Raw genomic sequence first — 116,370 nt, forward strand, 5'->3', positions numbered from 1 at the left:
ACACAACCGATAAACTTTATATTTATGTATAGAGAGAAAAAAATTTCGAGTATAAATTGTTTTTTTTTATGACGTGCTGTTATTTTTTTTTTTTTTTTTTTTGTGTACGTTGAGTAAATTTTCAGACTAATACAATATCTTGCAAATCAGGTTATTCAGGTCAACCACATTGGACAATTCTTGTGACAAATTCGTCCGAGAAAATATTGGTACGGAGAATCGAAATTTTGGTAATTGATCAAGTATTCACACGATCTATCAGCTCAAACACTTTTTTGTCGGATACACAATTTGAATTTGAAATGTCTATAATCTGAAGAGGATTTTCATATTCAATTTTCACACCTGCGGTAATGAATAAAGATTTGTCGAACGTGGAATTTTTTGGTAGGAAATATTATTTTGACTGAAATCGCATGTCGACGTCGAGACTACAGCTGTAGTTGGTTATAATTTTGAAATTTTCAGGTTTAAATAATAATCAAATCCCTATTTTCATGGCATGGTGAAACTTCCTTTGACCGAGGAATCATAAAGTCAACCATCTTATCTGTATTCAACGTTTAATATCATAAAAATTCCTACATGACCAATAAAATAAAATACCGATTTTATCGGGATGGAATAGCGTTTCTACCGTATAAATACATATGTATTTATTCGTGAGATGTGTTAATTATATCCATATTTATAATAAAAAATAATATTTTTTATGTATGACTCAAATAAAAGATATGTCTCATGACATATGATATTGTCTCACATAATTTTTTGTGTAGTTTTAATTACGTACAAGATTTGATTGCCAAATGAATAAAATTAAATATAATTGAAGTACGATTAAAGTTGACTGTCTTTTACGAGTAGGTCTCTTGTGAAACGGTCTTACGAATCTTTATTTGTGAGACGGGTCAACCTTACCGATATTCATAATAAAAAGTAATACTCTTAGGATAAAAAGTTATACTTTTTCATGGATGATCCAAATAAGATATCCGTCTCACAAAATACGACCCGTGAGACCGTCTCACACAAGTTTTTGCCACCTTTTATTAACTAATTTGGTGAGGTGTTTTTTAAATTTTACAGAAATACTTTAAATCACCATTTTATTTTAAACTCATCTCAAACTTAATAATTAATTTTCATTTGGTGAATTATTAAATTTAAATTATTGTTATATCTTTATTATATACTTATAATTAAGATTTATAAATTAGTACTCAAAAACGATTTAATGCTAAATAATAATTTTTCGTATTAAATAAATTATATTTAAATATGTGAGGTCCAAAAATAGAATCAAAACACAATATAAAAAGAAGTTCACCCAACTTCGAAAAACTAGTTAGTTCAGATACCAAAACAAGAATCATAAGATCCTCCGCCACGATGGACGTCGAGTCAGGCCCGCCGCCGCCGCCGACCGACATACAGTCCACGGTATCCCGCCTCAACTCGTACGTCGCGAAAACCCGAATCGGAAAACGTTTCAAGCTCAAGGATCGGAACACCACCTTCACCACCGAGCTCCGTGCCGGAACCACCACGTTTCTCACTATGGCCTACATCTTGGCCGTCAACGCCTCCATCTTATCCGATTCTGGCGGCACGTGCTCGGTATCCGACTGCATCCCTCTCTGCTCAGATCCCTCGGTCTCCCCCTCCGACTGTGTGAACAATTCTAATCTCCGCCTTATTCAACCAGACGTCACCTGCAAATTCGAGCCCGTCAACCCCGGCTACGCCGCGTGTTTGGAGAAAACCCGAAAGGATTTGATCGTCGCCACCGTTGCTTCCTCCCTCATAGGCTGCGTAATCATGGGAGTTTTCGCCAATCTCCCGTTAGCTTTAGCACCAGGGATGGGCACCAACGCGTACTTCGCCTACACCGTCGTGGGCTTCCACGGCTCTGGCACTGTGTCCTATCAAAGCGCATTAGCCGCCGTTTTCATTGAAGGATTATTATTTTTACTAATCTCCGCCGTTGGATTCCGTGCCAAGCTTGCAAAATTGGTACCAAAGCCTGTCAGGATTTCTTCCTCTGCCGGAATCGGATTGTTTTTGGCTTTCATTGGATTGCAGAGCAATCAAGGCATTGGTTTAGTAGGTTACAGCTCCTCCACATTAGTCACCCTGGCGGCTTGCCCGAGTTCATCCCGCGCATCCTTGGCGCCGGTGACGACATTTGAAAACGGAACTGTTTTGTTGATCCCTGGTGGTACAGTATCCGGCGACATACTCTGTTTGCATGGCAGAATGGAGAGCCCCACATTCTGGCTGGGCGTGGTTGGATTTGTGATTATCGCTTATTGCTTGGTGAAGAACATTAAGGGAGCTATGATTTACGGGATTATCTTCGTTACCGCTGTTTCTTGGTTCAGAAACACCAAGGTTACAGCGTTTCCAAATACTCCCGCCGGCGATTCTGCCTATGATTATTTCAAGAAAGTGGTTGATATTCACAAAATCGAGAGCACAGCCGGGGCTCTGAGCTTCAAAAGCATCGGAACCGGTCATTTCTGGGAAGCCCTGATCACATTTCTATACGTAGACATACTAGACACCACGGGAACCCTCTACTCCATGGCGCGTTTCGCCGGATTTACAGATTCTGCAGGCAATTTCGAGGGGCAATACTTCGCGTTCATGTCCGACGCTTCGGCGATCGTGGTGGGTTCTTTGCTAGGGACATCGCCGGTGACGGTGTTCATTGAGTCGTCGACGGGGATAAGGGAAGGAGGGAGGACGGGGCTGACGGCTTTGACTGCAGCGGGGTACTTCATGCTGGCTTTCTTCTTCACGCCGCTGCTGGCGTCAATCCCGGCGTGGGCGGTGGGGCCGCCGCTGATACTGGTGGGCGTGCTGATGATGCGGGCGGTTGTTGAGGTGGAGTGGGATGATATGCGGCAGGCGATTCCGGCGTTTGTCACTTTGCTTTTGATGCCTTTGACTTATTCAATTGCGTATGGTTTGATTGGTGGGATTGGGACTTACATTGTTTTGCATTTCTGGGATTGGAGTAAAGAATTTTTGGGAAAATATAGGAATAATAATAATAATAATAATAATAATAATAATAATAATAATAATAATGGCGAGGTTAAAGAAGTTGTATAGATTTATTACATTGTTTTTTTTTTTTTTTGGTGTTGAAATTCGATTTTAGGATCCCATGTAATGGACAATAATGTAATTTTTGAAGTACAGTGTCACATTTTGTTCCTATTTTGTATAGTCTTGGTTTTGTGTTCCTTAAAACATGTGAGTCGTAGTGATATCATTTATACAAATTTCGATAAAAATGATAACTATTCGATTTTACAATGAATGACGTATTCAATTGCTATGATTTTAAATATATAATTATTTGGGGTTCATTATTTGGGAGCCTCGACGAATAATCCAAACATATACGATTTTTGAAATCTTGAGTTGTATTATTGATAGTAAAAACACAAATCAATTTTACATTAGGTAAATTTTTTAGATGTTTCCCATTTGAAATGGTGATTATATATACACCGATCAATAATTTTATAATTTTTTTTACTTTGTTCAAAATTATTTTCATCTATCGCACTTCTTTGCGTTGGGGAAATGATCAATTACAATTTGGGTATTGTATAAGGCATCAGAATATATTATACTTTCATATATTTTTAATTTAATATTTTTTAATTTAAATTATACCATCTTGCTTTTTGAATATATGACAATTTTTTTACTTAAATTAAAAATATACATATATAAAGACTGTATATATTGATGCCCATTTGAATCATTTCAAAAAATAAAAAATATATTTTTACTTAAATAAAAAATATACATAAATAAAGAATGTATATATTGATGCCCATTTGAATCATTTCAAAAAATAAAATATATATTTAAGTTTCACAAAACATTTTTTTTTATTATTTCTTCCAAATGAACACTAAAAAATGTACATAAATGAATACTATATATATTTGTTTATAAAATTAGAACAAAAAACAATTTTTTTTTCTATAAACAAGTAATAAGAAACCGAATTATTTAAGAAGCAAAAACATAACAAATCGACATTTTTTGTCCCAATATATTAAATTTCTAATTGAGTACCATTTTGTTTGTTAAAAATTCTAATTATTTATTTTCCAAAAGTAACATGCCTTACAAGGTTGCCATAATTAATAATAATTTATTCATAATAATGTGAATGGTCCTGAATATCTAATAAACGCTAGTCACTTTCTCTAGCCCAAACAGGTTCCAATTTCCCTTATAATTGCAAAGCATGATTAATTTCAATCTTCCAATAATTGTCATATATATATATATATATATATATATATATATATAATAAGGTTTTAAATGATAGTACTGGGATTAGTGAAAGTTTTTTTTTACAATCAGGACTCACGGCTGGTCGAATCTGGATTCAAAATCGCATATTTTTTTATCGAGAGAGATTTATGTTATTATATTTATTGAGAGAGGTTTATGTCACTACATCATATTGATACTGAGAATTATAGTGAAAGGAATTATTCACATTATTTATGATATATTTGGATGAAGTGATTTGTAATTAAAAAATTCAAATTCAAGAGTTAAATTTAGGGCTAATTGCATCAACACACACCATGTAATAAATAAAACAAAAACAAAAAACATCTTATGTAAAATTAATAGTATTTTAGACCTCGTGTTTTTTAAAAATCAAATATAAAACCTATATGAGAGGGGTAAATATACTTAAATTTTTATAACATAAAGGTGAAACGTGTTTGATTTTTTAAAAGTAAGAATGTATTAGTCTATTAATATTTTTCATGGTGTAGATGAAACCAATTTCGAAAATCCACAAATATCTCGCTATTATTTTCCATACACAAGTTAATCAAAAATTCAAAAAGAAAAAAAACTCATTAATAGCCTAATTAACCACATGTTAATCCAACTTACAAGCTACTAAATCCGCAATCAACAATCAATTCAAATTTTACAAAAAAACACTTACAAAATCCGTTGTTACTAAAAGAAACATGAGTACCAATGAACTCCTTATTTCTGTACTTTCATAACATTTTAAAAATCATTTTACTAAAAAAAAGAATTTGATTTAAGACAAAACACAAATGATTAAAAAAAATAGATGTCGAAGTTTATTGCTTGACTCACTGTATGAAAGGTTTGGTTTATTTTTATTATTTATTTTTTTTGGTTTGGTTAGAATTTATTTGGATTTGTGCTCTAATTGCATTTATCGCCACACACAATTTAAGAAATTCCGCCATAGTCGATCACAAGCCTAGTTAAAGGAGGATGATTGCGCCAGCGTAAAACTTTGGCAATTTTCATGCATGCACTCCCCTTTAACTATTTTTCTAATGCTAGGATGTTCCCCAGGAAGAAGGTGTTTCAAGGTCCGACTGCAACATCTTGGCAAGGACTGCTACCTCTCCAAAGGGACTCAGGTGTAGTGCCAAATATGAAAGGGTTCGACTACGAGGACCGCTACATCTCCTTAGGAACTCGAATGTAGTAGTAAAAAAAAACTTAATATACTTCGCATTATTTATGCATCTCAAGTAGGATTAGATGAAGCTAGTAAACAAAAGTTTTATGAAGATCAGGATGAGATGGTTCAAGGAATTCCACCAAAAAAAGAATCTTGATCGTGAGAAAACGATGTAGAAGAGAAAGTGATCGAGATCAAAAGAGCCGTCTATATATTACTTTACACTTTTAAAAATGAGTAAAACTTAGAAAAAAAAATGTGGTAGCCAAGAAAGTGGTGCAATAAACTAAAGATAAAGCTTTCGCAGATTTTTACCGAAAACCAGATACAATATAAGGGAAAACAAGATCTATAGATTAGCTAAATCAAGAGAGTGGAAAACAAGGGATCTCAATCAAATAAGATGTATTAAAGATGAGTCAAGTAGGGTGTTAGTGAATTACTAGGAAATAAAAGAGCGATGGAAGATGTATTTTCATCACCTTTATAATGAAGGCCAAGATAATCAGCCTCATAGGAAATTCAAGAAAATGTGTTTTTATCGAAGAATTCAAACTTCAAAGGTAGATGAAGACCAAAAAGACAGTAAGACCCAATGATATTCTTATCGAGGTAGCCATGGATGACTTGCAAAGCAATTTAACAAGATATGAAGAACAAAGAAAATGCCCAACCACTGGAAAAAGTATAGTAGTTCCCTTGTTTAAAAGCAATGGAGATATGCAAAACTATGTGAATTATAGTGACATTGAGCTAATGAGTCATACAATAAAACTTTGGAATAGGGTGATTGAAAAAAAATTAAGATAGAAGAGTACGTAAGGTGACAAAAAATCAATTCGGATTTATGCATGGAAGGTCGAAGATGAAGGCTATACACCTCCTTAGAAGAAATGTTTTGAAAGAAAAAGCAAGACTTAAACATGGTGTTTATTGACCTAGAAAAAATATACGACCGAGTGCACAAAGAAATTGTGTGGATGGTTTTAGGAAAGAAATATATGAGTAACATATATTGAAATCATCAAGGATATATTACAAGGACGTAGTGACACTCAGAAAAGGTTAACTGAAGAATTTCCTATGACGATAGGACCATGGGTGGATCCAGAATTTTAGGTTTTTGGGAGGCCGCATATTAAGTGACGACAATGTGCAATGGTGTCGGAGCTACCGATTTCATGTGGGAGTTGCCAGTTTCGCTTTTTTAACTTCTGGTCTATGCGATTTTTGTTACAACCTAGAACACGTGTTTGAGCCAGCAGCTTGCTAATATACTTTCTTCGAGGTAAGCAAAAATGTAAACTCCGTATCTTTCAAATGAACAATAATTTATGGGTAAAACTATAGTTTTGATAGTGTACATTTGTTGTAACGGCTCGACCACTTGTGCCGTGACCTCACGACTTTAAAACGCGTCACAAGGGAAAACACGTCACAAGGGGTTGCTACACGCTCATTTAAATGCCCAGCATCTCTCTCGTGATTTGGCAATGTGAGATTTCGCCTAAGGGCATTCACCCCATTCTCGGGACTCAGTGTCCTTGCTGAGATTTGGCCCAACATTCCAAACCCACACGTAGTCGTTCTGATACCAAATGTAACGATTCTAGCCTACTTGTAAAATTATCCGCTTTGGCCCTTGACTTCATGAATTTAAAACGCGTCACAAGGGGACCTTAGGCGAAATCTCACATCGTCAAACCACGGGAGAGATGCTGGGCATTTAAATGAGCGTGTAGAAACCCCTTGTGACGCGTTTTAAAGTCATGAAACCACGGGCCAAAGCGGACAATTTGACAAGTGGTTTAGGCCGTTACATTTGTCAATCTACAAATTGCAAAAAGACAAATATATGCGTAGAAAATTCTTTGTTAAAAATTTTAAAAAACTCAAACAATTAAAATGGTTTGAATAAATCTCACATTTGATTCAAATAAAAAATATATGACATTGTTTTTTTTTTAAAAAAAAAAAAACAAATCTATTATACATCTGTTTGCGTTGTGGGTTGAACTACCATAAGTTTCTTTTAGTTGGTTGGGCTGAGAATTAATTATATATGTTAGCGACCAATAAACTTGGTCGGCCAAGTTCGTGACAAATTTTTTAAAAAAAGGTCGTGTTATTATAATATGATGTTTGACCTTTTAAAAAAAGTAAAATGAAAATAAATCTTTCATGTATTGTATCAAAATAAATAAATAAAATTATCGATAAATATACGTTAAAATACAACTAAAGTATGAATGTTTCAAATTGTTTAAAGATTTGTTTTAAGGACATATTTTATTAAACTCATTGATGTTTGTTATTATGGGTGTCAAGATGGATTCGGGTCAGGTCCGACGCATGATAGTATTAAAAAACTGCTCAACTTGAATCCGAACCTGAATCAACCCGAAAACTCCCAATCTCAGCCGGATTTTTTTAAAAAATAATTAAATAAAAATTTATAAAAATAATATTTTAATTTTTACACATAATTACAAAATCTCTAATATATGATTTAAATTTGTATAAAATTGAAAATATATTTACTAAATCAAATAAACAATTGTTTAAAAAATAAAAAAATTACAAAATAAATAATAAATTTACTTCAAACATACAACATATAAAAGTGTAAACAATGCTGATTAATTATATTATTTTTAAAAAAATTGAAAGTTCTCATGTCAACTCGAACCCGACCTGATTATATTTTTGGTCCAGATATCGGGTTCAACTCGATCTTACCCGAACCCGAAAACTCCCAACGCGATCCTGATTTTTTCAGGCCGAATCGGTTCTGGTCGACTGGTCATGTTTTTGACACCATATTTGTTATTTCATATACTATTGTGGTTGATTAATTTATTATATACATGGTTTGTGTGTTTTTTTGTTGTCTAATTCTGAATGTATAGGAGAAAGATTAAACAACCTACAATATTTTCTTATAAAGTACAAGGAACAAAAATTGAAGGCACAAATATATAAAATTTTGAAAGCAAGAATGTGGAAATATATTAAAGAATAATTTTGAAATATTCATATTAAGCTAACCACCACCTGTTACATGCACCTCATATTTTTATTAAACAAGTTTAGAAGCAGGGGAAAGCAGCTTGGAGAAAGATTTAACATCTAAAGTCAACCAAAAAACATTATTATATGTTGGTTTAAGTATGCAACATCGAATGACAAATTAAAGCAAGAAAATCCAACTTGAAAGGAAGATTACTTTTAGATACAGAGAAACAAGGGCTACAGAGCACTTTCCGAAATCAGAGGCTCTTGCTGTCTTATTAAGCGTCCTCCTATGATATTTATCATCAGAGTCAATCCAAACTAATCAATTTGAATACCATCACCTCACATAAGATTGTTGTTGCCGCTGCCTTCTATCTGTTCCTTGTCCTCATACTTCTCATCCTCATTGCACTCATCTTCGTTTGCATTCTGCTATATATTATTGCATTTAAACAAAACAACAAGGCCCCGATCAGGCAGCAGCTCCATAATAAACAAATTTAGGATTAAGCCTATCATAATGAAGAGTAATTACGATAATTCAACGAGTTAATCAAATTTACCAAATAAAAAGGCATGTAATATTGAAAGAAAAATATACTCTCAGCATATTACAATAATAAAAATGCTAACCTATCAAAACAATGAATTCGACACATGTTAAATATACAAGTCTAGTACAGTAAGGGAACATAACATAAACATTACTATAATTATAAAGACAAAATATAAAGAGGGGTCGTACTTTTAAGCAAAAATTCATTCTAACACATACAACATATAAACAACAAACATACATTGTTACAAGATGATAGTTATGTATTGGATATTCATAAAAACTTACCTTAGTACTTATGAAATGATGTATGCCGCCGTTCAAGTTTTTCATTTCAATGTCCTTGCCATTTATCTGGAACCGATGAAATTTTGGCGTACTTAGCGATCCCAAAGTGAAAGTTTTCATCAGGGGACAATCAGTTATTCGAACATCGAAAAGTGATGGTAACTCAAATGCGTGCTTCCATTGGCAAAAACTTATCAACTTATAATTGCCTTCAATATTCAAATATTCCAGATTAGGAAAGACAGAGTTACCAGTTACATTTGTCTCATCCTCAATCACGTCAATCATCTCTTTGCAATATTTTATATATATAGTTGATTGAGATTAACAAGATCTTTTGCAATTGAAGATGATATTAAGTTTCTGATGCCATCAATTTTATTTATATACAAGCTCTCAAGATTATGAAAGAAACTAGTTGGGATGTGGCGACACCACATATTGCTTATTTTATGGGGCATGTCCCATAGATAAAATCTCTTTAGGCCAATAATTTCAACCTGCAAAAGATAGACAAATTAAATGACAATTCATTGATTGCTCAAAATGAAATCATTTTAATCCAAATGTAGAATCCAAATAGACTATGCTTAATCAAAACTGTAAAAACATAACCATTTCCCATTTTGCTAGCTAACACTAAATTACAAATAGCACAACAATAACAACATCAACAATTTATTTGCTGAGTGTGTGTGTGTGTGTGTGTGTGTGTATACATACAATCTATTTGTTGATGCAACAAAACATTAAAAAAAATCTCAAAGAAATTCTATTTTAGCAATGGCCATGATTATAAAATAAAAGAAAAACTGTATATGAATCTTATACATATTTTAACGATGAAATATTTGTTTCTGGATCTGTATATTATCATCTGGACACATATAACGTTATACTATTTAAAATACGAAGAAAAGACGTACCTTTTTATTGCAAAAGAAATGAATAGAATGATGGTCGTGGGTGGGTTCTGAATCTATTGGCACAAAACTATTCAGCCTTTGCAAATTTCCAATCCACAACTCTTTCAGCTTTGGAAACTTGATGCTTTCAACACCTCTATAGAATGTTGTCAGGCATGGTAGATCCTCTAGTATCAGTTCCCTCAATTCTTGGAATATGATATGGCGATTTCCATCGTCCCTAAATATTTCTTCTACATTGTCATGATTACGAACTACGATCTTCTCAATCATGCCACCAGTTGGGCATTGGTCGATTTTGGTTCGGAGCTTTGGGCAGTCGTCGATTTCTAGTTCTATCAACTTGGGGAATTTTATGATTTCAACTCCTTGGGTGAAAGCTAAAAGGTTTGGCAGATTGTGCAGTTTCAGTCTCTTCAACTTTGGGAACTCAATAATAGAAGCCTCTGTGTTGCTTTCCATTTCATTCCACAACACTTGTTCAATCGTATCACAAGTGAGTATTTCCAGGCTTTGTAGTTGTACAAGACTCCTTGCTGTTGCCATTGAGAAGAGATATCGTAGATTGTGACAACGGCGAATGTCTATGGATTTGAGGTTGACCAGTGAAACATTCTGATTTGGACTCTTCCACAAATATCCCAACTTGGGAAGACGTTCAACAGCTAGTGATTCTAGAGTTTGGAAGGAATTGGATCCCTCTGGAATTGTACCATCAATTATCTCTTCCAACTCTCCGAGATCTCTCAGCAGCAGGTGCTCCAACACGGGAAGTTTGCAATCGATTGCATTCATCAATTTCTCCACCGTTGAACAATTTTGATATACGAGCTCCCTCAAGCTTTCAATCTCACCTAGATTAAAATCGTTTGAACCATCTCCACATAATTCTAGCGACCCGTTCTTTCCTAGTCGCCGAATCCAATTTCCTACTGTCACGTCTCTCGGTAATTGGAGTGTGATTCTTCTCTCATGCTTCATGCCATCAAAGAAATATTCGTCCTCGTAAGCACGTATTTGATATGTTCTTAACTGCTTTGAAAGCAATATCTCTTGGGCGACCAATTTGGGATCAAATATATCAATCTCCAAGCAAGTCAAATTGCTGAGAGACTCAAGTTCTGAAAGACTAGCATTCCTTTCTTCACTTACATTTCCCTTTGCTTCCCATTTGTTAAAGCAACCAACTATCTTCAATTCCTCCAACCCAACCAAGCTTGATATGACACCAGCCACTATTCTTTTGAGTTTCTTGCAATTCCTCAATTCTAATAATCTTAGAAATTTCAATTCCCCAACATCTGCTGGTAACTCTTTAATTTTGTTACAGCGCAAGACGCGAAGAATTTTCAAACTTGCCAACTCTCCAACAATTGATATGTCTTTCACCTCGCAATCTTCCAAGTGCAACTTTCTAAGTTTTTTTAGGAATTCCAGAGATGATGGAAGTAATTGAAAATTTTGATGCGAAAAATACAAGACTGTCAGCTCCTTTATTCCTTTAAAACAAATATCATTGACATCAAATCCTTTTGGAAATCCTGAATAATTGGAATTCAGAATCATCAAGAGACGAAGATTTGGAAAATCCAACCCAACTGGAAGCTTGGCATTCGCAATATTTGAAATTTCCACCGACATCCAATTGCAATTGCGAGATGAATCCATTGAGCACACATTCAAAAACCCTTGATTTTCTTTTGAACCAATGAAAATAGCAACATCACGAACAACATCATGCATTTTTACCTCTTTTTCATTTCTACCAGTCATCAACAAAAAACGACTTTTAAGCCTCTCCAATAAATTATATGTTCTGTTTCTTCCATCTTCAATATTGTTGATTCCCTCAAACATGCCTAACCCAAAGCTGAGCAAAGCCAAGTCCTCAATCCGGATGTTATAATCTTCGGGAAACAAGCAACATAGCAGGAAAAGGGACTTTTCACTTTCAGTTTCCAAGAAATCGTAACTCAGTTTCAGAGGCATATAAACAATTTCCAGAACTTGCGGGAAATTCGTTGGGTTAGCTCCTCTCAGTTGTAGAAGTGCATCTTTCCAGGTCTTTATACTTCTATTTTTCAGAGCTTTACCAACAGTTGCAAGCGCAATTGGCAAACCTTTGCATTCTGCTGCGACTTCTTCTGCTATGGGACGCAAATATAAATCATCCACGCAATCACCAGATTTCTCTCTAAAAAGTGTCCAAGCTTCTTTTTTGTCCAAGACTTGTACTTCAATAACTTTATCGGCTTCCATTGAAACTCCAAAGTTGGTGCATGAGAGATAGATACCATTGATGCCGGAGGGGTGGGATCAGTAAGCCTAATCGAATTTCCTTCTTTTCGTAGTTTTGCGATGCCTTCTGCTGTTTCTTTGGCACTCTTTCCCACCGAGTACCGCGGGATTATATTCCATCGCTTAAGAACATCGCAGCCTTGCAAAATCCTCGTCGCCTCCTCAAGCTTCTGAGTGCCTTCATTTGACCAGTTTTCGACCTCAGTCGTAGCACTCTCGGCACGAAGCCGAGAATCTTCAATCTTTCCTTCCATATTGCGCCTTTCCCTTTCCAAACGACCCATTTCCTCCCTCAGGCCTTGAACATTTCCGTCGAAGCACCACCAATAATTGATATGGAGCTTGATGGGAGGCAAAAAGACCTCAGTAACTATGAATTTGCCAACATCTTTTACATATTTAAGCGGATTTAACCAACAACAGTCAGCCATTAGAAAACAAGCGAATGGAGATGGAAAATCCAACGTGGATCTGCTCCCCTATTTTATCTGAAACAGAGAAAGATGGAATGAGATCAAAGAAGAAATGGGATTTCGATGTAGAATAGTTGAGTTAGATCTGAGAATGAAATTACAAAGAAGAAATAATGAGGTTGACTTAGAACTCTTCCCAATGGTACCATATGCCACCCCCAAATGGCCTACCTACTTCTTCTCATTGCTTTCATTTAGATACATTTATTCAAAAATTTGCCGACAAAATTACGACTTTTTTGGCAGCATTTGACCTGATAATGAAATTAATCAAATTTTAAATTTATAATTTTTTTTTTTTTTGGAAACTGGTATGCATTAGCTTCTCAAGATCGATCCGAATTTACAACAGATTCCATATAAAGAGAATTTTTATTTGAGGTCCCTGCAACAAAATATTGACTAATTTTCCTCAACAATTGCACACGAAAGCATTTCTCTCTCACTTTTCTTCCACTGGAACAGAAAAGGCGATGAGATTAGTCGAAATATTTCACCCTACATGTGGGGCAGTGTCCCATGTGTAGATCCAGGGTCCACATTTAGCCACAAATACATGGGGTTCACTATTTTTTTTAAAATCACAAATGTGACTAAATCTGGACCATTTAAATCCTGTGGGACTGCCCCACAGGTAGGACCGAACGAACCAGATTAGAGACGGGTTGACTTGCACTGTTCCTACAGTACCATCTATGTCAACACCAAATGGTCCCTGATTTTTCTGACAAGTTCCATCTATTTAGATTATTCCATAAGTTCCTGACAAATATAGTACATTTGAGGCATTTTAACATCAGAATAAATGAGAGATTAATGCAAGGAACTCACTCTGCTGCGATCATGACCGAAGGAGCACTGCTGGAACGGATTATGGTTCATGAGAGATAGATACCATTTTCTTCTTCTACTTCAGTAATCCTTGATTTGTTTTGGGCAGGAAGATAAGTTCTTGTTTTGGTTCTTTGACGGAGGAGACCAAAAGGATCTTAGATAAGTCCGATGGACCAATTCCTTCTTATTTCCATAATTATTTACGAATATATATTTAATATTATTTTACGGTGATAAACAGTGGATTGATAAATATTATTCAAATTAGGAAACTGACATTTGAATTTAATAAATATCAACAGCATACAATATTTTTCCTTTATCATCACCACCATCATCATTATAATAATAAGCAACTTTTTTTTTCTTTTTTGAAGTATTAATCTAATCTAGGGGGTGGGTGGAGAGATCGGTTGTCTCTTATATGATTGATACAAAAAATTGCATGCTTGCATGGAACTCCACTAATCTGCCACTCTCCACATTCAAAAGTCTTTGAATTCAAATTCACAACATGCAATTGTCTACTTTCTCGAAAGTTTCTGCTTAATTTGCTTTCAACTTTTGGGGGCACAATTGAGTTCCAAGTCATAGCATTTCTTCATTAGTTTTCTTCTTATATGCTCCAATAATGTAAGGACCGGTTTTTGTCTCATCACCCTTAACTCACTGTTAAATGACTCAGACATATTATTTGTCACATGGTCATTCTTAACATGTATGTCAAAAGCATGTCTTGACCAATGAAAAGGTTCTTCTTGCATCAACCAATTCCACGCTGTTGTATTTTCTTGCTTAATCTCATCCATAATATCATTGAAGTCAAACACATTAGTAGCCTTCACTGCTGCCCAAAATTTATTCCTAAACTTTGGTCCAGGAAATAAGCTTTTGAAATTATTATACCTATGCCAAGCACAATATCTATGCTTAGCATTAGGATAAATTTTCTTAATGGCATTTATGAGACTTTTTTGTCTATCACTCATGAAAGTTAAGTATCTCTCATCTCCTAAATGCCAATGTAAGCAATCAAGAAAGTATTCCCAACTATCCTGATTTTCTCCCTCAGAAATCATCACTGTAATTAGAAAAATACTAGAATTTGCATCAAGTGTTACTGCACACAAAAGTTGTCCTCCAAAAGGATTGTTTAAGAAACAACCATCTACCCCAATGAAGGGCCTACATCCATTCACAAACCCCTCTCTTTGAGCAACAAAACTAACAAAAAATCTCTTGAATATGGGATTACAATTTGGATTGCACAAATCTAATCCTTCACACAATATTTTACAGGTTACGCCCGAATTATATTTTCTCAAAACTTTAGCATATTTGGGAAGTTTGTTATAACTAACCTCATGATCACCCATATACTTTTTGGTCACCTTTTTTCGCGCTCTATGAAGTTTACAGACATCAACATGAACACCATAATCATCAATAAGAGCAGATCCCAAATCCCCAATTGTCATTCCTTGAGCAGATTTCAGTTGTTTCTCATATTTTTTAGTTATCCACTTGGATGTTGCACTTTTATCTCTGCATTGCATAACACAAGTGTGTGGACCACCATAAGTTTTAATTTTAAAAGTTACTCCATCAATCCACTTTGATGCATGGATCCTCCAAGGGCAACCATCGGTTTTGCACTTTGCTGTTTGCATATTTCTTGTATTATGAATCCTCTTCATTCTAAAACCCTCCTGGACGTTGTAATCCTCTAAAACACTCTTAAAATGTTCCACATCCTTAAAAATCTGACCAACCTCAAATTCTATAATTCCATTTTTCTCAGTTTCAAAGACATCTCCATGCATTTTATCACTTAGTTTTGCCATCAAGGTTTCAACTTCATCATCACTACTCAAAAATTTGGTCACAATCAGAATTGTAATCTGAATCATCTTCACCACCTTCACTTTCAAATTCCTTCTCTGTATCAATTAATCTTTTCTCATTTGTTTCATTACTAACACTATTGTCACTCCAACAACATAACTCTTCCTCTATTTCTACAACATCAACTGTGAGTTCATCATTTTTAAAATCAGCATTCATGAGTTCTTGTTGCACACAAACTTCAACATAGTTTGGTTGATCAAGGTCTTCAAAAGTATTGTGCAATAAGCGCACTCGTAGATGTAATGACGCATCACCAAATACTTCATATGCCATAAAAAGATTTTTAAAATCTTTATCACAGTTCAAAGGAAAACTTTCTTTAGAACGTGGTGCAATTCCATCCAATCCAATTAATCTAGTCAAATCACCAATTTGACCTATATCTGCACCAAATATTGCTATTATAGAATCACGTACCAACATTGACAAATCATAATTTTGAAGGCTTGGCACATCCTTTAAAGCAATTTTTTCATCACAGTGGTGCAAAATCATCTTCATCATGAGCTGTATATTTAAAAGAAACATATAAATATACATTAGTATAAAACACAAACCAGTCAAATACAATTTCTATTAAGCGTTTTTAATAACCCAAACTAGTTTAAACTTTCTATCGAACACCTTTCAAGCAAAGCATATCATTACAAAAAAAAAACACTACAATGAGAAGAAATGACAAAAACATAAGAAGGAGAGAGACTACCTTGTATGGAGACAATCGATTTTCAACATATTGAGGGAAAAATGGAATGCATATCGTGGAAGCAGAAAGACTTTTTTATGGTGAAAAAATACAGTGGAAGAATGGGTTTAGAAATAAGAATAAAATGGGATAAAATTTATTAGCTTGATTAATCTTTATCTATAAAGGGCAAATTAGACATTTTAGTTAAATGTCATCGGAAATTGGCCGGAATCCCGCGGATATGTACCAATAAAACCATTAATAAAAGTTCATGTACCAATTTGACATTTATTCAATAGTTCATATACCTAATTACTTTTTACTCATTAAAATATTACAAATTTTAAAACTTTGTGAAAGTATAACAATCCGAAGTTTCAAACTCCGGATTCATAATTTTTTTTGAAAAAAAGAATAATTGTGTCAAAAGAATCCCCGTACACAATTATTTGGCGAATTCATCAATCCTTCGGCTCTAGTTTTCGGCATCGCAGCTCTTTTTTTTTCTTCGTTTCGTGGAATTTTTTTGTTAGTTATAAAGAATATGTGATTCTCCTCCCCTTATAAATTGCGTCGATCATATGATTATCGGAATTCCTAATTTGATTTGATAGTTTTCTGTCGAATATCAGAATTTGAGATAATTGCGCCGAGACTCAGTAATTTAGAATTTGATTTGGGAGAATTATGTTTAGTATCAGAATTTGGGAAAATTGCGTACAGTCTAAGTCGAATCTCTTTTTTTCTTTCTATATTGAATTGTTTTTTGTATATTATTTCTGATAATGTTTGTAATTTATTGCAGATATTAAACTCCGGTTGCAAATTGAAAACGTTTATAAAATTAGTATATTCCGTCATTCACTGCACCGGAAAGCACGTTTTAACGTCTTCTTGCACAATCTTTGTACATGATACGCTGTCGGGTCAAATTTATGTTATAAAATGTATTGATTGATAATTTGTATAAATAAAAGTCAAACTTTTTAATAATAGCTCATAATAAATAATATACATTGCATATGAATAATACAATTTGTAGCAATTATTTTTTATATATTTTTGTAGGAAAAAGTACTGAACATTTACTGTCTGCACGTATATCAATAATTTATACAGCACTTCTCCGACACGAAGATCCCAACTTACTCCATACTCTCATTTATTACTACTTTCTTATTAATATTCGTATTAGTAATTCTACAACATAATTAATATTAAAAATATAAAATATAACAAAATTATACAAAATAGTATAATGCAACCGAAAAAAACTATAATTACATTAAAACAACATAAATAATACAATTAAAATATAAGAAATTATTGAAATTATCTTTTCAAATGTGGTTGTACGGAATTTGTAAATAAATCAGCTACCGGAGTTTAATATCTGCAATAAATTACAAATATTATCAGAAACAATATACAAAAAACAATTCAATATAGAAAGAAAAAAAGAGATTCCACTTAGACTCTGCGCAATTATCCCAAATTCTGATACTCAACATAATTCTCCCAAATCAAATTTTAAATTAATGAGACTCGGCGCAATTATCTAAAATTCTGATATTTAACAGAAAACTATCAAATCAAATTAGGAATTCAGATAATCACACGATCGACGCAATTTATAAGGGGAGGAGAATCACAGATTTTTTATAACTAACAAAAAAATTCCATGGAACGAAGAAAAAAAAAGAGCTGCGATGCCGAAAACTAGAGCCGAAGGATTGATGAATTCGCCAAATAGTTGGTGCATTGACGGATTCTAAGAATCCGTGACACACTGTCCCGGATTCTGAATCCGGGACAGTCTGTCACAGATTCAAAAGAATCTGTGACACAATTATTTTTTTTTTCAAAAAAAATTATGAATCCGTAGTTTGAAACCCCGGATTGTCATACTTTCACAAAGTTTTAAAATTTGTAATATTTTAATATATAAGTTTTAAAAGTATATTATTTTTAAAAAAAAAACCCCTGCCTGCCGTTGTTATTGGAAAAAATAAGAAACTCCTTAAATTCATTGAACCCACCAACCTTTTCCCAAACCCAATAAATTTATTTATTTTTTTTTTTAAAAAAGCAAGTCTCGAAGATTGCTTCGAGGCATACTTGCTATATTTTTTTAAGGGTAATTTGGAGAAAAATACATCTGTTTATGATTTATTTAAGATTTAGTACGTACCAGTATTTTTTTTTTGTATTTTAATACCAGACAAAATGCCAACTTAGTTTTTACTACATGTTTCATGCATTTTTACCTTTTTACCCTTTTAATTAATAAAAAATTATATAAATACATATTTTAGTTGGTCATCTTCTCTTTCCACTCATCATTTCCGATGCATTTGGATGACATGTAAATTGAATTTAAATATTTTTTATTTTAAAAAAAACAAATTCGCGACTAATTGAACTTTTTGAAATACTTAGTTTTACTTACGAAATACTTAATTTCAATTTTAAAATACTTGATTTAGTAAATAAAATACTCAGAATGTGTATTAAAATACTGAATATTCGAATATGTAAAGCAAGTCACCAAATGCTCGCATTTCCATCCAAGATCCATTTGAATGACATGTTCATTTCATTTAATTATTGTTTTTATTGTTAAAAAAAAAAATCGCAACTAAGCATTGAACTTTTTTAAGTACTTAGTTTTACTTGCGAAATACCTAATTTCAATTTTAAAATACTTGATTTGATAAATGAGATATTCAGAATGGGTATTAAAATATTGGATATTCGAATATGCAACGTAAGTTCACCAAATGCTCGCATTCCATCCGAGATGCATTTAGATGACATGTTCATTTCATTTAATAATTTTTTTTATTTTTTTAAAAAAAATTCGCAACTAAGCATTGAACATTTTGAAGTACTTATTTTTATTTGCGAAATACCTAATTTCAATTTTAAATACTTGATTTGGTAATTGAGATACTCATAAAAGTTAATAAAATACTTGATATTCTAGTAGACAATATAAGTTCACCAAGTGCTCGCATTTCTATCCAAGATTCATTTAGATGACATGTACATTTAAATTAAATATTTTTTTAATTTTTAAAAGAAAAACAAATTCGCAACTAAGCATTGAACTTTTTGAAGTACTTAGTTTTACGTGCGAAATACCTAATTTCAATTTTAAAATACTTGATTTGGTAAATGAAATACTCAGAATGAGTATTAAAATACTGGATATTAGAATATGCAACGTAAGTTCACCAAATGCTCACATTTCCATCCAAGATGCATTTGGATGACGTGTTCATTTCATTTAATTATTTTTTTTATTGTTAAAAAAAAAAACAAATTCGTAACTAATCATTGAACTTTTTTAAGTACTTAGTTTTACTTGCGAAATACCAAATTTCAATTTTAAAATACTTGATTTGGTAAATTAGATACTCAGAATGAGTATTAAAATACTGGATATTCGAATATATAACGTAAGCTCACCAAGTGCTCGCATTTCCATCCAATATGCATTTGGATGACATGTTTATTTCATTTAATTATTTTTTTTATTGTTAAAAAAAAAAAATTCGTAACTAATCATTGAATTTTTTCAAATACTTAGTTTTAATTGTGAAATACCTAATTTCAATTTTAAAATACTTGATTTGGTAAATAAGATACTCAGAATGAGTATTAAAATACTGGATATTCGAATATGCAACATAAATTCACCAAGTGCTCGCATTTCCATCCAAGATACATTTGGATGACATGTTCATTTCATTTAATTATTTTTTTATTGAAAAAAAAATAAATTCGCAACTAAGTATTGAACTTTTTCAAGTACTTAATTTTACTTGCGAAATATCTAATTTCAATTTTAAAATACTTGATTTGGTAAATGAGATACTCAGAATGAGTATTAAAATAATGGATATTCGAATATGCAACGTAAGTTCACCAAGTGCTCGCATTTCCATCCAAGATATATTTGGATGACATATTCATTTCATTTAATAGTTTTTTAAATTGTTAAAAAAACAAATTCACAACTAAGTATTGAACTTTTTCAAGTACTTAGTTTTACTTGCGAAATACCTAATTTCAGTTTTAAAATACTTGATTTGGTAAATGAGATACTTATAATGAGTATTAAAATACTGGATATTCGAATATGTAACGTAAGTTCACCAAGTGCTCGCGTTTCCATCCAAGATGCATTTGGATTATGTGTTCAAGGACTTTTAAGCAGCCACAAATCTTTGAAAGAGCAAAAAGTCTTAGAGCGAAGATTTGAAGATTTCCGGACAATGTTCTTCGAGAGAATAGCCCGTGATAGGAACGGGTAGCATAATCCGTGGATTTACAATTTACAGATAAATATGAAGTCGGATACACGTCGATAGTCATAGTCCAGTAGGTTGAAAGCTATGGGATTTAATAAAACGACATGCAATTCACCATTGATAAATAATTAAAGAGATTTAATTACTTCACTGAGTTGAATTAGTTTGGCATAGCTTGAGAGGGCGTGTTCAATTGGATATGAAATCTCGTCGAAAGCTTAGACCATTGTCGAACAAATTAAGTAGATTAGCGAGGGGGTAGGTGAATCGAGATTCCCAACAAATTCATTTTTCATCGAACTTTAATCAATCATTCTAGCTTATTTATTTCATCATTTAATCATTTAACAATTTCATTGAGCTTTTATTTAATAATCGTAGTAGTAAACAATCATATGAAGTATCGCTGCTAAAAATTGAATAACTGAGAATAATAATTGAGAAATACAGTCCTTAGAAAATGAAAGTTTTGCTCAATTACTAAGCATGGAAGATTTTGACATCGTGCACTTGCGATTATTGAAAGTCCATGACTATATTATTACTTGACATCGTGAACTTGCAATTATTTCGAGCTTGAATAGTATTAATTTTTACTAAGAATTTTACAATGAAAGTTTTGCTCGATCACTAAGCATGGATTACATATTCATCTTATTTGATATTTTTTTGGTAAAAAAATTCTCAAATAAGCACGAAAATTTTAAAGTACTTAATTTTACTTGAGAAGTACCTAATTTGAGTTTGCAAATACTTGATTTCGTAAATGAGATACTCACAATATGCTGGATATTCGAATATGAAATCTTTCCATGGAAATTCATTAGGATACTTATTCATATAATTTAAATAAATAAACATAGTTCAGTATTCATCGTGGACTAATTGAGAGATGCATTATGAATATAGTTCGTAAATAAGCTTGAAGTTTGGACTTTAAGCATATCTATCGATTATTGAATCAATGATTTATAAAACACTCATAAATATTAATTGACAATACTTTTTGATATCCATTGAACGACTTATTTGACAATTATACTTATTTGACATAATACTTATTGGTAATTATTCATTATACTTATTAGTATTTTTGTCTTTATACTTATGAGTATTAATTTATAATATCATTAATATTCATTCACAATACTTGTTGGTATTCATTAAATGACAATGCAATACTTCATTTGATACCATCCTCATTAGTATTCTTTCATAATATTTATTGGTAATCATTCATTATATGCATCAATATTCTTTCATTATACTTATTATCAAATTTGAGTTTTTAAAGGGTAAAATCAATCATCAGTGGAATCTAATTATATAATGCTTGTAACAATTTAGATATCATAATTTTATTTCACGGATCTCATCATCAAAGGCAACTCAATATTGACTTCAAATTATATATTTTGACACCATCAAATAATCGAATTTGAGTATTTAAATGGTAAAATCAAGTATTTGTGGACTCGTATTAGGCATTATTTGTATTAATTTAGGTATCACATTAGATATTTCTCAAGTAAAAATAAATATTTTAAAATTTCAATACTTAGTTGAGAATTTGTTTTTTTTTTACAAAAAAAAAATATTAAATGAGATGAATATGTCATCCAAATGCATCTTCCAAGAAAAAATAAACATTTGGTAAGCTTATGTTGCATATTCGAATATCTAGTATTCTATTACATATTATGAGTATGTTATGTAGAAAATTAAATATTTGCAATCTCAAATTAGGTATTTCTCAAATAAAAACAAATAGTTTAAAAATTTTATGCTTAGTTGGGAATTTGTTATTTATTTTACAGAAAAAATATTAAATGATATGAATATGTCATCCAAATGCTTATTTCATGGAAATATCAATACTTGGTGAACTTATGTTGCTTATTTGAATATCTAGTATTTTAATACATATTGTGAGTATCTCATTTACGAAATCAAGTATTTGCAAACTCAAATTAGTTACTTCTTAAGTAAAACTAAGTACTTTAAAATTTTCATGCTTAGTTGAGAATTTGTTTTTTTTATATTATTAAATGAGATGAATATGTCATTCAAATGTATCTTCCATAAAAATACCAACATTTGGTGAACTTACGTTGCTTATTCGAATATCCAGTATTTTAACATATATTGTGAGTATCTCATTTACGAAATTAAGTATTTGCAAACTCAAATTAAAATACTTCTCATTTAGGGAGTAAAATAAAGTATTGATGGACTCGAATTAGATATTTTTTGTACTAATTTAGGTATCACATTTTAACTTCACAAATGACACATCAAAAGTCACTCAATATTACTTAAAACTATATTTTTTATATCCCAAAATAATCAAAATTGAGTCTTAAAAGGGTAAAATCAAGTATATGTGAAATCAAATTAGGTATTATTTGTACTAACTTAGGTAGCACGTTTTTTATTCACAAATCTCATCATAAAAAAATATTCAATATTACATTCAAATTATATATTTTGACATACTCAATCGAATTTGAGTATTTAAAAGGTAAAATCAAGTATTTGTTAACTCGAATTATGTATTATTTGTATTAATTTAGGTATCACATTTTTGCTTCACAATATCATCATCGGTGTCACTTTATATTAACTTCAAATTATATTTTGGCATCCTCAAATAATTGAATATGGGTATTTACGAGGTAAAATCATGTATTTATATACTCTAATTAGATACTATGTGTACCAATTTAAGTATCACATTTTAACTTCACAAATGACACAATCAAAAGTCACTTAATATTACTTGAAATTTAAGTATTTTCTTACACATTTGAAGTATTCAAATAGCCAAATCAAATATTTGGAACCCGAAAATAGGTATTTTATCGATCAAAATAAGTAATTTTTCTAATTCAACAATGAGTGAGAAACTGTGTTTTTTCAAAAATTAGATGACATGAATAAGTTATCTTAATGCATTTTCAATGAAAATACCAACAATTATTGAATTTATTGTGATAGCTCGAAGATCCAGTATTTTCTTACACGTTTGGAGTATTCAAAGAGTAAAATCAAGCATTTGGAACTCCAAAATAGGTATTTTGTTGGTCAAAATAAATACTTAATCTTATTTCATGATGAGTGATGACCTATGTTTTTTTTTTAAAAAATAAAATGACATGAATAAGTCATCCTAATGCATTTTTCATGAAAAGACCAACAATGGCTGAATTTATGGTGAATGCTCGAAAATATAGTATTTTCTTATATATTTGGAGTATTCAAAGAGCGAAATCAAGTATCTGAAACCCCATAATAGTACTTTGTATGTCAAAATAAGTATTTACTTTTATTCCATGATAATTGAGAAACAATATTTTGTTAAAATTATATTTTAAATGGAGAAAAATGATATAATTTTTGTGGATAAAATAATATATTTATTTAAATAATAAAGGGTAAAAATGTTAAGTTTGCTTTATGTGTAGTTAAAACTAAATGTATAGATTTGTCAGGTACTGATTTTTAAAATATTATGGGTAGATACTGAATTTTAATTGAAACATAGACAGATGTATTTTTTTGTAATTTAATGTTTTTTAATATATATATACATAAATTCATCGAACACAACCTTTTCCCAAACTCAAGTCAAAGCCAACAAAATTATTTATTTTATTTTTTTAAAAAAAGCAAGTCTTGAAGTTTGCGTCGAGACATACTTGCCATTTTTAATATATACTAGTTACTTTGCACACGCGATGCATGTGTGTACAATTTTTTTTATCTTTATCGATGGACTAAAGTGAGATTTGACAAATTATGGAGGGACTAAATTGATATTTGAAGGGTTGAAATAAAAAAAATAAAAGTGTGTGTTGAAATTTAAAAACAAAAACAAAAAACAAAAATGTAATATTAGTATCATATAAGGGTAAAATTGGAAAAAAAATTTGGTGTCCTCTCTAGGTAGTTATTATCATTTCCTCACACTTAATAATATAGTATAGATATATATGTTCTATTTTATTAAAGTTGATGACATGATAGTAACCACTTAGGGAGGATATCAACTTTTCTTCCAATTTTACCTTTATATGCTACTAATATTACACTTTTATTTTTTGTTATTTTTTATTTCAACACACACTTTTATTTTTATTTTTTTAATTTCAACAATTCAAATATCAATTTAGTCCTTCTATAATTTGTCAAATTTCACTTTAGTCTATCGATAATGATAAAAAAAACTGTACACATATGCGATGCGTGTGCAGAGTAACTAGTATGTGTGTGTGGACGTGCAAACCAAACATTATTGGACATTAAATTATGGAAGTTCAGACCAATCAGGGACGCCTCCCCTTATTTTTTTTAATCCGTAGCCGGTAGGATTAGGAAAGGGCGCCTCGGTCTAATAAAAATAAGCATTAAAGTTGAAACCCACTACGAGAAGTGGAGAGTTCTGTGAGTAAAGTGTAATGAGTTACCATGAAAAATATGATTGCAGGCCCAAAAAGATAATGTCATGAGCCTTACACGACCATAGGATGGTCGGTTACCAATTTTGCCTTTAAAAACCATTGACCCGCTTGATCCAACCCGACGGATTGGTTTCTTTCTGATTTTAAAAAAAAAAAATATATATATATATATATATATATATATATATATATATATATACACACACGACCACAATCAACGAACAAAATGTTCAGGAGGTTCCTCAAATTCTAGTCAGAAACTTGAAAATTATTTAACTACTTTTGATTTTAGTGATACTCAGGACACTTCGACATATTGTGATGATGGTCACAAAAACAAAAGTATATCTAATTTTTTCTATAATGACAAAAGACCTCGTTTCAACGGTTGCAGTGGAGTAAACTTTTAGTATGAGAAGAAATACATTAAATAAAAGACGTTCTATCATAAGGCCGAAAAAATTGGAAGTCCAATATTTGCTCAATGATTGGTCAAAAGTCGCTACTCGAACACCAAAAGTGTTTAAAACGATGGCGAAGTGAAACTTGAAGACGCCTGAATTTTTTTTATTGAAATCATAAATTTTCACTGTGTAATATTTATTTTGTGAAATATTTGAATTTTCCAAAAATTAATATTTTTTGGATTAATTTTTAGTTTATACAATTAGACTCTTAAATTTAAATATTTAAACTTATAAAAAATAATTATTATACTTAGGCGAAGTTTTGTTATTATATATTTAATTAAAATAGTATTATTATGTGTTTTGAACTTCTACTTAGTTATTTCGTTAAACAATAAAAGAATAATCACTACAAGAAATATGATGTATCGCGATGCACCACACGTTGAACGTCGTCTTATGGTACCCTTTGACGACGCATAATGTGCTCAGCGTCGCTCAAATAGCGAATTGTGTGCGTTCATTTTCCCACTTTTATTTTGGTTTATTTGGCGACTAGACAAAACTAACGCGTCGCGAAATGTAAGCATTTGACGACATAGAGCACACTCAACGTCGCTGATACGTAGCAGGAAATTTTTCCACCAACGTTCTGGGTCTTTTGGCAACATGACTCAGTTAAAACGTCGCAGAAAGATAATCTTAGAGCGTCGCAAAATTGGTAAATTATTTCACGACGCGTATCAAGCGTTGCCGAATTTTTTTGATGGGAAGTTATTTCATTAATACATTTCGCGACGCATCGTACACTCAACGTCGCTAAAGCGTGGAGTGTCCTTTCACAACGGGACTCATTGGCTTTTGTGCGTTGCCGAATAGCTTTTATTTTTCAACCAATGTCAAGGAATGTAAAAGAGCTGAGCCTATTCACGAGCTTTTTGAACCGACTCAGAAAATATTTAATTCGAATTTAACTTAACTCAAGCTCAAATTATTTTGGTCTATATATAGTTCGCGAGCCGATCACGAGCTTTGATATCTTATTAATATAATATTAATATATATTAAATATATAAATTTCAAGCATTTAATGATTCGAATAGCTTGAGAGCAAAACATTTTATATTTTTCGAACTTTGAATTGAGCTCGAGCCGGATTATATGTATTTCAATCCGGATTCGAGCCATTAATTTTTCATTGTATTATGCTCGATTCAGTTCATTTAAACATCTCATATTAAAATCTAAACTTAATATATTTTCCCTTCTTCCATTAAGTTTTAAGTGTGTCTCATGATAGGGGTGTTCAAACTTTTGTTAAAATCGGAAATCATAAATTCAAATCGAAAAGATAAGTAACCGAACTGAATCGAACCGACATCTGAGTTTTTTTTATTTTGGATACAAATGTTAAAAATGAAATTTATATTATTAGATTTCAGATTATGTGTCAAAACCGAATTAAAATAAAAATATCCAAAATTTAACTAAGTTAACGTCGCGAAATGTAAAATTTCTTGTAGTGAATGTTGTATAGTAAAAAAATCAGATCGGGTTGGTTCGAGTTCGGATTTGAAATTTTTTGTAATATATTTGCTTTAACCCGACTTAAAACCACATAACTCATCCGAATTGACACCCTTATTATGTTCATCGTTCATTTTCTAAATTGATACGTATGTTAAGTAGAAATCACATACACCCGTAATGTGTAATATAATTTATAAACATTATGTGTTGAAATGTAATTATTTGGTGGCGTGTTTCACTTACATTTTGCTACGTTGGTCAACGTCGCAAAATGTAAAATTTCGTAGTGAATATTGTATAGTAAAAAATTAGATCGGGTTGGTTCGAGTTCGGTATTGAAATTTTTTGCAATATATTTGCTTTAACCCGACTTAAAACCACATAACTCACCCGAATTGACACCCTTATTATGTTCCTCGTTTATTTTCTCAATTGATACGTATGTTAAGTAGAAATCACATACACCCGTAACGTGTCATATAATTTATAAACATTATGTGTTGAAACTATGCAATATACTATTTTTTATTTAAAAAATCTGGTTTAATTATGATATTTCATAAAACCAATAGACTATACGATTTAACAATATTATAATTTTTATTTATAAAATAAACATCATATGTAGGTAATCAAAATAAAGAATTTAACAGTGAAACTTGAAACAAATATAATAATTTCATGTTTTCTATAGGTGATGTTTTAAAATAACAAAAAAACTTATGTGAATTGATTTCACGGATCAATTTCGTGAGATATATATTTTATCTAGTTATCTCATAAATTTTTTTGTTTTTTATGCCAAAGAGATATTTTTTTTCTTGGAAGAAGCGAGATTCTAGTGGGATCAATTAATTCCATCGACATAATTACTGAGTTAAAACTAAGTTATTAATTAGCACTAAACATATCCAGAAGTGCATGACACATCTAAGAACAAAATCTAATTAATAAGACAAAAGAAACATACAAAGACATTTGGAAAATATAAAAGTATAATATATTATTGTACTTTTATATAAAAGATATGTTTCAAGTGACGTATTAATTAATCAATTCATAATTTATCTATCTTATCATATGTTTAATTTTTTTTATATTATTTATTCATTTATTAATTATTTATCTAACCTCAACTAAATCGTTAAATTACAATATTATCCTTAATAAATAATAATATTATTTTTTTTAAAATTATTAAAAGAACGAAATGGTAATGTATCATTTTATCTTTAGTTTAATCAATCAAATGAAACAAACTATTCAAATATGGTAAAAAATTGTGTGAGATGGTCTCACGTTTGTATTTTGTGAGACGGATCTTTTATTTGGGTCATCCATTAAAAGTATTACTTTTTATGCTAAGAGTATTACATTTTAGTGTGAATATCAGTAGGGTTGACCCATCTCACTGATAAAGATTCGTGAGACCGTCTCACAAGAGACCTACTCATCAAATATTATATTAATCATCAATTTTTTTTGTCATATCACATTATTTATCTCGACATATCTTTAACTTCAGTCGATGTCTTAAAAAATTATCAACGACAAATATACAATCACATTTTATAAGGATGCCTGCAGTGCTGGTGTAGACTGCCTGCAAATGTAACATTAAAACATGCAGCTGGCGTCCAATTTTGGACTTCATGCACAATTTATTTTTATATTAAAAAAATTAAAAATTTGTGTAAGGCGCGGGCCCATGTGCAATTTATTTTTTTTAAAAAAAAATTACAAGAAAAGATAAATTGAAATTTGTGCATAGATAAGAAATTTATTTTTTTATTATCAATTAATTTATCGGTTGTGAATGTTTATGTTTTTTAAATTTATTTTTGTATTTTTCACTTATATATTTTTAATTTATATTGGTCTTTGTCAATTGTGTACGAATGCAATTAATTCTGTTGGTGTTTATTATTAATTATGAATTTTTTTATCACGTTGTGTTTATAAAGCCTTATAATGCTTTAAGTCTTAATTTTGTAAACATATTAATGAAAAATATTAAATATAATAAATAGCTTGTAAATATGAAATTATTTATATTATTTTATACATACAATAATTTATATAGTTATTAAATTTTAATTAATATTAATCAATTGAATAAAATTATTAATAAAAGTAATTTATATAATTAACAATTATTTAAGATAAATATATTTATCATATTATATAAATTAAGATTTTAAATATAGCTTGTAAATAAAAATTGTAAGATAATGTGGGGGAGATGATCAGTTAGAAACGTAAAAAATTTGTTTTCTGGATTGAATCTGTGGATAATATTGAACCAAGCAACCATTTGATCGTATTCTCTGCGCCTAAAGAAAACATCCCTACTGAATCAACAGAGATGGAAATACGATGAGAAAATTTGTCTTCATATTTCCATTAACAAATTTGTTGTCATATCATTTACTACTTTATATAGACCCTCCTCCTTTTTACCCTGCTATTTGAGGCTCGCTTGAAGCCCCGGAAAAGTCCATTGATTCCGGCCGACCTATTTGCTGCACTTTATTCACAAATTACGAAGATATTCAGATGCTCCCAGCCAAATTGAGGCTTGATTTCGGATGCCTAACCCAGTCAAAGCCCCAAAAGTTATAAGAGATCAAGAAAAATTTATGAGGTGTTTAGAGATATTAACAATTAACTTAATTAATATTTATTATTATTTTAGTATTTAAATTTAATTGCATTTATTTATATAATTAAACTTATCCAATTCATTAATTTATTTTTTAAAATAATAATTTGATAAAAATAAATTAAAATTTTATTGAGAATTTAAAAAAAAAAAAGGAGTACATTGATATTAAAAAATGAAGCATTACAAAACATTTCATAAAATATAATATATATTTATATAATATATATATATACACACACGTATAGTTTTATTATATTGTCTATCAACAACCGTGTTCATCTTTGTATCAATTATTGAAGTGTCATATATATATATACATATATATATGTATGTATAAAAGCATTTGACCTGGGAATAAAATTAGTCAAATATTATAATTTACAAAAAAAAATTTAAATAAAAATTGTTGGGTGAAATTTTTCCTAGTTATGCTTTTTTTAAATAAAAAATTTAATATATATAAAAAAAAAATTGTTATGAAACTTATACATGAATATTAGAGGCCGTCAATCAAAATTCCAAAACCTCGGTATGAAATGGTCAAATCCTATCCAATTAAATTTGGCTCGATAAAGTTCAATTTACACGAGGGAAAGAATTTTTCTTCTGAGGAATAAATGTGTCTGATCGGTTCTCCAATAATAAATTTGAATTTTTTTATGAATATCTTTTTATATATTTAAAAAAATCATATATTCCAACTGTCATTTGGCCAAGTGACAAGAGTGATGCCCTGAAATCTAAATGAGTTATTGGGTTTAAATCCTATTTTTCTGAGCGAGTGAGTGTGTAGTGTAGAGTTTTTTACAATATTTCATACTATTTTATTTGTCTTCTTTTTAAAATACTAAAAGAAATTGTTCGTCTAGCCCGACCATATTCAAAGTAGTTTTTTACTTGATAGTTTTTTAAGGGATTTTTGGTACATTATTTTTTCAATTTTAGGTTTTGATCAATTACATTTTTTACGAGTTTGATTTTGGTTCGCTAAATGTTCATTTTCGACTATTTTGATACAATTGTCGATGTTATATCGAACAAATCACTAATTTTTCGATACCACGTTGATATTTTATAATATCATGTCATGTCATCATTTTTTATGTCATGCCAATATTTTCTGGTATCATATCACATTACGTGGCTTTTATCAGAGACTTTTTTTTTTTCAAAAATTATATGAAAAGGCGTAATGTTTAGCTTAATATCAACATCAAACATCTGGGAATTAACATATATGAGCTGTTGGTACGGGACTAATTAATGGGGAAATCAGGAGTTGAGTGTGAATGCTTTTATATCATATACAAGTAGCAAATGTATCCATTCAAATTAAAGATATTTGTGCTAGCAAAAAGAAAAAGATATTTGTAAGATGTGGGTGATAAAGGTTTCAAATTAATTTGTAATTTAGAGGTTATTTTTTAATTTCTTTTTCTTCTACAATAATAAATGGCAAAGAGTTTTATTCACCAAATATTCTTTTTGATAAAATAAAAAAAATACTGGTCTTTTTCCCCTTAACTTTTTTACCTACTTTATTTATTTTGCAATGTTATTCTTCTAATATTAATAAATATCATTGTCGGATAATTTAAGTTTCGGTGAATTAAAATAAATATATTGATTAAATAAGATTTATTAAATATCACACCGAACTGAATCAAAAAGAGAAACTGATTTTTATGAGTTACTGTCTCCCGAGTTGAACTAATCATCAAAGCAAACTGATCTTATTGAGACTTACTGATGCCAAGCGTGGTTATTGGAAGATAGCTGATTCAAGGGTCACTGATTGGAGGAAAAATTATGAGCCTACCTGATTGAATCAGTCAGGCTTTGTAGCGGATATTTTCTGAAGTTTTCCAAATCATTTTCTAAGGATCAGAGCCCAATTGATGGATCGGATAAGACTGTGTAACAGCCTTATCAGTCCGTTAGAATGTCAGAGTCCATGTGCACTACTTGCAGTGTACTATTTGTAAAAAATGATGATGACATGACACTACGACCTCCCGATTTAGGAAAGACTAAGAAATTCAAAAATATTGACCGTTGGAATCGAAACATATAAGTATATCAGTTGGATGGACTTTTAAGCTTTCCAAAATTTCTGAATCATCAAGTATTATCAATTATTCTTGGGAGCCTAACTGATCGAGCAAAAATTCATTCACACACATATCTTATTTTATCTAATCATTTAAGGATCATTTTGTGCTTCGTATTTCTTTGATAAATCATTGTAATTGACGGTAAGAATTCTTAGTAATCAATTTGTTTAAGTTTGTGAATATACTAAGTTTTTCGGTTAGTCACTAGTAAGTCTTGTTGAAGTGGGCATTTGAAAACTATTGTAATTTTCGAAGATCTTTAGTGAAAATCGTTCCGCGAGAAAGATGATGTGACGTAGGAGTTATTCAAGTTTCCAAACATCCAGAAACAAACATTTGCATTTACATTTCAATTACTTTTTTTCACTTGAGTTACCTTATTTTTAGCTTCCATTTGATAACTACATTTTTTTAAAATTTCATTTTTGTGTTCAAACTATGTCAAAGAGCTTTTTCCGCACAGTACTCAACTGCTAGCTTTTTGATAATCAACTGATGAGAATTTCATTTCAATGTTGCTAAGTCCAACCAAAATATTTTTAAAATTTGTTGAGATTTTTTATTCACTCTCTTCTAAAACAATATGTGATCCTAACAATCATATTATTACATTTTTTTATATGACACGGGGATTTTTCGTTGTCACTTGTATTTAAACCCAATACTATCTCTTATTGGTTGAGTTTTTATGGCATTGCACTACAAGTGTGTAGCATGCATAACAAAATTAAAAAGACTTAAATAAACATAATCTGATTTCATAATTGCCCAATACGCAAATATGAGTATACAAACATATATGTGCAAGCATAAATATGAATTGGTGATCTGGGATTAATACTCGAAACTTATGTTCAGTCTGGATGTGCTAAGTGTGTAGCACGCTGGTCCGAAGAGTCAGGTGGTGGCTCTCACACTACTATCTGATATTTGATTTGTAATGTCCGAGTCATCGTGGAAATCTGCACCGTAGCATCAGTGGGTGGTTCTCGGTATCCGTTCATAAAAAATATGATTGAGAGGTCCAGTCAATCAAGATTATCTCAAATGATAACATGCTCAACGTGATATGAAAATGTCACACTTAACATGATAAGATAACATGCATCATGATAATATGACAAGTAATAATACAACACATAAGAATGAATACTCAGTTGGATATCTCAGTCATTACTTTAACTCTATCCCCCAATTATTACTAAGACTTTCAGATCATATCTTCGTTCAATCGTCAATCCTTTGGGGTCAATAGCTTCGCCGCTGATCCTCAAGTCACCACCAGCTCTTGCGCCGAGCCTTGGGAATTGGCAAGAAATGCCTAGAATAATACTAAGGGTTGAGAGAGTAACTTATACTTGTGCATTTGAAAGAATTCCGAGTGGCCTGTTCCTAGGCTGATACTGAAAGCTCTAAACTTGGGTTTGAAATTTCCAAACCGAACTGCACTACATGACATGCAGCTTTTACACCTCATCAGACGATGGAGATCGGAATAGGCTCGTAATAATTAGTATTTTTATTTTTATATTTCTCATTATTCTAATCCTCGATATGTTTAATTGATACATTTTTATGTAATTTTATTGTAGGAGGAACTTTTACGGTCTTAGAGAAAATTTGAGTTGAAAAGGTGATGTTTATCACATTTGAAATTTCCAAGATAGAGTTTTGAAAGAGAATGGCCAAACCAGAAGAGGTCCTGGAATAAAGCGTGATCACGCCTTGTGATTATGTTTCAGCTGCCTAAAATTGCAGGAAGTGAAAAATCTGATTTTGTGAAGATTATGCAAGATTTGAAAGAATTAATTATGATATCTGATTTAGTAGAAATTCTAAGAGAGAAACTCTAGATAAGATTTTATCTATTATTTTATATTTTAAGATTTAATGTTAATCAAGAAATTAGTGGGCTTTTTTTAGCTTAATATTTTAGACCCAAAAGCCTACTGCTCAATTGGGGGAGGTTAGCCGCAGAGAGAAATTGAAGAATCAGATTGGAAAAGCTCTCTAAAAAGCATTCCATCCTAACGCACGAAGAAAAAGGCGCAGGATTTCCAAATTCTCCCAAAAAATAGTTTGCATTTTCTTTATGTTTTCTTATTTATTTTTTATGGATATTGTAGATCAAACTATGCTTGGCTAATTTTCTTAGTCTGATTCAAGAGATAATCTACTATTTTAATTTTATCACTGTAAGGTTTTTACACTTTAATTTATTATTCTTGTTTGCCCAAGTATTCGTTGATTTATAATTTAATTATATGAATGTTATACGTCAATTAATCTGACAATTTAATTTGATGTATGATTTTCTAATGCTAACCATGAATTCAGTGATCCGTAATTATCATGAATGATTGGTACGTGAGTAGCAATAGGTTAGATGTGTGGTGCTATCATAACATGTGTAATCTAAATAAATCAACGGAACTAGATCTTCCAATTACAGCTATCTCGATGGTTAGATTTTAGGATTAACTGTTTTCACGAAACTAAAATGCTATCTTTAATTAATATGGAACGCTATCGTACCCAGTCGATTATTGGTAAGTTTTGACTGGATGCTGGGTTTGGTCAATTAATTTAGGAAAACACAAGAATTTTAGCGGCTATCCCTATTATTCTAAGGTTAATTGCTTGGAATAACATGAATAAATGATTGGTTAACCGATGAACAGTGAGATAATTAAATAGTAGAATTCCTTTGAATCAGTATTTTCTCATAAGAAATTCTTCACTTTATTCTCGTAAATTAATTTTCATTTCTAAATTCAGTATTTTTCTTGCTTGGTAATTTTAGCTTTGGTTATTTTATTTAGTAATTATCAAAACAAATCATCCCTTTTTATTTTTATTATCAAAAGAAATAAATCTACCATTCCCTGTGGATTCGACCTTACTTACCATTACACTCGTTTTTATTTAAAAGGGTAGGAATTAATTTGGTGGTCAACGACAGCACACCAAATTTTGGCGTCATTGCCGGGGATCGGTGCAAGGTTAATTTCTTTTGATTTTTTTTCTTATTTTTTATGCCTCGTTCTTCTCGTACAGGTGAACTCGAATACAATCCGAAAATCGAGAAGACAGCTAAGAGATTGACAAAAGAAGCAAGATTAAGGCGCGAAAAGCAACCATAATCATCATCTCCTGATTTGAACGCATCATTGGACTCCAACTATACAGAAAGAGAATTGGACATTAATCTTGAGATTGAAAAAAGTAAAAGTGACCAAGAAAAAATGCCAGGACAAGCTCAAAGAACACTCAGGGAGTTAGCTAATCCTAATGTTATTCAACAATTATTATGCATTCAATTCCATACTACTGATGCTACTTTTGAATTAAAATCTGGCTTGATTCATTTATTGCCTACTTTTCGTGGTCTTGCAGGTGAAGATCCCCATAAACATCTAAAAGAGTTTCATATTGTTTGCACAGCCATGAAACCGCAAGGGATCACAGAGGAACAATTTCACTGCGAGCTTTTCCATTCTCTTTAGCCGACAAGGCTAAGGATTGGCTCTACAACTTGCCTTCTGGATCCATAACAACTTGGGACAATATGAAACAACAATTTGTGGAGAAGTTCTTCCCCGCTTCACGAGCAGCAAATATTAGAAAAGACATTTGTGGGATCAGACAGCTGAACGAGGAAACTTTGTACGAGTATTGGGAGAGATTCAAGAAGTTGTGTGCCAGTTGTCCACAACACCAGATTCCAGAACAGCTACTAGTTCAATATTTTTATGAGGGACTCTCGCTCTTTGATAGGAACATGATTGATGGTGCAAGTGGAGGTGCATTGGTTAATAAAATGCCTCAAGAGGCACGAGCTCTAATCTCCAACATGGCTGCCAATGCACAACAGTTTGGTACTAGGCAAGACAACCCTCCACGACAAGTCAATGAGGTAAGTGTTACTCCTATCGATCAAAAGTTAGATTCTTTGACATCTCTTCTGGAAAGGTTGGTTGCAGGACAGGTGCAACAAGTAAAAGCTTGTGGTGTATGTGCTATGGTGGGACATCCTACAGATATGTGTCCGTCACTACAAGAGGAACCCACGCAACAAGCCAATGCAATTGGTGGATTTCCTGGGCAGCCTCAACATAGATATGGCCCATATTCTAATAGCTACAATCCAGGATGGAGGGATCATCCAAATTTCAGCTATAAGAATCAAGGAGGCCAACAAGGATATCCACAGCAAAATTGGAACAATCAACACGCACCAGAACAAGCATCCAACTCAGGTATGTCTCTAGACGAAATTGTAAAGGCCTTAGCTGAAAACACTCAAAAATTTCAACAGAAAACGAGGCTTAACGATCATCCATAAATACCTCAATACAGTTCTCAATATACTCTGAAAAAATACTAAGCATGCACCTTTGAAACGTACCTGGAGCATTACAAAGTCCAAAAGGCATACGTTTATAGGCAAATGTTCCAAAGGGACATGTAAAGGTTGTCTTCTTCTGATCCTCCTGGGCAATGACTATCTGGTAATAACCTGAAAATCCATCAAGAAAACAAAAATAAGGTTTTCCAGCTAGTCTTTCCAATGTTTGAAATTTTCCAGGCTTCAGCTATCTCTCATTCCACCTCCAACTGTGCCTGCATGTGAAAACTGGCCATCTCATATGTCTCCTCTCAACAATATCAATTGAACATATAGAGTGGTTTTCATTTGGGTATTTCATAGCATCAAAAATACTAAATTTCACAATCTCCCCGTCGAATTCGACGGAAAGAGTACCCTCTTCCACATCAATCTTGGTTCTAGCAGTTTTCATGAAAGGTCTCCCCAATAGAATCGGAGCTGAAATCGCAGTGGAGTCTTCTTCCATTCGCAATATGTAGAAATCCGCAGAAAATATCAATTCTTTAACATGTACTAGAACATCCTCCACAACTCCTTCGGGATAAGCATTAGATCGGTCAGCTAATTGAATCACCACTCTAGTTTCTTTTAAAGGACCCAAATTCAGAGCACAATATATTGAATAAGGCATGACATTAATGGATGCACCTGTTGAAATTTTTGAGTGTTTTCAGCTAAGGCTAACGATCGAAATTTCAACAGAAAACGAGGCTTAACGATCTAAAGCAAAAAAATTGCTAAAAGCTCCTTTTATGTAGTGGTGTAATTGTACTGTGCCGAGTCCAATGTTCTTGAGACATAGTATATGACGTGACTCTTCTTATCAACTTTCTGGCCTATAACAGCCCACAACATAATTGCTCGCATCACACATGATTTCAAAGGGCAAATTCCAGTCAGGTGGTTGGATAATAGACGCTATGGTCAACATGTTTTTGAGCTTGTTAAAAACCTCCTTGCAATCTTCTCCAAACTCGAAAGTTTCATCTTTTTGGAGCAACTTGGACATCAGTAGAGCAATCTTTGAGAAATCCTTAATAAACCTGCGGTAGAAACCTGCACATCCAAGAAAACCTCGAACTCCCTTAACGTTAGTGGGGTAGGGTAAATTTGTGATTAAATCAACTTTTGCTTTATCAACCTCAATACCCCTAGAGGAAACCACATGTCCTAACACAATGCCTTCGGTCACCATAAAATGACACTTTTCATAATTCAAAACCAGATTGGTTTCCATGCACCTTTTCTAAATCTTGGACAAGTGACTCAAACAATTGTCAAATGAATCCCCATAGACCGTGAAATCATCCATAAATACCTCAATACAGTTCTCAATATACTCTGAAAAAATACTAAGCATGCACCTTTGAAACGTACCTGGAGCATTACAAAGTCCAAAAGGCATACGTTTATAGGCAAATGTTCCAAAGGGACATGTAAAGGTTGTCTTCTTCTGATCCTCCTGGGCAATGACTATCTGGTAATAACCTGAAAATCCATCAAGAAAACAAAAATAAGGTTTTCCAGCTAGTCTTTCCAATGTTTGATCAATAAAAGGCAAAGGAAAATGATCATTTCTAGTAGCTAAATTAAGCTTTCGAAAGTGAATAACCATATGCCAACCATTTTGCACTCTTGTCGGTACCAACTCATCATTTTGATTTCTTACCACAGTGATACCTGTTTTCTTTGGTACGACATGGATCGGACTTACTCATTTACTATCCGAAATAGGATCGATTATGCCTTCATCTAAAAGCTTGAGAATCTCTTTCATTACCACTTCTTTCATTACCACTGAGCACATGTCAGAATCAAACGAATCGCTATCAAATCAATGCTCGAGCTGGCACACCGGCCTCAATCAGGGATACTCGTATGATAGCGTCGACAAAGCGCCATCAAATCCCAAATCTCAATCAATCGTCGGGGCCACAAATGTCTATGTTTTAAGGGTCATGTAATACCAAACATAGCATTGTGTTCACAAACCCCAGAATCCAATCAAATCATATCAGGGTATCCAAGGATCATAGCTCAACGTGCATGTCACGTATCGATGTATGCATCAAACGATGTGTGTTAACAAAACATTTATTTTATACATCGATATTCAAATCACAATGTCATGTATGCCACATAAACGCAACAAATAAGGCATATAGACATGTATTCTCATTTCAATCGATCAAACCAATCCAACATATATCATATAATACAGATATCTGTCGTATGTTACCCGGTCGTAACATACCTCAATTCTTCGTTCCAGTTGATGTAGCTTGAAGATATCAGTATAATAATCTATCTACATCAATAAAATATTCATTCCAATCAATAACATGATCCAAAATCAATAATATAAGTTCCGAATATCTTTTGAAACTTTGAAAATTCATATCAAATCAAAATCATAACATAATTCAATTCCGACTTCGAATACGAGTTTCTTGTCGATTATTCTACCACATATAGGAATCTCGATTTCAAATACATGCTATTCCAGAACTTTCATATTTAGAGCTGCTGAAACTAGAAGAAATTTACCTCAAAAGGAAGCTCTCAACGCGAAGATTCCGAATCTATAATTTGTTTCGCGTTTGGACAACGTTTCGAAGTGATTTCGGACGATAGAAATCAATTTTCCAACTTTCCCTCGAAGTTTGCTGAAAAGAAATGACGAAGGAAAAGAAGAAAAGAAGTTATTCTTATCCCCACCGATCTCGCGCTCGGGCGGTAGAATTCTCGCGCCCGAGCGCGAGATGTTCTGCCCCCGAGTATCAATTGCACCGCACTCGGGCGGTCAAAAACTACCGCTCGGGCACGGAAAGTTCTGCCCGAGTAATAACATGTTCTACAATGGCGCTCGGGCGGTCATTTTCTACCGCTCGGGCACCACACGTTCTGTCCAAAATATTGATTTTGCATTGTATTGGCGTCCGGCTTCTCCACTCGAGTTTTTACAACTTCAATTCTGTTAATTAATCAATATCTTGTACGATATTTCATTATTAACAGTTATTTTCTCATTTTCCATTGTCATGATATACCTCATATACATAATCACATGACAATTTCATAAATTATCGATAATCAACATAGGATTTACGATAATATGATATACGGTCCTTACAAATATAATACTTATTTATTTTTTTGCACTTGTAACATTTGTGTTCAAGTGCTACGAATTCATTGAACGAGGCTAACTTACAAGTTTTTCTATTAACTTTAAGTGTTGTCTCTATATTATTATTATTATTATTAAATTTGAGACATCTTAATAATGGACTTTTTAAAATATCAACAATATTTTTCTAAAACTATAAAATTATTATATTTTAATCAATAAAAAACATTTTAAAAAATCTATTATAGTAAATTTGTGTATTCTTTATCACAGTCGTACCCATTTCCAAAATTTTTAAAACTATTAAAATATATTTTTAAATTTTTATCCAAACTTTTTAATTTCTTAAATGATTATAGCAGTCATAATATAAAAATATATTATAAAATATCAAAGTAAAAATAACAAAAAAATATCACATATGTGCAAATGATCACTATTATATATTATCTATATTATTATTTATATTATTAAGTGTGAGATCCTTAAAGTAACTAATTTTTGGTGTCATGTCTGTTTTAATAATTATATATATTAATAAAGCGTTAAAACTTTAATGTAAGTCACATATAGCTTAGTGGATAGAGCCTTTGTTTCATGAACTTTAAGTTGTAGGTTCTACTTTGCTCTTTTTTTATTAATTTTTTATTTCATATATCAAAATCACAGTGTAGTCCCTCACTATTTTTTATAATTAAATTTTGATCCTTATTTAAATATAAGCCAAATAAATTATAAAAAATATTATACAATTGCGTCGTTGCACTTGTTATTATTAAGTGTAGGTATAATATAGACAAATCCAATGATGCCATGGTTTTTGTTTTCCTTTTGATTTTTAAAATTCATTTTAAAATTATATTTTAGGCTCTCACTAATTTCCAAAATTATAATATGTACTCATTTAAATATAATCATTTAAAATTTTAATATGATCTTTTTAAAATCATGATATCATTCTTTTTAGAAAAAAACATCAAATTAATAATTTAAAAAAACTTATGCAAACACTCCTAATGCATTAGAATCACCAGTGTATTTGAAGTTACAGGATTAGAGAAGCAAAGCGACATCAAAGAATTGGGCAGGTAATATGAGCATATAACAACCTTCGGCTTCGCTATTCCTTAAACAGAAACGAAAAAATAGTAGAAAAAAGAATATTTAACAGTTGACTTGGGACTAAATTCCATTTTGAAATGACATCTACCCCATTTATTTTTGTTCACACTCCAAGAAAGATTATCGCGTGGTTTGATGTGAATGTGTGAGAGAGAGAGGCTGAAAAGTTGCCAATGTTTTGTGGGCCAGCATAATAATGACTCAAGACTCGACTTTTGGGATTTGCAGGCTTCCTAAACACGGCATGGAAGACTCCAACATCTGTCGTAAGTTTGAGGGTCTGTGAGTTTCTGTGTGAAAGAGAGAAGGGGAAAGACGATCCTTGCTCAAGAGTTTCTTTTGCCCTTTTCTTTGTAGGTTCGATTTGTCACTTTTGTTTGACTTTTCTCTTTATTGATATTGTGTTGACAGTGGTGTTCTTGCTCAAGTCTGCAATCTCTTTATTTTATTGTTGATCCGGGGAGGATTCGTATAGAGTTGGTGCTTGTTATTCTAGACTTGTACTGTTGCAGTTCTTGAAAAAGGTACGTTTTCTGGAGTTTGTTGTTCATCGAGAATTGATTCTTTTTTGGTTGCAGTTTGCTGGGATCTGTTTACCCTGAAAAGGATTGTTGCAATTTTGATGCAAATTAAGAAATTTCTCTTGCTGAATAAGTGTAGGTGCCAGCCATTATAAAGTTTGAATCTTTCTCTCTGTTTTTTTTTTTTGTTTGGTTTGCTGTTTTTGGTGAGACAAGGCTAATAAATTTGGTGGGATTGTTTAAATTTTGGTGTATCGAGTGACTAATGGTAAGTTTGTCTCCCTGATTCAGCCGGATCCATTTTCAAGAATTTTGCTTAAGCACTGTTGCTATTCTAACTCTAGTTTGCTGCAAAAATAATCTTTGGGTATGTGATGTTTTTATCATGTTGCTACCATATTAGGTCTATTTCAAGAATATGCCGAAGTGCTCGGTTTAGAGCTGCTTTAGCAAATTATGCAGTGGTTTGTGCTGAATTTACTCGGTTGCTGTTACATCCTATTGCAATTCTTTTCTCGTCTCTGTGTTGCTACATAACGTGGAAGCTCTGTAATTTTGTGAGAAGTTTAGTTTTCCTGATTCATGCCTATTTTCTTTCACTTTGACTGGAATGTCTGAATCAATGTCTCTCCAGTTAAACCGTTTTAGTTTATATAATACCATTTTGTTTAAAGAGTTCGTTTAATGGTAGTATACTAATAGTAGGAATCAAACGAATTTGAATCAAACTTGTATGATCGAAAATTCTGAATCCGTTTGGAAAAGGATGAAAAACAAGACTGGAGCCCAATTGGCGCCTATAGCCTCGGCCGCCTAGGCGGTTGAACATTTTTAAGCATTTTTTCATATGTAATCATGCAATATAGTTACAAATAGTCATATTTTTTTGTGTAAGATGTGTAATTAAATAATGTTTAAGCACAAAGAAGCTTCATACAATATAATATTATGTAGACAAGATGCAAATAAATGTATAAATACTAACAAGGTAACTAATAAAAATTCATTAACAAAAATTCATCCTCATATTAATACTAACAAAGTAATTTGATTAGTTTTACCAAAAAGTATGTTAAATATACAATAACTAACCTAAAGGCTTGCTGGCGGCTGGAGGCGGCGGGCGGGCGGTTGAGGCGTGTGGTGACTGGTGGGCCTAGTGGTTGATGCTGAGAAGTGAAAACACTTGAAGTTGGAACCGAAAATAAAAACAATGGTTTGTGTTTTTATGACTAGGTTTTTTAAAATTTGTTAACTTTTGACTGAGTTTTTAAAATTAATTGACTTTGACTGGTATTTTAAAATAATTGACCGCTTCAACCGCCTCGACTGCCGGATGGGTTAGGGCCGCCTACATAGGCCTCCTGATGCAAAACCGCCTACTGCCTAGGCAAGCGACCGCCTCGATCACCATTTAGAACACTGGCTTGATGTTGGATTTTCGCAAGCTTGAGATGTTGAATACTTTCGCGAGAAAATGAGCTATTTCTCTCATATGCCATGTCTTAAATGGCCTTTTTGTGAACTTGGGATTGGTAGTTCCTGTTTGATATGGAGAGCTTTTCATTATAATATGTTGGGTGCAATAATTATCCTTGCTGGATGAGCAATCAAACCATGGTGTTTGAACTGTTGTACGAAATAAAAGATTTGAGTTGCACTATTATCACTAGTTGTAGCTTTTGGTAAAGCGGCAAGCGTTCGGTCCTACAATTGGTATCAGAGCCAAGGTCACAGACTCGATCCTCATTAGTGCAATTATTGGGAGAGAGATCGTTGGGTGCAATAATTGTCCCTGCTGGAAGAGCGATCGAACCGTGATGTTTGAGCTGTTGTGTGATTTAAAATATTTGAGTTACATCATTATCACTAGCTATAGTTTTTGGTAAAACGGCAAGCGCTCGGTCCTACATAATATTTATTCGTAAACTCATGACCACATTAATTTTATTTTTAGAACTGAACCACCAAATATGAAATTCACAAATAACATAAAAATATTCTCAAAACTTTGATGATTCTCTAGTTGTGCAGTCCACTTCCCTGCATTAAGTTTGTAGTAGTAAACATAACTGTAGATAGTCATGAAAAAATCCATAATATTATTAAATATTTTATCTTAAAATATTTTTTAAATATTTAGAAAAGCTCTTGGCTCATGAGCTTTTGAATGCCGTGATTTGGGTCCCAAGTTCAGCCTATCAAGAAGCTCGGGAGCTTGAGTTTGAGCTTGAGCTTCAATTAGGTTAATGTTGGCTCAACAAGCTCATTAGCCGGTTAGTGGACTCTTTGATATTCTTTTCTGTATATGAAGATTGTTTTTGGCCATTTAATACAATCTCAGAATACCATGTAAACTTTCTTTGGTGCTAGCTAATTGCCAAAAAAATTCCAAGACTTGGTTGCTGCGTGCTTGATAGAGAGCGGGTTAAGTTGATTATAGAATCATGTTCTTGTTAAGCATTGCTCTTGAGTTATGAACTTGAGAAGCAAATGTAACTTGTTATGCAAAAGTTGATGTTCTATTTGTATCTTCTTGAGGATATGGACGTATAATCATACCCTTGTTCCACATTTTTTTCGGCATACCATCGTCTCACAAGGATGACTTGGATGGGGTTTTGCATATTAATTTAGTTATTTGTGCAGGAAGTTTGTGTTTTGAGGACTATCACGGTTCATTGGATTGAAGTATAAAAAAATGACTCCTCCATCGAGCATGAAAATTCGACTGGTACGATGTCCTAGATGTCGACAAGTTCTGGCAGAGTTGCCTGATATTTCTTTGTATCGATGTGGCGGATGTGGAACCACTCTCCAAGGTAATATTAATCTTTTGAATTTATTCTGTTAGTATGAAGAATGATTCTCTGCGGTATTATTTACTCATATATTCTTTTCACAATCTATTATCGTACAGCTAAACATAGGAAAATGGAGTCAAATCGTGCAACAAATTCAGTTGCAACGATTCAGCGGGATAGTTTTGAAAAAGAGGAGGAAGCCAGAAGCTCTAATCTTGATTTTCCTAGTCCGACCAAGGAAGTATCTTCACCAGACAAAGATGATGTAGTATTTGAAGATGAAGGAGTGGAAAGCAGTAGTGAACAGTCTGAGTACAGGAGTGCCTACAACGGACTTTGTAGTTCTCCCGAGTTTAGTTGCGACACGGGAGAATGTTCTCTTCGCTACGACTCTGAAATACATGACAACAAATTACACGATTCAGATGAGGATTCAAGTGAAGGTGGGAACTTTTCTGGTGAAATTCCAATCTCAATGGAGGCTTGTGAACGGGTGAAAGAGCATGACAACATTTATTTGGATCGCTCCATAGAAGTTGATAAATTTGATGTTGAACAATCTCTCAAAGTGTGGCAAGGAGGGGAGAAAATCGTGGATGAAGTTCGAATTTTTTATGGGCGTGAAGATCAGGATAGTCTATTGCAACATGCTGATACTGAACATAGAGAAGAGATATATGCTAATTATGCTAACGAAGCCACAAGCTCGAACCATGATTTAACTAGTCCACCTAAGGAAGAGTCTTCCTCGGATAAAGACTGCAGAAATGTCTCCGATGGTCTTTTGAGCATGCCTGATGCTGACCGTTGTCAGAATGAAGATTCACCAGTGGAAGAATCCGTAATTCATAACAAAATAAAATGTTGTTTGGGCCTCGGTTCCAAGAGATATGTCAGAGAATTACACGACTCAGATGGGGAATCGAGTCCAGGTGGAAACTTTTCTGGGGAAATTCCTAGTTCCAGTGAGTTGGTTTATCAGGGGATCGATGAGTTGGCCCCAGAAGCTAAACGAGCAGGAAAAGATGATATGATGTATTTTGATCAAACCACACATAATGATCAATGTGACGATGTAGAATTTCCTGACCATGAAGATCTGGAGAATGGATGGCCACCTGTCAGTGCCCAACATAGGGAAGGGATATGCAATTATAATGTTAATCTAGAAAACAATGATGTTTCACTGGAGGAAGCCAGAAGCTCGAAACATGGTTTAGGTTGTGAACTTAAGGAAGATGATAAAGACAATACAAGATATCATGACGAACGTGTGGAAAGCAGTACTGAACTGTCCGAGGATAGAAGCATCTCCGATGACCTCTTGAGCTCGCCTGAAGTTAAATTTTTTGAGAATAAGGATACAGATGAATCCTTAAATCATGATAATAGCGAAGATTTGAAAAGGTCCAATACTGGATTACTCGATCTAGGTGAAGATGAGGAGAGTCTTTTGGATGGACTCAAGAAAGTAGGTCGATTTGAAGGTGGAGAATCCATTGGAGTGTGCCAAAAAAGTGACAAAATGGTGCACAATGTCCAGAACATTTCTGAGCATGAAGCTCAAGCTCAGGAGAATGGATTGTCAGCTATTAGTATTGAACATAGAGAAGGCATCACCAATAACCATGTTCATCTGGAACATGATGATGTCTCAAAAGAGGTTGCTGGGATTAACGAGCATGGTGAAGGGATCAACAATAACCATGTTCATCTTGAAAGCGATGATGTTTCAAAAGTGGCTGCTAGAGACCATGCTCATCTTGAAAACGATGATGTTTCAGGAGAGGTGGCTGGAAGCTTGAATCATGATTTAACCAGTCCACCTAAGAAAGAATTGTCATTGGATAAAGCCGACATTCGATTTCAAGATGGAACATGTGGAAAGCAGGATGGAATTTTCTGTGGTCAGATCAACTGCTGTCAGAATGAAGATCCACTAATGGAAGAATCCTCGAACAAAGACCGAGATAGAAATTCTTTGAACCCAGATTTCAAAAAGCATGACAACGGGTTGCATGAGTTAGATGGCGAATTGACCGGAGGTAGAAATATGTCTGCTGAAATTTGTAGTTCAACTGAATTAGTGTATCATGAGACTGAAGAATTGATTCCAGAAGTGACTGAACTCGCAGAAGAATGCAACAAAAGTAATTTGGATCAACCCGCCAAAGTAGAACCAGTTCAAGGCGAAAAATCTTTGCAGGTGTGTCCAGAAGGTGACAATATCCTTCACGAAGTTCAGAATTTTTCTGGGCATGAAGGAACAAGGCGTGCTGGAGTAGGTTCTTCTGCTGCTGAAATTGTTTCTCACGAAGATGGCAATGCATCACCCGTAGATGATGGCTTTGAGGGTATTCCTACATTTAATAGGGCAAACACCAATAATCTAAGTGTTGGTGATACTGTTGTTGCTTCTCAGGTTGTCTCAATGGAGACGCCATCCAATCTAACTTCTCTTGATGGCAAACATGGGGACCGTTCTCCAAGAAAAGGCTCCCGAAACTTTGGAAGTGCCAGCTCTGTGGAATTATTGGGAGATTCACTTCTCTCCGAAACTAGCCCTGAGCACAGAGTTAAACCTAAAGACACCACTAGTCCTGTAACAACCAGAGGTTATTATGCTTACGACGGTAGTGAATCTTCCAATGATGAAACCGATGGCCAGATCCCAGTATACGTTCCACATTCCTCCAGGAGAAAGGGCAAGGAAGTAGACTACAGCAGCACCACACTGAAAAGGGAAGGATTTGCGGCAAAGAATATGATGATGAGCAGTGAATCAGAGATGGAATACTGGGAACCAAGTCCATCAAACCAACATCATGTCATCACAGGCAGCCATGGAAATTCAGTTGAGTTCGCTGAAACCAAAAGTCGTATTCTCGCCAGTGGAAATACAATGAGATTGAATGACGGAGGAGGTTCATCACTGTTTCCATTGACTTCGAGAAATCTCCATGCCAACCAAAGATTGAGAGGCCCTTCAGTTTATAGGAACAATTTGCCGCCACTCCATCCAGGTTTTCATTCACCAGTTAAGACTTCTTACTCAGAACCTGATAAAATGGACTTGTTAAGAACAGTGTGTGAGCTGAAAGATCAGCTCAACAGGATACAGTTTCCCAAAATTTCAAGAGACGGAAGTTTTCCTGCCGAAGTCAGGAGGGAAACGTTTTCCCCATCACCCTTCTACTATGACCACTTAATACAAGGAAGAGAGAGATATGTGGATTTGAATCACCATGGAAATTATCAATGGTATGATCAGGGAAAAGGTCGGGTCGAACAATCAAATGTCTCAACACTTGCTCTTTCTGGGGAAGCTGCATATTACCGGCACCAAGTTAACTGCTCTTGTTTGCATTGCCGCACTCGAGACAGGCACTCCTCAGCACCGTTGCTTCCACATTCTTCACACTATAATGATCGCTCTGTGGCTCCTATTGGTCATAACTCCCATAATATTTCTAGTCCTTTGAGTTCCCAGAATTGCTCCGGCTATGAATGCTTGGTAACGGGCCTTGAAACAATGTCCGATAATCAGAGTCGTATTAGCAACGAATTGAGGAGGTTTTATTTGAGGGACAAATATCATGCTTCAAAGAGACATCTCCGTCCTGTCACCGGTGGATCCCCATTCGTTACATGTTATCATTGTTCAGAAACTTTGCAACTACCTGCAGACTTTCTAGTCTTCAGGAAAAGATATCATCAGCTCCGCTGCAATGCTTGTTCGAAGGTTTTGAAATTTTCACTTGTAGGAGGAAAGAATATAGTTCCATATCTTAGTCACGGTCTTGAAGCAGGTAATTCAAGTGATGTCACCAATGAGAGAAGTCTTATAGCGATGCCACATTCGAATTTATGCCAACATGGTGAACCTGTTTCATGTTCTGATGACCATGGGCGATCTTTCTGTAGAAGTTGCTCGACTGAAGGTGAGGCCTCAGTTTTCGTACCTTCCTCTGGCTTAGTCAAGAGAAATAGGTACAATAGGAAGATATCATCTGTGAGTTCTTACGAATCCATGGAAGATAGAAAAATGAAGTCCGCCATGAAGAATTCCATAGAAAAGATGAATAAGAACCCGGTAGAAACGTTCGAATCAGTTGGGACTTCCTCAAAGCAGCCAAAGTTTGTGAAACCATCCTCAGAAATCGAAGAGCTTCCACCATCACCGAATTCCCCTCTTCACCGGCTAATGGGATATTCATCAATAAGCCAAGTATTGAACAAAGGACCTGAAATGAATAGGCAAAGGTAACGTTCTTGTTCATTTCGAAAAACAACTCTTATTTTCTGGGATTTCTTGCTTCGGATATGGTAGATTCGATGCAAAGTACCACGTGAAGTACACTTGATATAGCATATAATTTGTCAGACATTTGCCATTAAGGTTTGAATACCATAGGATATAGACACAAGTGGTCATTTGAAGTCGCAAAGTGCAATCTTGTTCATTCAAGCAGTCTCTTCCATCTTTTTGTCTTCACAGGGTTTTATGCAGTTGATATACGAGTTCGTGAATTCCTATTATACATAGTGAATAAGTTTGAGCTTGATTATTGTTGTATTGTCTATAAACAAGTCCTTTTTTATATAAATATAATATTTGGTGTTAACAGATTATTATTATTATAAAAGACTTGGTGAGATATAGATCAACATTGAGTTACACTATACCATTGGAGTTTGAAATATATTTATTTATTTTATTACTATGGATCATGTTTTCTTAAACCAGTGTTTAAAATAAGCATGGAAAAGTGTGATTTTTTGGCTAAAAAAATTCATGTAAATCACCATGTTAATAGTCAGTTCACAAGACGTGGGGTGAATTCCATTGGCACACCTCATCCCATGACAATCAGTAGGTGTATCGGATCACTCGTGTACAACATCGGCTACAATATTATACTATAAAATAGCAAATCCACCGCCTCTCCTCAATATATAATAATCATGTAAGCCACATCTCACGCAAAAGAGAAAAAAGAGCTTCAAGAAAATGCGGAGGCATCTACTCCCACCACGTGGACCTCGATCTACACCTGACACGTGGCAAGAACCCATCTCATCCCCTAACCACCCCCCTCTTAGCCTTATATTAATGGCATGGGAATCCTTGGGAACTCAGAACTAAAGCAACAATGGAGGCCACAATAAGTTACCAATCCATAATCAGATTTCTCCACCCTATATCATCCATCCCACCAACGAAATCCCACCAAATCTGTCCGAAACAAAGGATTCCAGGAAATGGGCAGCTTGTGTCAAGAATGAGATGTGGTAAAGGTGGATCAGTGCCGGAACTGGACAAGAAACTGGAAGAGGAGTTGAGTGGAATGAAGATATTGAGTGAGAACTGCAAGGAAATTGGTGGGATTGTGGAGTTGGTGGAGTGCTTGGAAAGGGAGGCCATCATGGGGGAGGATAAGGGGAGAGAGGCCAGTGATTATCATAGAAGGGCACATATTTTTGACCAGAGTTCCAGGGTTTTCCAGGCTCTTAAGGAGAGAAGAAGCTCCTTTGATTAGGTTTCTTTTCAATGTTTCTGTTTCCTCTTCTTTTGGTGCTTCTCAATTCTGGTAAATATTTCAAGATTGATGTATATATTTTATAAAATATCCCTCATATAAAGATGAAATTTTTGTCGTTTTGCAATGTAATCATTCATAGTGACGATATTGTGACAGTGTGCGTCATGGTTTCAATCTCCCATCAGAGATTGTTGCTCTCAACGATCCTTTCATAATAAATGTACCAATTTCTATTTTTTTACAATCAAAATCTAGGGGTGGGGAAGCTTCGAATAGATAAGAAGACAGTTCGAATTCGAGCCGCTGACGGGAAATCCCGGATGAGACCAGTTGAGCTAAGCTCCGGTGTCTAGTGCACCAATTATCCCCTCAGAAGAATCGTGTGTGAATAATTTAGTTATACGAATGGTAGGATTTTATTTTCATGTTTTATAGAAAGGAGAGTATAATCCCTCTTCAAAGATAAATAATATATCAATGGAAGCATTGAAATATCAATCACATGAGTGGTAACTAAACCAAACTTGGAAGACATGTCGATGTAATTTACCCTCGAATCTAAAGAAACAGAATAACATTTTGTTCTTACACTGGGAGCCTTACTTCATTTTTTGGGATCAAAGGAATCTTACTAGTAAATCATATGGAAGGATTTGAAAGTCCCTAAATTAAAGAGTGAGAAATGAGGATCATTAATGGAAAACTGATCGTGAAATTGTATCTTGGCTTCATCATGCTGAGCCTGGCATCTGCTCAGTAAGTCTATCTTCCATTACACCGATTATGGTAGGTTTACGGCCTTTATCCGGACCACCAATGACGCCCCATCTCTCAAATTGATTCTGTCTAGCTCTGGCCCTCTCTTTCTCTTCTTTGGATTTCGAAGAGTAGCAATATGGGCAAGTGACTCCATACTCCCATTCTGGCGTTTCCATATCGGCGTCACTCACGGGTTGTTTGCATCCATAGCAAAGTTTGTAAGTCCCCTGAGTAAGGCCATGCTCGACCGAGACTCGTTTATCAAACACGAAGCACTCGCCCTCCCAAAGGCTCTCTGCCTTGGGAACTTCCTCAAGGTATTTCAGGATCCCACCTTGAAGATGATAAACCTAGCGAAACAGGGCAAGATGTCAGTGATTTTATAGTTACCATATGAAATTGACTATTTTAGTAACATGGATTCATTATTTTCGCCAAACGAGGACAGTTACTAATTAGTTGTCTGCAAGAGTTCATTGTGTAGAATTTTGCGTGCTCAGGAATATGGAGGAAAAAAGTTCCATCTCTCAAATGGTTACTTCACAAGATTTGATTGTTGTTTAGAGACAAAAGTGTACCTCTTTAAAGCCTTTGCCTAGGAGAAAACTAGAAGCTTTCTCACACCGTATTCCACCTGTGCAGTACATTGCTACTCGGGGCATATTCTTTTCCATTTCATTAATTTGTTCATACATGGTGTTGTCTGAAGCAGTGGGCTCTATCTGGTTCTTGGGTTTGTTCGACTTGAATCGTTTCTCCACCCACTCTGGAAATTCCCGGAATGCTGTTGTACAAGGATCAACTGCCTGTTTAAACTTCCCAATTCTAGTTTCATAATCGTTGCGAACATCTATCACCACCTAATTCATGCAAATTAAAGTCAAAACATATAATACGAGGATAACATTCGCAAAGTCCAGATTATGGTATTTCATTGAACCTTAGGGATGATGACGAGGCACAAGGAAATCAAGAAAATATCATACAGAAATAATACTAATGATCTATAAATCATGAGCTTTGTAAGGATCTCATGATATGACAAGATTCAAGAGTAATGCTTGTGGACGATTTTTGGATCATGGTTTAGATACTGCCATCATAGCATTGTATAACCATTTATGTTTTTTAGATCTAGGATTTTCAAGAAAGTGTCAGCGAAAAGTCGATAAAAAATAGTTTCTCATTTTTCTTCCAGACAACATAGGCATCAATTGTTATTGTAAATTAAATAAAGAAAATAATAGAAGGGCGGCAACTAGATGATACTACAAACAGATTTGCACAAGCATCTCCTTGATGTCTGCCTTCAAACCAAGCTACTTACAGTATCAGGATCACTGATCAAGTTGTTCCACTCTCTGGGGCTTACGTACTCCCCAACTCTTTCCATCGGTGATACAGAAGGCATTCCAAGTGTAACTATCTGCAAATGATGTCCCAAATATTTAAGCAACTACAACCAGTCACACAGAAAAGCGCAACTCATAGCTAGGATACTAAACGTCTAAACCTACTTCCTGTTTCAATTTGACCCTCACATGGTCCCATCGGAAGGGAGCATCTTCTCCAGCGGCAAGAGGAGAACTGCTCATATGTCCATGGTGAATAGCTTCTTCCTCGGGACTTACAGGTGACTCGATGCACCGAAGACCCTTTAAACGGTCATCTGTTTGGATAAAAGCGAGCACTTCATCCACGGAATTACGGATTCCACATATACTACCATTGATTCCTTCTGGTGCCAAAATAATACCTCCTGAAACACGCTGAGGTTATCAGCTTTAGTGAGGATGAATGATATGGGATAAACTTTGTCTGAATATACAAATAGATTGAAGATAAACAGAAACATGAAACACCGAAAGAGAGGATAGGGGAAGAAACCAAGTGCATATAAGAAATGGAAACAAGTGAAGAGAGAGACTGTGAGAGTATAATCATCAATTCAATTAATCAAATTTTGACAACTCAAATGAACAGAAACAGCAATCATGTGAAGAGAGGATAGGGGAAGAAACCAAGTGCGTGTAAGAAATGGAAACAGCAAGTGGAGAGTGAGACCGTGAGAGTGTAATCATCAATCCAATTCATCAAATTTTGACTACTCAAATGAACAGAAACAGTAATCATGTGATGTTTATGGTGACTTGCATTCGACTACTCTTTATCACATTGGATAAAACGTGACTATATGGCAGAAATACAGCCAACAATTCCACCATTCAGGTAGATGCAGCTCAAAAGTTAAAACCTCTACGAATCATGTTCAAACCTTCGCCACAAATTTCTAAATGAACATGTTCAAGGCCCTTTAGACATTAGTTTCTCATTTCTAAAATGCTTCAGGACACAAACACAACGCTACCACATAAAAATTATATAAAAAAATCCATACAGAAACCATATGAACCATCAAGAGGGCATCAATCAGTTTAATTTGCCGAGAACAAAACAAGCGCCAACACAAAGCTTTATCGTCATGCTTGAAAAAGGGCAAGAACTTTTCCAACAGAATGCAAGAAGCTACTGAACAGTATCAGTTCAAGATTCAAGAAAAACACCGCAAAGAACTAAAATGGTACAAAATCACATTCAGAACAAGGAAAATGCAAAATCCCACAAACCAAAATCCTCCCAAACGAAATATACAGTTGTATTAAATTACTTAAGATAAAGAAACAGAAATTACCAGGCGCTCACACAGCTCCTTCAATGGCATCCGTAAATTAGCATGGTCCGGAAAAACAGCGAACTTGTAAAACGACACCACCACCAACGGGCACTCCACACTTTCACCAACGCATTCACTTTCAGCAACAGGGATCGGATTCTCACCTGGAGCTGAAGAGAAGCATTCAGAGTGAGTGAGCCTCCGAGAATTGAAAAGGGAGTTGGTAGAATCTTCGGTTATGGGAAAATTAGTGGATTTTGAGGTGATTTCCGAAGTGGATTTGGCCATTGGGATCGAAAAGTTAGGCTTTAGAGAGCGGATTGAAGTAGGAGAAGGTGTCATTCTCAGCGCCGCCGTGGCTGAAGAGGTGGTTCGGTGGAAAAGGAGAGGGTGGGATTGCAAAGAAAAGCGGAGCAATGGAACCATGGCCGTTTACTCCATTTGCGCCCTCTGACTCGATCCAATAAAACATTTTTTTTAACTAAGAAAATGAATTTTTTTAATAAATAAATAATTTATTATATTTATGTTTTATTTTATTTGTGACCAACCCTTTTACTTAGTTTTTAGCTCTGTTTAGATGGTTTTTTTGTCTTTTTTACGTAAATATCTGATTATTATTGTTTATTTACGTCTTTTTCTAAAAAAAATTCTTTATCAGATTTAAATTCGAAATCAATGACATATTTATCGTATTTATACGATACAAATTGATCGTAAAATATATCAAATAATATTTTTAAAAAGTTAAAAAAATTATATATTTTAAATTAGACGACTGCTTAAGTGGATTTTGACCTGCTTAGACGTTTAGACGGTCAATTTTTTAATTACATTATGAGACATCTAAACTAGTCAAAATAAATTGATTTTGTGATGTTAGTATGTCGCGTCATAGAAATTAGGCAAGCTGGGTTGGGAAAAGGGTTAAGCTCCTACAGGCCGTAGTTTAGGACGGGTCGGGTCGGCCTGCCATAATATGATTTTATTTTTAAATTTTTTTTAATAAAATTGTATTTTAATTTTTTAGATATATATTTTAAAGTTATATTTGACTTTTTTGGATAGAATTTTAATGATAATTAATTTTTTCATATTTTATTTAACTAATTAATTTTATTAATTATTAATTTTTCATAGTATTGTTTTTAAATTTTTGTTTAAATTATTTGACTAAAATTTATTTTCTACTTTCTTAGCAATTCCAAACTTTTTAGAATTTTTTAAATTTTAAAAATAAATGTTTTCGATTATTTTTTAATAAAAAAATTAGACGGATTGAGTTGGATTGACCATTTGGATGTCCGCCAAAATGAATTGTCGGCCCGCTCAGTCAACCCGTTTTGACACCCCTAAAGATATCGGCTTTTTAAAAATCGAAGAGGTAGGCAACCGCTTAGCGGTTAAGCGACGCTTTTTAGAACACCGTTTTTAACCATTAATTTATTCTGGAGATCAAAAGAGTCTAAATTAATAAATTATTAAATTCAAAAACCTTTTAGGCATATTAGAAATGAAAAGAGCAAAATGATTTTTGACATTAAATAATAAGAACGAAAAAAACAATTAACCCAAAAATATTATATATTATTATCATCAATATTTATGGATGCATATTTTCTACCAAACCGATGAATGCCCTAAAACTTGGGATCAGACAACATCGTCATTTCTTAATAACATGCAAGATCTAGGATAGGTAGCAGTGGTCCATTTCTCGTTTCAAAGCTTGGTCATCCCACAACTATCAACAATTAAATGGACAGACTTTACAAGACACATCTTCAATCCGATCTCATTCATAAAATAATTATTTTTTTATATTATAAATATTACTTTTCAGTTTAAGTATGGATCAGATTAACTCGTCTCACATAAATAGATCCGTGAGACCTTCTCACAAGAAACTTACTTCAATTTTGTATTTGATTTGATCGATTGGAGACTAAGATTATAGTTGAACAATGAATCACACTATGTTCCGTTTACAAGTTGCACGAAATTTCCTGACCCGTGGTTGAGCTCAAGCTTTCACAATCGACATCTTTCCAACTTCCTTTCACAATTGAAATTTATTCCATTGATTTAATGTGCATCATATTAGAATTGGGCCTTGAATATTGAACCAAATCAAATAAATGTATGGATTGGGTTTCGATTTTAAAACTGAAAAAAATGGTTTGACCAAACCAAACCAAATCAAACCAAACCGAGGTTGTAAATATAAAAAATCAAAAACTTGTGTGAGCGGTCTCACGGGTCGTATTTTGTGAGACAGATATCTTATTTGGGTCATCCATGAAAAAATATTACTTTTTATACTAAGAGTATTACTTTTTATTGTGAATATCGGTAGGGTTGACACGTCTCACAGATAAAGATTCGTGAGACCGTCTCACAAGATACCTACTCATATAAAAATTATAAAATAGTTTGTTAAAAATTTAATTTACTATTATTTTTTCAATCAAAAAATATTTAATTTGATATTGAATTTACATTATACTATACGTATTATGACAATGCATGTTTTTTTAATGAATATTGTACCTTATAATAGTTCAAATTGCACATATTGTAGGCCCAAAAATCTATTAAAGATCTTGTAAAAAAAAAAACAACTATTCAAGATGATAACTAATATAAAAACAAATCCCAAAAAGAATTTAGAAAATATGTTCACAAAAAAAATTAATGATAATTAATTAATGATAATATATTATCATGTTTGAGTAACTCGTAGCGGCGGAGCCAGAAATATGGCTTTGTCCGAGCTAGAATTATAAAATCTAGAATTTTTTAATATTTTAAATTGATCTACCCGAACTAATATCATATTATTCCAAAATTATAGAAATTTACATATAAAATTTTTTTAAAAAAATTTGAACACCTGAGCTAAACACATGTGGCTCCGCCCCTGGTAACTCGTCGACTACTCAAGTAGAGTTCAAGCGCGAAACGCTGCTCAATCAAGTTCAAGCTTAAGTCCAAATACTATCTTTGTCGAGTTGAAATCTAGAATTTTATGGACTCATTCCGAAACTATTTTTAAATATATGACCTTCTCAAAATAATTTCATATAGACATTTTTCCCCTTGTTGCTTAATTGCACATAACTCTAAAATAGTACTCAATGTTCCAGTGTGGATCAATTGACTTTTCCTGTTAACTTGATTCACTTTAATCTTATGTTCACACACACGTGAATATTCAATCGAATAACTTTTTTATTTATTTTGCTCAAAATTAAAACACCAAACGGGAAGAATTACTAAAACACGAGGGGAATTTTATATTAATATTTCATTCGGCTTTAGTTAATTACTACTAATTTTTTGGTTAAAAGAAAGATTTATTTAGTGTGTATAATAAAAATATCAATCAATTCGATTAATTTAACTCGATATTTGTTAATTGGTACCGGTTTTAAGTGATTGTCGTTACTAAAAGCGGGAAAAATTATATTTTTGGTTATACGATGTGCACTTTTTTTATCAATCATGTTAACAATGAATTTGTATTTTAGTCGTGCATCTTATATGTTTTTTTCATTTACCATGGTTTTGTTAAACGTGAATTTGCATTTCAAAACAAATCGTTCCATCCAAATGAAATTAAGCTAATGTTGCATTTATGGCTTGGTAGATGCTACTCATATGGTTAGTGTCATCATCCAATCAGCATATGACATGTGTGCTGAATGGATAAATCATAAATCATGGACACTCATTCAACCATGATGTATAGATAAGTGACCATGATTCTTCACTCAGCACACGTGTCATATGCTAAGTGGATAATGATACTACTCACATGGAGAATAAATTTGAGGAAAATTTTTAAGAATAGATTTCAAAATTGCACTTATTTTTAAATACTTAACTTAATTCAAAGTCGGTATGAAATTCACTTGAATATAGTCCATCTAGGGGTGGGAAAAAAATACCGAAATACCGTACCCAAAAAAATACCGAACTTACCGAAAAAATCGATATACCGAAAACTTCGATACGGTATCATACCGTACCGAAATTTTCGGTCTCGGTATCGGTACGAAATATTTTTTTTTCGGTATTTCGGTATATACCGAAATACCGAAAATAATTTTTTATTATTATTATTTTTAAATTTAAGTTCGGTATTTTCGGTATACCGAAAAATTTTCAGTGTCGGTACGGTATCGGTATGAACTTTTTTCGTACCGAAAATTCGGTATACCGAATTTTCGGTATCGGTATGAAATTTTTTCATACCGATATTTTCGGTACGGTATATACCATACCGTACCACCCCTAAGTCCATCAAACAACTCAAATAAATTAAAATCATAGATTTACACTTCACATTTAAAATCCATCAATTTAAACACTATTTAAACGATTTTTTTTTTTAAAAAATATGTTTTTGTAAGTGATGTGGCGGAAGTTTCTTATGTAAAAGGAAGCGCGACTAGAAAAACAAAGAAGGAAATTTTTAAATAATAAAATGGAGAATGGGTCTCTTTCCGTTCACATTCATGCATGTCTAAATCCAATCAATTGAAAATCCGTAAAGGCCCTTACTATTCTCAAGTCTCTTATTTGATATTTTTAAATTTTTTCAATTACAACTTTTTCGAAAAATATATATAGGTATTCTTCATTCATAAATAATCAAAAATCGACATCGTAGCTAACCATAAATCTAAATCGGGGAAGACATTGTTTCCCCTCAATTTTTAATAACTAAAACCCAGAGGCCGCCCTAAACACCACCATGCCGGTCGTTGCAAATGAATCGAGTATCCATCGCTAACTATCGCGACATATCGGTAATTTTATCGTGAATAAAGTTTTGTGATGAAATATATTATATGATATATAAAATAAAGTAATTTTAGTTTTAAAAGAAAAATTATGGTATTTACGGTTGAGTTCTTAACAGCATAAGGATATAAGTTCAAATTAAAATTGAATTCTTGTATGTGACTTCGAGCTAGCATTTCCCTGTCCAGTTAAAATAACGATAAATTGGATGACGCATGCATACATACATATATATATAGATATACTTCATATCCATCGTACACATTTATGTGAGCACGGATGATGTGACAATCACCTATTTTATGTACAATTTTTTTATGCTTCATTACATCCAATAAGTGAGTGACACCTTATCGATACTCACATGAGTGTGCATGGTGAGTCTGCAACATATCGAAACTATATATAAACAAACCTATGTATTGGTTATATTTATTGGACGAATCTCTACATTATATCAAACATATTTCATTAAATGTAATAATTTCGAATTTTAAAATATATCTATCTCAAAATTCGAAAGGAATTTTTGTGAATAAATTGATAATTAACAAAACCAAATTTCTTATCTATATGTAAAATATAATATGGAGGCCACATTTCCACGTTTACTAAAAAAAAAAAAAAAATTAATTATCAATAAATCCAGAAATAGGGACCCGCCAACTAGTAAGTCCTAACATGACATCATCATAGTGACGCAGCCACATGACGTCATCATTTATCCACCCTCGATTGCCTGCCTACTTCCTTTCACCTTCCTCTCACCTTCCTCAGACTTCTCTTTCCTTCTCTTTCTAAAACTACAAAGAATAAAACTGCAAACCCTAATCACCCCAAATCTCGCACAAACTGAGCACTCACCGCAGGTGTGACCCCAAGGAAGTTAAACAACAATGAATCTGAGCGGAGATTCGCATTCAAGAATCATGGAAACAGCCATAATGGAGTTGTCGAGGGGCAAAGAGAGCGCGATCCAGCTTCGATCCCTACTGCAGAACCCTGATGAAGATGGCGGGGTTGCCTCGCTCTATCAGCTGATGCTGCAAATTTCTAGATCTTTCGAGAACACTATATCCATGCTGAGTTCGCGTAGCACCGATGAGTCCGCCCCGATCCCCGCGGTTGTGGGAGGAGATGTCCGTGGCTCGGCATCCTCCGACGGTGGGAAGAGGAAGGCCGCGGCGGGCAGGGGCCGGAGGGGTTGCTATAGGAGGAGGTGAGGTTTTTAATATTTCTATTCTTGATATTATTATTCTTTAACATTGTTTAGTTGGATTGGATTTTTTCCAATATTGGTGTTATTATAAAATGTAAATAGCTTATTTATTCAAATTTGTTTTCACTATAAAATTAATGACTTGATCAATATCAGGGTTAAGCATTGTTTCCATAAACTTAACTATTTTTGAATCCATATTTTTTATTATAATAATCGTTTGGAGTAATAAATATTTATGTCCAGAGAATGGTCCAAACGTTATATCTAACGTATTTAAGTTGCACGTTTACCACCAATTATTACTTTGATAAATTCCAGTGTTAAATGTTACAATAATTATTTATAACATACTAATGTATGAGAACCTCTGTAAAACTATATTTTGTGTATATAATCCAAAAGATTATGCTAAACACCAGCTAATAAATGATCTATCGATGTACAAGCATGAAAGCGATAGGTACATGCACCTCAAAATTCTTTAGTGTTCAATCATTGAATAAATTATAATGCTCTTTTACGCAGATTTAATTAGTTATACCAGGGTTTTTAACCGATGGTTTATAGTCAATATGCCACGGAGATCCTAATTTTGGAACGAGTTTTTGGGTCTGAGATCCGATTGTAATAAATCTTCGACTTAAAAAACATTTGACATCCATTTATATGAACACACACTCACACACATGTGTATGTATATATATGTGTCTGTAATAAAACAAATGAAGAGGTAGCTTTTGTCTCTTGAATGCATGTCGGCAACTAGTGCCACTATCCCCACTAGCTAGCCCATTTATTGGGACAAAAATAAAATAGGAATAATAATATTTATTTTTAAAACGTGATAAACATAATACTTTGTGTTATGTTGTCAAGTTTTTTTTTAAATGATGTCCAGTTTTTTTTTAAATGATGTCCATATTCTTTAAATTTATATATATATATATATATTAATGCTATTAAGAACTAACTAAATCATGATAGAAATTTGAGGTTTCTTTGTAATAAATTTGACATTATTATTCTATGCTTTTTTGTTGGAAATAAATTAAAGTTATAAATTTATTTTGTTCATGTGTTTGCAGAAGAACCTCAGATTCATGGATAACAATAAGAGGAAAGATGGAAGATGGACAAGCATGGAGGAAATATGGACAAAAGATCATCTTGAATTTCGATCATCCTAGGTAAATTTATATTAGTGAAACTAGCCTCCTACCCTCGTTAGTTAACAAGAATAATTCCAAATTATATATATATATATATATATATATATATTATGTTTGTGTGTCATATATAAATTATATTTCTTCAATATGTTTTAGTACAATCAAGAATTTTTTGATGAGATTTTCATGGCTTAAGTTGTATAAAAATCTACCACATAAAAAATATAAAATTTGGCTGGCCAAATCATATATACCATGGTACTTTGGCAAAATTTATCATAAATGTCATATAACCTAGTTTAGAAACTTATAATATGTGAGTTCTTATTTTAAAATCAGACTATTAATATGTAGATAATAAAGTTTAAAGATATTGATATGTTTTGTATTATAAGATATCACACCATATATATTGTAAAGTGAAATAAATTAATATTTTGGACGTGTATTTGAGTTATTTCCCATTGAATTTTAGATTATTATATTTGGATATCATAAAATTTATCAGTCAAACACCCTCTAAAACCCGTGACACGAACAAAAGATTGCGAACTAATTTGCATTGTTTGCGTTGTTCAGGTGCTATTTTAGGTGCACCCACAAGTCCGAAGGTTGCAAAGCTACAAAACAAGTGCAGGTAATCAAACAAAATCCTACGTTGTACCAAACCACGTACTTTCATCGTCACACATGTAAAGATTCACTAGCTCTGTCCGCACAAGTGGATTCAGATCCTGTGGACTGCAATTTGATTAGTTTCCAAGGAAATGTTTTGCCATTAAAAGAATATTCTCCAAACCCTATCGATGTTTCTTCTCCACAAAGTGAATATCTCACTTCAAACTCGTCTTCGGATCCATGGGAGGATATTTTCGACCTGGATTCGGTTGGTTTCAAACCTGAATGGGGTTCATTGTCGGGCTCGCATGGAGAAGAAATTGTCTCGGGTTTTCAATCGTTCGACGTGGAGTTCGATCGATTTGGTGAAATGGATAGTTTTCACTTCGACGAGTCTTGAGTTTTGTTTGTACAATAGTTGAAGGCAGCAGCGTGTTGAACTTTGATATTGTTGTACAAAAGCTAGAGTTACTAATTAGACGTACGTGGTGGCTACATGTGTGAAGATATATGTACATTGTTCCATGTCTTTTTTGGCAATAAGTTTTTTGTGTATATATATAAATAAAATTAAAGAGTTGTTATAATACTTATCTAATTAAGGCAAAATAAAACAAATTTCATACATAATTATCGAATAAAAACAATGGCAAAAACTTGTGTGAGACGGTCTCACGGGTCGTATTTTGTGAGACGGGTATATTATTTGAGTAATCCATGAAAAGATATTACTTTTTATGCTAAGAGTATTATTTTTTATTGTGAATATCGTTAGGGTTGGCCCGTCTCACAGATAAAGATTCGTGAGACCGTTTAACAAGAGATTTATTCAAAAAAAATTTATTTCTAGGATTTTTATAGTTGAATCGTTAGCCTTTCCTATGAGTAATAACTTGTTGATGGCCAAATATGAAATATCAATAAGAAATGGGAAATAATCCATTTTTCGCAATCCACATGCTTGGACAATAATCGTATAGTGATTTTCATGTGGGAATGCGATTATATATAATTTTCTTCATCAGTACATGAGAGTTATTTGATTATGTTAAAATACAATATATTTAAGGGGGGAAAAATTTTGGTCCAGTATTTGTTTCTTTTATTTTAGTCTACTAACTTTTCAGTTTTTGGTCTTGTACAATAACTTATGAATTTTTCGTATTTTGGATCATCTACCCCTCTGAAATGTTCGATTATTGCCAAAATATGTTGATTAAATGATGGTTAAAACACATTTTGGTGTCACAATCATTGAATATTCTGGTGGAATGCATAGAACTTGTAAATTTGTTTGATTTATTCAAAAATTTTATTTTAGGTTACTTCTAAATAAATTGATTTCCCTTCAAAATCAAGAAATCCGTAAATTTTTGGCAACTTTAAATTTAGCCGTCGTCTAATCAGTGTTTTTAGACAAAAATTTTTTTTTAACATTTCGATGATATATGTACCAAAACAGCTACAATTCATAAGTTATTGTATCAATGCCAAAAATTTGAAAAGTTAGTGAACCTAAACTAAAAAAAAGACAAGTTACTGGACCAAAAAAAGTTATTTTTCCGATATTTAATTATCATGTCCTAAAAGCTCTAAAATATATTTTTGAGGGTATGCTATATTTTTTGGCTTATAATTTACAATTTTTTTACTCTTCGTCGTGTTAACGGTGAATTTGTATTTTTAATCCTATAATTTGAATGATTTTTCTGCTTTTAAAATTATGTTACGATGAATTTTCAATTTAATCTGTAACATGAATGTTTTTTTTTCATTTTTGGTCATATAAATTATATCTTTTTTTATTTTTGGTCTTTTTTGACATGCATATAGGATAGAATCTGGTCAAAAAACGGGTCAAAAATTGACCAAAAATGAGAAAAAAATTACAAGTTACATGATTTAAAATGAAAATTAACTCTAACAAGACCAAAAATGAAAAAGAAATGCAAGTTAAAACTAAAAATATAAATTCATTGTTAATAGGACTAAAAGTGAAAACAAAAATGAAAATTACATGACCAGAAATATAATTTGTCCTATTTATCCGTTTATTTTTATCCAAAAATAATATTTCGATAAAGGTGGTTCTGATTGGAATTTTGGGATGCATTAACAAGTAGAAGTAAGAAGTAGCTGAGAGCATTAAATGTGGTTTATGGATTTTTTTTATCAAATATTCTTTTATCATTCATTTTTATCTCACTTTTGCCCATTTTAATTTATTTATTTGACTCTTTTTTTTTTGCATTTTTTTTCTTTTTTAAATTTGAAAATATTAGATTTTTTATTTTACTATTTTTACTGATCATTTTATTTTGTATTCATATAATTATAAATAATATTGTTTAATGTACTTTACTATTTTTTGAATATTATGTATATTGGCAATCAATCGTTGTTTATGTTAAGAGGGCGATCAAAATTTGATATTTAAGCCATTATATGATTAAAATATTTGAGTTGCGTCGTTAGCACTATTTATAGATTTTTGTAAAACAGAAACACTCTCAAAGTCAATGTCAAATGTTCGGATTTTATATATTACAAAAATTGTAATTATATTGAGAATATGATTGTTGAATAATACTTGTCTCTATTGAGAGAACAATGAAATGTTCACTAAGAGTGTTATACGTCATTTAAAATTTTTGATCTACATCATTACCACAAAATATAACTTCTGATAAATCATCAAGCTCTCAACCCAACTATAGAATTTAAGTTTAGCAGTATTAGACGTAATGAGGCAACGGTTAAGATACGAGATGACGAGTTGATGCGATCCTCATAATGATCAACAAGAAAAATAATGTCTGTTAATTCAATTACCTTTAAGATTGTAAATCGGAGGGAATGAAAATAATTGAATTAAAGATCGAGTTATTGATGAGTTCAAGTTATGAATTGTAATAGTTGAATTATCAGGGTAAATTTGCATTAACTAAGATTCATCTTCTATTGGAAGGTACGAGGATGAAGTACTCTTGCAATGTTGCTTTGCTTCTACCTGGTCACATAATGTTGAGTAAATCGTGGCAAAAATAAAGAAGGGCTACTACACATGATCAAGTTACTAATCGCTATCCATTCATGCACTTTGAACCTTGAAAATTAGAGAATGAAAATAATTGAAGATCAAGATATTGATGAGTTCAAGTATTGTCCCAGATTAAAGATCATGTGTCACGCCCCGAGCCCGGGCCCGCGCCTGCGTGACTACACAATGGACCCTTATAGCAACTATTTCGTATTTGTCACCGCTTTACGAAAATGATTAACCCAAGTTGCTATAAAAGTCCATTATAAGCCCATTATAAACTCATTTTAAATCTTTAATTTTTAAGATATGGGACAAGGTACCACATCATGTTATTTAATTTATTATGCTTGTTTATTTATGCATTTTAATTGAATATTGCCTATTTCATTAGGTTGTGATCCACAATCTTGTATATTAATTTTATGCATTATTTAATGTAAGTTATGAGCTCAATTTAGCTATACTTTAAGCCAATATAGCTATTTTCATAGGTATTCTCTCAAAAATTTGACTTACATGGGAGCATTGTGAAAAAAAAAATATCATTTTGTGTTCGAATGATATTGGAGAGTTTTTCACTTGTGTTCATCTTGAACATATCAAACTCATCAAGATTCAATCTTGTGATATTTAAACAAAAAAACTTATCAAGGTGTGGTCTTTGTATATAGAGCTGTCAAATGGTCCGTCCCACCCCGCCGTAGGTTGCGGGTTAAGCAGCTCAACCTGTCAAATTTTTTAAAAAGAAAAATCAATGAAAATTATGAAAGCAACGTCAGTTGTACTTGAGATTTGAATCAAAAACATTAACAACGTTACATAATAACAAATAAACAATGTGACAGTCAAATAAATCATATAAAATTTCAATATCACTTATTATTTTTTTAATAAAAAACCACACATACTTGAGCAATAATAATAACATAAATAGAAATTTAATTATATATAAAAATGTAAGACATTAAAAACGTTATCGAATAATAGTTTTAAATTTCCAAGATACATACTTTAAAATAAGTGTGTTGATGCAAAACCTCACAAAAAATTAATTAAAAATGTTAAAAAAAAATTAAAAACTAGCATCCCGGCCAGGGGTGGGAAAAAATACCGAATTGTACGGTATACCGAGATTACTGTACCGAAAAAATGCCAAATTTACCAAATTTTCGGTATACCGAAGATTTTGGTACGGTACGATAACAATGCCGAATTTTTCGGTACGATAACGGTATGCAATTTGAAAATTTCGGTATATATCGGAATACCGAAATACCGAAAAAATATACAAAATTTTTAAAATATATAATATTTTAAAACAATAAATTTATAAAAATTTTAAAATGTAAGATTTTTTTCGGTACAAAAAGGTATATACCGATACCGTACCGAAATCTCGGTATATCGTACAATTTCGGTAATCGGTATGCTAATTATATGTACCGAAATTTTCGATACGATATCGGTATGAATTTTCTTATACCGTAATTTTCGGTACGATATACAATATAAGATTTTCTGTACGGTACGATATACCACCCCTCCAGCCCCATACCTCAACCTGGAACCTACATGTTTTTAAGCATTGGGGCGATATTTTTATCAGATCCATCGAACTCAAAAGCTTCGAGCCCGAATTCATTCTATTTAGTTATTTTTATGTTTTGTTCTTTTCGTTTCTCGTTTTAAAAAAAATAGTTTTTTTTTGTTTATTCCGCCGTTTAACTTGATTTTCAAATACTTAGAAAATAAAATTTAAATTATGTTCTTGTGTGATATTTAATTGAGTTTCAATAATAAATTTCAACTATGTCGTTTGAGAGTCGTATCACGAGTTATCTGTAAGTGACAAAAAATCTTATAACAAAATCACGGTTAGATCAACTATGTTATATAGAGCTGGATGTTGGGTTATGAACATAGTGTGTGTGTGTGTAAGAAATAAAGGAATAAGACCAAAATCCAACGATCGACTAACGCGGTAGCATATGTTCTGACAAAATTTTCTATTTCAGCTCATATACCTTTATTTTGAATGTAGTGTGTGAGAACCTGAAATTCCAGCAGTAGCAGTAGCAGCAGCTAGCAAATTTCAGCATAAGCTAAAAATTCCAGCAGAAGCTAATATTTCAGAAGCTGGTATTTTTCCAGCAGATTGGAATCCAGCAGCAGACAACAGATAAAATCCAGCGGCAGCAGCACGAAATCCCAGCAGACAGTTACTAATTCAGACCATAGCTTGTAACTGAAGCATTTAACACGAAATAAAGATTGTTAATGTCAGATTATGGCCTTAATTGGGAGGCTAAAAGTCAGAATTTCACCTATAAATATCACCCTCAAACCTCTGAATTGGTTTACCAAAAATCTGGAGTTATCACTTGAAATTAGAGCTAAGAGAGTACATTTTCGAAGCTGTAAAATCCAGTAGCAAGGCAAGCAGATTTCCAGACTTCAACCGAAATTCTTTAAGCAAATTACAGTAAGTGGGCTTATATATAAATATCTTGAAATCAGTTTGATAATTCTGTTTTAAAGTACAGTTTCTGTAGGTGTATTTCTGATATATGATTTTGAAGCACTGAAACTCCCTAGTGAACTAATGGTAGGAATATATATTCTGAACATTTCTGAATTCTGATTCTGATTCTGATTCTGGCCTCACCCCTTAGAGGAGAGAACATATAGGGAACTGATATCAGTTTAGCCATGAAATTCACTAACGTGCTCAGTGCTTACTAATTCTGATTTCTGTTCTGAAACCTGTGATATCTGAACTCTGATTTCTATTCTGAAAAGATGAGTTTCTGTATATTATGGTATTACTGTTTTTGTTGAAAATGGTTTCGAAAACTGGGAGTTATTCCCGCCCCTGCTTACTGAGTGACAACCATATCACTCACCCACTAAACCCATCTCAGATAAGAACGAGGAAGAAATATTAGAGGAGAAAGAGCAGATCCAGTTCTGGGGCTGGTGAAGAAGATTATTGTTTTCAGTTTATGTTATGTTATGTTAATTCCGCTGTATCTGTTAAGGCAATGTTGTGTCTGGTTTTACATTTCCGCTGTAAAACATCAGTATCCGAGTTGTAACAGACAATTGATTTATTTCGTATTATGAATAAAAGACTGGTTTCTGAATTCTGTACTCTGAGGCTTGTTGTTGTCGAATGTAAATTTGAGAACAACGCCGGTGTCAACCAACCCCCGTCCCGGGACGTGACATTGAAGTGGTATCAGAGCAAAACCGGGTTTCATAACCTGGGGAGGAGGAACTAGAAATAATAAGTTCTTATAGACTTCTGAAAATAAGTTCTGAAAGTTACTGATAATAAGCTACTGTAATAGACTACTGAAAATAAGCTACTGAAATAGACCACTGAAATGATAGACTGAATACGTACAGTAGGAAAATCAGTAGGGAAACAAATCAATAAACCAGTAGATCTGAAACCAGAACCAGTAGATGGAAACCAGAACCAGTAGATGGAAATCAGTAGACCCAAAACCAGTAGCCCGAAACCAGAACCAGTAGACGAAATCAGTAGGTCTGAATGCAGAAGACTGAGTCCGTAGACTCGGAATGCAGCAGACTGGTTCTGACAGTGCTGGAAAAGCAGCAGATTGATTGCAGTAGCTGCAGAATTTCAGTAGACAGTGCACTCCAGCAAACGAATGCAGTAGACTTTGTTAATGGCATGGAAGTTGAGGTGTTTTTCGCGCAAACTTCAAACGGCCATAATTTTTGATCCAGAAGGAATTTTTACTATTAAGAGTAGGAGTTGGAAAGCTCTCGATGAGGAGAACCTAATCTAGAATGATTAAATCTTTCTAGCACCGCCGACGAACCCCAAAATCCTTCTTTAAGATAGTGATATCATCATTTCCGTAAAAATTTCCAAAATTTTGAAACTCTGAGGAATTTTCATTTTCAAACAGCTTAGTATTTTTGCACCAGACTTGATACCATTCAAGTTCTTGATGTGAAGGATTTTTAGTAAATTTTTCACGTCATTCTGAGATCGAAAAATTTTTGAGCCATTTTCTTCTACTAAATGTTATAGGCATACTGATTCTATTCATTCCAGTAATTATTGTCTATAGTTCGACTTGTATTCTTGATATCGTTTCTGAACCTTCGCTCTCATGTTTTGGATGTAGGATATGACGAACCAAAGTAGCTACATTAAGAGCTTAGAGAGTAAGCTAGAAAAACTCAAAGAGAATAACTACTGCCTAGAGTTGGACAAAGATGAGTTAGAGCGTCGAACAGAACATTTGAGGTGTGATGTTCAACGTTATGCTCACTATCTGCATGAGGCAGAAGAGAGGAGTAGGAAGGCTCAAGAAGAGTTTGAAACCTCCCAAGAGACTGTGGCAGAATTCATCGAGTTACGTGATACACTAGTTGAGAAGATCCAAATACTCAAGGATCAGAATCACCAACTCGTGCACCAGCATAATCAGTATAGTGAACAGACTGATGCACATATTCATGAGTTGCAGAGTACTGTTGAAGTTCTTAGTGACCAGAATGCAGTTCTGCATGGTCATATTGAACACCTACAAGCAGTAATAGCCAACCTAGATGAACCCGAGGAGGATCCCGAAGAAGAAATCGAAGAGGATCCTATGGATTTGGGATTAGGAGAAGTGATAGATTAGAACATCAGTAGTGGTTTTCTTTGTAATACCACGTGTTCCATTTGCATTTATGTTCTCATTTTCGATGTTTGGTTGTAATTGCACTTTCTTGAGGAATCAATAAAATTTATTTCAATCCATTGGTTTCATATTTAAACTTTGAGCAATTACTCTATCATCGTGCTTCATTTGTTTAGTCTCTATTCTGCCATCAACCTTAGAACTTTCTTAATTGTAGGAAATTGACGAACGACCAGTTAGAAACAATCGCAATCCTCGCTACGGCAACCGCAACAATAACCGAAATGATGAGGATGCACAGCAACAACCACCACAACCACCACCAGCAGTTGGCCTCAGTCAGGTGGACTTGATGGCTATAGCCACGATTGTGGCAACCACGCTACAAGGGTTAGTGAATCCTAATGCTAACCAGCCACCGCCACCACCTCCTGCTCAGAATGGGACTAAGCAGCACTATGAGTCTCTCCAAAGAGCAAGAGTCCCTAACTTCGATGGAAGATCCGATCCAGAGGTCGGACAGAATTGGATGAAAGACGTGGAAAATCATCTTCGATTACTTGAGGTTCCACAAGGGATCAGAGTAGATGTGATTACACCTTTTCTTGTGGATAAAGCTGCCAAATGGTGGGAAGGAGTCTCACCAGCTATGTTAGAGGTGGGACCTATCACTTGGCAAAGGTTTCGAGAGGCATTCCTGAGGCAGTACTTTCCAACAGCAGTTTGAGTGCAGAAGCTGTCAGAATTTGAAAGCTTGGTTCAAGAACCAAACATGACAGTGGTGGAGTATTCATCCAAGTTCCCCTCATTGGGAACTTACTCCCCAGCCATCATGGGAGACGAAGCCTTGAAGATGCATCGCTTCAAGAAGGGATTGAACAGCCGTATTCAATCTGCCCTTGCTGTTATCGATCCCAATAGTTTTGATGAATTGATGGGAGCCGCCATCAGGGCTGAGAATGACATCAAGAGGCGTGAAGGCGAGAACAAACTAAAACGTCCTCAGCCAAGCCAGTACCAATCGGGCCAGCAATTCAAGAGGCCTATGTTTTCAAGCAACCAATTTACCAGTGCTCCATCCAAAGGAACCACTTCTTCTCAATCAAACAAAGAAGGAGTCAAGTGCCAAACTTGCGGATTCACACACACTGGTGAATGTCGTAGGAATTCTGGAGATTGTTTCCGTTGTGGAAAGATGGACCATCGCATTGCTCAATGTCCTCTTCCAGACCCAAGGAACGGACCAGCAGGAAGAACAACTCCAAACAAGCCTAAGGAGAACAAGCCAAATGCTCGAGTTTATGCTATCACTCAAGAGGAGGCCGACAACTCAAATGATGTCGTAGCTGGTACCATTCTAATCAATAATATAACTGCTTATGTGTTATTTGATTGTGGTGCTACGCATTCATTCATGTCTAAGAGATTTGCCAAGAAGTTAGGAGCTAAGCCTGATAACTTAGAAGAACCATATAAAGTAGCAACTCCTGCTAATCGAATTTTAGAAACTCGCGCTTTATATCGGAATATTGGTGTTCTCATAGAAGATCAAAATTTCAAGGCAAACCTAATCCAACTAAACATGGTGGAATTCGACGTAATTCTTGGGATGGATTGGTTAGCCAAGAATCATGCTTTAGTGGACTGTCATGGAAAGACGGTAACCATCTAAGCTCCACACCAAGAGAAACTTTTATTTCATGGCAAGACAAAAGAACGAAAGACTCTTCTTTCTACTTCTCAAACTTGGAAAGCCATGAAAAGTGGAGAAGAAGTTTACCTGGCTATGTTAAGCGAGGTAAAGAAAGAAGGAACCACACTGACACTAGAAGAGATTCCAGTGGTACAAGAGTTTCCGGATGTCTTTCCTGAAGAACTCCCTGGCGAACTTCCCGATCGCGAAGCTGAATTTGAGATTAACTTAGTGCCCAATGCTACACCAATCTCAAAAGCACCGTATCGAATGGCTCCAGCAGAATTGAAAGAACTCAAAGAGCAACTTCAAGAGTTGTTGGATAAAAAGCAGATACGACCAAACGCATCTCCATGGGGAACTCCTGTCCTATTTGTAAAGAAGAAGGACGGAAGCATGAGAATGTGTATTGATTACAGATAGCTGAATAAGATCACAGTCAAAACAAGTATCCGCTTCCAAGGATAGACGACTTGTTTGACCAACTCAAAGGAGCTTCAGTCTTTTCCAAGCTTGACTTAAGGTCAGACAACCACCAACTGAAGGTCAAGACAGACGATATTCCGAAGACCGCCTTCAAAACAAGATATGGACACTATGAGTTCATGGTAATGCCATTCGGTTTAACCAATGCTCCGGCAGTATTCTTGGATCTCATGAACAGGGTGTTCAAACCATTTCTTGACAAGTTTGTTGTGGTATTCATCGACAATATTTTTGTATATTCATCAAGTGAAGAAGACCATAAAGAACATCTTCGTCTCACCCTCCAGAAGCTGAGAGAAAAGGAACTATACGCCAAGTTCAAGAAATGCGAATTTTGGCTAGAAAGCGTCACATTCTTGGGACACATAATATCAGCAGCAGGAGTATCTGTGGACCCTAAGAAAGTAGAGGCAATCTCAGATTGGCCTAGACCAAAGAATGTGACAGAAATTCGAAGCTTCTTGGGATTAGCAGGCTATTATCGAAAATTTGTTGAAGGATTCTCTTCAATAGCCATACCCCTCACCAAGCTCACACAGAATAACTCTAAGTTTCAATGGAGTGAAAAATGTGAGCAAAGCTTCGAGACTTTGAAGAAGAAGCTTACATCCACGCCAGTGTTGGTATTGCCAACTGAAGGCAAATACTTCACCATCTACAGTGATGCATCTAAAGAAGGTTTAGGATGTGTACTCATGCAAGAGTGAAGGGTGATTGCATACGCATCAAGGCAGTTGAAGCCGTATGAACAAAATTACCCAACGCATGATCTCGAACTAGCTGCAGTGGTATTCGCACTAAAGATTTGGAGACATTATCTTTATAGAGCCAAGTGTGAGATTTTCACCGACCACCAAAGTCTCAAATATTTGTTCACACAAAAGGAACTAAATATGAGATAAAGACGATGGATCGAACTTATGAAGGATTACGACTTGACAATAAGCTACCATCCATGCAAAGCCAACAAAGTAGCAGATGCTTCAAGTCGAAAAAATATGAGTAAGGTGATCCTGACATCACTTTCAGCACAACCATGTCTTCGAGAGACAATCAAGATGAGTCAAGATAGAGATTCCGCTTTGGTGAAACTAAAAGAGCAAGTTAAAGAAGGGAAACCACCAGATTTCGAGACGGATAACAAAGGAATCTTGTGGATGAAAGGACGATTGTGCGTACCAGACATCAATAACCTTCGACAAGAAGTAATGTCCGAGGCACATAAGTCGAAATTTTCAGTCCATCCTGGCAGTACCAAGATGTACAGAGATTTGAAGAAAAATTTTTGGTGGAGTGGAATTAAGAAAGACGTGGCAATATTTGTTTCCAAGTGTCACGTGTGCCAGCAAGTCAAGGCAGAGCACCAAAGACCTGGAGGACTTCTGCAACCTCTAGAAATTCCAGAATGGAAATGGGAACATATCTCCATGGACTTTGTTGTCGGGTTACCAAAGTCTAGACAAAGTCATGACGGCATCTGGGTAATCGTAGATAGACTCGCAAAATCTGCACATTTCTTACCTGTCCGCATGAATTATAATTTGGACAAGCTAGCAACATTGTACATGAATGAGATCATACGATTGCATGGAGTTCCAGCTAACATACTGTCAGACAGAGATCCGAGGTTTACATCTCGTTTTTGGAAGAGCTTTCAACAAGCTATGAGGACCAAAATTACTCTTAGCACGGCCTATCATCCTCAGATCGATGGCCAAACAGAGAGGACAATTCAAACTCTAGAAGATATCCTGAGAGCATGTGCTCTAGACTTCAGTGATAATTGGAGCGAACATCTGCCCTTAATCGAGTTCGCGTACAATAATAGTTACCACAGCAGCATTGGAATGGCACCATACGAAGCTCTGTATGGACGAAAGTGTCGATCACCACTGTATTGGAATGAGGTAGGGGAAAAAGCCATTGTTGGACCCGAAATGATCCAAGAAACAGTGGATAAAGTTGCCGTGATCAAGGAGAGATTAAAAGCTGCACAAGATCGATAGAAAAGCTGGGCTGACCTTAAAAGAAGACCCGTGGAATTCGAAGTTGGAGAGAAGGCATATGTGAAAGTGTCACCCATGAAGGGTGTTATCCGATTCAATAAGGCTGGGAAACTGAATCCCAGATACGTCGGACCATTTGAAATCCTTGAGAAGTGGGAACACTTGCTTATAGATTAGCACTTCCACCCGACATGTCAAGAATTCACAATGTATTCCACGTTTCGCAGCTGAGAAGATATATTTCTGACCCTAGTCATATTCTTGAAGCTGGACCACTGTTGGTTGAGGAAATTTAAACGAAGAGCTGAAATATGAAGAAATTCCGATTCAAATTGTGGATAACAAAGACCAAGTACTGAGGAGACGAACTATTCCATATGTAAAAGTACAATGGTCCAATCACACCGAAAGAGAAGCTACTTGGGAGTTGGAAGAAAAGATGCGAGAACAATACCCTTATCTTTTTGAAAATCATGCATAGCCAAGTTTCGAGGACGAAACTTCTCATAAGGAAGGAGGGATGTGAGAACCTGAAATTCCAGCAGTAGCAGTAGCAGCAGCTAGCAAATTTCAGCAGAAGCTAATATTTCAGAAGCTGGTATTTTTCCAGCAGATTGGAATCCAGCAGCAGACAACAAATAAAATCCAGCAGCAGCAGCACGAAATCCCAGCAGACAGTTACTAATTCAGACCATAGCTTGTAACTGAAGCATTTAACACGAAATAAAGATTGTTAATGTCAGATTATGGCCTTAATTGGGAGGCTAAAAGTCAGAATTTCACCTATAAATATCACCCTCAAACCTCTGAATTGGTTTACCAAAAATCTGGAGTTATCACTTGAAATTAGAGCTAAGAGAGTACATTTTCGAAGCTGTAAAATCCAGTAGCAAGGCAAGCAGATTTCCAGACTTCAACCGAAATTCTTTAAGCAAATTACAGTAAGTGGGCTTATATATAAATATCTTGAAATCAGTTTGATAATTCTGTTTTAAAGTACAGTTTCTGTAGGTGTATTTCTGATATATGATTTTGAAGCACTGAAACTCCCTAGTGAACTAATGGTAGGAATATATATTCTGAACATTTCTGAATTCTGATTCTGATTCTGATTCTGGCTTCACCCCTTAGAGGAGAGAACATCTAGGGGACTGATATCAGTTTAGCCATGAAATTCAATAACGTACTCAGTGCTTACTAATTCTGATTTCTGTTCTGAAACCTGTGATATCTGAATTCTGATTTCTGTTCTGAAAAGATGAGTTTCTGTATATTATGGTATTACTGTTTTTGTTGAAAATGGTTTCGAAAACTGGGAGTTATTCCCGTCTCTGCTTACTGAGTGACAACCATATCACTCACCCACTAAACTCATCTCAGATAAGAACGAGGAAGAAATATTATAGGAGAAAGAGCAGATCCAGTTCTGGGGCTGGTGAAGAAGATTATTGTTTTCAGTTTATGTTATGTTAATTCCGCTGTATCTGTTAAGGCAATGTTGTGTCTGGTTTTACATTTCCGCTGTAAAACATCAGTATCCGAGTTGTAACAGACAATTGATTTATTTCGTATTATGAATAAAAGACTGGTTTCTGAATTCTGTACTCTGAGGCTTGTTGTTGTCGAATGTAAATTTGAGAATAACGTCGGTGTCAACCAACCCCCGTCCCGGGGCGTGACATAGGGTGATTTTCCATTCTGACTTGAGAAACTTGTAACCGATGATCTTTGATTATTGAATAAACAGCGCATGTTTTCTCGTAAAAGAAAAGAATAAGACCAAAATGATAATATGACCAAGTCAAGAATTGCAGCGATGGGGTATGCATAACGTGACAAAAGTATAAATTTATTAACTATATCCCGCTTGTTTATTGAATATGGATGTTAAAAGAGTTCCAATCATTCAACTTTAATCCAGTTAAGTACGGTGTCCATGTAATAATATAAATTAGAACAGCCTTATTTGAATACTAACTATTTTATTAACTATGATCCATCTTAATTTTTATTTATTAATTTTTAATATTCTTGTTCTAGTAATTGATTTTTATTTTAGCATAGACTTTCAAAACATGATTTATTACTTTATTTTTCATGTTTATTGCAGTTAAATATTTGAAAACACTATAATTTTGGTCATATATGTTTTTCTCTTCAATTTTAGTTTTATTCTGTTATTTTTTATTTTTTTACAATTTTAGTTTTTTTCTTTAAGTGATGTTGATATTGAATGGATCTCACAGCACACATCAACATCTCTTCAGAAAAAAGTCTAAATTGTCAAAAATTAAAATATATATGACTATAACTAAATTTGTCAGTATAGAGAATAAAAATCGCAAATAAACAAATATATAAGATCATAATTATAATTTTTCCTAATATATATATAAACATATATCCTTTTAATAAAAAGATTGTAATCGTCATCATTAGATTAACGTTAGACAAAGGGGTTTACAAAAATAATGTAAATTGTTCGCAACGAGTCCACAGTTAACCAATTGTGATTCTTCTATTACAATATGTTATGTACAAAATTTGAGGAAAATAAATATGAACTTAAACCCTTCAATATCCGCTCGTTGCTAGCATTTGGTAAACAGATCAATCAACCCCTCTCAATTGTATACGGAGAACTGTTGGCAGGCTGAGAAGGAATTATCCTACTTTATGAAAAAGGCTTTACTATTAATGTCCAAGTCGCACCTAATTCCATTGGCAATGTAAGCATTCACTAGCTTGTCGAATAAAGTTGCTCATAATATTGCGCGTTTTGCTTTTTCGTCCCTTTCACCATTTGTTTGGGTGAATTGTGAGTTTCGTTTTTGGTTTGTTAAGCTTGTAATTGATGATTTTAATCAATAAATTTACAAGTTTTACCTTAAAAAAATACAAAACTTAGCTTACAACCAGGATAATTTCAGGACAACTCAAGTTAATGATTTGTTAAAAAAAAATATCATAAATTAATTCTTGTTTATTGCATCAAAATTGTTTTTTTTAGCATAGGTAGTAGTAATTAACTACAATTAATCTTTCTTTTCTTCTGAATCCCACTTGTGATCGGAGAAGATAAGATCCATGCTGTTGCTGCTGCTACTGTTAGAATTAAACATCGCATCCGCCATATCCACCACCGGCAGCTGGTAGTCATGAAACCTTACCGCAGACGGCCCCGCACCGCCGCGGCTGTCCACACCTGCAACTGCGGTGTCGCTGCTAGCGACTGCGGAGCCAACAGAAACGCCGCGAAGATCTTGAAAGACTTGCATGGAGAGCCAGTGGGTCGTTGCCGGCAAAGATGTAGAAAAGGGCGGTTGTAGCTGAATGCCGGTGGCGGTGGTGTCGATGAACGACGTTGGCCCTTGCTCCGGCAGTGATGCGGCGGCGGAGGGGGCGGTGGAGGACATGTGGCAGGTGTGGGTACCTCGATATGTGACCTCGAATATGAAGGGATCATTGTTTAATCGTTGGACTTGTTTCTTGGCGGGGCAGTCGTAGAATTTTTGGTGTGTGCATCTATAGTAACTCCTGTCATTATAATTCATTTATTTAGGAGCAGAAATTCAAATTTTCAAAAAAAAAAATAGTATTAATTAAATTTTATCTAAACATTTTATTTGAAGTATATCTTTTGTGAAACAGTCTCACGGATCTTTATCCTTAAGACGAGTCAACTCTGTCCATATTTACAATAAAATTATTGCTTAATACTTTTTCATAGTTGATCTAAATAAATATATATCTCACAAAAATTAATCCATGAAACCGTATCACGGAGATTTTTATGTTTTATGTTTGATGTTTTATTTATGTGTTTGTATAACATAGTAGGAAAAATAGCAAAACTAATTAAATTGAATTTTGGTCATCTTGTTAGTCAAAACTACCATTTTTAAAAGGAGTCAAAATTAGTTTTAAATGCAATAATTTGCTTCTTCTCGGGATATGATGTTAGATATTACTAATATGTTCGATGTTATGACTCGAAAGAACATGAACTCGTCGAAGTTGCTTTTTTCAAGTTGAAGATAATAATTCTTCAAACTTGTGAGTTAAATCCAATTTCGAGAAAGGAAAGTATAAATTGTTGTAGCCAAGGATAATTCTTCAAACTTGTGAGTTAATCAAATATGTGAGTTCAAACATATTTATTCTTAAAATAATTTTTAAAACATTTTCTAAAAAATATGTAAAAAATATTATAATTTTTTTTTATAAATAATTGTCCAAACGTATACCGGGCACATCTATCCAAATGGTGGACGCAACTTATTTTTTTCCCAATAATATTGCAAGTGTTATTATAATTAGCTCTAATTAATTTCAAGAATAATTAAACTCGTGTCTCATTATCTAAAACTTTTATTTAGCTAAATATTACCTCATTTATTTTTAATCTCTTGTAATCATAAAATAAAAAATATTTAGAATAAGTTAATCAATAATAGAAGGAATCAATACAACAATATCTCAAATTAAATTTCACCCTTCAAAAAAATTAAAATTTTAAAAGAAATTTGATCCGTTCGACCTTTTTATTCGAAAAATTCCTTTGATCCTATGTTCAAACTAATTTTTCAAACCCTTTTAAATCGAAAGATTAGTTAATTTACTCGTTGTTTTCTACAATTAATTCGTTGAAATGTAAACCACGACTTCAATGAAAATGAAAGAATGCCTTTTTGACGTTTTCAAGTAATTGGACTCGGCCATAGATTTTGAACCATTATATGCATGCCTATTGTGGGGGGAAAAAACATGTTTTTTATTAGTAAAATTAATAATTTTCAAGCATCGAGTCGAATAAAAAATCAAGGTCACAAAATTGATCTATGATATAATTTCATATGATTTTTTATGTTTTTATTATTACCTTGCATGTAAAAAAAGTATAAAGTTATTGTTTTTCATTTACCTTGGATAAGTGGATCCCATGATTTCTTTTTGACCATATTTTCTCCAAGTATAGCCATCCTCGGGCGGAAGTTCAAGATTTCCCATTATCGGCGCGGCCACCCTCTTCACTATTTTGTCACTTCCACTATCCTTTCTGTTTCATTTATAAAAAAATAAAAATAAATTAATATATAAAAATAAATGAATAAATAAATATATATATATATATATATATATATATATTAATTTATTTTTAATAGGGTCCGATCGATGCTAATTAACTTTACTTATCTCGATACGTACGTGTACCAAAGCATAAAATAAAATCCACGATTAAAGATATGATTTACTAAATTATGCGAAGAGCAATGCCGAGCTAGCAAGAAATTTTACGAGGTTGATCATGAAGCAAAAATATTGTTAATTCGTTTTAGTGTGTGTATATATATTTATATATATATATATATTTTATTTATTTATTTTTGTCAAATAAAGTTTCGAACACTAAAGAGAGAAATTATAATCCCCACGTACTTCTACTATTAGATATTGATAATTACATTCATTTTGTAAATCATATTCGGTTTAATTTGATATTAAGATAATATCGTCAACATAAAAGACTCAACTAGCATTACGAGAAATAGGGTTTGATTCATAAGAAGCATTTCACGGACTGTACTTACTCCGAAAAAAAAAAAACAATGACAACGACAATCTATCTTCCGAAGTGTCATTCGAATGTAGGTAATTCCAACAAAATATGAAGTTGAAAAAGTAAAGAAGATTTATAGAACGGGAATGTTTGTGAAGTTCGTGTAGGTGATATATACAGATTTTGATCATCTAAGTAGTCGATAAATAATGTATAGTATTAGCTAAATAGGGGTAAAGAAATCCCCACGAGCAACAAAGAGCCCTCAACAAGATTATCTAGCTACAACCATTATCTCGCAATCTGATAAAGCACTCAGGTGCTTGCGGAGATATGGTGGAGCTGTAAATTTGAAATGGCAGATTTGATTTGGAGGATAAATTTCAAATAATGTTCATATTAAATCGGCATTTGAAATCCATAAGAATTACTATTAAAATTGCATAACTTGTGAATTTGAAATTCACTTGAATTTTGTCCATTATTGCAATTAATTCAGAACTTGAAATTTATCTATCCGAGCACAACCTTATGGTATATGAGAGGGAAGGTGACCCACATCATGTGGGGATTAGTAAATGTGCATACATTGTGTAGGACCGAGTGCTTACCGCTTTACCAAAAGCTATAGCTAGTAGTAATGGTGCAACTCAATATGGAACTCGAGCTACGTCCTGACCTTGGGTAGCAACCTTAAATATTTCTTGAAAACTCAGTGCTAGGTAATCACTTCTTTGTAAGAAAATAGTAGAAAAGAAAACATGTGTATATCACGTCCTAACTCTTAACCACGAATTCGTGTTTGTTAAGTTGATGACAATGGTAGGTAAACAAATTTAATTGAAGATATCTACGTGCCATTTGAATAGATCAAACCTGCATTTCAGTAGAGTTACGGACGAAATTTATTCATACAATTTATCAAACAGTATAGAACGGTTTTGGCGCTGCTCGAATAATAGATTTTCCCCTGGCATAAATCTTGTATGTAGTGAAAGTCCAAAGTTAGAAAGGACCAAACCCTATAACTTCATCCTCTAGACAGCTAGGTAGCAAATATGCACATTTCCCACAAAATATATAGTTACATTTTTATATGTGTGTGTGTGTGTGTGTATGTATATATGTATGTCTGACCTCTTTCTTTGTCTAGGCAAAATTCGGTTGGAATCCGAAGCATTAATCAATAGTTGCATTTCGCCACTCGCCCGGCCCCCGGAACTTCCCACGATATCCCTGAATGCAATATCAGGTTCTTCTTTCTGGAGCTGCATCCCTTTGATCATTCTGCTACTAGTACTCTCGTGCTCATGTACGTATTCGTGGAACGTAACGCTCGGAGTCGCCTGATGGAGACCGGAGAAGACAGCCCCGCTGGATTTCAGCCACTGCCGAATCCCAACGCCAATGTCATGTCCAAGTTGTTGCTGCAGCTCTTGGGACTCCCCAACAATACCTCTCATTTGCTCCAGAGAAATTTTATCTTTGATTCTACTGAAAACAGAAATTATTTCTTCAGATGATCTCAGGATGATTTCTGGATTATTCTCTAAATTTGGCAGGTTTTTTTCGAGATCTTTCGCCAACTTGCACCCATGATACAATAACGGCAAGGTTTCCTCCATTTTGGGGTGAATTTTCCCTCTATTTTCCTTTGGATTGTCTATCTTATTTGGGATTGGACATTTACGTACCATGTGTGTGTGTGTGTCTATATATATATACGCAAAAGATGGGAGAGAATGGTAATAAACGATATATAAGTTTTAGGGTGACAAAATTGCAATTATGAGTTTTAATTATTATATTTGTGTATAATATTATGATTTTTAAAAAATTTCATTGGTTTTTTTTATTTATTTTTTTAAAAAAAGTTCAAATTTATTTAAGTGAAATTGTGTTTCACCAATATCATCAAATCGGGTCAACGGGTGGCTTTCTACGAGGGAACTGAAAAATAAATTTGCAAAGTTGAAATTCAAAGTATTTGCAGATTTGTTGAATACGTTGAGTGGAAGTGGAAGAAGCTTTAGAAGTGATGACTCAGTCATTGGTCTATAATTCTTTGGTTTATTTTCATTTAAGTCAACCACAAGACTTGGCCTCGTGGAAAATTAAATACAATTTGGACCATGAAATTTTCTTAGGTTTGAAGGTGTGACTGGATTTTTATTTTTATTTTTTTAATTTGAGAAATAGGTTTGTCTGAATTTAGTGGAACAATGACTTAAATCACTATTTGGACCAATCAATTATATTTATGATGCAACCAAAAAATAATATTATTCGAAATGAGAAAATTCAGGTAATTGACGAGAAGATGAAATAGTATTGATAATGAACTTCATTTGTTGTTTCTAACTACGTGACGGAGCAAATTCAGGGATACAGAGAGTGTCATATGAGAACACTCTGACATTCAAATCAATGATTGTAATATGTTTTTTCGTGAATATTTTTTTATGTGAAAATTGCAAAATTTGTCATATAAATTAGTTTTAGTGAAGGTTTTGCTAAGAGTCAGAATTTGATTTTCGTTTGTAAGTTATGATTTTTTCACATTTAATACGATTTTGTCAAAATTTTCAGTGGTTGATGATGTCAAGTCAGTAATTTTTTTGGCCATTCAAAAGTCATGCGACTAAGAGCTAGGATTTTCAACTACACTTGATTAAAAGAATCTTATAAACTCTAAGTTCTTATTTTAAAACAGAGTTGTTAGAATATTTGGATAAAATAAAATAACTAATTTTAAAAATGTTGATGTATTTGATATTATGAGATGAGATTTGTTTACATTATCGTTACCACACACTAAAAAAAAAAAAAAAAAACATAACATTATAAAAACAATACAATTATTAGTTTTCACTTAAATTTTTTTTTAAAAAATATAATTACAATAGTATTAGCCATAATAATTGTTGGGTTAAGTGTGCATGAGTGATAATAGTATTTGGATGGGTGATCTTCTAGTAAGTTTTCGTCCGTCAAGTTGCTTACATTACACCTGTGGCGACCCGGACGCTAATTCAGTTCTTAATCATCATTAGGATCAATTTATTAATTCAAGTAATTTGGGTCATAAAAAAAATTTTCTTTAATTGCGGAACGTAATGGAATCTAACTAATATACAGATTCGTATAAATAAAGTACAAGTCCTGTACAATCTACATTAAATAAAAACTAAGGTTTAACAACTAATTATCAAGTGTTCAACCCTATCTTTAATCCAAGTCCGTAGTCTCCACTCTAATCATGATCTCTCTCTCTTCTTCTCTTGACCCTGATCATGTCCCACCTGTTGTCATGCACACATACAAACAAGACAACATCCGGATAACTCCGATGAGAATTACATTCCCAGTATAAATCATGTATACATGCCTTTCATATAAACAATATAAAAGTATGAAATAAACATTCATAACATGTATCAAAATCCGAACATGAATCAAATATTCATCACATGTATTATAATCCTAAACATGAATCAATATCAAGAATAAATTATATTCTAAACATATACCATCATCAGGAACATAATTCCATATCAAGCAATGAATCACTCTCCGTGATTCTCAGACTCAGACTCGACTCAGTCCTAATCTAGGGATCCCGATCGGAATAAGAACATACACCCACCTACACTCCCGATCGGGGTGGTGGCATGTTCTTATTCACGGACTTTGGCTCTTTCCATATCGAACACCAGTAATAGAAGAAACTCCAATTCTATCCACTCCGATATAGCCAAACGTCTGGTGTCTTGACCTAACCGTCACAGACTTTGGTATTTTCACCAATATCCTATCCTGTGACAATATGCAATGTGCCGGTGACAATTTCATCACTATCCGACACTACTGTCACAAGATTACTCATTCACAATTAGGCGTATCCGCTTAATGACTCGGTACATAAATCAATAAATCAAAGGTATCAACCTCATACAATTTCAAATATCGATGCAATAAAGTAAAGTATATGATTTTAGGAAACTCAAGTCAATCGGACTCGATTTGTGCAATCCCACATCAACATAAATTTATACTTTTGTCTTCGCGGTCTGACGAAGTCGAAGTCAAATCTGTCCATATCAATCTGAAATACAATATCGCATAGGCACAATCTCAATATGCAACTCAATTCAAAATCTATTCTGATCAATACTCAAATCAAACATAATCTGATCAATATCGAATCAAGATACAATCTAATCCATATCGATGATATCACGATATAATCGAAATTACTACTGAATCCGATCAATATCAATTTACTGAGGTTTCGACGATATAACAATACAGTCTCGATATTTCCGTCAATCTCAACATCACAGATATAATACCAGACTCATAATCAATATCGGTACCACTCATAATCAATAACAATACAGTTCTGATATCGAATCTCAATCAAATCAACTCCGAAAATCATAAAAAATACATACACAGTCTGTTCTTCAATCTGACTTCAATTATACGATGTCTATCATATCAGAAACACCATATATGATTCATATTCAATTATGACAATATCACAATTTCAAACGATACCAGAATTCAATGAAACTTACGTCCCGTTGTAGCTGTCGTCGCTAGGAACACGGTAGTGTACTCGGATTCGAAAACAGACGGACGGATTGCTCGTAACTTAAATTTCACCTGAAGCTTCCCTCGATTTTCTTTTCTTTCTCCTCTTTTCTGATAACTGAATTGCTTGTAATCTATATATATACACGTTGCATACGGGAGACCAAGTGTCACGTTTTTGTTTCGCATGCCTCGCGCATATGCGCGCCTCAGTCCCGCGCATATGCGCGAGACCTACTGTCTCGGCAATGACAAAGTAATCGCTTCGCGCACATGCGCGTACTATCTCGGCGCATATGCGCCCAATGTTCTGTTTTGCATCTTGGTTACTGGACTGCTCGCGCATATGCCCGCACACAAGCTGCGCATATGCGCGAGACCTGCTGGTCATGCATAATACCTTCAACACAACTCGCGCATATGCGCGCATACTCCTCGCGCATATGCGCGAGGTCTTCTGTCCCTCTCGCGCATATGCGCGCCTCTGTGTCGCGCATAAGCGCGAGGTGTACTGTCCTCGCACAAAATTCGTGTTTTCTTCTGTCTTTTCGGGTCTAATCCTTTCCGTCTAAAATCACCTCAATTATCCCCAAATCATTTCAGATAATCTCCGATTACAATAAATAAAATCCCGGACATTACATTTCTCCCCCCCCTAAGATTCGATTTCGTCCTCGAAATCACAGGCAATTAGATCATATCACAGGTAATCATATCAACCAAGAAGAAATGTATAACGGAAGTTCATCAGAAACTCACTTCAATGAACTAATTCCAGAATCTTTATCTCATCTCGGATTATATTTTTCAAATAGCTTCTTCAATATCATAACGATTCCATTGAACTTTCACAAACGGAATAGTCTTTGTTCGGAATCATTTTTCTTTTACTGATTCTTATGTCCAATCTGGAATAATGCTTCAAGAAGTATAATCTCATAATACCACTCGAAATAACTGATAATAGAATCAATTTCACAATACCGGCTATACAACATTCGTATATACCAATTAACAGCTTATAACAAATCAATACTATCATCTCCTATCAATCTGGTAATTTCAATCAGGGTTATATTCAATCTTCAACCTCAAATATCAACAGTCATCATCCGACGTTGACATATTCAGTCTATTTATTCTGAGTTGTTTTCATTTTCCTCTGAATCAGTTTCAATTTCTTTTTCATATCTCTGATTCCATCCGATCCAATCTCAGGTATCTCGCAGATATTATTCATATACGAAGGAAATCTGCAATCCTCACTGTACAATGCCTCGACTGATGCTATTTCAATACTCATCTGATAGTTATTGTCTTACAATCATTCACAAAGTGACACTAAATCATGTCAACCAGTGCTAACATCCAACACTACAGTTCCTGGATATTCTCCAGTATCAGGATAGTTCGCTCCGACTATCTGTTGATCTATAAACGATAGGTGAAAGATCTTGTTGTAAATTCTGCCAAAAGTACAAAATTCAAACGAACATCACAGTCCGATATAATCAACTTTGGCATTCAGTACAATCTATCCTCTTTTCTAACATAAATCTCCATCGACTAGTCATATCTGTAAGTCTTCATGTACAAATAATATAAGCAAATTCACGCAATCTATTAATAACAATCACATCGCATCACAATCTTGAAAAGATTTCGGTGGTTTCATTACGAAATCTATATAAATGTACTCCCATTTCTATTCAAGAATCGATAATCAATATAACCAATCTCCTGTTTTCTCCTGTCGGTAATTTAGACATTTCAGTACAAATTCTGTTACAACTGATTTCATCTGTTTTCCTAACATCGGTCAGTTCAAGTCAGTCTACATTTTTCTATCATCAGAATAAATGTTGAATTAAAGATGGCGCATTTATGATCATACCTGTCGTTTCAGATTCGAAATATTTGGCACAAACAAGTCGGTTATTCACATACAATACCGTATCACCTACCTGATATTCTGATCGACACCCTGTTCTGATTATCGAAACCGAGTTCTGAACATTCTGATCAAACTTCGGAACTACTTGAATTCGTAAGTTTGGCTCTGATTCGGCTTGAACTGTATATACTTTCAACGGTTCCCAATAACCTGTATCACATCTTCGACGTTGTTTAAATCAACTGCTATATCATTTTCGAATGTAATGTCCCCCAAACAATATAATCTGTATTTAATACTGTTTTAGAACAATAACCATTCTTAAGCAATTTCACAACAACAATCACATATCATAATTTTCTAACCGCTGACAAATATGAATTTCTAACTTTTCTACCATCGGTGTCTTTCTTAGTCATTGATCACGGCTTCAACTGTGTCAAGATCAATCGGTATACTATAATCGGATATTACATACCACAAATACAATCTATTTCAATCAAGATTCATATCTGAACAATTTCTGTATACAACAATTTCAGTTCTCAGATCCTTCAATACAAGATATTCAATTCAGTCAGTCATATGCCACGAGTATATCACAAAATATCATAGATAAACGGCATAAAATCATCAGAATATCTCTGAATACCGGATTCATCAACCCATAATCAGAACTGAAGTACTTTACAGAGAAACACACAATCAGATGTAACTTTCGGTCAGTAAATCTTCTAACTGATATTTCAATTCTTTCAAATCAATCAATATCATTCTGTGCGGACTTCTAAAATAAAACCAGTACCTGGTATCAAATCAAGGCGGAAATCACTCTCCCTGATATAAGGCAAATCCGGAATTTCATCTAGAAAGACTTTAGCATTTCTCCTGCTACTGACAAATCAGCTCATGGTATATTCATTTTCAGTAATCAACTGAATGCATAAGGAATTACTTCATTCCTTTCGATAATCATCGAGTCATAAATAATACAGATATCAAAGGAATTCTAAATCGAAAATCCTTACCGTGTATTATTCATTTTTCGGCCATTTCAAGTCCGAATCTTACCATCTCCTGGTAATAATCTACAATAGCTCTGTACTTGTTCAATATATTCATATCAATAATGCTGCCAGAATCAGACAATACAAGTACAACATAATCTAACTCAATCTCATTCTCACTTCACTGCAGTATACGATATTTACAGAATTCACTGGTATCAATCTTTCCCCCAAAAGATAAAGAAATCAATACTACAGTATATACAAACCCAATAGAATAAAGCATACATCAATGCAATTCACTCAGAAATCATGTATAAGATGTACGAGAATCTCCCAATACATATATAACAAAATCATAAAAGAACAGATACATGTCACTACATCATCAAGTGCATCCTGGATCTGTTCCTCGGTCACTACCACCAGACGCCTCTGCTCCCTGGAATCTTCGGGAACCTCTCTGTGGACATACTCTAGCAAAATGTCCTGAGTGTCTGCAGATACGGCAACTACCAAATACTCCTTGGCATTGCTCAGTGGGATGTCTCCCTCCGCAGGTGCTGCAATACACTCCGGTATAACTCTGACTCGAACTACTGGAGCTAGAAAGACTGCTGCGTAACTTCTTAAACTGCTTCTTTCGAGCTTTCAAATAGTCTTTCTTTTCACCACTACTACTACCAGTCTCAGGTCCGAGAAGTGGTTGCTGTGGTCTCGATGCTAGAGGCGCAAACGAAGCTCCTTTCTGTCTTGTCAGACTGGCTTCGGCTCTCTTGGCCCTACTCAGAGCATCAACAAAACTATAGGGTCGGCCTGTATTTACTAATGTCAATATCTCATGATTTAATCCCTTAACAAACTGATCAGTCACAGCTTCATCATTCCCAGCCACGTGAGGAGCAAAACGTAATAAAGTAGAGAATTTAGCAACATATTCTTCAATATTAAGTTGGCCCTGTTTCAAATTCTCAAACTCTGCTTTCTTGTCCTCTCGGTACGAAACTGAGAAAAATCTTCGATAGAATTCCGCTCTAAAGATTTCCCACGTAATTACCATACCACGCTGTTCTAATACTCTTTTGGTTGTAATCCACCAACTCCTTGCGACGTCGTGTAACTGGTTGGGCACTAGTTTAATTCTCCGTTCGTCTGAATACTCAAGTGAATCAAACAATATCTCTATATCATCTAACCAATTCTCACAATCATCAGATGTCTCAGTACCTCTCAGAATTGGCGGTTGAAATGACTGAAACTGTTTCAACTGTATTTCCATCGGAGTTTCTGACACATCTATCTGATCAGTCGAAGTACTACCTCTTTCTGGAATTCTTCGAAGAGGTATATCTGATTACCACAAGAGTTAGTATCACATGAGATAAATCAATCTCAGTCCCTTTCTGATCAGCTTACCTTCTGATCAAGAATTGGTTCTGATTCATTTTCAAATCAGACATATTACCAAATCAACTCAGATATTCAGGTAACATGTATTTAAAAACAATAACACATAATATCATGTTAGCACACACAATGTAATTCAACATTATAATAAATCACATGCTAGCAATCACATGCAAGGAAAGAAAACTCAATCTACCCTGCTCACTAGCTTCTATCTTAGTCTCAATATAATGGATCTATAGCTCTGATACCACCTGTTGTGGGGACCCAGACGCTAATTCAGTTCTTAATCATCATTAGGATCAATTTATTAATTCAAGTAATTTGGGTCATAAAAAATTTTTTCTTTAATTGCGGAACGTAATGGAATCTAACTAATATACAGATTCATATAAATAAAGTACAAGTCCTGTACAATCTACATTCAATAAAAACTAAGGTTTAACAACTAATTATCAAGTGTTCAACCCTATCTTTAATCCAAGTCCGTAGTCTCCACTCTAATCATGATCTCTCTCTCTTCTTCTCTTGACCCTGATCCTGTCCCACCTGTTGTCATGCACACATACAAACAAGACAACAGCCGGATAACTCCGGTGAGAATTACATTCCCAGTATAAATCATGTATACATGCCTTTCATATAAACAATATAAAAGTATGAAATAAACATTCATAACATGTATCAAAATCCGAACATGAATCAAATATTCATCACATGTATTATAATCCTAAACATGAATCAATATCAAGAATAAATTATATTCTAAACATATACCATCATCAGGAACATAATTCCATATCAAGCAATGAATCACTCTCCGTGATTCTCAGACTCAGACTCGACTCAGTCCTAATCTAGGGATCCCGATCGGAATAAGAACATACACCCACCTACACTCCCGATCGGGGTGGTGGCATGTTCTTATTCACGGACTTTGGCTCTTTCCATATCGAACACCAGTAATAGAAGAAACTCCAATTCTATCCACTCCGATATAGCCAAACGTCCGGTGTCTTGACCTAACCGTCACAGACTTTGGTATTTTCACCAATATCATATCATGTGACAATATGCAATGTGCCGGTGACAATTCCATCACTATCCGACACTACTGTCACAAGATTACTCATTCACAATTAGGCGTATCCGCTTAATGACTCAGTACATAAATCAATAAATCAAAGGTATCAACCTCATACAATTGCAAATATCGATGCAATAAAGTAAAGTATGTGATTTTAGGAAACTCAAGTCAATCGGCCTCGAGTTGTGCAATCCCACATCAACATAAATTTATACCTTTGTCTTCGCGGTCTGACGAAGTCGAAGTCTCCAAGTCAAATCTGTCCATATCAATCTGAAATACAATATCGCATAGGCACAATCTCAATATGCAACTCAATTCAAAATCTATTCTGATCAATACTCAAATCAAACATAATCTGATCAATATCGAATCAAGATACAATCTAATACATATCGACGATATCACGATATAATCGAAATTACTACTGAATCTGATCAATATAAATTTACTGAGGTTTCGACGGTATAACAATACAGTCTCGATACTCCCGTCAATCTCAACATCACAGATATAATACCAGACTCATAATCAATATCGGCACCACTCATAATCAATAACAATACAGTTCTGATATCGAATCTCAATCAAATCAACTCCGAAAATCATAACAAATACATACACAGTCTGTTCTTCAATCTGACTTCAATTATACGATGTATATTATATCAGAAACACCATATATGTTTCATATTCAATTCTGACAATATCACAATTTCAAACGATACCAGAATTCCATGAAACTTACGTCCCGTTGTAGCTGTCGTCGCTAAGAACACGGTAGTGTACTCGGATTCGAAAACAGACGGACGGATGGCTCGTAACTTAAATTTCACCCGAAGCTTCCCTCGGTTTTCTCTTCTTTCTCCTCTTTTCTGATAACTGAATTGCTTGTAATCTATATATATACACGTTGCATACAGGAGACCAAGTGTCACGTTTTTGTTTCGCATGCCTCGCGCATATGCGCGCCTCAGTCCCGCGCATATGCGCGAGACCTACTGTCTCGGCAATGACAAAGTAATCGCTTCGCGCACATGCGCGTACTATCTCGGTGCATATGCACCCAACGTTCTGTTTTGCATCTTGGTTACTGGACTGCTCGCGCATATGCGCGCACACAAGCCGCGCATATGCGCGAGACCTGCTGGTCACGCATAATACCTTCAACACAACTCGCGCATATGCGCGCATACTCCTCGCGCATATGCACGAGGTCTTCTGTCCCTCTCGCGCATATGCGCGCCTCTGTGTCGCGCATATGCGCGAGCTGTACTGTCCTCGCACAAAATTCGTGTTTTCTTCCGTCTTTTCGGATCTAATCCTTTCCGTCTAAAATCACCTCAATTATCCCCAAATCATTTCAGATAATCTCCGATTACAATAAATAAAATCCCGGGCATTACAACACCGGTTAGTCTAATTTACTAGATGAACTGTAAAAAAATGACGTCAAATCTTAACAGGTAATGTTTTCTCTACTGGGGACATGGTCGACAATAGGAAAATGATAAGACTGATATCTAAGAAATATGAGACAGAACCAGCAGATGGATACACACCTTCCTAAACTCATGGATCTAATAGTCTGACTCATTAGCACTCAAGTAAGTGCATTCTGAAAGTCACGAGTATAAGGAAATAAAGTTACTTATTGGCTAACGGATATAGATTTTGGCTTAGTGGTAAGCGATTAATCCTAATAATCAATATTATTGCGAGGTCAAGAGTTCAAGTATCTTAAAAAGCATATTTGTATACTTCTTGGAGAATATTAGATTAAATGTGCTTGAGTGAGAGTAATACTGAGATGTGTGACCTCCTGGGAAGTCTTCGTGCGTCGATCTTTAGATCTGGTTGACTGGTTGACTAAGTGGGCTATAAAAAAATGACATCTGATCTTAACGGATAATATTGTCTCTGCTAGAGACAGAGCCGTTGGTAGAAAATGGGAAAGACTGATCTCCAGAACTAGTTTGCTAGGTGGGCCACAAAAAGTGACATCAGCTCTTAACGGATAATATTGTTTCTATTTGAGACAGATCCGGTGGTAAAAATGGGTAAGACTGATATCTAAGATATATGATACAGTACCAGTTATTTATTCATAGACGTGAGATGTGTGTTAAAACTTATCGTTATGTGTTAGACCGTCTTACGGGTCACCCGATAATTTCAGGTAAACTTCACGCACCAGTTATTCATTCATAGGCGTGAGATGTGTGTTAAATGCCCTACATTGGTTGAATTAAATCCTTGAGAGTTGTATATATAGAATTAAACAATCTTCTCCTTTGAGCTAGCATTTGAAGTTGAGTTAGGTCAAAATCTCAACTTATATATATATAAATATATTCTATACGTTCCCATCTTCTGGAATATTTGGAAAAGGGGTTTACCTAATTTGGCCCTTAGCGAGACTCATAAACTTATGGATAATAATTTTTAGTGCTCACTTTTTTCTTTTTTTTTTTCTCAATGTGGAAAATTATGCATGGATTACTCTGAACCTTCTTCTTGCCTTCCATCTGATTACTACACTTTATATTATATTGAATTTATTTTATTTATTGAAGATATGATTTTTTTTATATAAACTGATTATGATGTATCCACTTCTAATTATATATATTTTTTAATTAGAAAATATTAATGAATATAATATTGAAAAATAACTTTTAATTATTAAAAAAATAGAAAGAAGATTAACCTTAAGACAATTTAGTATAAAATTAAACGTGACAGAATGAGTTCTTACAATAATTTTAACTATATCATTTTAGGTAATAGATTTGATAACACAAACATACAAAATTGAAGAATAAATGCATAAATATCTCGTAAACTTTTTATGATCACAAAAACTCTTGTTAGACGGTCAATTTCGTGGGTCGAATATCTTATTTGAGTCATCCATGAAAAAATATTAATATTTTTTATGCTAAAAGTATTACTTTTTATTGTGAATATCGATAGGATTGATACGTCTCACAGATAAAGATTCGTGAGATCGTTTCACAAAAGACCTACTCTTTTATGATTATGAATCAAACATGGAACCAAGTCTGGATAGGTATCATATTTTATGAAAAACTTGGTGAAAATAAGATAACCAAATATGAGGACATCGTTTTTGCTGAAAATTGCATATTGTTCCATAAGCATTACTGTTCCAGTTCCGTTGACATTTCGCAAACTGTCGTAACGATAGTGCCGCCGATTTTCTTTAAAAAAAAAAAAGATAAATTCAGAAAATTGTGATTGTTGATTGCTTGTCAATTTAAAATTGTTTCTCATTAATGACATTTAATTAGTTCGAATAAGTATAAAAGGAGAAACGTTTAAAAACTTTATTAAATACAACAAATTAATTTAAAGAAACATTCCTAGTTTTGAAATATCCTCGTCATCAATTTTAAGCTCACTTCTCGCAATATTTTTCATAATAAAATTCATTAGATAAATAATGATCAGTCAATAAAATGGAAAATCAAAATCCTAATTTCATGTGTAGTTTTGTTTATGCTTAATACATTGACTATTCATTTAATTCTAAATGATTTCTTGCTAACAAAATTGAGGATTTTATTATTTTTGATTTTTTTTTCTTATTCTAAATTTAGAGGACATTTCAAATTCAAATATTTTGTTTTATTTTATAATTTGATGCGATCTTATTTCTTTTTATATCTATATTTTCTAGGATAAAAAATTAAAATTGACTTTAAATAAATTCTTCTTTTTTTTAAGACAAACCAATAAATTAACACGACGATTTTGACTCCAATATACCATGATTTTAATAAGACAAAAAATCTGCATGAAACTGTGTTAAAAAAAAAAAACTTAAGATTGCAACGTTTAAAAACAATTGATCGGGTCATTATACAGCCCAACAAAATCTTTGAAGTGGGCCTTTACCTAAGTACATAAATTTGTGTAAGACGGATCTTTTATTTGGGTTATGCATGAAAAATTATTATTTTTTATGCTAAGAATATTAATTTTTTATTGTGAATATGAATAGGGTTGACTCATCTCACAGATTAAGATTCATGAGACGGTCTCACATGAGACTCACTCTTACCCAAAAAAATCACTATCCTAGACCAATATAGGTAAGCCCAATAAGAAAGGGGCTAGCCCCCTCGAGTTTCGCCCTTACATACCTATTCAACTTTCCAAATTTTAGTTTTCTTTCAGTAAAATGGATTTTTTTTTATTTCGATTATTTTTTCTCGAAAGTCATTAAACCGACTAATATTATTTATTTGACATTGATACTCTACTACACGACTCATATAAAAAAATTAAAGCTCGTGTTATAACATTAAAATCCGTCTAAGAAAAAATAAAAGAGAAAATATAGAAAAACGATATCCAATACTCAAAAATAGGAGGACAAATGCTTGTCGTTTTCTTTTATTTTTGCTTAGGTAGATTTTAAGATGTGCAACGTATGATTTTATTTTCATCATGTGAGCCATGTAGGAGAAAATCGATGTCAAGTAAGCTATAGTTGCTGGATTTATAGACTTCGTACGAAAAAAGACAAAATCCACAAAAATTTCTGATTTATCGGATGAAAATCAAATTTTGACAAATTCCAAAACTAAAAACCAAAATATTTCAACTTACCATACAAAAATTAAAATTTTCCCAGCATAAAATGAGAAACTACATGATAATAAAAATACTTAAATGTAGTGGGAGTTTGCTTACGTGAAGAGACAATGGAAGATATGTTGAATACACGATCCTTCTTAACAATGGGTTTTATTTTGATTTTTGTCTAACCCCAAATGGTTAGAGATTAATGCAAAGGAATTAAATAAGATAATGTTGCTAACTGAATCCATAATAAAAAGGAAAAAGGTGTTTGATTTTTGAAATTGTTATATGTACGATAAGTGTTACAAATTGAATTATAAAATACATTCGAAATTACAAAATTATCCTTGCATTTTACATGGAAAACTCTTTCAAAAATACATTTAAGATATTTTTGTCATTTCAAATGTATTTTATAATCCAATATGTAATACCTATTGTACATGTAGCATGATCGTTGATTTTTTTTCCTTATATAAAAAAGATAATCATAAATTTGTACTTTGTTAGACAATGGTATGATACGTTTTTTTTTACGGTGAGAACTCTTGTAATTTATTGAAAACTGAAAATGTCTTTTATTACGAGATCAATCAACCAAAAAGGATAAGAACCACACTCCCAAACAAAAGGGGAATGAAACGAAGAAGCAAAGCGTGAGCAACACAATTCGCAGAACGCCGATCATGATTAAGAGAGGAGCTTCCCTGAAGAGCCAGAAGTCATCTGATATCTATTGCTAGGGCCCCGGCATAACTGAGGTTCTCTTCTTCTCCCGAGACTGCTTGCACGGTGAGAAGAGAGTCCATTGAGATATGATGAAGCCGGAGATTATGTGTACTGGACATGTTGAGCCCTTTTACTATAGCGAGAAGCTCAGCATACAAGACAGATGAGGGCTTCTCAATTTTTTTTTCAAAAACTAGTACCGGTTGTCCCTCATGATTACGGATTACACCGCCAATTGAATATCTCTGAGTGTGCTCATTATAACATGAGTCCACATCCATCCGGAGAGAGTGCATAGGCGAGGCCATCCAGGCTGTCGGAGCACGCACTGGGCTACAGGCAGGAGAAATACTCAAAGCTCGACGAGCTTCCTGGAAGTCTTGAAGAAGACTCTCACACCACTCTATATTGATAGTAGAATGAAAATCTCCGTGGATGTGAGTGATCCGAAGTCTCTCACTCCAAATCGCCCAAGCACGCATCACAAATGCCTCAAATTCATGAATACTCAGCTTTTCTTTCATCCAAAGGAAAATATCTATCACATCCAGATGACATGATAAATTTAGAATCGGCCAATAATACGTTCTTTTCCAGCAGCGCTTAATAACCGAGCAAGTGAAGATAGCATGGACAGTAGAATCACAAAGTTGGCGACATAATGGACACTCTCCAAGAACCGGGACATGATGTGCCCTTAAATTCTGCTCCATCGGAATAATGTTATGCATAACCCGCCACCAAAAAATACGAACCTTCGGAGACCAAATAAATCGCCGCCATTCCATGGAATGATTACCCGAGCTCAAGGGAGGAGAATCAAAGAAGCCAATCGCCACTTTATAACCGTCACAGACTGAATATTTACCCTTCGGATCGTATGATACGTTTTAGAATAATAAAAAAAGTTGTTCAAACACGTTTTTAACTGTAAAAACGTTTGTATATTTATTCTTAAAACAGTTTTTAAAATTTGTATAAAAAAAATTTGTAAAAAAATTTATAAATATATTTTATAAGTACTTGTCCAAACAAATATGTTCAAGATTGATGTCCACATGTTTTTTTTTTTCGAGGAAAACTTGCAAATTTATTAAGAGAGGACAAAGTCTGGATTTACAAGTTTTACTAACCAATAAGGAAAACTCTCATTCTTCCAAACAAAAAGATCGGGAGAAAAAATAGCAAAAGAAGCTAGAGCATGTGCAATCGTATTGGCAGATCGCCTAACATGAAAGAGATGTCGAATGCCATTTTGCTCAAGAAGTCGTCTAATATCCTCCGCACAAGATCCAACATAACTCAGATCTTCCTCTGGACACATGACTGCTTGCACCGTCAGAAGAGAATCCGAGTTAATGTGATTAATGAGAATATTATGCTCCTGCACCACCCTTATCCCAGCAGCAATCGCTCCAAGTTCAGCGAGGGCCACCGACTGAGGCTTAAAAGTCATCATACCAAACGCTAGTACCATCCTGCCTTCGTGATCTCTTACCACCCCGTCAATCGCAAATTGATTAGAGGTTCTTATACGCTGCGTCCACATCAAGACAAAGCTGATTGAAAGGAGGGGCTATCCAAGAGCAAGGTGAAGGGGGTGCAGTAGGCGGACATGTGGTTTTCAAATGTGAGCATTGAGCAGACTGAAATTCATGCAGTAAAGCCTCACTCCAATCAACATTAAGAACCTTCATAGTGCTTTTCTGCTTGTGTACAATCTTGAGTCTCTCGCTCCACACAGCATAAGTACGCATAGCAAAGAATTCAAATTCCAGTTTACCCAGTTTCTCCTTCATCCCAATGAAAATATCGAACACATCTAAAAACCGAACTCCTTTCAAAAATAGCCAATACCCAGAACATTTCCAGCATGGTTTAATAATAGGGCATGCAAACAATGCATGGCTTGTTGTATTTAGGCCATAATTACAAAGAGGGCAAACTCCCGTGGTCGGCAAATGATGAGCACTCAGATTGACAGATGATGGGATTATTATTAGATTTTTATATAAGATAGTAAATTTTTATAACTTTCTGATAATTTATATAATTAAGTATTCATACCTCACCACTCGTCATATTTAATATTTTTATATATATTATAAAAGTATTATTATATTAAATTAAATAATTTCATTATAATTATTTTTATCTTCGATTTAGTTTGATATAAAAAAAAATCAAATATTTTTCTAATTTATGGATTTATTTATTTTCTTAAAATTTAACTTAAACCATTGACAAAAAAAATAAAGAAATACTAAAAATCAATGTATGACTGTGCCTGTACATATATAAATTTTGGGTAAAAAAAAAAATTAATTTTAATTTTAATTTTAAATTTTTTTTTATCAACTTCATCAGTTTCATTAAATAGGAGGCATCGATGATGATGTCAAGGGAAAAGAAAATGACACCTAAAATTTAGCAGATCGTCATCTGCTCTTATATTATCGACAAATCACCCTTCACTCCCTTTTTCTTCACAGATTCTTGATACCCATTTCATTTGTTCTTTGCATTGTTTCAGACGGCGGAGGAAAAAACAGTGGGGAGATGTTCTTTAGCAGAGTGATTCAATGTCGAAAAATGGCCATTTTTGTTGGGGTTTTGCTGTTGTTTTGTACGTTGAGCAAAAATGGGGTGATGGGTTCGATCCATGAGTATAAGAATGAGAAATTCATTCCTCGCTTCGATTCCTTCTTTTTCCATGGTGGGAGTGAAGGGCTCTACGCTTCCAAGATTCTGGACCCTTCTAAAACCACTTCCGCTGATGATAAAAATAAGCCCCTTAATGGAAAATCCTTCATCAGGTATAAAGATTTACTGGGTTCGACTTAAAAATTTGAGTGAGTTTTTGTTTGTGGTAAGTTTTGCCCTTTTATGTTGCCAATTTTTTTTTTAAAAAAATTTCGCGTGATTACTTAGAGGTATGTAAGTGGCTTATAGATGTTTGGTTTTATTAATCTCCTAGTAATTTAGAATGTGTTTTTGCTGGTGATGTGTGTGTAATTGTTTTTATTGATCTCCATGCATTGATTTGATCTCTATTTACTTTTCAACTGAAAGGTCTGGTTATGAAGGATATTATGTTTTCCTTTCCCTTGTGTCGGATTTGGAAGGTCAGTAGAAGTTTAGTGTACCAAGGTTGATGAACTTTTTCACTTCATAGGGTTTTAGACTGTTAGTTAAAATGAGGATCATAAATAATGGTGAATTTGAACGAGTCGCATTTTGGCATATGAAAGTATTTGATTTGAGGCTCACTAGCTGGACAGTTGACTGTTGAGGCAAGTAATCTTCCTCACAGATATGAGGAGACTGCGGAGACCGCGTGGAGGAAATGGAGCGGAGAGTATGCTATAAAACATTTAGTGTCCGGTCGTTATTTGTTTAGATTTGTCGCAATTAATTCGTTTGTCGGTTTTATGTTGTCATCACTTATTTGCGTCTTTGACCCATCATTAGGATTTTCTATTCTGAATTGGGGTTGCTACGATTAGTTTATTGGAATTTTCATGTAAACCTTTGTTCAGTTGCGAAGCAAGCCGTGGCTGGCAGGGCGTCGCTTTCCTTCATCTTTTAAATTCTTCTACATATGTGTGTGCGTGTGTGTGTGTGGTTGTGTCCCTTTTCCTATATGTGTGTGTGTGTGTGTGTGTGTGTGTGTCCCCTTTCCTCCAAGATTTTCAAGTTTTAATTGCATCTACCTTTGTCTAACTTCTAGCTTCACTACTTTTGGAGGAAATGGAGCGGAGAGCATGCTATAAAACATTTAGTGTCCACTCGTTATTTGTTTAGATTTGTCGCAATTAATTCGTTTGTCGGTTTTATGTTGTCGTCACTTAGGTGCGTCTTTGACACGTCATTTGGATTTTCTATTTGGAACTTAGGTTGTTACGATTAATTTATTGGAATTTTCATGTAAACCTTTGTTCAGTTGCGAAGCAAGACGTGGCTGGCAGGGCGTCGCCTTCCATACATACATGAAAATGTGGTTGTGTCCCCTTTCCTCCAAGTTTTTCAAGTTTTAATTGCATCTACCTTTGTCTAACTTTTGGGTTCGCTACTGTTTCTATGGGCCTGCATTGGAGCCCAAAACCATGATTGCAGTGCTTCATGGCTGTGGGACCCGACCAAATGGTTTTTAGTTTTCTCTTGTGAGACATATTTAAAACTCTAACCTATTTTCGCATATGCCACATGCTTCAGGTTTGAGTCGATCACATTTAAGAGACCAAAGGACATCGCCAGCAAGCAAAATAAGATGCATTCAAGTACGGGCGTGGTGGAGGCCATAATAGTGGAGGTCAGAGATAGAGATAAGATTGGTGGTACTCATATAGGTACCAATGCAATTTGTTGTAACCCCACTCTTGCCAAGGATGGGTTTTGCAAGGTGGGAGAGGTTATCATCCGCCAAGACCCTGATAACCCAGATTGGCCGAGAAGGCTACGAACTTCGTTTCGGGGAGTAGATGATGTGGCTATTATGGATATTCAAACTGTTGAGATAAATAAAACTGGGATGTATTATCTTTACTTTATGTTTTGTGATCCAGAATTGAAAGGAACAATAATATATGGAAGGACCGTCTGGAGAAATCCCGAAGGCTATTTGCCTGGGAAAATGGCACCACTAATGACATTCTATGGCTTGATGTCTCTAGCATATCTTGGTCTTGGTCTCATATGGTTTGTGCGATTTGTACAACACTGGAAAGATATTATACTGTTGCATTACCAAATCACTTCTGTAATTGGTTTGGGAATGTGTGAAATGGCGTTTTGGTACTTTGAGTATGCAAATTTCAATGCTACTGGAAGTAGACCCATGGGGATTACGCTTTGGGCAGTTACCTTCAGTGCTGTTAAGAAAACCGTATCTCGGCTTCTTCTCTTAGTGGTCTCGATGGGTTATGGTGTTATGCGACCAACTCTTGGAGGCATAACCTCGAAAATTATTCTTCTTGGTGTTGTGTATTTTGTGGCATCAGAAGCCCTAGAGCTTTTTGAGCATTTGGGAAATATCAACGACTTTGCAGGAAAAGCCAGGCTTTTTTTAGTGCTACCGGTGGCACTTTTGGATGCTTGCTTTATTCTTTGGATCTTCTCATCATTATCTAAAACTTTGGAGAAACTTCAGGTATTAATGTCAGCATCCTTTAGTGTTGGTCGCCACTGCATGTTTGGTATGTGTGCATTTATTAATTCGTTTATCTGCGATTCTGTTTTTGGGCTGATAATTTTCCTCTCTATCGTCCGCCCTTAAATTTTTTGGCAACTTAATCCTTGATACTTCTATCCAGGCTAAAAGAATGATAAATCTGCTATGCATCGAGTGTCTGAGTTTTGCTTTATCTGTTGTAAAGGCTATTTATGCTGTTCAAAATACTTGTTATTGAAATAAATTCTCTTTAATTCTTCTACGTTCTTGTGCGCAAAAATCATCAACTTTGTGATCCTTCCCAGAATTTTTTTTCCCTTTTCTTTTGCTTTATTTAATTTTTTTTGTATATCAGTTTTGATCCTTTGTTGAAGTGGAAAAAGCGTGAGTTCCTCGTATTCATAGTGGGAACGATGGCAAACTCTGCTGCTGTTATTTCCTGTATAAAGTATATTAAATTGCTATAATTCTGAGTTAATTTTGCTTCTTGAATTCCGTTTAAGATTCGAAGAAGCATGGCCAAACTTGAGCTTTATCGAAAATTTACCAATTCTCTAGCAATATCAGTTTTGCTTTCTGTCGCTTGGATCGGCTATGAGGTAATTCTCTGTTATATTCCCCTCCCCCAATTTTGTTTGATGATATAGTTACTAAATAAACTTGTGAGATTCAACTAATTTTCCCAATGCAGTTGTATTTCAATGCTAGTGACCCTCTAAGTGAACTGTGGCGAAGATCCTGGATCATCCCTGCATTCTGGACCATGCTCGCCTTTTTGTTATTGGTGGTTCTATGCATACTCTTGGCTCCTTCTAATAACCCAACTAGGTAAGTTCTATGTCCTTTCTATTTTCTTTTCTATTCATAATTTGTTGGGAAGCACCAATTATCACCATTTTCCTATATACCACATTGTCACGTTGATCTAGGCATGGTGTTTTGGCTTCTGACAGTATACAAATTTGAATTGCAACCTTAACACTTAATATTATATTGGTTTTAGTTGTTTTGAGATCCACTTGATTTAGTTCATAAAATGCTCATAAAAGGTGCGTAATTTTTCTCTTGTTCGTTTAAAACGTAGGTATGCCTACGAGACTGGTGATGACGAGGAGGAAGGCATAGCTCTAACAAGCACAGCAGTACTAATGGCCGGAGACATGGCGTCCAAAGTGGAAAGAAAAGATAGGAAGACATCAGTTGCAGCAGATAGTGTCTTTGGACTTGTCGAAGATCTCGAGGAGGACAAACGAGAGTGATAGCTCTTGTCTAATATTTTCCTTCAACTGCATCATCTTGTTCATATAGTATGCTATACCAGATCCTCCTGGGCCTAGATCTCATCTCCTTGTAAAAACTAAAGTTAATAACTTGTGATGAATTTGATACATGAAATTACCTACCTTTGACCCCTTATGTTTGTGGTACTGCATCATTTTGTTTTTCTGTAGGTGGTTTTCTCAAATCGCCGGAATGGCTCCTTCTGTAAATCACTACCAAAATGACTAAATTTACCCCTTACTGTTCTGCTGTTGATATGTCCTAATGAAAATTTATTGAGCTCGTGTGCCTTTTGGCATGGTGACAGGATAAGTCTCGAGTTTGAGGCCCATTTTAACGTCTCTCCAAATATATATATATATGAAAAAAGTACCGAGCTTTTCAGATGTTCAAAGTTGAAGATGAATACTGCTGTTATTTCAATCCTGGATTTTTGTAAGATGCAGCTATTATCTGAAGTATCATAGTGTCTTACAGCATCCCCTTGTCTCAACATAACATATATCATCACGTGTATTCGCCTATGTGGCACTGAATGGCTCCGCCATACATTGTAAAACGACAATGATTTTATTCTATTATTGATATAGAAGCTGACATTATGTTTTCAATTCCCACAGGTCGCTAATTGAAACAATTGCATGTTTGGTTTACAAGGCCATACCAACATCACAATGTTACCATAAGTTAAAAGAAACTTTTTTGTCACATTGTTTGTTCTATTACTTTTTTTATCCGTAGAGTTTGCTCGTTCTATTGTCGCCATGACTTAAATAAAAATTTATGTGGAGTCAAGTATGGATTCCATATATTTTGATCAATTATAGTCGTCGGATGAGCAACGAGGATAATACGTCACTGTAGTCTTTCATTAATCATAGTAGATTTAGTACAACTTACCTTGAATCCTTACATTGCTTTCCTGATAAATCCAATTATCACAATTACATTTTGGAAAAAAAAATTATATGGGATCAATGCTATTTTAATCAATAATAATCGTTCGATCAGCAGTGAAAACAATACCTCCACCATAGCATCTCAATAGCCTTAGTAGTACATAAGATGAAAGAAGGTTCAATATGGTGTTGTCGTATAATGCATCAAATCGAAAAAGATCACGAATTGTTCTTCAATTTTCATGTGCACCATCCGACTATACAGCAGGATACCACATTGTATAAATCAAGGAGTCAATATTTCTTGTTCTATACATCTCTTAACATTTTCCTTTACAAGATGTACAAACAACATGATAAGATTCATTACAAAATGTAGCAGAAAAAAATTGACCGCAGGTCTTACTCAAAAGTTCGGATTTCTCCAAGCCTAATTCGTGTACTTCACAGAAAATTATGTGGAGTGGCTTGCTAGCTCTTTTACTAAACTTCTTCAACCTACAGCACAAAAAATTAAATGCTTTCGTGTCAAAGACTACGACAATGAGAGTGGCAACAATCAAATCCTGGAGAAGTTGTTACATTCATACATAAATTATGTTTAATAACAAACCTGTGGGAGATTCATAAGTTCGAAAACGGCTTTTGTTGGTGTCAGTTCGTTGTCAACAATTCGAGCAACTGCTGTCAAAACTGGCATTTTGACTTTGTATTTCTGTGCTAATGCAATCACAGCTCCTGCAGTGGAGACACCCTCAGCCACCTACAAGATATAACTGTTAAAACTGCTATGTATTAGCAAGAGTTGAAATATTGCTTGGCTTTGCTATGCAACCCAAAAATTTTCAGCACCTGATTCATGGAACTGAGTATATCATCAAGCTTTTCCCCGGATCCAAGACGAACCCCAACTGTTCTGTTTCTTGAAAGATTCACGAAACATGTGAGCATGATATCTCCAGTTCCGGATAAACCAGTCAGTGTTGTTGACTTGGCACCCATCTGAAGTGAGAGAAACATATCAACATCGTATAGTAGACATCTTAGCGACTTACGAAAAGTTTAGAAGAGTTCAGTTGTCACAGAAAAAAGGACCCAACAAAGTCTAAATATGCTATATACGTGAAGAAATACTCCTCATATATCACATACAGTTGGATATCCATAAAAGTCCATATAAATTTAATGTAGAACCATAGATATTTTGGAACATCTTCTGGTTTATGCCATACAGAGAGTGATTTTTCTGATATACCACAATACTAAACTCTCGGACAAATAGCAAACTATGAAGTTTTCTTAACTATCACTTAGCCAAGAAGACAGATATCTTGGCCATATGCTTACTTTAACTCCTGAAATAACCAATGGTACAAACACATGTTGAGAACAGAAAATTAAATTCACAACATGATCCCAAATACCTGTTCGGCAAAAAACTGCATGAAAGTACAATACCAACAATGCTCGGCAGGAAAAGAGTCAACTAACCTTTGTTGCCAACCACCTAATCTCAGAGCAACCTTGTGCAACAAGAGCTGCCATAGAATTATTGCCAAGATTTAGTCCTACCACAATCCCGGCAGCTATTGCAAGTACATTCTTAAGAGCACCTGCCATTTCCACACCTGTAACGTCACTGTAGCATCAGGGGTTACTGCTGGGCATAAAGCAATATGTTCGTGAACATGTTTTCACACTTCCTATAAAAACATAAACAAAACCCAACTTTTCCCAGTTCTCACTTTTCATTTGGTTTAGCATGAGGACATACTGAACTTGAGCGTGCATGTGCGAATGTGCCAAATGAGCCCTATGAAAATTTGAACAAACAAATACAAGGTAATATTTACTATACAAGTACTACCTTGATGTGTTGATTCTCAAGGTTCTCGAAGCAAGAAGTTGCTGAACAGCATTTGCCATCTTTTTGTCTTTTGAAGCCACAACCATTGCTTGCAAACATAAAGCAGTTTTTCCGTTACTTTAAACCAAAACGTGAAACATTGATTCTGCAGAGGAACAGTAACTTGAAACCCAGGGAAGTACCTGTTGGCAATTTGTTCATCAACTCCAGCGCAAATGAAGGTCCTGACAGAACCACATAGGGCTGGCGTGGATTTCTCAGTGATCGAGGGATTATTTGAGACATCATTCTAAATGTATTGAGCTCTAGACCTTTGCTGAGAGAAATGAAAGGTAAGCCTGGATCGACATAATCGGCAATGCTCTCGAGGAATAAGGCACTGAACTGCCAATAGGATAAACCAAAAACAGATAACTGTAAAATATAAGGATATTTTGTACGACAAAATTCATTCAAATTTTAGTTAAACCGTGAAACTGGACTGCATATTGAGGTACACTCTCATTAACAACAGAATGTCAAACGCAAGTAATTGAAGTTTGATGGAATCTACAAAGAAACCTGCACAGGCACAGCATGGAAGCAAAAGTCAGCACCCCGCAGAGCATCTTTGACATCTGTTGTTGCAATGATGTTTTCTGGCAACTTGTGCTCCGGAAAATACTTACTGGAACAGAAAAAAGAAAAATAAATGGTCGCTTTAATAGAAGAGGAATATAACAGGAGATGGTTTACAAAAATAGTTTCACACTTTCACCTAAATTCAGGAATTTGGGGAATTGATTTTTAAACAACTGGATAATGGAGAACCAGCATGAGAGTGTTTACCAATTTCGATGATTGTTGTTTATTGATTCACAAATTTCACGGTCTCGTACAAGTATATTAACTTCTAGCTGAGCCTTTCTATCAGCAACATGGGCAGCCATAGCTGTTCCAAAAGATCCCCCGCCAAGCACCACCACCTACGGCCAAAATAAATCGAACCATGCTGAGTCCTTCATTCAAACCAAAAATCCTATCAATAGGCATGACTTTAGCGATCGGAACTACCAATAGATTTAGATATTTCACCAATATTGGAGAACACGAAACATGAAAGTACCATCACTTCTTACAATGCATAAACAAAATACACTACATTCCAAATATATAGAAGTTTTATCATGATTCTTCCTAAAAATCATTCCTGCCATAGAAAAAAAAATTAACAAGTCACATTTGATACATCTGGTTTGAAGTTTCTCAGACGCGGTCGAGATTAATGCTGCTGCTGAAGCTCAAAATGGGTGGTCACAAAGAATGACTAGAAAATTTGATTCTTTTCTTTCATACCGACTGCAAGACCATGCAGTTCTTTCTTTAAGCATTTGATTATAAATATGTATCAAACCAATAATTTCTGGTCGACACCCCTTAGGCAAAAAAAAATTTAAGAAAATGGTACACGAAGTGCCATTCATAAAAAGCCAGCCAAAAAGGTAACAATGTACAACGAAATCAGATGAACAAAAGAAAGTTCGAAATTTTCCTAGCAGGAAATGAAGATTTAAAAAAAAAGGATTCGAGACCTTATTGGTGCGTTCAAGAACGTCGGACTTGGCCTTCGACCTCCAAGAACGGGACCACCGGACCAGCTTCTCCCACGCCAAACGAACAACCTTGCGCCGGTCCTTGCTTCTCTCAAGCGCAAGATTATAATCATGTCCAGAAGTATCAGCCGTAAGCGGAAGTAAAGGCGACGGCTCTGGTACTGAGTCGACAATTTCGTCGCCAGCGGCGCAGAGGTGGAGAGGGGTGGCGTAGGTTGGAGTGCGGAGAACAGGCAGGAAAAAATGGATGGGTTTTGAGTTATTGGGCTTGTAAGAGTTATTGTGGGCGCCGGGCAGTGTCGTGGATGGTGAAAATTGCGGCGGCTCGAGCAAAGAAGCCATTGGTGAAGCTTGAATTTCTGGGATTTTTGGGAGTTTTATCCACACTCTTTCCACGTGTATGTTGTTTTCTAGTGGAAACATTGAGTTTATGTAATTAAATATTTATTTTATTATTCATTATTTAATATTTTATTTACGAATGACCAAACAATTTTAAATCTATAGATTTTAAATATTTTTATTTACAATTTTAATATATTTTTTTACATATTTATATAATATTTTATTATGTAAATAAATATAGAGCAATATAAATAAAAAAGAACTACAAATAAACACAACATAAACGATTAACATGGTTTTAAAAACTGTAGTAACAATAGCAACAATTTAATTTAAGTCTTCGCTAAATTAGCGACTGATACTCACGGGAAATTTAGGGTCCGATCCCGGCAAGCGTCACTAGTACAGACGCAGGGTTTTGAAATGGTCATGAGCCTGAAATCACGAAGAAGACCGTTAGAAGGGGGCCAGGAGGGTGTCCTGGCGTAGCCCCTCCGACGCTCAAATCAGTGACTGATGATATATGAGGGGAGCAGCTAAGGGTGCTGCTGAAAACAAAATTGAATGTCCAATCATACGCTCAAACCTGGTATTTATAGGAGAATACATGGGCTTGTCATGAGCCCATTCACATGTGGGCCTTAGAGATGGGCCGGGAGTTTGGGCCGGATCTTGATGGGTTCATCCCTGGGATATCACCAGTCTCCCCCTCCCGAGTCGAACAGAATCGTAGGTTCAAAGTTCGATTAATTGCGTTGTTCTCGGTTTACAACATGTGAGTTGTGTGTCCTTCTCGCCATCTGTCAGTCTCCAAAAAATTGGAAATAAATCAAGTCGCAATCCTGCAGCGTCGCCCCCTCCCCACGCTCGCCCCAAGCCTCGCCTGGTCGCCCACGCCGAGCCCCTCTCCCGAGTGCTCGCCCCACGCCGTGTGCTCGCCCGAGCGCCACGCTCGCCCCTCGCCGTATGCCGCGCTCGCCCACGTCGTGCCACGCTCGCCCCTCGCCTGAGCGCCCGAGTGCTCGCCCCACGCCATGCCACGCTCACCCCTCGCCTGCTCGCCCGAGTGCTCGCTCGCCTGCTCGCCCGAGTGCTCGGCCCTCGCCTGCTCGCCCACGCCGTGCCACGCTCGCCCCTCGCCCGAGCCCTCGCGTCGCCCATCCTCGTCCAGTACGTTGAGAATTTTGATATATTCCCTTGCGAAGGGTTGTGTGATTTCTAAATAGCGACCTGACCGGGCAGGTCGATCCCCGTAATTTTCGCAGAGGCAAACATTGTTCGTTATCGATAAACCGAATAAATTTTTCTAACACGGAATGTCCTCGACGCCTCCATCTTCAAGATCCTCTACTAAGCTTTTGAATGAAAATAATTTCCACTTCCCCGCGCCCTTAACTCCTCTGCAAAAATAGTCTTTAGCAGGAAAAGATAAAAACTTCAACCTCCTCACCATCACCCTCTAACTCATCTGCCAGACAACGCCTTAGCAAGAAAATAAAAATTTCACCTCGTCACCCTCTGACTCCTCTACTAGGCGATGCCTTAGCGGGAAAATAAAAATTCTCCACCCTCACCCTCTGACTCCTCTGCTAGGCGACGCCTTAGCAGGAAAATAAAAATTTCAGCTCGTCACCTACTGACTCCTCTGCTAGGCGACGCCTTAGTAGGAAAATAAAGATTCTCCACCCTCACCCTCTGACTCCTCTGCTAGGCGACGCCTTAGCATGAAAATAAAAATTTAAGCTCGTCACCCTCTGACTCTTCTGCTAGGCGACGCCTTAGCAGGAAAAGAAAGATTCTCCACCCTCACCCTTTATCTCCTCTGCTAGGCGACGCCTTAGCAGGAAAATAAAGATTTCACCTCGTCACCCTCTTACTCATCTGCTAGGCGATGACTCAGCAGGAAAATAAAGATTCTTCACCCTCACCCTCTAACTCCTCTGCTAGACGACGCCTTAACAGGAAAATAAAATTTTCACCTCGTCACCCTCTGACTCCTCTGCTAGACGACGCCTTAGAAGGAAAATAAAGATTCTCCACCCTCACCCTCTAACTCCTCTGCTAGGTGACGCCTTAGCAGAAAAATAAAGATTCTCCACCCTCACCCTCTAACTCCTCTACTAGGTGACGCCTTAGCAGGAAAATAAAAGTTTCACCTCGTCAACTCTGCTCCTCTGCTAGACGATGCCTTAGCAGGAAAATAAAAATTTTCTCCTTCCTCATTCCGCTCCTCTGCTAGGCTATCCTTAGCAGGAAAATAACATTTTTCTCCTCCCCAACTCTGCTCCTCTGCTAGGCGATGCCTTAGCAGGAAAATAAAAGTTTCACCTCGTCAACTTTGCTCCTCTGCTAGGCGATGCCTTAGCAGGAAAATAAAAATTTTCTCCTTCCTCACTCCGCTCCTCTGCTAGGCGATGCCTTAGCAGGAAAATAACATTTTTCTCCTCCCCAACTCTGCTCCTCTGCTACGCGATGCCTTAGTAGGAAAATAAAAATTTTCTCCTTCCTCACTCCGCTCCTCTGCTGGGCGATGCCTTAGCAGAAAAATAACATTTTTCTCCTCCCCAACTCTACTCCTCTACTAGGCGATGCCTTAGCAAGAAAATTTAATTCATTTCATCCTCACAATACAACAACATCCACGAACTTAATATAAGAACTTGACTTTATTAAATTTCAACTGATAACATAAAACAAATTCAGAAACGAAATACAGCAAAATTCAAGTCAAGATTAATATTCTCTAAGGTGGTAAGCGTTCCCGAGCCTCTTTAGAGCCTTGCCCGGCGCATTCTCCAACTTTCATCTCTGCTCCTCTTGTACCTCAACAGGACAAAGTTACCCACTCCTTCCTTTCCTAATCATGTTAAGCTCCACACGCGCTCTTTTTCCCTCCTCCCTCACTACCCCTTCATAACACCGACGCGCGACTTTTTGGTTCCCGCACAAGACTCTAACTCCTTTTCCCACAGGAAACTTAAGCTTCTGATGATAAGTGGAAGCTACGGCTCTTAAATCCTTCAGGGCTGGCCGTCCTAGAATTTCATTATACGCTGAAAGGGTATCCACCACGGTGAACGCTATCATCTTTGTTACCCGCAGAGGATCAGTTCCCAAGGATAGGGAAAGCACAATCTGACCCAAAGGCGGGATGACGTGTCCTGCAAACCCATACAGCGGGGTGGAGACCGGCTCAAACTCAAATCCTTCCACCTTCATTTGATCTAACGTGCTCTTGAACAAGATGTTCACGGAGCTTTCATTATCAATAAATATCCTTGCCACATCATAATTGGCAATGGTAGCCGTCACCACCAAGGCATCGTTATGTGGAGTCACAACGCCTCGAAGGTCTTCTGGCCCAAAGCTGATGATTGGGTCTTGTGATAAGTCTGCACCCCTAGATATCTCAAAGTTTTCCAACCTTCTCCCATGTGCTTTCCGAGCTCGCCCAGAGTCTCCATCAGTAGCACCGCCCGAGATCATATGAATCATTCCTCTCGTAGGGTGGTTATCCTCATTCGTTCCTCTCCCCGGTTCGACGGGCTCCTGAAGGACATCTTGACCTCGACCTTCCCTCCTCCGCTCCCCAACCCCCTGATTTATCCATGGAGGGCCTTGACCATGTCTAGGGGACGGACGAGACCTCGGTCGACTTCCGGATGCGGATCCTTCTCATCTGTCCCGCGAAGACAATCTAGCACTGCACTAAACCCTTCGTGACTTCTCCCACCTCCCCGCGGGCTCCCTCACCTCCGTCACCTCGTCACGACTCCTATCCACGGGAACATGTGATGAGAATTGTCTTCTACTTCTAGTTATGTCCTCCTCTCTTTCCCCCGCACCCCTCTTCCTTCCACCTTTCTCCGTTCCCTCAACTCTACTTTCTCTGGGCCGGTTCTCCATCCTTCTGTACCGTTGGGCATATTCCAAGTTTACATATTTCTCAGCTCGAGTCAACAGATCATCATAGCTCGACGTAGGCTTCTTGACCAGTGACTTGAAAAACTCTCCTCCCCTCAGTCCTTGTGTGAAAGCACTTATCATGATGTCAGGGGTAGCCGCTGGTATTTCCAGTGCTGCACTGTTGAAACGCTGGACAAATTCTCGCAAAGTTTCATTCTCTTGCTGTTTCATCACGAACATGCTCAAATAATTTTTCTGGTGCCTCTTGCTGCTAGCAAATCGGTGCAAGAAGGCAGCTGAGAAGTCCTCAAAAGAACGTATAGAGTTGGGCCGCAAGGTGTTAAACCACTGCTGGGCTGACCTCACCAATGTGCCCAAAAACACCATGCACCTGACTTCATCCGAATATTGGTGCAACAGAGCCGCATTATCAAATCTCCCCCAAGTGTTCTTCAGGGTCATTATGTCCGTCATATTCTCCCACGTTCGACTGTCGGAAATTTGAAGGAAGCCCTTCCTCCAAAATGGCGGGGGAAAAAGGACTCTCCTTCTTGGACACTGGAGCTATGTTTCCCAATTGTTGCCCCAACATTCTTATCTCCTTCCACATCTCCTCTATCTCGGGATTCTCCCCACCTTGGAGGGGTTGTGTCTCTTCAACCTTGCTCTGATGACCCTCAGCATTCTCCTCTCGCTCCTGGTGAGTGGCTTGTCCTTCAGTAAACATAGATTCTTGGTTCCTCTTCATAGCCTCATCCACTGTCCGAGTGATGAATTGACCCAACTGCTCCAGGGTCAAGTTCCCCACATTTTCATTAGGACGGGGTTGCTCGACCCTGGTCTCTTGACGAGGTTGTTCAGTTCTCGTCTCCTGACGGGGTTGTTTCTGCCTCGCCTCAGCATGAGACTGTTCGGGTCCCCTCTGAGGACGCGATGATACTGAGTTAACTCTTCTACTCCCTCTCCTCCCTACCATCTCTACGTCTCAACTCAAATTTTCTCACAGACGGAAGTGATACTCATGGGAAATTTAGGCTCCGATTCCGGCAAGCGTCACTAGTACAGATGCAGGGTTTTGAAATGGTCCTGAGCCTAAAATCACGAAGAAGACCGTTAGAAGGGGGCCAGGAGGGTGTCCTGGCATAGCTCCTCTGACGCTCAAGTCAGTGACTGATGATATATGGGGGGAGCAGCTAAGGGTGCTGCTTAAAACAAAATTGAATGCCCAATCATACGCTCAAACCTGGTATTTAGAGGAGAATACAAGGGCTCATGGGCCATTCATCTGTGGGCCTTAGAGATGGGCCGGGAGTTTGAGCCAGATCTTGATGGGTTCATCCCTGGGGTATCAGCGACAGTTTAGGTTAGTTTGTCACTAATTTTATCATGGTTTTCAAATCATTGTATTTTGCGCACATTTTTAAAAAAACGTGAAAAAATTCAATTCATCCATGATTTTTTGAATTCTATTTCATGTCACTCGTCTCAAAATATTATTGACCGTAAAAATAAAAGTGGATTGTCGAATTCATATCTGGAATTAGTGAAAATTTAGGGTTATATAATTTTAATCAGAAGCATAGTACCACACACACACACACACAAAGAGAAAGAATTAAGTCCGTTTCGGGAAAAAAAAACCCTGGTATTTTAGTTTATTTCATTTTGTAAAAAAAAAATAATAATAATAATAATAACCAAAATTTAACCAAATATATTGAAACACCTGGGTTTTCATAAATGAAATCTTTTAATTAATTCAGTGTGATCGATTATCTTGATTTAACTAAAATTTTGTTCAGATGGCTAATATAAAACTCACAAAAATATTTATGAGATTGTCTCACGAACCAATTTCGTTGGACAAATCTTTTAACGAACCGGATCCTACTACTCTCGTTCACGTTAATGACTGGCCCATTTTCTTTTGGGCCAGCTTTAGCTCGATCTGGTTTGAGATCTTTTGCTCTACCTGGACTTTTAACAATTGACTTGATTTTATTTTATTTTCATTTTGGGGGTCAAACACCAAGTTTGTGTATGCTTGGATCAACAACTCAACATCGATCATTAGATCTTCAGCCGAGGTATCATCCCTAACGTAGCATCTCATTAACTCGATTTGAATCACAAGCCTAGTTAAGCCGTACACGTAGTTCGACTATCTCATCTGAAAAATGAACTGACTCAACGAGCGTTTATCATTTTAAAAAATCAAACATCGTTCTGGGAAACGTTATAAGCACAAAAGGAAGAAGAAATTTTGGGTAGAGGAAACCAAAGAGCCAAATGTCGAGCACCTTCCCTGCGCCTAGAAATGGATCATTGGATGATTATTGGATTTTATCCGATTTTCGTCTCTATTTCTGCGTCTTTCGTAGTTTTCATGAATAATTTACAAAATATTTAAACCACCACTTGATAAATTAAAATTGTGTGTAATATATTTCATATTATATGGTTAGCTAACCATTTCATTTACTATTTATTATTTATTATTTATGGGGACCAAAATACTATTTTAAATAACATGAATTCTACATTAAATCGTTGCTTAGAAATATGGGGAAATATTTCTTTGTCGTAGGGGGTGTCTTTTTTTATAAGTTTGACTTTTACCCAATTGGCTGCACCACGTTGACCTACCACATGGTGTAGTATTATAGCAAAACAACGTCAATATTGTTGTTAAAATCTAACTTCTACAAATCAAAACGAAAATTGATTTCAAATTTGATTGTTTGTTTTAATTTTTTTAAGCAAATACAAAGCCAAAAACAAAGAAAAGTGAAGAAAAACTAATGGAAGTTAGGAATAAACTACCGACATAATTTTTTTTTTTTTTTTTGCAATAATTTGTAGGAATTTAAAAAAAAAAACACACACACACACACATATATATATATATATATATATATATATATATAGCATTGATATCGTACATATTCATACATATCTAGTAGTGAATAATATAAACCAATGTGTGAAATATCATAGTAAATAATTTATGATACGAGGATGATAGATTGAATAATACGAATAACATAATTATTTTTGCTCGATTATTATAGAATTTAAGTCGAAATTAACAAATAAAATACATAAAATCTTATCTTTCGTATCAAATGATATCTGAAACTATGTATTCCAAAAATCATGAACATATGATAGCAAATAGAATATTGGTAAAAGGGGGATAATGATCAATGGTGGACCTCTTGAGTTTTAATGGAATTTAAAGCATGATAGAGGAAAAAGGTGGAGGATTCCTTTTAACACTTCTGCACCCACTAAATAAATACTCCCTTCTTTCTCTTTATAGCCGCCACCCACCCCCTCATCATACTACCCACTTTCCTTCATTTCTTCTTTATTATTTTATTTATTTTATCTTTGATGTTTTATTATTTTAATTAATATTTTCCTCTTTCTCACTGCCCTTTTTTCGGTTTATGTATATCGTATATCCAAGTTTGATAAGAACTTGCGTGAGACGGTCTCACGGGTTGTGAGATTGATCTCTTATTTGGGTCATCCATGAAAAAGTATTATTTTTTATGTTAAGAGTATTATTTTTTATTGTGAATATCGGTAGGGTTGATCCGTCTTTCAGATAAAGATACGTGAGACTGTTACACAAAAGACCTACTCTCCAAGTTTTTAACAATTAAGATTTTTTCGAAAATTAAATACATGATATATAGAAATAAATATAAAAATCTAACTTGAAGCATAAACATTGCATGTGAGAAAAATTTACGATTAATTCGAAATCTAGAAATTTGAGAGGGTGGTTATTTTTATTTGAATGTAAAATTGAAAAGATATGTGTAGATTATTTTGGATTGAAAATTGAATAAGTGATGAGGATTTATTAATTAAATATCTAATGTATTTGTACGTAAAAAAAAAAGATATAAGGTATATATTGGAATTTTAAAAAAAAAAATTCAACTACGTATGAAAAATTAGTTACTTTAGAAAGTTTAATTTTAACTAATAGTATAGATAGATAATAAAATAAATTAGATCCAAAATATTCATCTTGCCATTTTCGTGATAAAAATATTTATTGAATTTGTATAATCAAGATGTTCCAAATTTATTAATTTATCCTTTTAACTTGTGTAGAAACCTTAAAATTTGAGATACAATAAACTTTGATAGTTTATTTGAATATTAATTAATTAAAATTATGTCATAACCAAGTTCAAATTTGGATTTTACTCAAAATTCATTAAATTTTAGTTAGAGATTTTTTGCCATCATTAAAAAAATTTATTCTTAGCTTTTTTTTGCTTAAAAAACATTTTTGTATGTTTCTAAGACTCGGATTCTGTGTTAACTTCGGCTTAATTTAATTCAAATCTAACAGCTAGTGTGATGTTGATTCTACTGCAAGAAAAGTGATTCTAGTAACAAGTTAGTATTATAATCAGTATTTATCAAAAAATACATGTCTCTGAGTTTCAGCATTTCACTTTTGTTCCGAAACATTATTTTTTTTCATAATTTATAAATTTAATTATTTCTTTGAAAACATAATTGGTTGCAAACATCGTCTTAATCTGCATCTAACGATACTCATCTAAGTGTTCACTTATAGTCGAACATCCTATGTTAAAGGTATGAATGGAGTAAGAGATTTACATGGATTGAAAGAGCTTCTCTTTTGATTCTCATCCCATTTTTAGGATACAAACTACCTCAAACTAGTTACTTAATAGGATGTCGAAAATATTTTGTACGTTGTCGAACATGTAAGCGCAAATATATATATTTCGGTAACATAAATAATATTTTTCATGCATTTCTCTCTATGCATAAATATATTAATTAGTATTTTTTTTTAGCCCCACGAAAGAAATAAATTAATTCATGTCCTACTGTATTAACCTGAATTATATTATTATAATAGAAGCCTCACAAAAAAATCTCAAGCAAGACCCCTGCACGATTGCTGGACAAAGTTAGTTGCTGGTCACTTTGATAATCCACAAACTTTTGGTCCTTCTCCAACACTGAATGGATTTTGTGCAAGAAATTGTGATTTGAGTAGGTCTCTTGTGAGACGATTTCACGAATCAAATTTCTTGAGAAATGTAAATCTGAGCTATAATTACAATGAAAATTAACAGCTAGTGTGATGTCGATTCTACTTCTAGAAAAGTGATTTTAGTAACAAGTTAGTATCATAATCAGTTATTTATCAAAAACTAAATGTTTCTGAGTTTCAGCATTTCGCTTTTGTTTCCTTACATTTTTTTTCAATTTATAAATTTAATTATTTCTTTAAAAACATTATTGATTACAGACATCGTCTTAATCTGCCTCTAACGATACTCATCTAAGTGTTCATTTACAGTCTGACATCCTATAATATTAAGGTATGTATGGAGTAAGAGATTACATGGATTGAAAGAGCTTCTCTCTTTTGATTCTCATCCCATTTTTAGGATACAAACTACCTCAAACTAGTCTATACATCTGTACATATTATAAAAGTGTGAATCAAGGTCAAAGTTTTTCTATTGTGTATTGTTAACTTTGTCCTTAGTTTGTACATACAGGAAAAATTTAGTGAGAATGTTTTTGTCAAATCAGTTATTATGATAAGGACAAAATTGTCAAACTACATTTATGTTAGATAATGATCAAGTTGCCAAAAAAACTGAAACTTTAAAATTCTTTGATTTTTATTTTCTTGTAGATGAATTGAACAAACTTTTTTCACAAAAAATATTAATTTGAAAAGATTGAAATACCAAAAATATTGGTTTTATTTGCTTATAGATGAAGTGAAAAAGATTTTTTTCACAAAAAAGTTAATTTGTAGATTTTTTCACAAAAAAGTTAATTTATAGAAGATTAAAATAACAAAATTCTTTTGTTTTATTTTCTTGTAAATAAAGTGAAAATATTTTTTCCACAACAACTTAATTTGTATAATGATATGATGTTAAATATATTTTATTTTACGTTCATTAAGATTAATTATTTTAAAATGAAGAATTAAATTAATGAAGCCAAATAATTAAACTAATTTTGTTTTAACAAGGTTGTGTCATGTAGAAGGTTCGATATTTAATTACATTTACAAAATGATACAAGAATTATCAGATATAAATATAGATAATCATAATAAATATTTTATTGATATTTATTTTATCTATATTTCTTTATCAAAAAGAAAGTCAACTAACATTGTTCAAAGCCTTGGTTTATTATGAAAATTTAACGATATAAGATTGAATAATATATTTGTATTAATTTTAACTATATTTTCCTCTTTTTAAAGGCTAGAAACTATAACAATTATTTTATGAGAGATTCTTGCAATTAACGAATGATTATTTTTATAAGAGATATATATTGACAAATCAGTTATAGTTTTTGTAACATTAAAATATATATCTTTGAATGTAAATTTTTAAAATTATGATAAATAAATTTTTATAAAATTTATTCATTAGCAATACTCACTACTTCTCCATAGACAAAATCAAAGCTAAGTTATTTGGTTTTTATTTACTTGTAGATGAAGTAAACAAATGTTTTTCACAAAAATATTTGTTTGAATGTGATTTATTTTATTTTGTAGATTTATAATCTTTTGAATGATTTTATATATATATGCAAGAAGTTTATCTTTAATTTGGTGAGGAAGTTTTTGAAAAATCAATTATTATGATGTCAAGATTATCAATCTACGTATGCTAGGCAATGATCAAGTTGCCAAGAAGATTGAAACTCCAAAATTCTTTGGTTTTTATTTTCTTGTAGATGAATTGAACATATTTTTTCCCGCAAAATATTAATTTGAGAATATTGAAATACAAAAAATCATGGGTTTTATTTGTTTATAGATGAAGCGAAAATAATTTTTTCCCAAAAAAATTAGTTTGTACAATATTGAAATACCAAAATTCTTTTTTTTTTATTTGGTTGTAAATATAGTGAATTTTTTCCACAAAAAGCATAATTTGTGTAAGAACATGATATTAAATATCCTCTATTTTGAATTAATTGAGAATAATTAATTTAAAACGACGAATTAAAATAATGAAGCCAAATAATTAAATCATGTGGGTTGGTGTTATGAAGAAGGTTTGACGATTAATTACATTTTACAAAAATGATACAAAGCATTATTGGATATAGAAGAAAGATGACCTTATAAATATTTCGTGAGTATTTATTATATCTATTTTTCTTTATAAAAAAATCCAACTAATATTTTTCAAAGCCTTAGTTTATTATTAAAATTTAACAATATTTGATTGAATACAGACAGTTTTACTAACTTTAACTATTTTTCGTCTTTGTAAAGATCAGATCCTATAACAATTACTTATTTGATGATCTTGCAATTGACGAAGATGTATTTTTATAAAGGATGAATATAAGTAAATCAATTATAGATTTATATAATCTGAAATGACATATCTTTGAAGGTAAATTTTTAAAATTTTTATGAATAAATCTTTACAAAAATTCTTCATTATTGCTCAATATTTCCCCTTATGATTTAAGATTGATAATAAGAAAGGTCAAATTTATTTGTTTTTATTTGCTTGTAGATGAAGTGAACATATATTTTTCACAAAATATTAAATTGAATATGATTTGTTTTATTTTGTAAATCTATAATCTTTTGAATGAGTTATATATGCGAGAAGTTTCTCAGAAAAAAATTAATATATTCAAATTTAATACTTCCAATAATATAGTATGAAATATATAAAAAAATATGTTATCGTAATTTTATATTTTTGTATT

At 34.3% G+C, this 116,370-nt stretch overlaps 8 protein-coding genes across 15 annotated transcripts; 4 read left to right on the forward strand and 4 right to left on the reverse strand.

Moving 5' to 3' along the window:
• The first annotated feature begins 1,309 nt into the window (after positions 1 to 1,309).
• On the forward strand, positions 1,310 to 3,224 carry LOC142524902 (adenine/guanine permease AZG1-like). Its single transcript, XM_075629061.1, has one exon. The coding sequence runs from the start codon at positions 1,393 to 1,395 to the stop codon at positions 3,118 to 3,120; it is 1,728 nt and encodes a 575-aa protein (XP_075485176.1). The 5' UTR covers positions 1,310 to 1,392; the 3' UTR covers positions 3,121 to 3,224.
• Positions 3,225 to 8,641: 5,417 nt separating this feature from the next.
• Positions 8,642 to 14,058, reverse strand: LOC142524913 (disease resistance protein At4g27190-like). 5 transcript variants are annotated; one of them, XR_012814989.1, is made up of 3 exons: positions 10,292 to 13,202; positions 9,366 to 9,865; positions 8,642 to 8,950 (listed from the first exon to the last, which is right to left on the reverse strand). XR_012814989.1 is itself a non-coding variant. In XM_075629069.1 (3 exons), the coding sequence occupies exons 2-3, from the start codon at positions 12,548 to 12,550 to the stop codon at positions 9,668 to 9,670; spliced, it is 2,457 nt and encodes an 818-aa protein (XP_075485184.1). In that variant the 5' UTR covers positions 12,551 to 13,077; positions 13,894 to 14,058; the 3' UTR covers positions 8,933 to 9,667. The 5 variants fall into 5 exon arrangements, 2 of the variants coding, with proteins under 2 accessions (XP_075485184.1, XP_075485183.1); XR_012814990.1 differs by having other exon boundaries at positions 8,642 to 8,953; XR_012814991.1 differs by having other exon boundaries at positions 8,642 to 9,033.
• A 26,676-nt stretch (positions 14,059 to 40,734) lies between these two features.
• LOC142523610 (uncharacterized) lies at positions 40,735 to 48,514 on the forward strand. 3 transcript variants are annotated; one of them, XM_075627308.1, is made up of 4 exons: positions 40,735 to 40,892; positions 41,038 to 41,150; positions 43,797 to 43,969; positions 44,068 to 48,514. In XM_075627308.1, the coding sequence occupies exons 3-4, from the start codon at positions 43,849 to 43,851 to the stop codon at positions 48,216 to 48,218; spliced, it is 4,272 nt and encodes a 1,423-aa protein (XP_075483423.1). In that variant the 5' UTR covers positions 40,735 to 40,892; positions 41,038 to 41,150; positions 43,797 to 43,848; the 3' UTR covers positions 48,219 to 48,514. The 3 variants fall into 3 exon arrangements, with proteins under 3 accessions (XP_075483423.1, XP_075483424.1, XP_075483425.1); XM_075627309.1 differs by lacking the exon at positions 41,038 to 41,150 and adding an exon at positions 41,205 to 41,303 and having other exon boundaries at positions 40,736 to 40,983; XM_075627310.1 differs by lacking the exon at positions 41,038 to 41,150 and having other exon boundaries at positions 40,736 to 40,983.
• Positions 48,515 to 50,028: 1,514 nt separating this feature from the next.
• LOC142523611 (rhodanese-like domain-containing protein 7) lies at positions 50,029 to 53,373 on the reverse strand. The gene is made up of 5 exons (XM_075627311.1): positions 52,946 to 53,373; positions 51,771 to 52,022; positions 51,581 to 51,679; positions 50,832 to 51,113; positions 50,029 to 50,603 (listed from the first exon to the last, which is right to left on the reverse strand). The coding sequence occupies exons 1-5, from the start codon at positions 53,351 to 53,353 to the stop codon at positions 50,226 to 50,228; spliced, it is 1,419 nt and encodes a 472-aa protein (XP_075483426.1). The 5' UTR covers positions 53,354 to 53,373; the 3' UTR covers positions 50,029 to 50,225.
• Positions 53,374 to 58,512: 5,139 nt separating this feature from the next.
• Positions 58,513 to 61,330, forward strand: LOC142525573 (WRKY DNA-binding transcription factor 70). The gene is made up of 3 exons (XM_075629885.1): positions 58,513 to 58,955; positions 60,044 to 60,145; positions 60,707 to 61,330. The coding sequence occupies exons 1-3, from the start codon at positions 58,633 to 58,635 to the stop codon at positions 61,143 to 61,145; spliced, it is 864 nt and encodes a 287-aa protein (XP_075486000.1). The 5' UTR covers positions 58,513 to 58,632; the 3' UTR covers positions 61,146 to 61,330.
• A 14,255-nt stretch (positions 61,331 to 75,585) lies between these two features.
• Positions 75,586 to 79,883, reverse strand: LOC142524923 (WRKY transcription factor 55). Its single transcript, XM_075629083.1, has 3 exons — positions 79,338 to 79,883; positions 77,565 to 77,699; positions 75,586 to 76,177 (listed from the first exon to the last, which is right to left on the reverse strand). The coding sequence occupies exons 1-3, from the start codon at positions 79,823 to 79,825 to the stop codon at positions 75,676 to 75,678; spliced, it is 1,125 nt and encodes a 374-aa protein (XP_075485198.1). The 5' UTR covers positions 79,826 to 79,883; the 3' UTR covers positions 75,586 to 75,675.
• A 16,034-nt stretch (positions 79,884 to 95,917) lies between these two features.
• Positions 95,918 to 100,117, forward strand: LOC142524432 (uncharacterized). The gene is made up of 5 exons (XM_075628434.1): positions 95,918 to 96,347; positions 97,747 to 98,680; positions 99,205 to 99,300; positions 99,393 to 99,529; positions 99,786 to 100,117. The coding sequence occupies exons 1-5, from the start codon at positions 96,091 to 96,093 to the stop codon at positions 99,958 to 99,960; spliced, it is 1,599 nt and encodes a 532-aa protein (XP_075484549.1). The 5' UTR covers positions 95,918 to 96,090; the 3' UTR covers positions 99,961 to 100,117.
• Positions 100,118 to 101,090: 973 nt separating this feature from the next.
• On the reverse strand, positions 101,091 to 104,730 carry LOC142525343 (glycerol-3-phosphate dehydrogenase [NAD(+)] 2, chloroplastic). Of its 2 annotated transcripts, none has more exons than XR_012815056.1 (9): positions 104,320 to 104,730; positions 103,577 to 103,713; positions 103,310 to 103,415; positions 102,931 to 103,132; positions 102,749 to 102,836; positions 102,373 to 102,520; positions 101,734 to 101,883; positions 101,495 to 101,657; positions 101,091 to 101,379 (listed from the first exon to the last, which is right to left on the reverse strand). XR_012815056.1 is itself a non-coding variant. In XM_075629618.1 (9 exons), the coding sequence occupies exons 1-9, from the start codon at positions 104,680 to 104,682 to the stop codon at positions 101,365 to 101,367; spliced, it is 1,359 nt and encodes a 452-aa protein (XP_075485733.1). In that variant the 5' UTR covers positions 104,683 to 104,730; the 3' UTR covers positions 101,091 to 101,364. The 2 variants fall into 2 exon arrangements, 1 of the variants encoding a protein (XP_075485733.1); XM_075629618.1 differs by having other exon boundaries at positions 101,495 to 101,644.
• Between the last annotated feature and the right edge of the window lie 11,640 nt (positions 104,731 to 116,370).

The sequence above is a fragment of the Primulina tabacum genome, chromosome 14 (genome assembly GCF_025594145.1).
Source record: "Primulina tabacum isolate GXHZ01 chromosome 14, ASM2559414v2, whole genome shotgun sequence".
NCBI classification, from domain to species: Eukaryota; Viridiplantae; Streptophyta; class Magnoliopsida; order Lamiales; family Gesneriaceae; genus Primulina; species Primulina tabacum.

Bases quoted from the DNA above. Each gene is read 5' to 3' on its own strand.
- LOC142524923 (XM_075629083.1), bottom strand. From the start codon at position 79,825: ATGGAGGAAACCTTGCCGTTATTGTATCATGGGTGCAAGTTGGCGAAA. The intron at 77,700-79,337 runs GTCAGACATACA...TAAATGAAACAG, and splicing joins TTGCCTAGACAAAGAAAGAG to AAAGGATAGTGGAAGTGACA. The intron at 76,178-77,564 runs GTAAATGAAAAA...TTATAATGACAG, and splicing joins ATGGGATCCACTTATCCAAG to GAGTTACTATAGATGCACAC.
- LOC142524432 (XM_075628434.1), top strand. From the start codon at position 96,091: ATGTTCTTTAGCAGAGTGATTCAATGTCGAAAAATGGCCATTTTTGTT. The intron at 98,681-99,204 runs GTATTAATGTCA...ATTCCGTTTAAG, and splicing joins AAACTTTGGAGAAACTTCAG to ATTCGAAGAAGCATGGCCAA. The intron at 99,530-99,785 runs GTAAGTTCTATG...TTTAAAACGTAG, and splicing joins CCTTCTAATAACCCAACTAG to GTATGCCTACGAGACTGGTG.
- LOC142523611 (XM_075627311.1), bottom strand. From the start codon at position 53,353: ATGGTTCCATTGCTCCGCTTTTCTTTGCAATCCCACCCTCTCCTTTTC. The intron at 51,680-51,770 runs GTAGGTTTAGAC...CATCATTTGCAG, and splicing joins GGGTCAAATTGAAACAGGAA to ATAGTTACACTTGGAATGCC. The intron at 50,604-50,831 runs GTACACTTTTGT...CTGTTTCGCTAG, and splicing joins TAGGCAAAGGCTTTAAAGAG to GTTTATCATCTTCAAGGTGG.
- LOC142525573 (XM_075629885.1), top strand. From the start codon at position 58,633: ATGAATCTGAGCGGAGATTCGCATTCAAGAATCATGGAAACAGCCATA. The intron at 58,956-60,043 runs GTGAGGTTTTTA...ATGTGTTTGCAG, and splicing joins AGGGGTTGCTATAGGAGGAG to AAGAACCTCAGATTCATGGA. The intron at 60,146-60,706 runs GTAAATTTATAT...TGCGTTGTTCAG, and splicing joins TTGAATTTCGATCATCCTAG to GTGCTATTTTAGGTGCACCC.
- LOC142524902 (XM_075629061.1), top strand. From the start codon at position 1,393: ATGGACGTCGAGTCAGGCCCGCCGCCGCCGCCGACCGACATACAGTCC.
- LOC142524913 (XM_075629069.1), bottom strand. From the start codon at position 12,550: ATGGAAGCCGATAAAGTTATTGAAGTACAAGTCTTGGACAAAAAAGAA. The intron at 9,866-10,291 runs GTACGTCTTTTC...TATCTTTTGCAG, and splicing joins ATTTCTTTTGCAATAAAAAG to GTTGAAATTATTGGCCTAAA.
- LOC142525343 (XM_075629618.1), bottom strand. From the start codon at position 104,682: ATGGCTTCTTTGCTCGAGCCGCCGCAATTTTCACCATCCACGACACTG. The intron at 103,714-104,319 runs GTCTCGAATCCT...TTTTGGCCGTAG, and splicing joins TTCTTGAACGCACCAATAAG to GTGGTGGTGCTTGGCGGGGG. The intron at 101,884-102,372 runs GTTAGTTGACTC...CTCTCACTTCAG, and splicing joins TTAGGTGGTTGGCAACAAAG to ATGGGTGCCAAGTCAACAAC.
- LOC142523610 (XM_075627308.1), top strand. From the start codon at position 43,849: ATGACTCCTCCATCGAGCATGAAAATTCGACTGGTACGATGTCCTAGA. The intron at 43,970-44,067 runs GTAATATTAATC...ATTATCGTACAG, and splicing joins ATGTGGAACCACTCTCCAAG to CTAAACATAGGAAAATGGAG.